Genomic DNA, 144179 nt, shown 5'->3' with positions numbered 1-144179 from the left:
GGGAGGGTTTTCTAGCATCCTGACTATCAGACACCCAGCCTCTGCCTAAGCCCTTCCAGTGGTAGGGAATTTATTTCTTCCCGAAGTATTCATTCACTCTTTGTTCCGGCGAGAGCTACTATGTGCCGGGCCCCGTGCTAGGATGAACAGGGCACAAAGATCTCTGCCCTTGTGAAGCTTACTGTCCAGACTTGTAGGCAGAAAATAAACAAGTAAGCAGGCAGTAAGAGTGACATGTATTGAATTTGGTAAGTAACTTGCAGGGGGTGAACAGAGTAACTGGGCAGAGGATCAAATTGAAATGGGGGCCACGGGGAGTTGTTCATGGAAGTCTTCACCAAGGAGGTGACTGAGATAAGACACAACAATCGGCAGACATCCCCGATTGCTTAAAAAAAGAGTTGGGTCTGGGACGCGTGGGGTGGCTCAGTTAAGTGCCCACCTCTTGGTTTTGGCTCAGGTCATGATCTCACGTTTTGTGAGATAGAGCCCCACGTTAGGCTGTGTGCTGCCGGTGTGGAACCTGCTTGGGATTCTCTCCCTCTGTCTCTTTCTCTCTGTGCCACCCCTGCACTCTCTCTCTCTCTCTCTCTCTCTCTCTCTCTCAAAATAAGTAAATAAACTTTAAAAAAAATAATTGGGTCTGTTGTGGTTTTGCTTATATGAGCAGGAAAAGGTGCTCCACCTCTGGTCCTAATTATAAAGTCCAGGGTCCCGGAGAAGTCTATTTTTTTCCCCATTTCCAACTGACAGCTTCTCTAACATCCAGCATTTGCAGACAGCTGTCATCTCTCTCCTGCCCCCCCGGAGTCCCTCCTCCCTGCTGGCTCCCTCAAGCAGCCCCCACAGGATCTGGGGGTATCAAAAGTTACCTGCGGCAGGTATTAAAAAAACAGCAAGTGGCTGGCAGCCAGGATCCGTGAATGAGGAGGTCCCAGAGACCCTGTGGGCCCTCCAGGCATCCTGGGGATAACTGGTGCCACTCCAGGGCCGTTGTTTGTCATCTCCCTGGGGCCCGCCTGCTAACTCCTGGCTCGCGTCAGGCGTTGATTCTCTGACATTGTGAGGGGCCAGGCGGGGTTAGAGCCTTCAAGGACTCCCGCTGGAAGCCTTCTCTGTCTCTCTCTTAAAACAATTTATTTTTTCAATGTTGAAACCACATCCCTCCCCCCTGGTTTGAACACCAAAACAGACCCAGCTGTCCCCGACACCGGACCGAAACCGCAGGCATTTGGCTGGAGAACCAAACAGGCGGCAGGATTTGCTACTCAGTCTTGCTCCTCCAGATCCCTGCCAAGCTCCACTCAGGAGGCAGGGAGGCCATGTCCTGCAAAGGCCGAGCCTTCCCCTTGTCAGAATGAACCAGGGCAACAAGTCTGCCCTGCCCCCCAGGGAGCACACAGGAAGCAGCAGCTGTGGATGCCCGGCTCCTGGGGCTTCTGACTGAGCTGACACCCACCCCCTGCCCCACCCCCTCCACAAATGGTCCCCCCCCCCCCCGCCCCCCGGCTGCTGGGGGGAGGGGGGAGGCTCCTGGACAATCAAAGAGACTGAGGCCCTAGACCCAGGCACAGTGTTGAAACTGCCTTGCTGGGTCTGGAGATTAAAAACAACTGCTGCTCCTTGCTTTCTCACACTTTCCACTGAGGTCACTTGGGGCAAGACCGAGTGGAGTCTTCCAGAGGGTGTGGCTGCATCAGGAAAGCAAACAGCGGTGCTGTAAGCACAGGACACACTCTGCCCAGCCCCCTCTGTGGCAGGAAGGTCAGAGCAGAACCATACCTCCAGCAAGACGGGCCTCCCGCGGCCTTCAAGCCACTTTACCTGCTTCTTGGGGTCTTTTCCACTCAGCCTGACCTGTAGATATGGTTGTCCTTTCTCCCCTGCACACCGCCTCACTCCAGTGCTTGGAGGGGCTCACTCCTCACGCAAGTTCAGGGTCAGCCCTGAGAGTGAGCCCCCTTAATTTTTGCACCCCATGCACCTCGTTCGCCTCCCCCGACTCCGGGTTTTGTACTGGCCACCCAGATTTGGCTTCCATGAAGTTCCCTGAGGAAACATTTTACTTCTTTGATCTCTCTCATCCCCTCTCCATTGGAAAGAACTATAAATGGCTGCATACTCCTGTGCAAAAAAAAAAAAAAAAAAAAAAAAAATCTAATCCAGCTTGAAGAGCAAGAGCTTTGTTTGGTTGATTTTTTAGCCAGACGGTCCTTTATTTTGTTGTTGTTGTTGTTGTTGCCTGGGCTTAAAATTCAGAAGAGTACAAATGAATAAAAAACTCACATTTCCGGCTTCTCCTGAAAACACAAAGAATCTGGTCCTCTGGCTGGAGCAGAGCCACTGCGGCCCTTTCAGGCCCTCTGGACTTGGCCTGCACCCTCTCTCGATCTCCAGCCCACCACAGCCCCACCTGTGCCAATTCACCATTTATATTACCTGCTCAGCCCCCATAGGCATTTGAGGTTGCAATTTTTGGTCTAAAGACACATTATGGGGGGCACCCAGGTGGCTGGGTCAGTTGAGCGTCCAGCTTCAGTCCGGGTCATGATCTCACAGTTCGTGAATTTGAGCCCTGCATCAGTCTCTCTGCTGTCAGCACAGAGCCCGCTTCAGGTCCTCTGTCCCCCATCTCTCTGCCCCTCCCCTGCTGGTTCTCTCTCTCTCTGAAAATAAATAAATAAATTTTAAAAAATAATAGAGTAGCTCGTCTCTGATGGTGCAATTTCTGGCACCAGCGACTGGCCAGGTTGGGAGACTGGGGTGGGGAGGGAGAAAGGGGAGATTTCCTGATGTCCTTGAAAGCAGGCCATGGAAGCAGGTCCCTATCCCACCAGCCAGGGTGCATGAAGGATTGGAACCTGCAGTTTGGGGGAAGAAACATGTTGTGTAACAGCCACAGAAGAGCTGCTGGGATCAAGGGCCTCACATTTCGATGAAAACAGCACTGACCAAGGGCCCAGAGGCCAGCCTGGCTACCCGACATTTGCCCCCGACTCCTGTGTGATGTTGAATACAACTCGGGAGCTTCACGCTCCTTGGCTTTTATTAAGGAGAGTCGGGCTGCATTATTTGGAAGGTCCCTCCCAGCTCTAGCTCTCTTGAATGTAATGTTTCCTCTTCTCCCATGGAATTATTCTGGTAAAAAAAAGAATCTGAGAACATTATTCAGCCCAGCTTAGAAGAGTGATTAGGTGAAGATCAGAAACCACATTTCACTGATAGTATGGAACTTTGCAACTGCTTCAGTGCCCTATTCATCCTTTCATGATTTCTCAGATTCTGCTGAGAAAATACACTGAGAGGAACTCAGACAATAGCCTGACTCAACAACCTCTTGCCTTAACAATCACTTGTCTGCCTGAGAATTCACTAGGTGTGAAATCTAGTTTGCTAAAGACTAGATCTCTACCTTGAAGACCCCTGGGGGGAAGAAAGCTCCCTGTCCATGCTGGGGAGGCAATCAGAATGGAATCGAATGCAACAGACATAGACAGATATCCAGGCAGTACTCTGTGCAGTGTGAACTGTGGGAAGAAATCAGGAAACACAACCAGAGGTCAAGCCCAGTCCTTGTCCTCAAGGAGAATACAGCAGGGCAGAAGGCTTAACACACTGCCCACAGAATCCAAATGTACAACAGAGTAGACAAAAGTTTATCAGCGTTATAGAGTGCTAACAGGAGTCACAAAAGGAAGGAGTTACCTAGGCCTAAGGAAGTGAAATGTAGACAGGTAGTGAAGGATGAATAGTTAAGGATGAACATCCACCAAGGATGAAAGCTTCCTCTCACCTGCCATTGCCCTAGACACTGGGATGTAGGGGCTAACAGGACAGATAGGAGTCCTGCTTTCTTGGCACTTACTTCTTAGTGGGGAACATAGACAAGTACACAAACACATAGGATAATATCATATATTGTTAGTACTATGAAGAATATTAAGTGAAATGATTACCATAGACAGCAACTATGAGATGGACAGAGACGACCTCTCTGAGGAAGCATTGCGTCATGACCTGGGGAAGAGCACCCCAAGTCATCTGCAGACATTGCACATTGCCAAATATCCCTAGGGGGCCAAAAATGCCCCCGGATGAGAAGTGAGAGACACCCTACTATAGCTCACACCATAAGGTTACTGGGGGCTAACGGCTTTTTCCCAACCCAAGAATCCTACATCCAAAATGGTTTTAGCTACCATATGAGGACCAACATGACTTGGTCCCCTACAGAGAAAAGAAAGGTGCCCTCTTGCAAATTGTTGTTTTCCCTCCATATTCTCTGGCATTCCCAGGTTCCTTCCATAGCCCCCCATTCTCTGCTTGAGTGATTAATATGGAGTAGGGAGCAGAGTGTGATGGAGGCTAGTAGTGGGTGGGACAGTCCATCCTAGGGCTATTGGCCCCCAGTCAAAGGGCAGGACAATAGCTCTAATTTGCTCTTTTTAATTCTGAGACAACCCTCCTACAATCCAGGCTGGATAGATGTGAGAGCATCAGGAATTTGTGGCAATCACCCTTGTTGAAGGTCAATTTCTCATAGCTACTTTTACCTATGTCTTTATTTTTATTGTGTTCTGTAAAGATGACTAGAGAGGAAAAGAAGATATGATTTGACTCAACAGCTACAAATCGAGCACCTACCATTGTCTCCACTACACCGGTCTTTCCCATGGACACGATGGAATAGAATCCCCAAGTGCTTTTGAGGAACTCCAAGTCCAGGGTAAAGCTGGTCTGGGTTCACATGAGACCCCAGAAAGGACAGGCTGCAGAGGAACACTGAGGCCAGACCCTCAAGGGCCTTGAACTCCAGTCTAAGGAATTTTAACTTCATCTTAGAAGGTAGAGACAATAGGGAGCCATGGAAGACTCTGAAAGCAGTGAAGTGTCGCTGTGAGATGTGTGCTGGGGGCCAGGCAGGGAACAAACATTTCTACAGGAGAAGAGTGAACAGTCCAAGAACTTGGGCCTCTTATTCAATAGTGAGGGGCTATGGGGTTAATCACCTGCAGCAGAACGGACCTCTTCACCCTGCATTTTATCCCAACCCTGTTTCTCAGCTGCTGTTTGGAGTGTCTCAGCATGAGGGGCACAGGGGTGGGAGCCAGGAGCCTCCTTGGGGAAACAAGCATGATCCAGCAGTTTCAACATTGCTCAAGACAAATGCTTCCCCCCAAAGGGTCACAGTGCCTTTCCTCTGAAGGGAGTAGGAGATAAGGCTGCCTCAGCATGGCTCAGAAAACAGATCCAGCCTTGGCAGTACTTGAGAGCATTTTGGGAAGTTCGGACCAGGTTTTGTTTTGTTTTGTTCACAGGCCCTTAGAGTAAAATGCAGAAATCGCCTCTGTGGGCTGAGAGCCCCTCTGGCTCCCCAGCTCCCATGAGCTGCCAAGGCCCTTGCCTGGCCCACCAGCCCACCCCGCATCAGCGTGATGTCTACTTCTCAAAGCTGAGCCTACCTACCGCAGAGGGACCGGCGCTCACCGGGTCAGCTGCAGGCAAAGGGGCGGGGTGACTGGAGGCTGCTCCTTTCTCTGCCCGCCAAGCACCCACTGCCTTGCACCTATGTTTTCTCAGGTAGACATCCAGCTCTTCCCATTGGTGGCTTCTTTTTCAGGAGAGTCTCTCCTCTACCATGAACTAACTCTATGACCGTGGGAAGGGTCCCTTCCTCAGTCTGAGCCTCAGTTTGCTCATTAGTAAAAGGGGGATGCCCTGCCTGTTTTCTAGAGTCACTGAGGGGATTAAATCAGTTCACGAGCCCCCCAGTATCTTGTGATGGGCACATCAGTGGAAGGTCTGACAATGATACAGAAATGACTCACACAGTCAGAGGCTGGAGCCCTGCCTGGTGGGGCAGCAAGCACCCAGGAGGTCTCTGCAAATAGGTTCAAGCAACAGGTGTCTGTACTGGGAGCAGCTCCGTACCTGCCAACTCCACTGGCAAAACTTGCTCTTGGCTCTTCCCACAGAGAGAGGTCACATTCCATGGCCCGGCAGCCCGACACAAGGAAACAGCTCTGCCCAGCCACACTGGAAAGTGAACATCCAAGGGGCTCCATTTATTTATAAAGGTTTACAAGCCTCGAAGTTCTCTTGTTTGCTGCCAAGGCGAGAAAACAGGGGAAGAAGGAGACGGGGTCCAAGGGAAGCATGGAGACTCTCCTTGTTCTGAGCTGTTAAACAGAGGCACTGTCTCCCCTGGCTGAAGCCACTAACTAGCTTTCCCTACAGGCCAGCTAGTGCCCTGCTGTGTTTGTAGATCAGACTTGAGTCTGACTGAAAAGGAGCCGGAAGCCACATTCCAGGGCTCTTGTTACATCAGCTATAGTAGTTCCTAGAACTGTCGTAACAAAGTATCACAAACTGGGTGGCTTAGAGCAACAGGAATTTACTGTTGCACAGCTCTGGATTCTAGAAGTCCACAGTCAAGGTGGCAGCACGGCCATGTTCCCTCTGAAATGTATGAGAAAGGTCCTCCCTGGTCTCTTTCAGCTTCTCATAGCCCCAGATGTTCCTCAGCTTGTGTTGTCATACCTTCAGACTCCGCCTCCGCCTTCACCTGGCTTTCTCCCTGTATCTTCACAGCATCTTCCATCTACGAGCATCTGTGTTCAAATCCCCCCTTCCTACAAGGACACAAGTCATTTTGGATTAGGGCTCCCCTAAGGAACTCATTTTTACTTGGTTGCTTCTATAAAGGCTGTAAGTGAGATCGCATCCTGAGGTGCTGGGGATTAATATCTTTTACAGGGTCACAATTTGACCCTAATGCCTGCCGTCCTCCCTCTGTGTATCTAGTATGAAAAAAAAAAAAAAGTTCAAAGATCTGGCTTTGAGTCCCAGTTCTGCACATAATCGGCTTCTTGGTTTTGATGAATGATTTTGAATGTGGTTACTCATCTTGACGACTTGGGGAAAAGATTAAGTGAGATCACAGAAATCGCTAACTTTATAGTTTGAAATGACCTCTGAGATCATCCAATGTTTCCCAAAATGCTCACAAGAGTATTGACCCTACAAAATAATTTTAGGATAACAATGGGGAATGGTGCTGTGAGTCCCTCTCAAGAGATTCTCTGTGTATTAGCAGGACAAAACCCCGGAGAAGTCCTGCAGTAAAACAAAAAAAAACAAAAAAACAAAACAACAAAAAAAAAAACAACAAAAAAAAACACACAAAAAAACAAAAACAAAAACAAACTTTTTGTCCCAGCATCTCCCAAACTCATTTCACCATGGATCCCTGTTATTTGGGTAATCCCTGGTAACACACTCTTGACAATGATCCACACTTGAGAAATGTTCGTCGTTAATATTTCTTGTTCATTAGAAAACCAGGAGTCAGGGATGGCTGGGTGGCTCAGTTCAGACTCTTGACCTCGTCTCAGGTCATGATTTCAGGGTTCATGGGATCAAGACCTGCATGGGGCTCTGCACTGTCAGCATGGATCCTGCTTGGGATTCTCTCTCCCTTTCTCTCTCTGCCCCTCCCCCACTCACATGCATGCTCACTTGCTCTCTTTCTCTCTCTCTCTCTCTCTCAAAAAAAAAAAAAAATTGAATAGACTCAGAAAAAAGAAAAGAAAAGAAAACCAGAAGTGAGACTTCAATCACCTTCAACATAAACTACCTGTTCGCAAATCTTCATCTCATGCACAGTTTTGAGAGGAACCCAAAGTGAGACAGATCTTTGTTTCCCAGAAAAAAAAGTGGCTTCACTGCTATTTACAAACTTTTCAAAATTTATTTTTAATACTATGTACTCATTAGTAAATTTTCCAACAACACAGGAAAGAATAAGGAAGGTAAGTAAAACTTACTTTAGACCTTCCCACCCCAAAATAACCAGCTAACATGAGATCTTTATTACTTCTGTCGCCTTTTGATTGCACACAGAGATGATGGGTCTCAGGAATGGGGATAGGAGCTGGTCTCAGAACCAGTGAGCTCAAAAGCATGTCCTAAAGTTAGTTCTTGCTCAAATTTTATGCAAGTCCCTTGGCCTCCTTGTGCCTCAGCTTCCCCTTGCGCCTTTAGGGGAAAATGTGTCAATGGCAGAGCCCAAAGACTGGTAATATTAATGACTGTCATTTATTGCGTGCCTGCTAGGTACACACAATATTATATTACATGTTACTGCATCCAAGAAATTAACCTAATCTCCATACCTACCCAAGGAGGCAGGTAAGACCACTGAGGCCATGCGAGCGACTTGATTAAGGTCTTACAGCTGCCAGCAGCAACAGGGTTAGAGTTTGAACCCTGGAGTTCTCTGCATAGCCATGGCTCTATGACTCTGTGCACCACATGTTACAGACATCACTCATGTTTTCTCATGTCTCAGTTCCTGTTAAACACCCTTGTTATGTTTGGGATAATTTCAGCCCAAATAAATTCAGATAAAATGCATCCCATTTCTCCAAGGTAGAACCTAGAAAAATCAAATAAAATTCCAGCCTTTCCTGCAACATGGATGAGGGCACGTGTCTCCGATTCTGTCAATCAGGCACAGCCCTATGAACTTCAGTTCTGCAGAGAGCAACTCAAGGAAAGAGACTTTCCAAGAGATGTATTTGGCTGGCAAGAATGCTGGCGACAGGTCTGACTTTTGGGGTGACAGAGTTTGCATGGTTGAGATGTGGCACAGTGGCAGTAGTGTCTCCTTCGAGGGTGTGATGAGACAACAGCAGGTACAGCGGTCCTCATCATGAGTGTTACATTCATCGTTCCTGGAAACTGAGCCTCGAGCCTGGCCGTCCAATCTGCCTAACAACTCAAAGACCGCCTAATATCCTTTTGATGACTAACTTCTCTGCCCAATTAGCCAGAGTGGACTCTGTTGCTTGCTATCAGAAACCCTGACTGATAGGTGCCGCATCAGTGTGAGACCTACCTCTCAAGACACAGAACCCTAATGGCTTTATGTGTCTACAAAGTAATGAACAGAGCTAGTCACTTTCTGACAGATTTGATTAAAGTACACAAAACAAATTCATTTTGATCCCAAAGGCAACTTTTGGGCAAAGTTGTACAAGCTGGTTTAAGTGATACCAATCCTATTCCCCATCAATGGTAAACTCTCCAGCTCACATTGTATTTTGTTCCTGGAGTCTAGGTGTCAGAAGCCACGGGATACTCAATTTGTCCTGAATGAGTCTTCTGAAAGAAGTGTAATTGAAATATTTGTCCTTTAATCCAACAGTCCTCAAACTTTGTTCTCATAAAGTTAGAGATTAGAGCAGTGGCTCTTTACACTCTGAAAAATAGTGAGGACCCAGGGGCACCTGGGTGGGTCAGTTAGTTAAATGTCTGACTTCAGCTCAGGTCATGATCTCACGGTTTGTGAGTTCAACCCCCAGGCTGGGTGTTACACTGACATCATGGGGCCTGCTTGAGATTCTCTCTCTCCTTCTCTCTCTCTGCCCCTGCTCATGCTCTCTCTCTCAAAAATAAATAAATGAACACTAAAACACACACACACACACACACACACACACACACACATAATATTACCACAAAGTATTTAGCAAATACTGATTTAAAAAAAAAAACAACACAAACCTGAGGACCCAAATAGCTTTTGTCTATGTAGGTTGTGTCTATCCATACTTAATATATTCTAAATTAAATCTAAAAAATATTGAATTTTTATTTATAAATTCATTTTCAAAAATAATAAAAACATTACATGTTAACATAAGTAACACATTTTTGGAAAATACTGTATTTTCTAAACAACAACAAAAAAGTTAGTAGGAAGAGTGACATTGTTTGACATTTCTGCAAATCTCTTTAATTGTCTGGCTTAATAGATGACAGCTGGATTCGCCTAATTCCTTCCACTCTTAGCCTGTTGCATGTCACGTGCCATGCAGACTCTAGAAAATCACACCATACACTTATGAGAGAATGAGAATGGGAGAGAAAACATCATGTTAACATTATTATGAAAATAGTTTTGACCTCACAAACCTCTTGAAAGGATCTCAGGAATCACTAGGCGATCCCAGACTGCAATTTGAGGACCACTACTCTAATCTCTCTAAACCTTTTCATACCTTACATCCCTAGGTTTCAAATCCAGGATGCAACTGATTCACATGACAAGTCATTTTTACATCCTGTCAACCTAACAATGTGGTCCCATTCTTCAGAATTATTTTATTCACTAGTCCACAATCTTTCTCTTTTTATTTTTTAAGTTGATTTATTTATCTTGAGAGAGAGAGAGTGAGAGAGAGAGAGAGCATGAGCAGGGGAGGGGCAGAGAGAGAGAGAGAGGGACAGAAGCCCAAGCTGATTCCATGCTGTCAGTGCAGAGCCCAGTGCAGAGCTCGAACCCACAAACAGTGAGGTCATGATCTGAGCTGAAATCCAGACACTTAACCTACTGAGCCACCCAGGTGCCCCCACAATGTTTCTATTTTGAGGTATAGCTGATTATTAAAGCTCTGCTCAAGAAGTCAGGAAGCCTTCTTCTGCTGCTAACTGACTTGGATAGGTCAGTTGTCCCCTCTCTGGGCCTTAGTTCTACACTTGCTGAATAGATACTTGTTTGCTTCATAAGACCACTTAAAGATAAAATTGGGTAGTAAACATGAAAATGCTTTGAACACGTCTATGTAATACTATACAATTTTTATAGTATTTTAATACTATTTTAATACAATTTTAAATGAATGTATTATTTGGGATGCTTTGGACTGTCAGTAATATGACTCAAATAAGCTTGAATTATTGACTCATTGAACTGAAAGTCTAGAAGTGGCATGAGTCTCAGGCATGGTTTGATCCAGAGGTTCTTGAAGGAGTCTGAGCTCTGACTCATGTTTTCTGCCATTCTCTCAACTCTGTCTTATAGTTTCAGTGTCAGCTAGAACCCCTCCTATGAGTAATAATGGTCACTGGACTTCTAGTCCCACCATCTTATGTTACACCACCTGAGGTGAAAGAAAATGTCAATTCCAAACACTTCCATGAAAGAGAGAGAAACTTTCTATCTCAGAAGCCCTCAGCAAATGTCTCCTCTTGGGTCCAAACGGGGAGAAGTGCTCATCTCTGAACCAATCGCCAAAGTCTGGTTAATAAAATAAGCTGATTGGCACAATCTAATCAATGTCCATCCTGGAGCTTGGGGTAGGATGACTCACCTAAACCACTTGGCTTAGAAATTCTACATTCTGTTAAGAAATAGGAAGGTAGGAATAGCTGTTTGGAAGGCAATCAGTGAATGTGCAATACAACGTCACAGATCTGCATTTGTTGACCAAGGAAGATGATCACAACATACTATACAGTAGAAAATTAAAGACTGTGTCTACTATCACCCCATCTTACAAACCAGATATGTGTGTGCATGTGTGTACATACTATATATGGGGCGGTGTATATATGCTTAGCGGTAATGACTGAGGGGTGGAATTATGGGGACCTATGCACTTCTGCTTGTTTATTCGTTTTTTGCGCTCTAGCTTTTATATAATAGAAGGTAAAATGGCAGTACAGGAAAATGTCTAAGATCCTATAAAGATGTGAAACACAACCACTGGCCATCCCATTCTCCACTCCTATGAGTCTTCCATTCTGGAACCTCAGGTTGACCTCAGCTACCGCGAGGGGTGTCACCTAATGGAGCCCTGGACAAAGGGCTGAACCAGCCTCAAGAAACTTCTCCCATCTGTGTACACTTTGCTTCAACACCCCTAAAGAATCACAAAACCAGAATCTCTTGACAGAAAGCAGAACAGAACAGAAAGCAGTCTATTTTCATTCATATGCAATTCTAATTTTCACTGGATCTCTCCCCTCTCCTCCCCCTCTCCCCAAGCCCTCCATGAGCTCCCATGACCTCATCATGATATTTAGAATAATAGTCTTTTCCCACAGGTCATCAGCTTCTAAAATAAATATATTTCCATCAACGGAAGCGCACAGTCACCGAAATTATTATACCTCGGTTCAGAGTCACAAGCTCATTAGAGACTGATTATTGTGCTTTTCCAAAAAGAATGGCAGCGGAAGAAGCCGGATGATTCTTTCTTATGTAACTAGGGAAAGAGATGCATAGGCAGATTAATGCCTAAAGCAGCCTTTGGAAGAAGTGGCAAGAGAGCCAATAGGTAAGAAGATAAGGGAACAACAAGAAAAACCCCATTAACGTCTTGGTAAGACAAGACGTTAGTGGCCTCTGAATAGCCCTGGAAGAACCAACAGCAGTGAGGCAGTGTGGTCACAAGGAAGAAAATTCAACCCTCCACTGTCTCCTTATTCCTCTTCCTGGCAGCCATTATGAATCCATCCCAGAATCCCTTCCCAGTGAGCCCAGATATGCCAGAGAACCAGCACCACGCTCCAAGCAGCCACTCCCCATTTGTCAATGAGCACATGAAGCTATCTGTCATCCCTGGGTTAACGATTTCTAAAATGCCCATAGAGTTCTGACACTCTGATTTCCTTTAGCTGACCCAGGCCTACTTCATTGGTTAGATGCTCACGGCTGGCATTTAACAATCAGTCATAACTTTATTAACATCATCACAAAACAATTAATAGTTGCTGTGTGCTTATCTTTGAGAGGACATTGAAACAGTGGTGACATGTCTGACTTTAGATATCAGAAGAACTGTCATGTGCAAGAGACAGGCCATGTATTCTGTGTGACCCCAAGAGATGGGACTTGGGCCACTTGGTGCAGGTTACAGGAAGATTAATGGTGGTGTTTGCAAGGCCATGGGCTGACCTATAAGAGAACATTTCTCTATCTCTGGAAATATTGCAGGCAAGGTGGGCTCAGCCATGGCGCGGGGGGGGGGGGGGGGGGGGGGGAGGGGGGCTGTAGAACACAGATCACAAGGCCAAACCTCTACAAGGGGCAGACAGGTAATATAATTATGTGAGGACCCTATAATAAATGTATGTACCTATATATTAGGTATATTATATACCTATAATAAATGTAGGGCGTGGTAAGGTTGATAATGACCAGAGAACACATGTCTGGTCTGATGGGGGAAGCCACCAGGCTGCACCAAAGGTTGTCCTGTGTTTACCTCCCAACCCTCCAAGTGTCCTATATTTCTTCATGTGAGCCTCCCTCTTGTTGTTTCCCTAGTAGGCAATTGGCAGTGTCTATCACAGATGCTTGATAATGAGAAGATGGTATAAGTGGTGGGACAAGATGCCATGGGAACACAGAGCAAAGAGAGGTGCGATGGGGTTGATGGGGACCTTCTGGAGGACACGGCATTAGCTCTGGACTCTGAAGGAGTTTGGAGTGCAACATGCAGAGGTAAAAAGGAAGGGCCCTCCAGGCAGGAAAATAGCATGAACAAAGGCACTGGGGTAAGAAAATATTGGAGCAGAGGGAACAAGAAGAAGGAAAGCTGCAGGCATGGGTCCCAGGCTGATCACAAAAGTGCTCAGATGCTTTGCCAGGGAACTTGGGCTTTAGGATGCAGTTTAGGGGCCTTTACACTGCTCCCCACTCTTCAGCTTTCCCGTAGCAACCCTCCTGGTCTCTTGCCTCCCTCCTATTCATGCCTGACCTGGAAGTGGACGGGAAACAGGCACAACTCATCTTATCAGGGGGTTTGGAAGGGGAAATGGGTGTGGTGGCTCAGTGCCTATGGACAGAGCACCTGTGCTGTGGCCTGCTCCCACCCCAGTTTCAGAGGCAAAGGTCCTCTCCACAAAGAGGCACATGGTGATCCTACTACACCTACAACCAGATAATTCAGCCTAATCTGGGAATGGAAGTGCTAGAAAACCTATTGGTCAGTACAGCTCAAAGTTACATTCTCCAAACAGCCTCATCGAGAATAAAGGCAAGTTTTTGATCCTCACTTGCCTGATTCCTCAAATGGTCTAGAACTCAGGCTTGCAATGAAGTTGGAGACAAAATATGACTAACCCTCTCAAGCCCCAACAGCAAACCCCTCCCCAGATCTACTGAATCTCAGAGGTTGAAACCCAAGTATCTGTCTTTTGAAAAAGTTTCCAAAATGTTTCTGATACATAGTCCTGGTTAAAAATTCCTGACCTAAGTACTGGGCAGCCATTGAAGGTTTGTGAGCAGGAGACATATGGCAGAGATCGAGAGTTGCCTACCCAGGTATCGTATCTCTTATCATCCTTGTTAACAAAACCTCAAATTTTACTTAGAGTAGAAATGTGCCTCCCAAAAGAATTACATTTCCCAGGCTTCCTTGTGGATAGATACAGCCATGTGACTAAGTACTAGCCAGTGAAACGGAGGCAGAAATATTGTGATGATAGCTTCTGGGAAACTTTCTTGAAAGGTGGCTGGCATGGGCCCTCTTTTCAATCATATGTTTCACCTCTTTTTCTAAACTTCTGCCTCAAATTAGGGATGTGATGGCTAGAACTCTAGCTGTCATCTTAGACCTTGGGTACAATGGCCATACCCATAGCCTATCATCTAAATGCTTGAAGAAACCTGAGTCTGGGTTGCCATGGAACCATCATACCAGAGAAAGAAATAAAGTCCTATCTTGTTCAAGCCTCTGTTGTTTTTAGTTTTCTGTCACCTTCTGCTGAACTTAATCCTAACTGGTACTGAAGGAATATGAACCTGAACGTATTTTAATCACATCACTCCCTGTACTGAGTATATTTAAATTAATCAATCAATAAATTAAGGGCCTATGATGTGCCAGGCCCTGGGAACAAAATGAGGGACAAAGCAGACTACGCCTTGCTCTCTTATTGATTACTATCTATTGGAGGATGTAGGCGATAATTAAGTAAATAAATAATAATTACAAACTGTAAGAAGAGCAATAAAGGAAACAAATATGGTGCTGAGATAAGAAACGGGGGAGGGGGCAGTGCTCCAAAGACCTGTAGGAGATGTGGTAGTCAAAGAAGCCTCTCTGAGGAGGAGATATTTAAACAGAGGACTGAAGAATGAAAGGGAACCAGCCCTGTGAACTGAGGGAGGAGACTTGCAGATAAAGGAAATGGTGTATGCAAAGGCCCTGGGGCATATGCAAAGACCCTGGCCTGAAAGAGAAATTGAAAGCAGACCAGGGTAGCCTGGCCACCAGTGGAGCAAAGACAATGATTCTCACAGCAATTGATACTGACCCATTGACAAGAGGGACAAATCTACTTGAACTTGTCCCCTGCAAGCCCTCGTTTTAACATTTTACACCTTATGTGAAATAACTTTCTGAGTATAATGGATACCTCTGTGAAGCCAAATGGCATGAGTTCATGGCCAAAAGGGAGGGGCAAACCAGCTTTCATATATTGCCGAGCTGAGGCTGGTAGTGGAAAAACAGATGGCTTTCCTGTTGGGAAATAAACTTTCAAGGAGACAAGAATATGTCCTTTGAGTTTCTTCATGAGCCCACAACGCTCCGCTTTCTTAGCCAAACACTCCACACCCCAGGAACCTCCAGATCCCAAATATTAGCAGCTTTCAGGCATTTCCACTGGAAGCACAGTACTCAATGACAGCTTTTCAGAAGGGATGGGAAATTAAAAAAAAAAAAGAAGGTGCAGTGCTCGTTAGAAGGAAGAATGGTCAAAGAATCAAAATTTCCTGGCAGTTTCTCCACGTCAAGTTGTTCATATGACCTCAAGCCAAGAATTAAGTGAAGGTTACTTTTAAAAGCAAGCTGAAGCTCCCAAGGCATTGGTCCTCAACCCGGTGAAGCTGGGAGCACCGGGGCCTTTGCTTCCAATGTAAACAGTGGGCCTGTCTCCAAAGATTTGAATGAAGTCAGTCATGGATAGGACCCAGAGATCTGCCTCTTCAACAGGCACCAGGCGTTTCTCCATCACTGAGAAACACCACCCGCCTTGGGTTGGAGGAATGGGCAGTTAGGAAGAGGGAGCAGGACGAGAAGAAAGTCAGAGGTTCAGAGACTCCTCGGAAGTCTGCACAATTCTGAGCTGCATTCACATTGGGCTGGGATCACACCTTGCTCAAAACCTCAGGCTCCTCACTTCCCCCTCAGCCCTCCCTCTGATCGCTGCTAATACCCTCAACCATCTGCATAGCCTCCTGGCAAAACCCCAGCCCTGAATTAACCCAACTTCCTGCCACCCCAAGCAGCTACCTCACTGTGACTAAAAAAGAAGACACAGACAAGGCTGACTAGTCTTACTCTAACTTTCAGGCCACAAACCTCCAACCCCCACTGATCACCCAACTAAGGCCAACGCAAGGGACCGCATTGCTTCTCTCCTATTCAGGGACCTTGCTGACACCTTTTTCCCTGTGTGTTCCTATGTGACCAGCCTTTCCTTCTTCACTGGACCATTCCCTAGGCCTGCAGCCTCATTGCAATATCTCCCATTGCCCCGGCACCCGCATCTGCCTCCGCCTCCAGCAACTGCCATCTTTCCTGTCTCCCCTAGGGCAAACCTCTCGAAAAAGTTGTCTCTGCTGGCCACCTTCAATCCCTGCCCATGCATCGTCCTTGTCATCCTCTTCAGCCAGGCTTCCAGCTCTCCATTCTGCAGAAACATCTCCTCCAGAAGTGTCTGGACACCTCCATGTCACCAACCCAATGGGTGGCCGGTCCCTAGCCCTCACTCGCAAGTGTTCCTTGAACCACCAGAAGCATGTGGCACAACTGACCACCTCTCCTTTTATTTTCACTAGGCATCAGGGCCCCCATTCTCCCCTGGGGTTTCTATCAACTCTGCACCTCCTTCTCTATTTCTTTTACTGCTGCGTCCTTCTGACCTCTATGTTGGAAGACCCCCAGGGGCTCTGCTTTGTGCCCTCTTCTCTCCAACTTCTCTCCTTGCTCTCTGGATGATCTCCCCCAGTCCTGTGGCTTTAAATACCATCCATATGCTCGCTCCCAAACTTGTGTCTCCTGCTCCAGCATTTCCTTCGAATTTCAGACTTGGATTATCTAACGTCTCACTCAACACCGCCTCTTAATGCCTTTTAGGCATTTCAAATGTAAAATGTCCAAAACAGAATTCTTGATTTTCTTCCCTGACTCTCATTTAAAAAAAAAAAAAAAAAAAAAAAAAAAAGCTCCTCCCTGCCGTGCTTTCTTGTAGCCCAAATGGCACCCCACTCACCCAGGTTCTCAAGTTGAAAACATGTCACCCTCGACACATCTCCTCCCCTCACAATCCACACGCAGTCCACCGGCAAGTCCTGTCGGCTCCAAGAGCAAGACATGGCCCAGACCGGACCACTTTCAGTGCCCCCACCCGACCCCACAGGCTACGCCATCACCCCTCCCTCAGACAACAGCAGGAGCCTCAACTCCTCTCTCTGCCTCCACCCCTGCCCAGGCCCCCAGGGCCTGTTCACACAACAGCCAGAAGGGTCTCCTCCAGCATTGAGTCAGATCGTTTCATTTCCTTGACCAAAGCCTTCCAACCTTTTCTGGTCACACTTCGAATAAAGTCCAGGAGCGCCTGGGTGGCTCAGTCGATTCACCATCCGACTTCAGCTCAGGTCATGATCTCATGTTCTCAGGTTCGAGTCCCACGTCAGGCTCTGTGCTGGCAGCTCAAAGCCTGGAACCTACTTCAGATTCTGTCTCCCTCGCTCTCCGCCCCTCCCCCGCTCACACTCTGTCTGCCCGTCTCTCTCTCTCTCTCTCAAAAATAAGCATTAAAAAAATTTAAAAAAAAATCCAAACCTTTAGTGGGAACACCTAGTCCACACGCAAGGCCCGACCTGCCTCATCAACCTCCTTGTTTCCACAATCCTTGCTTCCTCGGCTCCAGCCTCAGCCCTTCTTTCGGTTCTTCAGGCAGCCCCGCTCATTCCGCTTCAGAGGCTTTGCCCTCACCGGTCCCTCTGGCGGAAAGTCTTTCCTCTCAGCTGTTCCACAGCTCACCCCTGCACTTCGTGTTTCAGCACAGATGTTACTGCCACAGAGGGCCTTCTCCCCACCCCACTCTCTTCTCCTTCACCTTGTTTTAATTTTCTTCATAACACCTGCAACGACCTGTGGTGAGGTGAAGAGTGGCCCCCAAAAGTAACACCCTAAACCCTGGAGCCTGTGAATATGTCATGTTATGGGGCAAAAGGGACTTTGCAGGTGGGATGGAGAATCTTGAAATGCTGGGATTACCCTAGATTATCCAAGTGGGCCCAATGTAAACACAAGGATCCTTGTAAGAGGGAGGCAGGAGAGTTGGAGTCAGAGAAGAAGCTCTGACGGCAGAAGCAGAGGTCTGAGTGAAAGTGGAAGGAATAAGCCAAGGAATTGGAGCAGCCTCTAGAAGCTGGAAAAGGTGAGGACACAGGCTCTCCCTTAGAGCCTGTTAGGGAAACACACTTCTGCCAATACCTTGATTTTAACCCAGTAACGCCCATACCAGATTTCTGACCTCCAGAACTATAAAAGAATAACTTTGGGTTTTTTTAAGCCACTAAATGCATGGTAATCTGTTACAGCAGCAACAGGAAACTGACACACTAAGCGAAGTTATACCGAACGTTGTTCGTTTACGTACATGTCTCTCCCCACAAAGTGTGCACTCCATGAGGACAGGGACTTAGTTTGTTCTTTGCAGTATTCCCAGCACCTGAAAGTCTCAGCCAGAATCCATAATATTTACTGAGTGAATGTGCAATCACTCTGAATTGGTCTTCCTGTTTTCAGTGATGAGGGAGAAAGAAGGAAGCTTGGAATTAGAAGCCACTAAGGGCACTCCAAGGTCTCCAACTGTACTGAAAGCACACTATCAAGTCATATAGTCTTGGAGTTCATGCAGGTGTCCTTTTGATCTCTGGGATTAGATGAATCCATAATCTTTCTGCCCCCTGCTCTTGTTGTATCTGAGCTCATTCAATTCCTTTGGTGCAATTTCAACCTCTCACATTACAGGCGCTACTTATCCCACCATCAGTACCCACGTATGATGGCATGTGGCAGTTCTGGTTAAGTTAGTAACTATGAACTAAGAATTTGAAGTGGCTTTTGTAACACCCAAGAATATTAACATCAAATGCTACTTTTCTTTTCAACTGCTGCTTCTACCTCTAGAATAAGAGGAGCTGCATCCAGAAGCATTTAACAGAAATGGGTTCCAGCTCTGTGCTCAGGAGTTTTCTACCACTTGCATTGTATTTCTTGCTCAGGAGGCTCACTGATGGCATTTAGCTCCTCCACTGATATGTCTGAGAGATAAATGGGTAAATAACATTGTAATTCACCACACGGAGAATCATAGACTACAACCGCACTGCACATATCATATCATAGCTATCAAGGACTCTTTGTGAGCTATAGGTAACCCTACTCAAAGTGTCTACCCGCGGAATGGGATGTATTGGCTCGCATAAGTGATAGGTCCTGCAGGACTGCTAACCTCAGGCATGGTGTCATGGCCCTCAGAACCTGGTCCCTCTCCAGCTCTTGGCTCTACTGCCCTCCATCATTTCTCCATTCTCAAGTTCATCATGGTGTCAAGAGGGTTATCCTTTTCTGGCACGGATTTTTCCTGCTTCAAACCCAAATGGAAAAGAGAGCCATGCTTCTTGCTCAACAAATCTCTTCGGCCAGACGTAAGTCACGTGCCCACCCTAGCCCATCACTGTAGCCAGAGGGGCAAGAGGTCAGACCTGAATCCCACAGCCTCATCCAGGAAGCCAAGGATGAAGTCAACATCATTTTACCCAAAACACATAAATTGGGAGTAGACTTTTTGTCAGGAGTTCTTAGAGTAAACTCAGGTATAATAACCAAAAGAAGGGAGACTGGAAGCTTGCTAACAGAACAAAACCTCCTGTAAACATCTCGGACCCATTTTCCATTGGGTTATTCAGTTCTTGCTAGGTTCCCTCAAGGACGGGGAGCTCACTACCTTGTGAGAGTGACCTACTCCACTTTTTGTGCTAAACTTTTAGAAAAATCATCCCTGTATCAGGTCACATGTACCTTCCACAGGCTATCTGACCTCATTCCTGCAACACTACAGAAGGAGCAAATCCCGGCACATTACAGCCCTTTAGATACTCAAAGACAATTTTTGTAATCCTCTCAAGCTCCCATTCTACAGGCAAAACATCCCAGTTCCGTCAACTGTTCTAATGGCATTTCACCCTCCTCCTTGTGGGCTCTGACTTGTCAACACCCCTCTCGAATTAGAGCAAAACCATCACATCCATCTATTCTGACACTACAGAGTGGAATCATAGCTCACGTAGGAAGTGAGCAAACCCTGAATGCCACCTAAATTACCCTTGAAAAGAGGTGTCACTTTGGAGAACAGCATTATCACCTCTCAGGAAACCAACACCTACAGTTTTCCGCCAATGCTAGAACAGATCATGCTCTTTGATCACAAATCAATTGCTTGCACTTTAATACGTGGTATTTGTACTTTGTACCTATATAGAACAGAGTCAGACTTAGTACAGGCAAGTATTCATACTTTGAGAGACACAAAGGAGATGAAACTAGCAAAGTGAATATAACAAATCCTAGCTCTTACTCAACTGAGGCACACACACTCATTGAATGGCAGGGCAGGCAAAGCTTCCACATAATTTAAGTTTCTCTCTCTCATACTCTCAGTCTATATCTTTCCTGCCTTCTCTCTTTTTCCTTCCCTCCCCCCCTCTATAATTGTGCTGCCCCATCAGAGTCCATAGACTTGAAATTAGATTTCACTAGATTTCCATTAATAAAATCTCAAATTATTAGCCACACCATATTTTTAGCAGTCATTTTATGTTAGCTCATATTAGACTTACTCTCAACCAACTTCCAGGATATACAATCTTTTAGCAGAAGGACAATTATCAGGTCACACCTTCCTAATGTGTTTATGTAATTGGTTCTTGAAATCTCAACACTGTACCTTAACATTTACTCCTGTTCAATTTCATCTTGTGGATTTTACCCATGATTCTTACCTACGATGATTTGGGGATCCCAATTCCATCACACCGTGCATTCGTTACCCTTCCCAGGTTAATATCAGGGACAGATATGACGAACTCTCGTTCAACCCAGATGTGGCTAGAAGCATTAGACCGAATGGGGGAAGCCTGAGTGCAAAGCCCTGAGGCAAAGCAGGAACTTCTTCATTCGTACGTGCCAGGTACAGTGGCTCACCCAGCAAAAAAAATGAACCATCCTTGTCACATATCCCATCTCATCCAAAAGAGACGCTACCAAAGTTCTGCTGAAGCCCAGCTCACTGTGATTGTCAGTCCCCAGAGCCACCGGTCTCATCACACCTCTAAAACCAGCTGAGACAAATCTGGCAAGAACCAGGCTGAATCACAGCAACCTCTCTTTAATCCAAATGCTCATCACTGTCTTTGCAAAAACACATTCTAGAATTTTGCTGTCAATTGCAAACAAGTGGAGCCTATCATCTCTTTTTCATTAAGTTCCATTAAAAAAAATCAGTGGTCCAAAGTTCCATTCGGGAGGAAACCAGGACTATGAGAGCTTGGATATGTTCTAGGAGAAAATGAGAAAGGCCAAAGCCGGAGCTGAAGGAAGTATGGTATCATCTAGTCTGTGCCAGACTGTACTGTTGTTCCCAAGGATCCCCAGCAAAAGGATTAGACATCTTCATCCTCGCCATGTGACTGGCAGTGCCCTCCCATGGGAGGAGTACACTTCCCTGTCCCGATAGCGTAAGGCTTGGTCGTAAGGCTTGCTTTGGACGACGGGATGTGAGCAGACACCACGTAGGCCCTGTTCCAGCAGAAGTTTTCAGAGCCACTATGTAACTCAGAGTGTGCCTCCTCCAGGGCTACCCTTCCACCCCGGCCCCCTGCGACACGCAGCCTCACCTCAATCAGGCCCGTCACAAGGGGCAGGGGTGCCTCCAAGACTCTCCCTTTTAAAACGGACTAGGCCTTGAGTCCTGCCTTCCTCGGGTCCCCTTGGTTCATTTCTGCCAGTATAATTACTTCGTCAGGGCTCATGGGATGCTGGAAGGAAAGAGCTTGATGTAGATCCGGCACCAGCCCTGGGTAAGTGGATTTCGTATTTACTAGCAAGGAGCTTCCTGGAACGGGCCAGGAGACGGGGCTATTTTGATCCAGGCAGGCGGCAAATCACAGCAGACAGCTGCCCACCCCTCCTACTGTCAGGCTGCCCTGTGAGATGTTCTCACTCTCCACAGCCCTGCTGCTGCTCCTACAGAATGTCACCCTAACTCTGCGAGGTTCCAACAGAGCCGGGTTCCGTGACTCGCTTGCATAATGTCCGCTGCGTCCCCTCCTGTTTGCACTTTCCTTCTGCCTGGAGTTAAAGAACCCAGAAGTAGAAGGAATTCATTTCTAGCGTTCATCTGGCCCAGTACCCTTCTCATATAGCAAGACTGAGGCACAGAGTAGCTAAAAGACATGCCCAAAGTGAGCAGTTAGGGGCAGTAGCCCAAGCTTGTGGGCCCCAAGTTCAGGATGCTTTCCGTTTTATAATGAAGTGTCAACAACAGCTCAGAGCTGGAAACCAGCTATGTCGGCACAAATTTCTATGGTGTCAGTAACACACGCGGAATTTATAAACATACATATGCATGTTCTTTTTAAAATTACAAAGAGAATCATACTTGTGTTTCTGCAACTTGTTTTTGTTTTGTTTTTCACTTACAAATGTTTTAAACGCCTTTCTTCCACCATAATTACAGCTAGATCTACCTCCTTGTAAATTCCTGGTCTCTCTGCTTCAGTTCTTGCCTTCTCATCATCCCGGCTAAACACAGCAGTCCGAATCATCTTTTTAGAATGTAAATCAGATTCTATTACCTCCAGACTTAAACACCTTCAGTGGCCTCCCATTACTCTTAAAACAAAGGCCAAACTGCCCAATCCGATCCCTGAGGCCTTATGTGTCTCCCTCCTAGGCCTCACCTGGCAGCCACACAGACATTGTATAGTTCCTTAAAGGCACTGGGCTCCTGCCCCCACCTTGGGGTCTTCTAGAAAGTTCTTCCCTTTCATTGAAACACCCCCATTCATGCACATACATGTATACACATGCATACATATGCATGCGTGCTCACATTTGCACATGTATTCACACACACACACACACACACACACACGCGCGCGCGCGCGCACGCGCACCTCATCTAGTCTTAAAACTCAGCTCAAACATCACTTCCTCTTTTTCCTGCCCACCCCTCCACTTCCAGCCTGCTCTGGACTGTACCAGACACATTACTACTCACCTTTTCCTTTCAGTCTTTACCCAGGTGTATAATATATATATATATATATATATATATATATATATATATATGAATATTTGTGGAATTATCTGATGAATATATAATGTATATAATACTATATATATTCTCCCCCGTGAAGTGGTAAGGTCCACGGGCGGAGTCAAGGCCAGCTTTGTACATCATTGTATCCTCCACACTTACCTCAGTACCTAACAAATAGTAGGTATTTATGGACTGAATGAATAAATGGAAATGTCAAAGTAGAGGCTTGTGCAAGTTCTGTAACGGAAATATTGTCGCCAGAAAAGATGTGTCTGCACCTTGGAATCAAGAAGGCAAGTACAAATTGCAGGCCTCCGATGCAAGTTTGAAAGAAATAGCACCTTCTTTATGTTTTTAAAATCAGTTAATTTCGTCCTCCGAGCCCTCAATCTGCCAGACTGGAGACGAGGGATTCCAGAGTGCAGCACCCCTAGCCCCTCGACTCCTAATGTGAATACAAACAGTTGGATGCCGTGATGCCCTGGAAACAGAGAAAGGATCCATAGTGTTCAGTCTGTCATGGGAACCACTGAGGTCTTCAAGGTGCACCCCTGAGGTGACTCCCTGATACAAGGCAGCCCGGCTTGCTCTCCTCATCCTGTGTTCCACAGAACCCCACCGCCACCCAGCTCTCCAGTCCCAGGCTCCTGCCTTTCTGGGCGCGTCAGGTCATCTTCCGCACGAGGTCTCCCCATCTCCTTAGGGAGCTGCCACAGAAAGGCGTACCGGTCCATCCCCAGGAGACTCACTCATCGCCTCCCTTTTCTCCTCCCCAAAGGATGCCTCATGGTATCTCTTCACAAGATGCAGATGAGCTGTGGGCTGCAGGCTGCTTCTGTTGACAGGAAGCCCTGAAGCAAGAAGCCCCAAAGGGCCAAACTACCTGCTTAAAACGAAGAGGAAGAAGAGAATTGAGGAAGTTCAAAAACAAATTAATGTTCCAATAAATCATCTTGCCTCACAAATCACTTTGATGACTTACACGCCCCCACTTCCTGCCTCAGCCTGAGCCAACTGTCATTTGCAAGAAGGTTCTGATCACTGGGGCTGGGACCTTGGGTGGAAGAGGAGGGGTGGAGCAGGGCAAGGGAGGCAGTAAGGATCTGAGGAAAGGGAGAGATTTGAAGAGGGACTGGGATGGTACTAAAAAGGCTGAGAGGCAGGAGGTGGGGCATCTGGTGGCACATTTCCCAAAGCCCACATTAGGAGACTGCCCCCCAGAGACCGTCACAACCCCACCTCTCCCCCTTGTACTGCTTTAAGGCACTCTTCTGAGACCTTTGTCATAGAAATGCTTTCACCTCCAGGCAAATTCAACTCCAGGGAAGACAAGAACAGGACTCTTCCACAAGATGAGAGGTAGGTGGCAGGTAGAACTAGCCCTCCCAGTATAGGACTGTGAGGTGGAACAGACCACAGGCCAGCTCCTTGACAAGCAATCAACCAGAAGGATCTTCTCACCCCATGGAATAGCACAGAAAGCCCCTGCCAACCTGAAATGCACCAAATGGGGAGATTCTTCCCAATAAGCTATGGCCTCTGGGCAGTTAGAAGACAAGCCAAGGGGTGGACTGTGAGACCATGCCCTGAAGATGAAAGGGTTAGTCAGACTCCCTGGAGCCGGGGTGATCACATCCAAAAAGCTTTCACCTAAGCTCCGCTGCTCTCTGGCAGCTCCCAGCCTTCCTAGGAAGGTCTGCCCAGCTCCCAGTCTGGCACCAGCTCTTGGGCAAACCACAGGAGGCTGGGATGACTTATGTCCTTAGCTGATCTGTGGCAACCACTCAGTTGGCTCATGCCTCCAAGGCAGAAAATTCCTCCCCTAGTTCATTGGCACTGGTGTCTGCCAAGGGGCTGGGAAGGGGCATGCTCTGGCCTTCTGCAGGGCCCTGCCTGGCATCTGAGCCCAGACTCAGGCTGTGGTCAATGGAGCCACTGATTTCACGGGACCGCAAGCTCAGTCCAAGACATCATCTGAGGTAGAGTATCTCCTTACTACTGGCCTTTCGGGGCCAGAAATCTCCCATCAGGATCCTGATGGTGATAAGTGAGGTGATTCTAAGAGGCTCACCTCACCTTGTCCTAGACAGAGATAAGAACCCAGAAGACTAAACACCAATGCCTATGTCGGCCCTCAGTAAATGCTCAGAGTGTATGAATAACTGAGGAGAATACATGGTTTCATATCAGTAAATGGTAATAATCTGGGTGCCTAGGTGCCTCAGTCGGTTAAGCCTCTGACTCTTGATTTCAGCTCAGATCATGATCTCACATTTTATGAGTTCAATTCCCAAGTCAGGCTCTGTGCTGATGGTGCAGAGCTTTCTTAGGATTCTCTCTCTCCCTCTCTCTCTCTCTGCCTCTCTCTCATTATCTCTCTCAAAATAAATAAATAAATAAACTTTAAGAAAGGAATGGTAATGATCTACACTGTTCCAGAACTATTTTCTGTGCTGTGAGGGCTACAAAAGTAGTTGTGGATACTGCTTAGGTGAAGAAACCAAGCTCGTGCAATAAGTGATGTTCATTCAGTAAACATTTACCAAGCACCTACTCTGATAGGTCAAGACAACATCTGTGACCAAGAAGACATGGCTGCCTCCACGAAGCTTACACTGTCATGAAAATAACAAAAAAAAAAAAAAAAAAAATAGAGTAATTTATAATAAAGTGTAATGCATTTTCCCAAGTGCTGTGAAATGCAAAAAGAAGGGAGCTTCATTGGAACGTACTATTCAAGAAAAGGCTACCAGGGGAGGCAGAAGGAAGGGGAGGGAAGACAGCAGCCATGTCACAAAGGCTTGGAGCACAGGCCATAGGTGGACAGACTAGCTCAGAAGCAGGTGCAAACACGGGCACGAACAGCGCCTCACATTCAAATCTCAGCTCCATTACCTGCTATTGTTCGATTCTGGATACTTTCGCATTTGGAGCCTGAGTTTCATCCTCTGCGATAAGATGGTGATAATAATAATACCCTCTCACAGGGTGGCTGGGAGAATTCGATGAGATAAGTAATGCAAAGAAAGATCTTAGTGGAGTAAGTCTCAATATGCTCTAATATTGTTATTATTGCAAGAGCTCAGCTGAGGCTGATTCCAAGTCATCCTGACGGAACAGTCAGGGGACTTGCTGACAGGCTGTGTCTGGATAATCGAGGAGAAAGAACCGGCAACAGTTCTGTCATCACTGATGAACAGGGTGTTAAATGCAGCAAGCCCCGAATTACAACAGAACACCTGGGCTTGACTCCCGGCTCTGACATTTCGTAGCAGGATAACTCTGGAAAGCCACGTAAGGCTCTGAGCCTCAGTTTTCACATCTGTACAAGGGAGATATTATTGACTGCTCTGTGTGCCTCACAGGGTGGCAGTACTGCAGAGCAAGCAAAAAGTGGGTGTGATGGGGCGCCTGGGTGGCGCAGTCGGTTAAGCGTCCGACTTCAGCCAGGTCACGATCTCGCGGTCCGTGAGTTCGAGCCCCGCGTCAGGCTCTGGGCTGATGGCTCAGAGCCTGGAGCCTGTTTCCGATTCTGTGTCTCCCTCTCTCTTTGCCCCTCCCCCGTTCATGCTCTGTCTCTCTCTGTCCCAAAAATAAATAAACGCTGAAAAAAAAAAAAAGTGGGTGTGAAAGTCCTTTAGTCAGATTATAAAGTGCTCCTGATGTGAGACTTATTATTATCCTGAAGGATCTAGCTTGGGGAACCAGAAGTGTATAATTTGGACTTAATCGCCAACACAGAAAAGAAGGTTTTAGATTTTTTTTCATCTTTTATCTGCTTCTAAAGTTTCTAAAACTGTGCTCCTCAAACATTTTTTTTAAGGGAAAGAGGTCAATTTAATTTTTTTTTACTGTTTATTTATTTTTGAGAGAGAGAGAGAGAGAGAGGCAGAGAGAGAGGGAGACACAGAATCCGAAGCAGGCTCCAGGCTCTGAGCTGTCAGCACAAAGCCCGACGTGGGGCCAGACCCCATGAACTGCAAGATCATGACCTGAGCCAAAGTCGAACGCTCAACCGACTGAGCCACCCAGGCGCCCCTAAATTTTTTTACTGTTTATTTATTTTTGAGAGAGAGAGAGAGGCAGAGAGAGAGGGAGACACAGAATCCGAAGCAGGCTCCAGGCTCCGAGCTGTCAGCACAGGGCCCGACACGGGGCTCAGACTCCTGAATGGTGGGATCATGACCTGAGCTGAAGTCATATGCTTAACCGACTGAGCCACCCAGGGGTCCCCGTGTCTTTCAAACTTGACTGTGTCTACAACTCACCTGGGGAGCTTAGTAAGTGCAGAGTCTGATTCAGTCTAGGGAAAGGCCTGAGTTCCTGTATCTCAAATAGTGGTTTGCTGCCACTGGCCCGAGGACCACACTTTGAGTCACAGGGTTCTCTGGAAGACCACGCAGGCAAAGTGGTCTCTTCCCTCTGTGTGAGCTGACCACATAATCTAAGGAAGAGGTGGGACCCTGTGAGTGTCTGGAATCCACAGCTGTCAGCCCACCAGCCATCCATCCTCTACTGACAGCCACTCCATGGGGTTTGCTGAGAGTCAAGCACCGTTCTAAATGCTTGACAAATATTTACTCATTTAATCCCCACGATATCTCTACGTGATAGGTACTCTTTTGGCCTCTGTTTTACAGGTAAGGAAACTAAGGCCCAGAGAGGTTAAATGCTTTTCCCAAGGTCACACAGCCCATGATCTTCATGCCTCCAACTCCAGAGTTGAGCCCGCGAGCACAGGGTAATAAAACACAGCATAGTCTGTGACCAGCTGCCCCTCCAAATCACAGAGCAGAAGTACAGCTGCTGATGTATCATCCACTCCTGAAGGCTGGTTACAGCTGAGTCATTCAATAGTAGTGGCCTAAAGAAAGAGTCCCGGATCTGCCCCGGTTCCTGCCTTGCCCGACGTTCCTCTCCCTTCCATTCTCTGAGCTGCCCAGGATCTGTCCAATAAACGCCTTCCCTTTGCATATCAGGGGCTTAACAGCTTTGGCACTGAGGCCAGACTGCCTGGCTTCAAACCCTGGCTTCACCACCTACTAGTTACCTCACTGCTCCAAGGCTCCCTTTTCTCATCTCTAACATGGGGCTGATAATAATGGCAACCCCAGAGAGTGACTGAGAGTATTAAAGGTGACCATGCATGTTGAGCACTTAGTGCAATGCCTCATCCACAGCATGGGTTCCATACCTATTCCTGGTATGATTATTAAGGCACGAGTAAGAACCAGCCTGCAGTCCCCATACTGTGAAATCAGCCTGTCACACCACAGCTACCTGACCCCTTTCCTCAGATGCTGTGAGAGCCACCCAGGTGTGAGGCCTCAGCCAGTGGGAATGAGCTGGACTTCTGGCAGGAAGTTCCAGGCCTTCCACCTGCCAGCCACATTCGACATCTCTTAGAAAATGCAAAATGTGTCACATTTATGGAGGCCCTTTATCGCACATCAGGGAAGCGCTTTGCACAAATGTTTGAATCAACTTTTCATGACTCTGGCCCCGGGCCTGCTATGAGTCAGCCTTGCAGTCCCCACTCAGTTCCACGGAGATGGTCCCGAGACAGAGACAACGGTCTCCCTCACTGCCTGCCTCCCATACCCTCCTCCCTTTCCCACCTGCTGTCACCTGCATTCGCCCTGAATCACCCAGGAACCTAGGATGAAAGAGAGAGGTGCTGAGTGACAGGAATGACAATTGCCAGGGAGCCACTCTGGCCCTCAAATCCTCCAGGATTTGTTAACTGCTATTAAAAAGATACTCCAAGTCATTACTGCAACATTATGGGGACTTAGCTGATTACAGCTAATCTCGGACTCCCTTTGTGTTTCTAATGGAGGAGAGCTGCTTCATGTGAAAAATCCCATTTTGTGCCTTTCTTCTAAAATTTACTTTAAGAAAAATAGGGGCAAAATGTGATATTCAGCCATTGAAAATGAGCAAGATAAGGGTTGAGGTACAGAGCAAGCGAATCACAAAATAGAACTTTTTCAGTCGGGTAGACATGAGAAATGACAGGCACCCAGGATAAGTTAAGGAGCAAAAGATATTGAATTCCTTGGTGAGCAAAGGTCCCCTTTTGATTCTCTTTTATGCCTTCTGATTCCATCAGTCAGAAACTCCCCTTTAGAGCTTTAACACCCTCTGACAAGGGTACTCTCCCTTTTTCTACAAAGGGGGGGCCAGTGCACACTGACAGGCAACATAGCACAACCTACTCGAGCTAAAATCCCAGGTAAGGCACACACTGACTCCAAGACCATAAGCGAGTTCACCAACCTCTCTGTGGCTTAGTTTCTTCATCTGTCAAATGGGGGTAATGACAGTCCCCGCGTCATAGAGTTACCATGGGGATTGAATGAGTAACTTCATGGGAAGCAGGCTTGGCCCAGAGCCCTTGGCTGATGTGAGCTCCCATCACTTGGCAGCTTATGGTATCTGACTGAAATGTAATAGCTTTGTTCTCATTGTACTTATTTTTAAGGCTCTCTTTTGGTTGGGAGACACATTTTGGTTTGCCATTTTTAATAGCAATAGAAAACGTATTTGTAAAAGAGATGTACTTAACAGGCAGCCAAAAATAGTATACCAACAGGAAAACAGACATATAAGGCTACAAGACAGTTGTGGAAAGTGATACTTGAGAGACTGAATTTGGGGAAGTCCGATCCAGTCTAATCCATTGATATTACAGGTGAAGATTCGAAGCCAAGAGGAAAAGTGACATGCCTGAGGTCACACAACAAACTGGCAGCAGAATCCAGGACCCTAACTCCCAGCCAAGTGTTTTACTCAACACACTATATTCAGGTCACTAGGCTGATAGTATCTTATGAAAGAACAAATTAAAAAGGCACCTTGGGAGCCCTGGAACTGGGGCCATTATTATGGATAGCCTCAGCTATGACGAACCACTTTGCTTAAATAAATAAACAAACAAACAAACAGAACTAGTATGATTTTCAGAGCTTTCAAAGAATTCAGGCAGGATGCAAAAACAACTCAGAACCCAGAATACCGTTTTCATTGGATCATGTGTAATAAGATATGCCTTTGGGTTCCTATTTTTCTTTTTCTTGTAAAAACATACTCCGTCTAAGGTAGAAAATACTGTAATGATTTTTCTTCTATAAAAGCAGAAAGGGCAGGCCAGGGAGCATTTGTCTCATTGGTGAACAAAGGCTGAATTTACATGGTCTAGTGTAACCGCAGCATAACAAGGTTACATCACAAGGGGAAAGTCAGTCCAGTGGCAATTGGAGAGCAAAAAACAAATTGCTTCCCAGCCCTGGTCTGAGTGGTTACCGGCTCTAAAACTGAACCATGAACTCCCAACCCTCCTTATCCTTTCTTTTTAGTAGGCAGGCCTGGGATTCTTTTTATTTCCAACTTCCTTTGACACTGATTACATGCCAATGCTCTAGAGACCAGGGGATCGGCTTCATTCTATCAGTAGGACTGAATAACCCCCTCCACCCACACCCACTGTGACTGAACTTCTCTGCCTCTGAAAACTTCTCTGCCTTCCTTCACTTTAGGAAGATCAAACTTACATCTTATGAATAGAATCTGGAGCAAAGATGAGGAGTTTGAGGTAACCAGAAAAAGGAATCTCCCTAGGAGTACATTCTCCAATGAATATGAGTGTCCTCCAGGCGTACTGTCTAACCATGACTCTCCCAGGATCACAACCCAAACATCTTCAAGGGCCAGGGAGGTCATAGAAGTGACAGAAGCAGGGGATAAGGGAGACCTGAAAAGGCTGTGTGTGCTTCTCTACAAGGACACAGCAACTCAACTCCCATCACCTGTTGCTCTCTGATGTGGGCCCAGTGTTGCCAGATCTTTTCAATACTGAAGAGAAGCCAGGAATCTAGATTTTTATGAAATGTTTTCTGATTTTTAAGTGTCGATGACTAATTTGCTTTTTTCTAAAGTTCAGTGTAGGCTCAACACAAGCATCTGAGCAGCAGATCCAGCCTGCAGGCACCCCTGCTCTGTGTCCTTTCCTTAGGCAGCCTCATTCCTTCCAGAGCCTTAAGCACAAAGCACGAGCAGTGCCTCCAGAGGCCACACTCCAGCCCGATCCTCACCAGTGCTCTAGATCTGCATTTCTTAGCTCAGGCCCTACTCCTGTGTTTTTGTTGGCTTGTTTGTTTTGGACCAACATTTAAGGCATGGATGAAGAAGGCAATTAAGGAAAGAGAAAAAGAGAACCCAGTCAGTGGCATCCAACATGGCAGACGTCAGGATGGTCTTTTGTTCTTCCTTATAACCCCAACCCTGAACACAGTGCGTGGTACACAGTAGGTGCTTAATAAATGTTAATGACTGGATGACAAAATGAAGGAATGAACTGGAGGAAAATGGAGTCACTGTGTTGTCCTTAAGGAATAATGACCAGGGTCCAAAGCAGAAATTACCAACCCCTATAATGTGATCAGGGATGAAAAGAATGGAGCTTATGAAGTCAGAGGTCAAACTAGGGGAGAAAAGAAAGACAGAAAATTTTAAATCCCATAGCCTGAGTCAAAACTGAGATATATCATTTGGCACAGAAAGCCTGGATTTGAGTCATTGCTCTGCTAATTAGTAGCCATGCAATTTGGAGAAGTCACGGAACCCCACTGGGTCTTGATTTCTACATCTAGACATGGGGGCCAAGATTTATCTAGCTCCTGCAGGTGACTTGGGGATCAAATGAAATAATGGATTTTAAAATGTTTCTGTAAACTGAAAAATACCCCAGACATGGGAGAGGGGGGCAGAGGAGTCAAGTCACGTAGAAGATGATGAGTCAGAAGGACAGTGCAGAGCCAACATGTTTCTTGGGCTGTCTGCATCATTTAACGTGTCAAGACGGCTGTTGGCTTAGCTCTTGGCTTGAGTCATCCTGATTAACAGGTGCCTGGCCAGCCAGGAGTTTGACTGCAAGCTGATTGGATGACTGAGTGGGGAGGAGCTCTGAACTTGGCTAAGGACTGGGAAAAGCTAAGACGGCAGCCAAAAGAGAAAGCAACCTTCCCTGTCCAGCCCAAGGATGACTGGGTCATCTATGAAACTCATCCTACAGTCTGTCTCCCAGGGTACACATGGAACAATTCTTTCAGGGTCTCAGTGTTGATGAAGAGGGCACTCCAACAAACAAGCTCATTCAAAGTGTGAATTATTTATGTTCATAACATGCACGTTTACACAGATCCACTAACAAAAATTACATCTGGCAACCACTTCTAAACAATTACAGTAACTGTGGTTTTAAGAAGCGAGCAAGATAATAAAATAGAGCAGCCATCCTCAAGCCTGCTGAGAATCTCTCCTTGACCCCAATGACTGGAAGCTAGATAAATGGTTAAGACTGTGAACTCTGGAGATGAACAGACCTGGTTCAGATCCTAGCCCTATCACATTGGGCCACTTACTTTTCTCTGACTCTCAGTTTCCCCTGGAGTAAAATGGGAATGATAATAGTAGCTACTTTTGAGAGACTTTGTTAGGTTTAAAGGAGGTGATCTTTTCAAGGGACTGAGCACAGTGGTTCTCTCAGAAAGAGCAGTCTAGGGGCGCCTGGGTGGCGCAGTCGGTTAAGCGTCCGACTTCAGCCAGGTCACGATCTCGCGGTCCGTGAGTTCGAGCCCCGCGTCAGGCTCTGGGCTGATGGCTCAGAGCCTGGAGCCTGTTTCTGATTCTGTGTCTCCCTCTCTCTCTGCCCCTCCCCCGTTCATGCTCTGTCTCTCTCTGTCCCAAAATAAATAAATAAACGTTGAAAAAAAAAAAAAAATTAAAAAAAAAAAAAAAAGAAAGAGCAGTCTAACAATGGTAAACAGCATGTTTACTTGGATAGCCACTTTGCAATTCTATTTTATATCTAGTTCCTTTCTCACTGGGATCTGGGGGATTTGAGACTGTTAAAGGTAGAAGCACCCTTTAATTAAGACTTGAGGACAGAGGGTTTTTTCCTTGGAGCAGAGGGTATCCTGCAAGTACATAAGAAGCTCTTTGGGGGAGACAAAAAGGATCCCCAATTACTAAAGCTCTAGGCCACCCAAGAGCTCTTCAACTAGAATAGCTCCGTTTTGATCTAATTTTGTACATTGGAGCTCCGTGTAGGATTTTGCTGGATGAAAAGCTTTTCCTAGTAAAAGTAATTCAACCTCTTCATTATACAAAGAGAAAAGCTGAGACCCAGAGAAAAGTGACTTGCCCAAGGATACTTGTGACTATGTAATAGACACAGGACTGGCTTTTATGTCTCCGTTTGTTCAGCATAAATAACAATTAGTCTGGATTATTAGTTCTTAGATAATTAATACCCCCAATGCAACTATTCTGTCCTTAATGAGATCAAGAGTTACACTCAGTCAAATATGCTCCTTTTCCTTTGAGACATGGGCTAAAAAGACATTATTTCACACCCTGAGAGAAGGGGAATCTCACTTAAGCATATATACCTTGTGCCTGCAATCTGCAACCCACACAAAGACCTTTACCCTCTGTTGCTTTGCTTTGTCTTTTATTTCCAAACAAGCAAAAGAGTAAACGAAGCCAAATTAAAAAGAGACAGCAGAGAAATCAGGAGGAAGTGAGAAAGCAGAAAGCATAGAATCCCAAATTAGAAGAGTTCTGGACATATACGGTGTCTAGCCCCCAGGAACACCGCTAAATTATCATCATTCCGTCCTCATGTGCATTCTCAGAGCCAACAGCTGACTGAGTGTCCGAGCCAGGCCCTGTGCCAAGCACTTTGCACATGTTTTCTCATTTGAATCTCTCAAGAACCCTATGAGGTATCATTATTCCCATTATAGAGGTGAGGAAAGAAGTACAGAAAGAATTAAGTAAACAGCACAAGATCACAAGACGGGGGCAGAGTCCAAATTAGAATCCACATCAGTGCAACTCCAAAGTTCTTGCTCTTAACTGTGATATAAAGTGGATTCTCCCTACGGCTACATGAAACTTACACAAAGTCAGCTGGATATGTTCAAACAAGCAAGGAAGCAAAACAACCAGAGAGAGAGAAGTCATCCAATAGTATAGGTGTTTGGGCTGTCCTTTTAACCACTGACCATGGACCCCAAGGTGAGTGTCAGATAGAAGCTGTGCTCTGACGGTCAGCCCACTGCCACCTTTTATAGCATCATCACCACTGCACACAGAGCGACTCTAGATACACTTTTTCATTTCATCCAAAAGTAAGCCAGCCGTGACATCTGAGGCACCAAGAAGCAGAAATGGTCCAGCCAAATTCCTGGAGGAAAATGATTGTGTTTTGACTCTTTCAGATTCCAACAAGGGCAAGTCCTTCTGAGAGAAGTTCAAGGGGAATTTCTACCACGCCCAATTTTTCTCCTTGTGTGCTCATTTTAGGACCCAGTTCCCTTAGAAGTTATTCCTCCTGTCATTAGACCAACAGAAAGCCTGATGGAAGGCAGGAGCTTCTGGTCCCCACTATGCTACTAACCTGGAGGGAGATGCCTCCTCACTGTCTGTCAAAGTTTAGAGTAAGCTGATCACTGAGGAGCCAAATGATGAAGAAAGCTGGACCTGGTGTTTGGAGTTGGCCTCTGAAGACTGCAGGAACTGAGTTAAACCAAGTTGAGCTGTACAAGGGGACTGTCCAGACCCTCAGGAGATTCCAGGTCTCACACCATGGACACCCATCAACCCCACCCCCCAGGAACTCCATACTGTTTGGCAGCTGGGCTGGGCCTCTTCTTAGCTCAATGGCGGAAGGGGATAGCTTCTTGGCCTGGAGGCACTGTTGTAGCTGGGCTGGGGCTCAGACTTTGGCCTGAGGAAACGAAGACAGGCTGCAGAGCCCCTCTCCATCCACTTTAGCCCCTCCACTGCTCCAGCAACTGGCCGCCTGCTAGTTCATAATCTCTCTGACAGAAGAGGTGGGAGAGCCAAGAGAAGGAAAGAGATCTTTTCTAGCCAACTAGGATCTGAGCTGTTGAATCCAGAAGTTTATTTTATTAAAAATAAAAAGGGAAAGGAAAAAAATTTGACCAAGGATGGTTATAGGGCGTCTGTGCTGACTGGTGAAAGATGAGGACTTCCTCTCTAAGACAGTGGTTTTGTCTTCATCATGCCAAACAACCAGCACTTTGGCTTTGTTTTCGTTAAACGAATTGACCCGTTTTATTTAAACAAATAGATCAATTGTTTGAGTGCCAGGCAACAGAGACTTCATATTCTCCTGCAACTTAGCAAAGTTTCTCACATAACAGTTTTGCACTCCTGACTGGGCTGATGAAACATACAACTTAATCAGCCAGCACCATGAGCCAAGGTGACTGCTGAAGGAGAAAGTCCAACACAACAGCCTATGTGTAATGAAGGTCCAAGCCCGTGCAGCTCAGGGGAAAACAATGCCCTTTGGCACTGGCTTCTTTAAGTGGCTACATCCTCTCCCAGGGGAGTTTCACTTGCAAATACCAAGAGGAACCAGAAGACAATTCTAGACCATTCTGCTGCTGACACTGTACTTTTTTTTTTTTTTTTTTTTTTTTTTTTGGTTTAAGTTTCTATTTACTTTGAGAGAGAGATAGAGAACAAGCAGGGGAGGTGTAGAGAGAGAGGGAGGCAGAATCCCAAGCAGACTCCCTACTGTCAGCATGGAGCCTGATGAGGGGTTTGAACTCATGAACCGTGAGATCATGACCTGAACCGAAGTCAAGAGTCGGACACTTAACTGACTGAGCCACCCAGGCACCCTGGCACTGCACTTTGGAACACAACACCCAATACTCCCTGACTTCTGTGGTCTGCCTGCTGGAGAGGATCCCCTACCCCTAATCAGATGTGCTCTGCAGACCAGCCTTCTTAAGGAACCAAGCCCCTCTCTGTCTCCAAAGTCTAAGGCAGGTATGCATTTGCTACTGGTATACTTATTCTTTAGTTTTAGGAAGTAATGTGTGTATGTTTGCACGTGTATGTGTGTGTACATGCATACATATATGGTTAATATTAATAATAATGTTATATCTAGCTTGTACATGTGAATTGTAATACAAACTAACCTTCATCACCTATTGCCTTGTTTTGATTCTCAAACTAGTTCATGGGTAAGTTTCTTCTTCTCTTACCAGGCTAGGAATATCTCTTGTCTCTCTAAATCTAGAAAACTCCAGTGGATCTTAAAGAAGAGGTCTTAAAGTTTTCTTTTCCCATCCAATGCTTAGCTCCCTGTCACAGAGCCCAGTATGGGACCAGTTCCTAGTTGGTACTCAGTAAATATCTGGCAACTTAATCAGGAAGTTGGTTAAAGGCTGATGGGGGCTTACCCTGATCAAAGGCAGCTTCAGATCCTTGGCTCTGCTTCCTTGACTAAACTAGAGCCACAGGGACCATCATTATCAGCTCACACACACACACACACACACACACACACACACACGTAATTAATTGAAAGCTTCACAAACACAGGTTGGAGTATCTTCCCTTTCCCAGGGCAGACCCTGAGTCAAGGACTCAAGGGCAGTGGTCCATTTGGGAAGTGTTCCCAGGAAGCACCCACAGGGGACTGGGAGAGTAAGATGAAAGGGAAGGCAGCCAAAAGAAGATGTGTTAATGAGCAACCGAATCATATTCCCAACGGGGACCTCTGGGAAAAGATGGAGAGCATGCCTCAGAGTTGCCCCCACCCAAGGGGTATTTTCCACCAACTCCCATCTGTGAATTGAAGACTACTCCTGCAGTATCAATCCCCACACTGCCCTACTCACCGGCTGAGTGTGAGGCTGCAGCCCAAGAAAGCCCTGAGGCAGAGTCACAGGTACGTGCAATAAGAAGAGAAGCTGGGGAACAAGGGAAGGATGAGCCTGGGCAGGTAGGAATGAGGCATTGGTGACAGCTGGTACAATTGGACCCCCCCCCCCCCAGTGCCTGTAGGAGTGCCTGGCACACAACTGGTCTCAAAAACAATATTGCACAAACGAATGCATTTATTCTATTGGTTTTATGAAACTTTTTTTTTTTTCAAAGAAAACATTTTCTTCAAAGGAAACCTTATGAGCAAAGTTCAGGATGTAAAAGATTAAAGAGTTGCTTGATTTAAGGACCAAATCCCCATCACTCCCCCACCATATATACACACTTGTGAGGAACATCGAGGGTGCCTCCTAGCACAAGGTGGAAAGCCCCAGTTTAACTTATCGTCCTCATTTTATAGATGGGACTACTGAGGTGCCATGTACTCTGATGACACCATGAGTTAGTGCCAGAAGCCAAAGGCAGACCAGAAGAGCTGGTCAAAGGGGGTGGGGGCCACCCTGAGCATTGGCTGGGTGTCAGCAGGACCCTTCTCTGGAAACACCTGGGAAGGCCTTGCTGAGGCCTGGGATACTCTTCCCACAAGACTGGGGATAGGGAAAGGGGAATGATCTGTTGCAAAGTCATGATACCTGGACTGTCTCCAAGAACACGGTGATTAAGTCAATTGTCATTCACATCCCCTCACTCCAGACCAAATGTTAGCAACCAAGGGGGATGTCAGCACTTTGCATTATTGCCATTGTCAAATCTGCTTTCCACTGCTACCAGAAAAACTGTCACCTCAGACAGGCAGACCCTGTTCTCCCATGCAAAATTTGGTCCCCTCCTCCCTGAGAAGGCGTGCCAAGTAAACACATCTTGAGGGGGTAGCCAGGAGCAAAAATCCTGAAGAACTTAACAGGACAAGTTTGTGCTAAAAAGCCAAATTTGAGGCCACTAAACTGGAATGAACTCACAGGTTGGACAGAGAGAAAGAAATTGAGATGTGGAAGGAAAGAGTTCAGCATTGGCTTCCAAGAGGTTTTGGATCTCCTGTGGCAAAGTTTGGATCCATGCATGGCGCCCACCGCTCTGAGTCTAGGTCTCTCGTTGCCAACACTAAAAACTCCCAGCTCAACCACTTGCCTTCCAGTCTTGATATCAGCCTGAAAACCAGGTGGACAGCCAAAGCCACCTACCAGATTTATGAGTGCAAGTGGGAAATCCCTCTTCCTTAGTCTCTCCAGGACCCAGGCCTTCCTTCTGTTGGCAGGAATGCTTCAGTATGAACCCCGTCTCAGTCTATTCTCCAAAAAGGAAAATTCAAGGGATCATTCCAACCAGGGAAACTTGCCTAAACTCCTCACTTTCACACAGGAAAATCTGAGGCCCAAAGAAGGAGAAGTGACATGCCTAACATCTCAGAGTTACTTAATAGAACATCTGCAACTAAAATACCAGTTTTTTCTAACTCCTAGTCCAGGGCTCTTTTTTCTATACTAATTTGGAAGGCAATCTACATTTTCCTTTAGCCCTGCTTTTCCTTTTCTTTTCTCTTCGATTGATTGATTGATTGATTGACTGATATATAGCTCTGGGCCTGGCCCATAAACTCTCATCAAATCTTTGTTGTATAAAGGATTGTATGAATATATGAATGAATCTCCCCTCTGAAGGAAAGCTTAGGACTTGAACTTGATTTAAACACCCATTTTTAGACCTTCTAAATAGTGCAAACAAGCATGTTGGGCAAACCACATTCCTGAGAGAAGTTGAGGTTGCTGGATGGAAGTACGCTACGGTTCAGAGTTCCACATTAGAGGAAGTGATGGAGAGTCAGCACCATTTGGCAGCCATTATGAACACCACTGCAGCCACACCTCCAGGAAGGGTTCTCAGATCCCCACCCCGCCCCGGCTGGTGGCCCCAGGCTGGGAGAGGTCCATCAAAAGCTTGCCTCGTGGCAAGCCTGAAATTATTTCCAGTGCTAAAACTCTGCAATTCAGTACACCAATTGACTAAAAATTAGGAGATCTCTGCTACCGTCTATGATCATGTCTACACCCTGAAAACACTTAGCCCGATAAGGTGATTTAGGTTATTTTGATCCAAAACAGCCACAGTGATTCCACCTAAGAGAAGTCTCCAGACATCAGTCTGTCTCCATTGCAGCCTGAGCTTGCCTTTCTTTGGCTCTAGCTACTTATCATTAGCACTAGAGCATTGCAAAGCAAGCAGTAGGCTTTATCTTTGTTTATTTAAATTTTGCTATTCACTAGCCATTCTTTTCTTTTCAATAAAGTAGACTCACTGTAAACACACTTTTTTTTTCAAACAACACAGACGTTAACCAGGAAGAAAATTAAAAAAAAATCATCACCAATGTTTTTATGAGCATCTTTCCTTTCGTGTCTGACTCCATCATCCAATATTTTCACCTCATCCTGGTGTTTCCAGTCTCCCAGAACTACCTTCCTCTGAGCCTTTTATATTACCTCATTTAATACTTACAACATCCCTTCAACTTGGCAATTATTATCCCCATGTTACAGATTGGAAACTGAGGCTCAGAGAGGTTGTGACCTGCCCAAGGGCACACAGCTAATAAGCAAAGAGTTGGGTTCAAATCCAAGTTTACCTTATTCCAAAATTCAAGACTAAAAACATAAAGTGACCATTTTTTATACCTTTACTATGTACCAGACACTGTGCTAAGTGCCTTATGTATACAGTATCTCAGACCTTTATAGCAAATTGATAAAGTAGACTTTATTCTGTTGTTGGGAAATCTAAGGCAAAGAGGGGTTAAATGACTTGCCCAGAATCACACAGCTGGTAAAAGGTGGAGCCAAAAAACAAATTTAGGATTTCCGCCTCCTAAGTCCGTGCTCTCAACCAGGAAACTGCACGGTACTCTCCATGCCAGCGATCGAGACAGATTTACACAGGTATGGAGTCAGACTCTACACACTGTTTTCTGTAACTTGTTTTTCTCTTAGGTAAGGGTAGTGGGATTTCAATCTTTGCCTTTAAACTTGAAACGGCATGGCCCAGTCCTGAAGTTGGCCTCACCTACCCACTCCCACCCCTGTGGCTCTCATACCCGACCACAGCCCTCACCCTGGCAGTTCACCCCAACTACATTGCCCTCAGTCACTCCCCAGCCCCCACCACTGGTCTCATCTTCAGACTGTCCTCTTACACTTAACGACTTAAACCGGGAACTGCATAGGGGCCCACTCATCCAGACCTCTGGATTCAAACAAGCCCTCCTCCTGTGATGTGCCTACTTTGACTACTGCAGTGAAGCACCTTGTCCCCATCCCACCTGCTATCCAGTTCTCAAACCCGGAACACCAGCCCTTGCTGTGCGAGCACTGGCCACCTTCCCTAGACTGGCTCTGGCTCAGCAACTGACATTCCATCAGATAACCTCCAAATTCCCTGCAGTGAAAAATAACATCCAATGTTAACACGTCCACTTCAATAAGGGGATGAGAGTTTCTCAGTAAATTCACACGAACTACTCTACCCTGAGGTAGAATTCTGTCCCTCTCTCTGCTTGAGGCACTCTCGCTGTGTGGCTTTGGACCTATCACTTCAGCTCTCTGTCAGAAGTTTCTTTATCTGTCAAACAACAGGTAGAAACAGATGGTCCCCATCCCCTGAAAACTCCGAAATGCTACTATCCTACGATTTTTTAAATGACAGGTCTGGTAGATATTACTCCCATCAGTGTTTTTGTCCAGTTATTAACCAAACTAATGAGACCATTTGTACAATCCAACTGAAAAGTTCAGTTTGGGGGAGAAGGGAAGAATCAGGGTGATTGGACATTCCAAGACATCACTGGGGCCAAACGATGTTGATGGTCATGTGCGGGCAATGGTGAAACGAAATCAGGCAGATCCTCACATAAATGGGGTGCGCTTTGGCATAAAGAAGCACTTTTGGTGAGTAGGAAACTGTTATCTATCTGAAGCCAAGATAAAAATCTACTTTCTGAAAATATTTTGTTTTGTTTTGTTTTGTTTTGTTTTTTAAGTTTGGCTCAATCACTTGTTTTTCTCTGTTCCTTATGTAATCTTGTGGGATGAGGCGTCAGAAAGTCATAAATCATTCATGGGGCTCTGGGGGAAAAAATCACTCGTGCAAAGCAGATGCAACTTAAAATGAGAGAAGTTTTTGCATGAAACCCCCCAAAAAACGTAACTCATACGGTTCGTAGCCCCTGCTGCTCACTAATCCCATAATCGGTCTTTGGCTTGGTCACTTGTTTCTGGCCTCTTATTGTTCTTCATTTTAAACAGAAACTAACTTAAAGATATAGCTTGTCACAACTGTACGGCATTTTTCCAGGAGTCTTAGAAAAGACGTTGTAGTTGTGGCCTTTGCAGGGCTGATTGAAGCTGGCAGATTTTACTCCCTGCTTAAAGAAGTCAAGCGAGCCCTTTGTCCAAAAATCTCTTTTTCAATATGCCAGTCAATGTTTTCCATAATTCTTATGGGTTAATTAAGTTCCCTTGGTAAAATATAACTCTTTCCCAAAACCCACAAAGTAGTCCCTACCAGCTAATTCCCAAATACTAATGCCTTAAACCTTAGCTTTATAATTTCTAATGTGGCAGCTAGATGTGATGAGGTTTCTAATAAGCAAGCAAATTTGGGTGTTTTTTTTTTAGACTTCTTTCATACTCATTAACTCATTCAAGGTTCTCAGAAGTACCAAGGACATGTATGCGTTCATTCATTAATTCAGTCCTACAACAAACTTTATTGACTGCCAAGCGTATGCTAAGGTACTAAAGATACAGACAAGATAACATCCCTTGTCCTCAGGCCAGTCATGGTATATGTGGTGACAGACATGTAAAAATCTTCAGAGGGAGACAAACCGAAATGAATATGACCCTAAAAAGTGAAATCCTTTGCCCTAAGTCAAAGAACTGGAAAGTTCCAGAGCAAAAATTTCCTCCTAGGTCTCCTAAGGCTAAATTCAGATTACTCTCAAAGAAATCCTATAGCTTCTTGTAAACAGACACATTTTGTTGGGACAAAGTGAAGGAAAGAAAGCTCTCAAACTGAGGTCCTGCCTCTTAGAAGAATAATCTGAGTTAATTACCTTAGGAACAAGCAAAACTGGGAAAAAACTCTCAGCAGAACAAGTGAGGGAAGCATTCCCATTGGTCAAGGTCACAATTTCTCCCAGTCAGCCCTGAGATTATGTCCAACCTAGCACAGTGTCTGGCATTGGGTTAGTCCTCAAAAAATATTTATTTGTTCTCTTTTCAATTAATTCAAACTAGTCATATGCTAGCGTGGCTATGTTACCAAATGACAGACAGTTGCTCCCCCTCCCCTACCAAACTCTTGAGATCTCAGTAACATTGCCCTGAACCCCCCGTTCCACAGTGTGAGAAAGGCTTAAGCCTTCCTCAAGATCTTTGCTTTTTCCTGGTATTAAGAATCTTACCATCTGATTCACTGTTACCGTCCTACCAGCATGTCTAAAGGCACAGTCTTTTCCCCATTTTCAAAGAGAAATCTATTTGTGTCAACCATTTGCTATGCTTTTCAAGAATCCACTGAAGATCAGACAGTTCTGGAGATAGTGATACCGTGCACAACCCAGCACAGCTGGTTCACCATCTCACTGGTTCTACCACTGCCTCTCTCTCCCTTTCTCCTATTTCCCTCTTCCTTTCCAGAGCAACAAGTTCTTACTCTTTGCTTAGGTATACTGTCTACCCAGAGTATCAGCTTCTACTGTAAGTGGGCCTATCAAGGGTTCCCCCCCACCACCAAGGTGAGAATCTCTTCAGAAAGAATTCTTTAAGACAACAAAAATGTTCTACCTCTCATTTTACCCAAAACTGAAATCAAAGATGTAGACCATTGCCCACTGTTTTTGATATTTCCTGGGGCCACATGATGCAAGGTGGCAGAGTTCCTATCATAGTCTAGCTCCTCAGTGCTCTCCTGGGTCAGTCTGAGGACTGAGCATACCCACCTGCCTTTGGTTCTCTGGCACCACATGATTCTCGTACTCTGAGTGTGACATAATATTTTCTGGATCTGTGGCAATAAGCAAAAGAAAAAAATTATTAAACACCTACTGTGTACAAAACACTTTGCTACAGACTGAAGAGAATAAAGAATCATGGCCTCTGCCCTCAAAGAATTCATAAGCTGAGCTCTGGCACAAACTTACCATGTATTCTTAGGAAGTTGACAACTTCTAAGGTTCCATTTCCTCATCTATGAAATGGTGATGTTATAATGCCTAATTGCAAAGGGTAAATAAACAATACACACATACATGTACATATACATGTACACATGTACACATATACACATGCACATATACATACACATAAGACAAAACGTGTAAAGTGCTTAGTTTGACACATGACTAGCAATAATAATAAATGGAAGGCAAAAACATAAATCAATACTGATTGCTAAATGAAGCAAGAAAACATACATAATATAAGGTTGACTTTAATGAGTTTTATAGAAAAGATACCAAGTGCTAGGGTGGTATGTGGGAGGGAAAGTCTCATTCTAGCTGAAAGGATTGAGAACGACTATTCAGAGTGGATAGAAGTCAAGCTGAGAGTGCAGAATTAGCAGGATTTGGACAAAAGGTCTTGGGGAGTTTCTACAAGGAGTTGATAATCAGTGTTAAAGAGCTGTATATTTCTCGTAGTATTTTAGTCTTGAAGGATAATGACGTTGGCTTCTACCAGTTTAGGTGAGAAGCTTTGTAGCTGTCTTCAGAAATGATTTGGTTGATAGAACTCTTCAAAGCTTTATGGCTAAGCCTCTACCTGACCCCTGGGAAGTCTATGGGTGGCATAGAACTATAAGACTGAAAGATTATGTAAACCAGTACTCATCAGATATCTCAACTGTTATGGTACAATATCCTTGTCCAAAAGTCATCTAATTATCAGTTTGCATACTTCCAACAACAGGAAGTTCATGCCAATACAATTTTGGCCACAATTAACATATTGAAAAGAACCATATGTAGGGAAACACAGCAGATATATGGAGATCATGATAAGGACATAGTCTCCAGAAAGTACAAAGTTTAAAAGAAATCTGCATTTTATTACTAATTTGACCATGAGCAAGCCACTCAATTTTTCTGGGCCTCAGAGTACCTCTCACACTGCTTATAGCTCTAATGTCCTAAAACATTTGATCAAAAAAGTAATGCAAGTAAAATATCATACTGTAGAGAAAATCAGCTGATGTCAAACATGCAGAACTATTTTGAGACTTTTCAACTATAAAATAAAGAGATTTTTATTACCACTGTGAAATTACTCAGTTTCAGTTCAACCAGCAGCACATCCATCCCTATGGATATGGAGATGAGTAGCCCCACCTTACCTACCCCACCCTGCACTAACCATGCCTGAGAAATCTTGTATCCAGATATGGACACCACGGTTTAATAGGGTTACCAACATGCTCTGGCTTAGCAAGAAGCTGGGACTATTACTAGAATGGAAGCTGTCATCTAATTGGAAACTCTTCTCAGAGGTATGTGGAAAGGACTAAAATTCTATTAAACTGCTGAGGGTAGAACATATACCCACAAGTAGAAATACCATGGAAATGGATTTCAGTGTCATGTAAGGAAGAGCATCCCAATGGTTAGAGTTGTCCAGTTAGAAAAGTTAGTGAGCCTCCATTGCCAGAAATGTTGCAGAAGGATCTGAAGAACCAACTCTCAGAATAGCTATTGCAGACATTATTGCATGGGCTAGGAGGTGAGCCCAGAAAATGTATATATGGCCTCACAGTTCTGAGTACCAAGGCCCCTCCATACACAGTAATATTTACCATGATTCATTTATTTATCTGACAAATGTTTAGTGACTGGTCTTGACTTTGGGACCAGCATGGCTGGGTTGAAATTTCAACTCTGCCAATTTCTCATTCTGTTTCCTCACCTATAATATGGGAATAATAAAAGTTCCTGCTCACAGAGTTGTTCTGAAGATGAAAGTAAATGATTTATGTAAAGTACTTTTGAACAGTGTTTGACACATGACACACATTTAATTAATATTAGACATTAGTAGCAGTGGTAATATGTCAGGCACTGAGCTAGACATTAGGTCACCAGGTTAAGAAACACACGAATCCTACCTTTCTGGAGTTTAAAGGCAGCCAGGAGGTGGGAGAGTATAAAAGATATTAAACTAAAAGTCACCAGAAAAATATAAATATAGCTTCAAACTATGATATTTGCTCTAAAGGGAAAAAAGAGGATGCCATGACAACATATGACAGAGGAGAGACTTATTTAGATTGGAAGCTGCAGGAAAGAGGGAAAGAGTTCTTTGAGGAATCGATATTTAAGCTAAGTTGCAATACATATGTATCCCAGCAATACATATGTATCCCAGCACTAGTGGTTTAAAGGGGGGCCCTGATGCCTGACTTCATTTTAGTCAACAGAGAAATGAAGCCAGCTATCTGCAAGGGTAGACAGGAGTCACCTGTCAATTCGAGTCTCAATTTTTGCATCAGCCTCAGATTAAGCAGTGTAAGTGTAGACCGGATTTCTTTGCTTTAGCTAGTTCCCATTTGATTTTTCTCTGAAATCTATAAACTCATCAGTGTATCCATCCATCCATCCATCTATCTTTACATACATCCATCCACCCATCCATCTATTTATCTTTGGGGATTCAGTGATATGTTGTCCCCAGCCTCAAGGAACTTGTGTAAGGGGGGCTTGTATATGCACAAGTCCCTATAAGCAAAGACATGTTACCAAGGTGGAGGGAAATATTATGGAAGTTGAAGAAGCTAGAAATTCAACACAGATGAAAGGATGAAGGGAAAAATTTTGGGAAAGATGCCATGTTGAAGCATGTTAAGGAAGTCTAAGCAAAGTGGACTTGAAGGAATCAAATCTTAGCATTTGTGTTTGAAAATCATGCATAAGCAAAAAAAAAAAAAAATCATGGCTAAATGATGGTCATCAGGGACCATGTTGGAGAATGGCATACTGTCTCTCAAAAAATCCAATATAGTCAGTGTTTTCTCTAGTCCTGAAATCAGTTTCTGTTGCTTCAACTGATCATCAAGTGAATTTGTGAGTTTGCTTTGAGGTACCATATTGTATTTTTAAAAAAGGAATGCTTAAATGTTGGACTCACACGTAGTGTGAGGTCCATGGGTGAGAAGAGTAGGAGCAGTCACTGCCATGCCTCCTTCATCCTCCATTTACCTACATCCACCACTTACCATGTGGAAAGGGGGCAGAGCTGGCAGTACCTTGACTATTAGCTCACTCTTTTTCTGCCTCTGTCAATCTGACAATTTGCCTATCTCTTGTTATTTTTGCCAAATAGTTAAATTCACATTCATGAAATAGAAATAGGATGCATGTCCAATGTAACATGACCTGAAGTCAGCAAAGAGCTGAGCTCTCAAGAAATAGCTCAGTGAAACGATACAGCCAAAAGTTGGGTCTTTATTAGTTTCCTAGGGATGTTGTTACAAACCACCATAAACTGAGTGACTTAAAACAATAGAAATGTACTTTCTCACAGTTCTGGAAGCTGGAAGTCCAAATCAAGGTGTCAATGGACCTCATTCCCCCTGGAGATTGTAGGGGAATTTTGTTTTTGTCTTTTCCAGCTTCTGGTGGTTCCCACATCCTTGACTTGTGGTGAGACAGCTCCAATCTCCACCTCTGCCTTTGAGTGGCCATCTTCCCAGTATCTTTATGTCTCAAACCTCCCTCTCCCTTTTCTTAAAAGGACACCAGTCATTGGATTTATATCTCACTTGAAATCCAAGGTGATCTCATCTTGAGATCCTTAACTAACATCCTCAAAGAACTCATTTCCAAGTAAGTCACTTGCCTAGGTACCTGGGGTTAAAACTTTGACATATCTTTTGGTTGCCACCATTCATCCCACTATAGGGTTTAAGAAAGAGTAATAAAAGTGGGTTGAAGCTCTATTTTGACAGACTTTGTATGTTAATTTCAAACATCTTTGAGGGTCTAGTTTTTTGCAGAACTATGATGTTGACAATCTTTATTTCCACAACCATCTAAATACCTTACAGTGTAGGTCCCCTCCTCTGCCTCACTACCACTATCTGACACCCCAAAGTCCTCCTCCTCTTACTTTAGTTATTCATCAGATCCCTGCAGTACAAGCCTTGGCATACTTCCATCATCTTCTTTTCCATGTCCTAATAAAAATTCCAATCCTATATTCCATCCTCTACATGAGTGATGGTTAATCAACTAAAATAATCTTTATTAAGGCACTGGCTCATCTACATTGTTAAAACCTATACACATAGGCTTTAAAATGTGATCGTGTTAATACTAGCTCTCTGTGGAGATACACCTGCTGCTAGATACATCTGAAGCTGATAGAGAAGGAAGAAATGCCCTTCTCCTTATCCTGAGATCTCCCACCATTGGCTAAACCCAACTAGAAGCCAGCCAACACAGGAACCTGGGAACAGCAACTTGCAGATATCTGCTCCTTTGACACAGAACAGAAGAGGAAGGAGAAGACATGGATCTGAGGACAAGCAGGTCCAGGACCAGCCTTATAATTATCATCCCCACTTTACAGAGTAGGGCATGGAGTTCAGCAAAGGTTATTAATTTCCCACAGTCACACAGCTAGAAAGTATTAGTGTGGATTTTGAATCCAATCTATCCAAATCCAAAGCACGAGGGCTTGCTATGCTCATTCTCACTACCATCATGGATATTTCAGTTGCTTTGTCCAACTGCCTTGGTCAGAAGATAGCTTGGGTTTCTGAGGGGCTGTTTCTCGGCTATCACATCAGCAAGAGGACCTTCTCTGGGTTTGAGATTTGGATTTTGTGAAGGATATAGATCTCCATTCAAGGAAGAACTCACCACGCCCCCTGCTGCAAGTGCTATAAGCTCAGCTGCAGAGAGCCACTCTGCTCAAGACAATACCCTTCCCTGGCAGCCCATATCCAGTGACTGATAAAGGCTCAATCCTTTTGGCCCACTTGCAGGACAATGGGAACAAGTATGACAGGTCAACCTTTCCCACTTCTCAGGCCTCTCCTTCCTACAGGTGTTGATCCCTAACACCAAACCCTGTCTCCACACCTGCTTCTAGAGAACCCAATCTGTGACAGGCTTTGCTGTTATTAACATGCTCATTGTGGCCCACAACCCCTCAATCTACACATACTAGTTGATGATGCAGCAACATCCATCATAGTGGAAACAGTGGGTGGTGATGTCACCTCTTTTCCTCCTCTTAGACATTATATGCCCTCACTAAGATGTTTCCGGTTAAACTGACAAGCAAGTGGAGATACTATCAGATGGTGAGGTATTTGGTCATCTTCTTGGTAATCATCCTTTGCTGGTTCCTCCAGGATGAAACACCAGGAAAGTATTTGATCCAAAGGTCTGAGGAAACACAACCATCAAGTCTTTAACCTCACTTCCTATTCCTTATGCAGAGGGCAGGAAATGTCTTCTGAGCCAGTTACTTGATGGCATTCCTTAGCACTTCTGGGATATTGGGGTCTACCTAGAAGTAGCCAAGGTTGGGCTCTGCCTTTCTGCAGAATTTCCTTCTGAAGAACCCAGAATGTTTGGAGAAGTGCTCTTCTCTGATTTCTGACTGCCAGCCCCCCCCCCCCCCCTCAGTTATGGTAAAGGCCTGGAGCTTGAAGGAGCTCCCAGAACCAATCAAGTCCACCTCTCTGCTCTTGAAAAAAAGACGCCTGTCTCCAATACATCCACATTTTTTCCCTTTAAAATGAAAGAAATTCCCTGTTTTGTTGGTTATCAAATCAAACAGAAATGAGCTACAGGGGCTCTGTAGGATTGGGGCTGACCTCCCCCACATACTGTTTTCTTCCTTGCCAACTAATTCTTGCCCTTAACCTTCTTAAGTGTCAGCACAGCACCTATTATTCATGGCTTCATTGACATTTCTTCTCAGTCCCCAAAGCTGGTGGTGACTCATCCTCCCTTGTCATCAGGAGGGCATCACTGGGCTGTACACAGTACGGTGCATGAAGTTCATGTTAGCTCTTCTCTGATGCCTTTCAACAAAGGCTCTCTAAAACTTTTTAATTTGATGACCTAAAGGCAAACATGAAGATTTCCAATTTTACAGCCTGTGGACTTAAATTAAACAACCTACTTGGGTCACACAGGGGCCGGGACTCACGTTGCTCTTGTGGAGCAGAGTCACCAGGTCCGTGGAAAGTCAGTTTAGCAAATATCTAAAATGTCCATATCCATCCAGGCCTTCCCTAGGGAGGGGGTGTTTGACTTACCCACCCACTGAAATGCTCTGAGTATGGAAGGGGAATCGTCCTTCAATGCAAGCCTCTTTCTGCAGACAGTGTCCCGGGTTTTCCACGGGATATTCTTATTTTGCTGAAAAGGATGGTGTACTTATTGGACTAAGTAGCACTGAGGCTTGCTCCCAGACAGAATGTGTTTCTCCACAGCACTCACCGAGTCTTTTAGGATGGCAGTCTTCTAGAAGGCTGCATCCAACTTCCTAGCCTCCTGTCTGTTTGGTGGAACAGATTCTCCTCATCCCCATTTTTAGAACTTGAATAACAGTGATGCTCAAATAAGAAAAGGGGGCCTTTGGCAACGGGACTTGGTTGAAAAAGTGACAGCAACCCTTTCTGTAAAAATCACACCCAGGACCTATGTGAAGAAAAGGTTTAACACATAGGGTAAAGGTTGTTGTCTTATAGATGTTCCACCTTAACAGCAGGCCACAGTTGTCACCTTTGCCCTCCCTTTCCCCATCCTTTATTTCCCATCCCTGTATCACCCAAGCGCACAGCCATAGCCCCACTCAGCACAACATCTGAAAGAAGTCATTGACAATCCACACTTGAGCTCAAGGCCAGGAAGAGATGGTACTCTGGGGTTCACACCATGGCACAAATGTATGACTTATGGACTATACCAAGTACTCAGATGCATTGGTTTGGTCCATTCAGTATCTTCCTTTAAAATTTAAATGCACAGGGGGTCCCTGGATGGCTCAGTCAGCTAAGTGTCCAACTCTTGATTTCAGCTCAGGTCATGACCTCACTGTTTGTGAGATTGACTCCCACATTGAGTTCTGTTCTGACATCGTGGAGCCTGCTTGGGATTCTTTCTCTTCCCCTCCTCTGCTCCTGCACTCTCTTTCTCTCTCACCCTACCGTTCTCAAAATAAATAAATAAACTTTAAAATTTAAGTGCACATATAAAACGAAGAGATTTCACATAAAAATGCAGTTTTCTAATTTCTCTTGAACAATAAGAACATCTTGCTACACGATGCTAGCATTCTTGTAAAACCGCCCCTTTACAAGAAGCACTCGCTCACCAATTTGCTTCTCTCATACCAGGCCAGGTTCACCTTTCTATATTCCTGCCTTGGTCCCTGCAGGCATTCAAGTTTGAGTCCCTTGGGTTAAGTCAGAGAAGAGAAAGGAAAGAAAAAGTCAAATGAAGAGAAGTTTCCCTGATGTCTTAGTTCAAATGCTTTCTGATACGGGTAACAATATCCGACTAAATTTGCTTAAACAATAAGGACTTGTAATACTTTAACAGAAAGTCTACAAGTTGGCAGTTAGATCCAGGGTTAGATCCATAGCTCAACAATTTCAAGTCTCTGTGCTCTTGGCTCTTGACTTTTTCCTCATGATGGCAAGATAGCTGCCACAGCTTCAAGCACCACGTCTTACCCAATATCATACAAAAGAAAGAAAAGAAAGACCACTGTTTGTCCTCATATATCTCGCTCTTATCAAAGAGCCAAATCTTTTTAGATGATTCCAAGAGAATTTGCCTCAGGTCCCATTGATTGGAGCTAAACCACATGACCACACCAACACCAATAATTGGAAAATGGGAATAGAATGGTCACGTTTGAGTGAGACCAAACATGGCTCGTGCCTGGACCTAATGGAGGGGTCCACCTTAGCACAATGTTGCCCACACAGATATGCTAAAAAGGAAGATTGGGAGAATAGTAGATATTTGTAATACCTACTACCTATGAAAGGTGTGGCCATCCAGGGCACCCCAAAATTCTTCTATACAGGTCCCATATCAACTGGGATGCTAGGAAAGAACTGAAATGTGTCTAAGCACCATTGGCCACTCTGGTGTGTAAGTGTCTTTAGACGTTGTAAGAGAAGACTGGAATGTAATGTAAAGGACTATTTGTCCCTTCTTCTGGACTCTGTGTATGCCCAGCTGACAGTAAGCTCATTACCTTATGAACTCCACCACCCCTATTTTCCACCATCTTTGCCTGGCCTATGGAGGACAGCTTCCCATACTCAGTCCCAGGATTTGCTCTCCAGGTTTTCTTCCCCCTAAGGGGTACATAAAAAGGAGAACTCCTTGGGAGCCGGTCTGGGAATCAATCCTGCAGCTAGAAGGGCAGTTCATCCAGTTAAAACTCTTTCCCAGAGGGACTGATGATGTGGCTTCTGGGATGGAAACCTCAGGTCATAAATCAAGGCTTATGGTCCCTCGTCACCTCCTTGGATCACTCAGTCCCAGGCAACCTCAGAGCCACAGACCCTGAGAAACAGTAGCAAATAAAGCTTTAGCTCCTGGTTCTATGTGCCCTCCCCACTTATAACCCACTCTGCTAAGCTTGAAAGGCTGGGCAATGCTGATGGCCCAGAAGGCCCTGGGACAATAGGAAGACCCTGTTGAAGTCCCTTCCTCTCCATTGCACCAGATCAAAATGTCATGCAGGAGCTGGGTCTGAGGGAGTCCTTCACACCCTCTGGCTGTGAGGCATCCAACCTATGTCCAATAACACATCAATTAGTAAATTTCAAAAACCAAGAAAGAAAATAATTTTCATACTCTATTTTGACATCAAACTCTCTAGTCTTCTTCTAAACATGTTCAAATTTTTTATCTTATGGGATTGTCCTGATGGCCAACCCTGAGCAGCCACTAGGACAGGGGTCATGAGAACAAATATCAATTATCATAATCACCATTTTATTGACTACCTACTGTGCAACAGGCACCATCCTAAGCACTTTATACCCATCGTCTCATTTAATGCTCTCAATAAGCCTATGAGGCAGGTACCGTTTCTGACCTCATTTGATAAGAGAGGAACTCAAAGCTCAAAAGTAAGGTGCAACTCCCCCAAGCCAATAAGCCACAGGGTCTGGTTCAAATGCCTGGGCTTTTAATAATGTCTACATTATTCAGTCAGTCTAGGAAATGACGTTTTAATGGTGGCTGCAGTAACTACTCTTTATCTCAAGAATAAGGGTGGGTGATGGGTATGAGGAGGGCACCTTTTGGGATGAGCACTGGGTGTTGTATGGAAACCAATTTGACAATAAATTTCATATAATAAAAAAAATAAATAAAGAAGATGTTTAAGAAATACAGTGTATAAGCCATAAAAAAAAAAAAGAATAAAGATGGACATTATACCATTAAGATGATTGTCCTCCACTTCCTGACTGTTCCTTCTCTCCCCATACTCACTTCCTGCTCTCCCTTGCCCTCTGACCTCCCCTGGGAATAGTTCAAAATTCAACTGCTGGATTTGGTGCTCTCTATCTTAGACAGGCAGGTTCTGGTTTCTTCAGCTTGATTCCTTCAGGCCCTAAGAATCAGAGGTAGAAACCAATGGGACCAAATGTCAGGCCAGTCTCAGGCAACACTGACATGTTAGAAAGGTCAAGACCAGCAGTAGAGTCCAAAGAAGAATAGTCCATGTTCAGGGCCAGGGGCCAGGGGAGGGTCAAAGGCCAAGAGAAAGAGCACAGGGTCTGCACTGGGCAGCTGGTCTCTGGTCCAGGGGATCTCCTGCCCCAGGTAGGAACAAGGGTCCAGGCACACATGTGAGCCAAATGAGAGCCTGGGGAGCTGAGGAGAACTCACACTCAAGCAAGAGGGCTTTGAAGTAAGGGGCCAATAGAACAAACCATCCCAGGCAGTCTTGGCAAGGGGCAGTCAACTGAAGTGTTATCGGCTGATAATAACGTGAAATCCATTCCTCCCAGGTAGCATATACCACAGTGAAGTAACATGCTTGCACTATCTCTAATACTTAGCACAGCCACCAAAACAGTAGGTATCCGTGAGTCCCCATTTTACAGATGAGCAGACTGAGGCTTAGAGAGATTAGGTGACTTGCCCAAGGTCTTTTAGAAGAGGCAGCATTGGAGCCCTGGGCTTCTGGGCTCCCTAGAAAATGTTGTTTCCTTTCTAGCATGCATCTTACCCAAGAACTATAACTGGGGCCCTCAAATACTGGGAAATTAAAGAGGCCATGCCTGCATCCAGTTGTCAACTAAGATCTAGGTACTGCCTGTATGTCAGGCAGTGTACCCAGTGCTAGGGATGCAACAGTAGATGAGACACAGAGTCTGCGTTCAAAAAACTCACTGCCCCACCCCTATCCCCAACCAGACTTTGCCACTGTCCCTTTTACGCAGCAAAGAGCCAGCTGCCTCTCTCCACCCCCTCTCTCCGGAAGGTAGGTTGAGTCTAGCATTGCATTTCCCCCATACCTCTTGCTCTGCTCATTACAGAAACCACACTGTTGACAGAGGCAGAACCACTGGGCCAGCAGATTACACTGTATCATTATGAATCTAAACTGCATCCTCCGTGATCAGTGGCCTCTCCAGGCCCAGAGAGGTTTCTGTTTGTTTGGAACTGGGAGGATTTGCTGGGATTAGCATAGAGATTGCCTGTGCACTGGGGAAGGGGGCCCAGCAGCAGTGGATGGACCAGCTAGAATACAGTCTGTTCAACTCCTCCCAGCAAACAGCAGCCCTGGAGTGACACAGCGCTTCTCTGCTCGGCAGCAACAGGCGCCTGCCTCTAAGACAGTTCAATGGTGGGAATGACATCTTTTGGTTATCTTATCACTCTCCATCGCTGAAGCTCCTTAGGAATGACTTCAGCCCTTTCTCCAGCAGTTGGGGCTATAAATAAAGATTCCCCAGGGATGCTGAATTCTGCCCTTCATCCCAACTGCCTCTGTGACTCATCCCACAGGCGGATGGATTCCTCTTCTATCTTCTTGATTACAGGGAGGGGGAAGCGAAAGTCTGTGCCTCTGTGTTTGTGTGTGTGTGTGTGTGTGTGTGTGTGTGTGTAGATGTGCACGGTCATGCTTGTGTGCATGCTTTGTGCATTTGCTTAGGTGCAGTCTGTGTGCACATGTGCCTCTGCATGAAATTCTTTGTGGACAAGTGTCTACCTGTGATTCACTATTTAATTTTAAAGGGTAGACAAGAAATGCATTCTTGTATAGGTTTCAGCTTCGGGACTGTTAGCTAAGACTCCATATTAAATCACCTCTACTAGTATTTATAAAGGCCCTTCTTTGTTCACAGCCCTATGCTAAGCAAGAAATAAGACATAAGAAATAATTTGCATATCGTCTTCATGGACTATATAGCTGCTTAAAGCAAATAAAATCCCTGAAGAGGAAGCAGCAAGTGAGAAAACAGCATTTCATGGGGGGGAAAAAAGCCTCACCTGTAACAGAGAAGAATCAAGAGAATACTCATTTACTGAGTCCTTTCTCTGTGCCAGACATTTCCTAAGTGCCATATAATTTATTCTTCACAACAACAAAGAGAGTTTCCTATCCTAATTTTCACAGATGAGAAAACAGCCCTAGAGAAGTTAAATAATTTGCTTGAAATCATGCAAACCTAAAGGTCCAAGGTAAAATTACAATCTAGAGCTTTGGGGCAGAATCTTAGAAGTTATACAATCTAAACCATCATCTAATGTTTGCATCTACCTACAAAATCCCCCAAAACTGGTCATTTGGCCCCTTTGTAGGAGGAACTCAACTCTTAAGACAATCTGTTGCATCTTTAAACAGTGCCAAACTGCTGCAAAATTCTCCCCAATGTTCAGTTCCAACCTACCCCTCCTCATTCCCCTCTCCCCACTGGAACTCTCTTATGCCCTCTGGGGCTAACAAAGCAAGTCTAATTCCTCTTCCTATCACTTCTCTTCAAGTAAAGGATGACAGTCATCATGCTGTTTCCTCATTGAGCTGGACCTTTCAGCCATTCCACACTTGAAATAATTTTCAATCCCTAAATATTTGTTCATCACTGTGTCCATGCTGGTATCCACAGTGCTGACACATTTAGGTTAAGTAAACATCAGTTGAGTGAATAAAGAGACGAACAAGCTCTTTCAGCATAGGTGGTGCCATGACTTGTTTCATTAAGTCTTTTGTCTTAATTGAGCATTGCCTGATTGCCAAGAACAGAGCCTATTCTGGCTAGTTCAAGTGAAAATTCAGGTTTGATGGAAGGATCCAAGGGACTCTAAAGAAAAGCTAAGTGTAGGAAGGTTAGAGGGCCTTGTGGACTGAGAACAATATCAGAAAGCTCTCTCACTCTCACTCTCTTTTTCTCTCTCTTTCTCTCTCTCTCCCTCTCCTCCCTTGTGTTTTCTGCTGTCGACCTTCTCTTCGTGTGTCTGCTATGTTCTTCTCATGGCATACTGGTTTCTTCTATTGCTCATGGCCCAACATCGTCACTGTCCCAGAGCCATATTCCCATACGGCTCTATGTCGATCAACATCTAAATGACAAGGACTCTGGGTTCCAGTAGAGAGGAACTTACTGGTCACACCTGGGTCAAGGGGCCACTTCTAAACCAATCAGAGGTGGTTGACAGGCATCAGCGAGGGATCACCTAGTGCAAACATGGATCCTTCAGCACCTCTTTAGCAAATTTTCCAAGGATCTGTTAGAAAGGAGGGAAGGTTCTTTGCATAAGGAACATGGGTGAATAGAAACGCTGACCTCTCTTGTACCCCTTTAAGTACCAGTACTATAAATTGATCTGAAACGTTCTCAGAAGATGAGGTTCTCTAAGGATTCTGTCAAAGAAGCATTTTATCCTTAAGAAGTCCAAACATGGGCTCTAGGGACTAGGAGCTTTCATAACTTCTTGTGCTTCTGTATGTCTGTTTTGGGGCCATGGAGCCCTGTAAAGCCTTCCAGGTGGCCATAAGTGACCTGGAGAGAGCTCAAGATTCCTTCCTGCAGGAAAATGTTCTACTAGAGTTGTTAGTGGCTCCGTAGCACATTGTCAGTGATCTGGGCCATCTTAGAAAATACAGATCTAATCAGCAAGTGCTAAACAGATAAACAACCCATTTTTTTCCCTGTATACACAGAGAAGATATGTGTGTGTGTGTGTGTGTGTGTGTGTGTGTGTGTGTGTGTAATGATGAGGGCTATGGTTAGCAGAAGACTGGAAGAAAGGGGAATGTGACTGTTTTGTTAGAAAAAAATTAAAATTGACTGAACGGTAGATTGGAAAGTTCCTTAGAGATCACTTAGCAATCTGGTCATCAAACTATGTTCCTCAGACCTCTATAGTTCCCCAGAAGTACTTCAAAAACAAACAACAAAAAAGAGGTAACAGGAAAGATTGAGTGGTCAGATTTCCACCACCACTACCACCATCTGGCCTACTTCTGGCAACCAGAGCAATTCTGCTGTTCTTAGTATGATAAGTTGGGTTTCTGTATGTTATTTCACTCTTTCATAGGTGAAGAAAATGACTACAGAGAGGTGGAATGACTGGCTCATTGTCACATGGCCAGGTAGAACTTGAGTTGGGCTAGTTCCTAGCTGTGCTGACTCCCAGAGCCCTCTTTCTGTTGGCATGGCTCATATTGAGACAAGAAGGAGAGCAGTGATTTTTGACAAGGATAAGTATCATGACAGCTAACCATCTGTGTCTTCCACCTGCAGCTAAGTGCCAACCATTCATTCCTGACACATTTCCATTGCCCAACAGCCCAAACATACAGCTGTGCTTGGCAGTGTTCCGGTAGCAGAACAGTGATGGACTCATAGCTTCAGGGCTCAAGCCCCCTAAATGGCCAAACTCACTCCTCTGGTGTCTGTCTATTTTGCAATTAGCTAATTCATAAAGGGACCCTGTAACAGTTAGGGTAATTTAATTGCAATCAACAGAACCCAACTCTAACTAGCTTGTAAGAGAGACTGAATGAGACCATTGAAGAGTTCTCCAAGCAACAAAGTCAAGGCACCATGGCTGGAATGAATGAAGGTCAATCAATCTTCCCAACATGTGAAGTCCTGGAAAAGGGAGACACAAAGATAAGGTCAGTTCACATGACCACCTCCTTAGTGACCACTGAAGTTCTCTTGTGCAGCTGCTGGTTCCAGGCTCTCTGGGCCATTATACTTATTGCTCTCCTTGAGCCAAGTCTTAGATAGCATTGATCCAGAAGTCACAGACTCTCTAGCTCACAAATGGCTGTGGTCTTTCTCCCCTTTCCCAGATCTGATTCTCATCGTGCTTCCACCACCCCAAAATCATAAGAGCAAACTCTTATCAGACTCTGAAGCCAAGTCTCCTTATGTTCTCAGCATCCTGTAGCGTAGGGTTACGATTCTTTTATTTGACTCACATGTATAATTTCTTACCATGTCTTCTCTTCTAGGAACCTGGGGGAGGTTTCCTGGGAACAAGATAGAGGGAAAGATGTCAAATGTATAGCATCCAAAATTATCCCCTTTCTTTGACAGGCCATTCAAAAACTGGACTCAAACTTAGAATCCTTGTTCTCCACCTCATTTCAAGAATTTTAGCCTACAGACAACAGTCAGCTCCAACATACTGTTTCACTGGCTCTCCAAGAAGGCCAATGGGGACTTTACACAAACAGAGTCTCTGCATCAGAGTCCCTGCCACAGACACAAATTAGACCCACCCCATGGACTTTGCGGCAAAAACACTTAAACACATAACCTCCAAAGTCGTTTCTAGCTCTAAGGGTTCATGATTCCCTGGTGAAGCAAAGGGAATTTATTTCTAAGAAGAGGGTGATGAACATCCTACTCAATGAACCATAATTCACTCTGCCAGATCCTGGAGACATTCTGGCTGATCATTGAGAGTGCTCCCATGGTACCGAATTTCTGCCATTTTCCTGGGAGTTTATGACATCAGAGACCAAGGTCTGATCTGACCCTTGGAGGAAAAATGTAATCTAAACTATGAGGCAATAGACCCATGGCTACCTTCAGAACTAAGCACATCATTTTCTGGTTGACTTAGGCCAATTGACTAGCAGATGAGGGGTTGATGATGGTTGATTGAACTGACCACTCATGACACAGAAATGGTCTATGCCATCCATTCAACAAGTGGCCTTCTTTGTGACCAAAAATCAAGAATAAATTAAATTAAAAAGAAAGAAATTCAATTATGCATGTGGAACTAAACTGTGCTTTGGGGTGAAGGAGCTAAAAAAATTGGTTTTGCCATATAACTGAGGAATATTTTCCCAACCGCCAAATGATAAGTCATTATGTTTTGGGTTGTTTCTCCAAAATGGGAGTAATTTTTCACCAAGCCATCCACATGGGTCCTTCTTTAAAAAAGAAAGAAAAAAATGTGTTAGCCATACAATTTGTGACCACTAGAAATATTCAAATCTGCCACCCTTCAATCCAGAATAGTATTTGAGGTGGGCTTGCCATGTTAAGGAGAGGAAGGATTCCCAGGCATGTTCCTAAAGTAGAAAAAGACAGATGCTTTGGCACATAAGCAACTGAATCGTCAGCTCAGTTACACAACTTACTGTTATGAGTGACAGATGCTGGGATCTTGAAATCAATTTCCTTTGGCTCATTCTTAGTAGCTCTGTATACCTGGAGTGTTTGGCTTGAGGTGTTTCTGGCTGGAGAATGAAAGTTGGAAGCAGAAATACTACATTTCAGTTGCCCTGTCATCAGAAGAGGCAGAGACCAAAACTTAGCACAGCACACACTGACAATGCGGAGTAAGATCGGAGTCATGACTTTCAGAACACAAAAGAGACTGGGATAGCTAGCCAGTAATCCAAAGCAGAAACTGATGAGAAAGACAGTAATAATAAAAATAACAGTGAACTGTATTGATTGCAGAAATTTCAGTCAGATGCCTAGCCAGCATCTATATTTCCCTTCTTCTTTCCTAAAACAACCTCAATTTTGTTCAGCCCTCCAACTTCCCTCCTTGCAGCTTCTATACTCCTGACTACACTCCTTAACTCCCAGGTGATGCCATCGGTTAATTGTTTCTTACAATAATTAGTCAGGACAGGCATGTGACCCAATTCTGGCCAATGAAACATAAACAGAAGTTCACTGATGGGATTGGGAAAAAAAAAATTTGTTTCAAATAGAGTCACAGTCCACTGACACATCTAGATAGTGCCCGTTCTATTGCCAGCTTGATCGTGGAGCCAAAATTTAGGATCATAAAACAGAAATATGAAAGGAACCACGTTCTTGAAAACGTCACTGAAGAACTAATTTAACCAACTTTGAAGACATTCTCTCCCCGAACTTCTGGTTACATGAGCTGTCACACTTCCTTTTAAAGCCACTCTGAGCTGGAAGTTCAATTACAGCCCAAAACATCTCAAGTTAGAGAATGCTTACCATGTGCCAGTCACTGTGCTTAATACCCTGCAAGAATTATTTCCCTTAATCCTTGTGGCAACTCGGTGAGATAAATATTATCATCCTCTCATTCTATAGTTAAGAAAATGAAGTCTTGCAGAGATTAAATAATGTGTTCAAATCAGTTGGTAAGTGATGGAGACTAGATTCAGAATTTAAGCTCTTCAACCCCAAGGCCTACACTTTTAATCTCCATGCTATACAATTCAGAAAAGGGAAAAACTTGTTCCAAAGTACCAAATGTCAGTATCATTCAGGGATTGAAAGTGACATCCGGTGCTTCTTCAATGCTCATATGGACGGTGATGATTTCAGAGATCAGAAGCTAGTGTGGTCTCTCCTACCACCATTTAACCAAGACATCCCTTCTCATGGGACCTGCAGTCTGGTTTAAATGACTGACCCTTCTCTCTAATCATTGGCCACATTCTCTGGCTCTTTATGCTCATCTCCTTTCCACATTTTTCTTCATTTCTGCCTTTTTAGTCACTAATTGACTTTTTGCAGCCATTGAAGAGAGACATGTGATTCTCCTGGAAAATCCCCCATGGCTGGGGCAAGATCATTGCAGTGAGAAGTTCTCATCAGCAAGGAAATTAGGCTGTCTGCTGGGGGTGTGGAGGATGAGTTGGCATGTTTCCTATGTTAATTGGTTTCAGTCTTGATTCAGTGGGTCCCCCAAGCCAGGTGATAGCTCAACAGTACCCAGCAGTTGCAGGCATGGGAGGATGGCAAACACTTGAAGCTGCTTCAAGCTAAAGGAAGTCACCAGGAGCTTTACCATAGGGGCCACACAGGCCTTGTTGTGTCTTTGAGTAAGGGGACAGACTAATGATGGCAATGTCATCATGCTAATAAGACAAACAGGAGTGAGGAGCCCACCCTTGCGTTGTGTTCAGGAAGTGAGAAGGTAGTAGGATGTCATTTATGAGGATGATCTTGTTATTAAGCAGATGTGGGTTTGACTCCAAGTTTAGTTACTTGTTAGCTGACAAATGCAAAAAAAGTAATAAAACTTTCCAAAACCTCCGTTTTCTCATCTATTAATAACAAGGGTATGATGGTAGTAAGAATTAGAAGTGCTGCACATTATTCCTGACACACAGTAAATGTTCAATGCTTTGAAGATAATGATTTTGGCTATAAAGATAATGATGGTAATGATGAAAAATTGAATAGAGAACATGTGTTGATTCTCATGGTCAAAGCTTCCTTCCTAAGGACAATTCCAGATAGACCCCAGACTTATTCAGAGACACTTTCTGCTTCTATTCTGCCCCATGCCCCTACATTTCTTCCTTCCATAAGGAAAGCACAAGTCAGTGTACTTGAGCTTTACCTAAACAACCAACTGTCTCTAGTGTGGCTGGCTACAAAGATGATTTCTTAACGTGTCAAGCTGTGTTAATGGTTGAAACCCACCTCATCTCAGTAGAGCCAATTAGTCAGGCTACATACAGCATCGGAAAAGGTGAACCAACATAGATATGGTTAGTTTCAAGAGGGAATGTTGGTTACAAGGTAACTGAGCCTCAGTATTCAAAGCTATGGCAATTGTCTTATCAGGTTCGTGGTGAAAAGATTTGGACCATCCTTATTAAAATATCTCCTCAGGATTCTATTTCCATTTGCCATTGAGTCTTGTATGGTTTTCCCTTGGCCAAAATATATATGTCTTATCTGATCTGATTTTAGGAAAGATTTGTGCTCAGGTTCTCTACATCTATTGGTAGAAGTAAAGCCATGTGCAGACTATCATATAAGCAATGCAGGAGCATCATATTTAATTGGCTTCAGTTCACCTACTTGTTGTGCCTGGATGTGTAAAGCTAAAATATATAGAAAAGGTGATCTAATGCACAATTATAATTTTGCTCCATGGAACCCTAGAGGTGTGGTGAGACACTACCAAAGGTTTGAGGATACAGGAGCACTGGAAATGCCCACCCCTAACTTCAATCAGAGCATTTATTTCTGTTTTCCATATTTGGCTACCACATAATTTTACTTAAAACTTACACACACACACAAAGTTTAGAAATCACCCTCCTGATTGAATCCAATCATATTTTAGGAGAGGAAACTGCCGCCCAGAGAAGTCAACTGACTTCCCCCAAGGTTGCACAGCTAGCTACTAATGGAATCCAGACCAGAATTCCAGACTTAAAGATCAGCACTCTTGCCTAAGGAAAGCTATTGAAGCATTGTCCTGCAAACATGCACTTCCAATCTTCATGATTGTCACTGTAAACATCAACAAACCTACTGTCACACACCTGCCTAAGAGTGCATGGTGCTGTATTTGGCCCCTTGAAGCTTAGGGGGCAGAGGGTGGGGATAATATCATGGAAGGCTTCCTGGAGAGCTAAAGTCTGAACAAAGTTTTGAACAGTGCATATGAGTTTACCAGATGGAAAAGGCAAGAAATGGAAGCATTCCAAACATTGAAGCTCTTTGATATTGAGAATATTATAAATGTCAGGCATATTGTTCTTACCAAATTACCATATGTATCAGTCAGAGTCCAGTCAGGAAACAGGAAGCACATTAGTATTTCAAACACAAGGGATTTAATCCAAGGAACTAGTTACAAAGTGTTGGAAGTGCTAAAAGAACAAAAAAAGGAAAGGGAGGTTAGCCAGAGACTAGGAGTCACAGAAAGCAGCTACTTCTCAGAGGGACAGACATGATAATGTGTTATCATCCAAGTCCAAGAATGCACTTAGGACTATACCACTGGAGGTGCCAGAAAGGGTGATAAAGCACCAAGGAGGGTCTACTGAGTCTGTACTGAACCAACTAGGAGGACTCTCCCAGACCAGTGCTGAACTATTGTGGCTGAACTGTCAGAGGTGCAGTCACCCCAGAAGATCCCACAGGAAATGGCGAGAGATAGAGAACGTGCCTTCCCACCTCCTTCCACCTTCCAGCTTCCTACCAGTGCTTTGCATTGGCCAAACCAACCAAGGGAGACTGGGATCCATGGTTTGCAGGGGTCCAGGCCCTGTGATGCACAGTAGAATACTGAAGTGCAAGAATGGTGCTGATAATAAGCAATCAGATAACCAGTACATCACATTTTCTAAATGTAAGGATCTTGCCAGCAACTTCCCCATAGTTCTCAAATTCAAAGTGTGTTCTCCTTCTCCCCCACAAACACAAACTGACACACTGCTGTATCCTCAATAACGACAAGGCTTAGAACCCAGTGGTGGGCATTTATAATTGTTTGTCTGCCCAGTACCTGAAGCCTCTTTCTCCATGGGGGGAATTCTCCATTGTACAAAGATGAAACTCTAGATCCTTGATTTCCCAGCTTCCCCTGCAGCTAAAAGGTGGCACATGACACAGGATCCTCCAATCAGGTACATCTGCTCTTGGATTTGGAATTGAGTGCCAGTAACCCAAAGTAGAGACAGGGAGGTTTCATCCTGATGAAGAAGTGGCTATATCGAGTTTCCAAGGTCTATAATAGTAGCCAGTGGTTGCATCTGGGGTACAGTAACATCCAAGTTCTAGTGGCTATGGAACTGTGCCTTTACTGAATTCATTCTGTCATGTGATCTGGCCTTTATTTCCTACCCTTGCTAGGCATTCTGAGAACTAACCAAATTTCTTCAATAATTTCATTTTCTGCTTCAGCCACCTAGAATAATTGTCTATTGCTTGCAACCAAGAATCCTGGCTAGCATAAACTCCTTCATTGTTTTCTGACCAGAGAATTTATATCTTGAGTCCAACACTTATCATTGTCCAAGGGCTTTAGGGAATTTTATCTCCTACAATATCCAAGAGAAATAGGCAATGGCAGGTAAGTAGGCTCTGGCATAAAACCCTCCAGAAGTCCTGAGGAGCTGGGCTATGCTTCCAGCCTCCAGCATCCAGAGGTGTAAGAACATACTATCTTCAGCCATGATGATCTTGTGGAAGAGTTCCTTGTCTCTGGGACAAAACTCAATGGCAGAGTCAGGTCATCTTCCTGCCTCTCCCACAAAAACATTCCATCCAGGAAGTGTTTATCTCTAGTGCATCTCCTGCCCTCTCCCAGGCCAACTACAGTCAGAAATGATTGACCTCTCCCCCTTTGCAGTTTTGAAACCTCCAACCTCCTTGCAATATGAGCCAAGGATTTCTGAAGGGTAGTATACTTGCCCTGCCCCTCCTATTCTAAATCATCGTCTATTTAATTAGTCATCTACTACTGCATAATAAATCACCTCAAAACTTCATGGCTTAAAACAACAATAATTATTTATTGCCTCTCATGGTTTCTGGGATCAGGAATCAAGTCAAGACACAGTAGGAATGGTTTATTTCTGCTTCACAGTGTTTGGGGGCCTCAGCTAGAAAACTCAAAGACTGGAGGCCGCACTCACCTGAGGGCTCATTCACTCAAATGTTGGGTGATAGAAGCTGGCTGTAGGCTGGGGTCTAGCTGGGGCCATTGACTTAAATAGTCCCACTCATGGCTGCTCCATGGCTCAGGCTTTCTTCAACATGGTGGCTGGGTTCCAAGAGCCAGGTCGTATTGCCTTCTACAGTCTAAACTTGGAAGTCACATGGTATCACTTCCACCACATCCTGTTGGGCAAGGAAGTTACAAAGATCCATCCTCTTTCGTGAAGAGGAAACAGAGACCCCATCTCTTCATGCAGGAGTATCCATGTCACATTGTAAGACAAGCTTGTGGAATGGGAGATATACTGATGTGGCCATCTTGGGAAAATAGTTTCTGCCCCAGTCACTTTCAGTAATCCCCAAGTTAAGAAGGTCTCTTTCAACTAATCCCCTTTGGATCATGCAACAACCCACTCTGCACCTGTCCTTCTAAGTATACCCACCCTAAGTGAGTACAGAATGCCCTATGCCTACCCACCTTCTAAGAGGGGGACTGCATTCAGTGAGTCCCAGAGGGTCTTCTGAATCCTTCTTCTGAAGAAAAAGAAAGGCAAATGTCATTTTAATGTGTTACACACGTGAACCTGAAGCTCTTAATTTCTAGAACCCCTTAGAGCTCTACACTGCATTAGAGTTCACATTGTGCTTTTGCTTTCATAGATTCATTTAATCATAAACTCCAAGACGACTTTTCTGATGAAAAAAGTGAGTAGGAGCACCTGGGTGGCTCAGTCAGTTAAGCGCCAGACTCTTGATTTCAACTCAGGTCATGACCCCAGGGTCATGGGATCAAGCCCTGTGTAGCTCCACGATGGGCTCCATGCTGGGCATGGATCCTGCTTAAGATTCTTTCTCTCTCTCCCTCCCCCACCTCTCTCTCTCTCTCTCTCTCTCTCTCCTACTCATTCTCTCTAAACTAAAAATATATATAAAAATACATTTTTAAAAAGTCTTTAAAAGAAAACAAACTTGAGTTAGCGATACTAAAACCCAAATTGGGATCCAAAGGGAGCTAAAAATAGTAGCTATCCTTTGAAGATGCTTAGTTTGTTCCAGTCACTGAACTATGACCTTTAGAGATATTATTTAATTTGATCAATTAACCAAATTGATTAATCCAACACATGTTTTTGAGTATGTACCACGGTCTCCTGGAGCTTATCTTCTTTGAGGTGTATGCTACTAGAGCCAGGACTAAAGCCAGCTCCGTGGGATTCCCAAGCCTGACACATTGACCACAAAGCCATAGAACCCCATGCTGGTAACATAGACCCCATGCTTGGGTCTTCCATGACCCAAGGGGCTTGTGCCAGGTGTTCGCAGGTTCTGCTCAGGCCACAGGGCTCTGCAGGTAGAGCTAAGAGTTTAGTCCATCTTGGTGATCTGCAGAGACAACTCAGAGGAAGGAAATGGAGAAGCTCTAACAGGCTCAGGCTCAGTAGAAAAGACACCGGTCAGGCTTGGGTTTCAATCCCAGCTCCACCACTTACTAACTGTGTGACCTTGGATGAATTAGTCCCTCAATTAAAGACAAATTAAGGAGAAAGATCGTTTTACATCAATTCAGGTCAAGTTTTGTTACAAAAGATGCAAGTTTATGTCAAAAATAAACTGATGAGTGCCAATGTATTTTTTTTAACAGTCCACTTTCAGGGCATTTGGAATTTCAGAATTATACAGGAGGATAGTAAACAAGATGATTTTAAATAGTGATATGGGCAATGAAGACAATCCAAGAGGGAAATGCAGTCCAGAGTGAGGTAGGGACACAGCAGCTCAGGTAAGATGCACACTCATCTAAAGTCCCCTGCAGGTGCCACCACACACATCATCTCCCGTCACCCTCTCGCTTCCTGAGAGGTAGTGTTGTCACTTCCATTTTGCAGACAAGGAATGGGAGAACTGGTAACATTAATAACCTTATTCTAGAGATGCCTGGCTGGCTCAACCGGTAGAGCATTTGACTCTTAATCTCAGGGTTGTGAGTTCGAGCCCCCATGTTGGATGTGGAGCCTATTAAAAGAAAAGAAAAAGAAAGAGCCTCATTCTAGGCCAGCATTTCCAAAACCTCCACAAACAAGTATGATGCATGGTTTTACCACATACACTCATACCACTCTGCTTGTTCTTAAGCTCTTCTTTTAATTATACCAGATTTTTAAACTATATAAATTTATTTTTAAAAGAAGCATTATCAAACCACCAGAAAAGGGAAAAATAGTATCTTTGTAGTACATGTAAAACACATAGCTCTTAACAGTGCTCGGTATTTGCCGCAGCACCATGTAAGCATTGTCTATGTGGATTATGATTTGAGAAATGCTGACCTAGGCCAACACATGGGCCCAGCCTAAGCCCAATTCTCTTTCTCCCGCCTGGCACTGCCCTTCTAGGCCAGAATGGCAGCTAAGACCAATGAGACCCATTTCACTGACTCATCACATCTCAGAACCAATGGGACCTTCGCCTTCCTAGGAATGTGTCCAGAATGGACTCTGAGGGTTGAAGACGTGCCACCAGGCACGTGCTAAGTGCTTTACCAATAGTGTCTTGCTGAAGCTTCACAACCCTGGGGTAGATGCCACTATTACCTCTGTTTCACAGAAGAGGACACCAAGACAAGGGGAGGTCAAGGTCCCATAGCTACCAGAGGCCAAGCTGGAATTCGAACTCAGGTCTCGGGCCTCCAGAGCTTGCCCTCGGTAGTTACAGTCCCAACCTTCCCTAATGTCATCCCAATCCTCCCTCAGGCATTCCAGAGTGCTCTCCTGCACATCTGCACTAAAATCCTGACACAGTTCACAGTTTGTGAGTGCTACACATGTGTCTTCCTCACCCACCAAGCTATGAGCTTCTAAAAGACACAGCCCATTTTTTAATGCTCCCAGAAGACTATAAGATCGATAAAAGCAGGGATCACTTCTGTCTTGTGCAACTCTGTGTTCCTTTCACATGGTGCAGTGTCTGATACCCACAGGTGCTCAGTAACTAGTCATTGAATGAGTGAATGGACGATTGCACACAAGGATGGCTGGATGTCCACCCATGAATCTGGTGTCTCGGCACCCAACACAGTGCTTGGCGCATGGAAGGATCTCAGTAAAGATTTGTGGAATCAGTAAAAGACACTCCTGTTACTTGAAGATTAAGCACTACTAAGATTTTATAATTCTGTTTTCTAGAATTGAATGCATTTTAAATGGGCATTCTCCTGCCGAAGTAAATAAATAAGCAAACAAGCACCACTAGACAAAGGAAGAAGAGAGAACACTTCCCAATTCAGTTACTCAAGATCAGTGGAGACAAATGTAAAACATTAAAAGCCTTGGATCTGAAACCAAACCTGAGCCAGAAGGGAGTCATCTTTTCAGCGACATGTTTCCACAAGAATGCTCGCCGTAATTCCCAGATCGTGCATCAGTTCCCCAGAGACTGATGGCTCCGACCAATTTTAAGTGATTAAATGTGTTCCTGGAATTCTCAAGTGTTCCTTCTGACTCAGATGGAAGGTGTGTGCTTGGGGAAGAAAGGACACATCTGACGATTTATTATTTAGTAAATGTGGGTGTGGAAGGGCATGGAGACAAGGCAGGGGCACCACGAGTCCCTTATTTTGCAGGGTTTGAAAACATAATATGATATGAAACCAAGTGCATATTGAAGAGCACATTAAGTCCTCTGTCAAATCCATTCTTGTTTTACGATGTGATCATCTCAGGGTAACAGACTCATCAGCCTCGCTCCCCTGGGATCTTAAATGTAACCAACCCCTCGACAAAATTCTCAAGGGCAAAGAGCACTGCCTGGCACAGGTCAAGAAAAGCTTCTTATTTCTCCAAGTCACCACTACAGAAGGATACAGGACTGTTGGGTGTATTCAGTGAGATCATGGACAAAACACCTAACTCAGAGTCCGGCACATCAGAATCCAAGAATTCCCTTCTGCGATCATAAAAGACCTCCACGGAAGAATTCTGTCCAGGTCCCAAATAATTATTTACATAGTATGAGGCAATTTAGAAATTGCCTGCATTTCTTTCCTTTCATTTTTTTACTCCTCAGCAACCCTTTAAGGCCAATGGGCAATGGCTGTATTGTTTCCATGCAGCTGAAAAGGAAATCAAGGCTCAGCCAATCAAGCCACTGACCCAAAGTCACACAGCAAGGAGGTAGGAGAGCTGGAACAGAAAGGCAGCTTTTGGGACTCTCAGGGCTATTCCCCCGGACTCCTCTGCCTCTCCTACTGGCATATTTGGCTTTATTTTGAACCAGCCACATGCATGGAGCAAGTGGGTTGTTATTGAAGCAGATTTTTTAAAAAAATTTCTGCCCAAAACATGTTTCCTCCAATGGCCTTCCAAGGATCTGAAATCCTTATCAACCTCTCTTCAAGGTCAAGTACCAACACACAACCCTCCACAGACTTGTCCCATTAGGGTCTTCAAGAGAACCCAGGACTGACTCTGTTGGTGGACATTTGAGTCAAGATTTTGCTTCCAGACTCCCAGGGCCTTCATCTTTAATATGAAGAGTCTAGATCACATGATCTTCAAAGTCCCCTCCCGCAGGGACATTCTCTGTCACTCTGATCTAAGCAGGCATCTTAGGAGTTTGGCCACCTCTTCCTTGTCCACTCATAAAAGGCCCAATATCAGAATAAGGACAAGGGGCACTGGCACCTGAAAAGAAATGTTCCTGCCAGAGTCTGGCATGCCTGAGAACTAGGGGCTGGAACAGCTCCTGACTCCAATGCCATTAAGCTAATAACGCTCCCCGCCCCTTCCTGCTCCCTCCCCGTCTCCTTGCTCAGCCTGGCAAGGCTGGCAAAGCACAGGCAGAGAAGTCCTGGGCAAGACTGGTCTGTGGTATCTCTGTTGGCTCTGCCTATGACCACACTCAACAAAACCAGTTGTCCTGGTACCTGTGACCCTGCCAAATGTGTTTGGCTGCTTCTGGATTGCCAGGGAGAACCGCTAACTACGGCCCCTTCTGGCCTCTGCCACAGCCACCACCCTACAAGTTCACTGCTTTCCTCAGAAAACAGACAGGGGACAGAGAAAGAGAGAGACAGAGACAGAGACAGAGAAGGTTTGGGAAGGGAGAGAGAGAAGACATAGTGACACAGGAGGTAACCATAAGGCCTAAGGACAGAGAGAATTATCCCCTGGATTTAAAAAAAATTTTTTTTAATGTTTATTTATATGATAGAGGGAGAGAGCACAGGCACAAGCAGGGGAGGGGCAGAGAGACTTGGAGACAGAATCTGAAGCAACCTCCAGGCTCTGCACTGTCAGCACAGAGCCCAATGTGGGGCTCAAACCCACGAGCAGAGCAGTGAGATCATGACCTGAGCCAAAGTCGGAAGCTGAACCGACTGAGCCACCCAGTTGCGCCTATTACCTGGATTTTAAAAGCCACAGAAGGGGCGCCTGAGTGGCTCAGTAGGTTAAGCATCCGACTCTTGGTTTCAGCTCAGGTCATAATTTCACACTTCCTGGGACAGAGCCCCTGCTTGGGATTCTCTGTCTCCCTCTCTCCACCCTCCCCGATTCATGCTGCCTCTGTCTCTCTCAAAATAAATAAACTTAAAAAATAAATAAATAAATAAATAAATGCCACTGGATCATGGAACTTGATTCCCAGAAGGGGTGTATGTGTGTCCCCAAGTGTGTGTGTGTGTGTGTGTGTGTGTGTGTGTGTGTGTGTAACAACTGAAACTCTGAGAAACATCTAATTCTTAAAAATATTTAGTGGTTTATATCTCTGACTTACTTTCATAACCTAGGGGTTAGATCAAGAATATAAACATTAGGGGCTGTTAGCACCTCAGACATATGTTTAGAGATTCCAACAGGGTGATTTTTAAATATTTATTTATTTATTTGTATTTATTTATTTTGAGAGAAAGCAAGCATGAGTGGGGAAGGGGCAGAGAGAGAAAAAGAGAGAGAATCCCAGCATAGAGCCCTATATGGGGCTCAAAGCCATGAATCCAACCATGAGAGCCGAAACCAAAAATCAGCTGCTTAACTGACTGAGCCACCCAGATGCCCCAATATTTTGTTATTATTTTAAATTACTACTTATTGACTATTTGCAAGACAGCCATCACTATCTAAGAGTTTTACTTACATTATCTCATTTAATCCTTAAAACATTCTTTGGAATTATCATGGCAATATTGACTGCTTGTTTTGGGGGGGAGGAGTTTCCTCACTATTTGATGCTAGTATCAATGAATAGAAACTAAGGTAGAGTCTTGGGAGGGGGATCATTATGAAGACAAATTTGAGCTACTCATTTTAGTTCAGAAAGGAAAATAGATATTAGCCCAAGTGCCAGCTACAATTGAAAACTGGTAATAACCTAGAGGCTGGGGTTGAAAAAGATTCTGAGATTAAGTCTGAACTTAGTGGGAAAGAGTGACATGATTGACAGACAATGCCTGTCATGGGATCTGGAGAGAGAAGTGTCACCACATGTGATAAGTATTTGCCATCCCTGCTAAAGAACAAATTCCAGATCTATTCTCCTGTGTAAGACCCCTGTGTATGCACAGCTCTAGACAGCATCGTTTATATAGATTTTTATGTAACTGGAACCCCTGGAATTGTGCAGTCCATAACCTGCACAACTGTACCTGGCAGCTCTGCCCCTATTATCTCTCATGGAGATGGAAGCTGAGGTAGGAGATGATGACCTGGCCTGTAAAGATGGATCCTTAAAGGGCACGTTCTTTAGTGCAAAGAGCTCCAAATGGGAATTAAAGAGCCCGTGACTCTGCTCTTAACTTGTTGTGTGTCCTGGGGCAGCTCTTCTCCTTTTCTGGATTTCAGTTTTATAGCTAATGAAATGAGCTGTTTAGACCACAGAGTCCCTGAAATCCCTGCCAAATATGTATGTTGTGAATTTTGCTGATTTTGCCACCCAACATTTTCCCCTCTTGTGACATCATAGCCCAATTTTGTTTGGGGGAGCTGACCTCCCTACTCTCAACTTTTAAGCTTTATTCCAGTTGTGAGCACATTACTAAACTAAACCAAGCAGTGCATCTCATCCATTCCTTAACCACCACCCACAGTGACTGGTTCAGAGTTGGGCCTATAATGAAAACAGGGTCAGTGAGACTCAAGTCCAGAGAATTTTTTAAACTGGCACAGACGTGGGCTTTATCTTTTCTACTGGATGGAAACCTGGAAGGATGTAGCCCCAAGAAGTGTTGTGAGAGCATGAAGGGAAACCCTGTTTAAAAATAGACCCCTTAAGAAAGAAGCAATCTTTTTAAAATGGAGAAATTGTATTCTGGTTGTACTGTTGTAGCCCTGTATCAAATTTCACCTGAGCCAGACATTCTCTGACATGAACCAATGAATTCTTTGTGTCTAAGTAATCTGGCATGGACTTGCCACTAAAAGAATCCTAACTAAAAATGTCTGAATTCATGAATCTATAGCGTGAGTTTTGCACCCTCTAACTCTGGCCAAAACTGGTTTTGGTATCACTAACGAGCCCAACAGAAATGGGAAGTCTGCATGATGCTGGGAGATGCTCAATATGCCTTCCAAACTCCATCTAAGTGCTTCTCCCACACACACCACACACACACAATGGGACTGGAGGAATGAAACAAGTTATTACCATGCTTTCCAAGAATTTCCCTTCCAAATGAGTGCTCCCATCAAAGCAGTTAACCAGAGAGGGAGGCTGTGGATTTATTTCTTAATGTCAAAAATGCTTCTAGTACTCTTTTCTGAAGTCATCCAGATCCAGTTTGCAAAACCCCCTAATGAGAACACTATAGATCAAAATTATAACAAACCTTCATTGACCACCTATTAGGCGTAAGGGGTTATGACAAGCCCTGGGAGATGAGAAACAATAGCAAAAACATTTACAAGTCAACAGGAGAAAATAAGGCAGATGCCCAATCCATCCAAACATTGCATTCCTGCTGGCTCATAAGAATAGTTTTCAAGTGGTAAGTGGTTTTCTAGGCAAACCCTTCTGGCTTTTCTCTCCATCCATCCCATTTTGGATCCTTATGTGCTCTTGTGAATACCTGTGAGGCACCTCTTTTCTAAGAACTGGCACTTCCCTCATCCGTATGGTCACCATGGAAGTCACCCCAGAAGATGTGATCACCCCAGAAGAATGTGATACCCCTCCTCTTCCCCTGGCAAAGGTTGATGGCCCTGGGCTCGTCACCTACCCAATCTGAGCCAATCACAGAACCCATTGCTTAGCAACAGCCAGTTGGCCCAGAGGTGAGCCTCTGGTGACCCATGAAGACTTGTCTGAACTCTTCTTTGGGAGTTTGGAGACAAGATGAAAGGAGCCAGGCTTTTTGTGGCTGTCTGTATTCTAAGATGTAAAAATTAGGATTTTTTGTGTGGTTGTGTTTCTCATGATGTGATGTGAAAAGAGGTTTCATCCTGTAAAAAGAAACAAAGATGAGATATGGTATATGAGAATTTATCCAAAGGATCTTAAACCCCTGGTTCCATTTGCTACTGAAGCCCAGGTACCTGCCAGGTTTTGAATTGCTTATTATACTCAATTAACTTATAATAAATTTCTGTTTTTGCGTAAGCTAGTTGCAGCCAGTTTTCTATCAGCTAGAACAAAGGGTCCCTACAAACATGTGGGCCTGATAGGTCTGGTGTCTGGTTCCAGTTTAAGTCCAGCCAGCCAGCCAGATTTGGTCCCCTCCCTAATTCCTACATTGGGACTTTCACGCTTGTAAGCATTGAGTCCCCCTCCAACTTGATGCCTTCCAGGCTCTCAGGTAGGGGCTTCCCCACCATCATCCCAGCCCATAAAACTCCACTCTGAGTCCCCTGCAAAGGGAGGGGAATAAGACAAGAAATTCCCAAGAAACCACCACACCCAGCTAGGGGTATGGACTGTGCTAGAGTTGTATCCAAGGCGTGGTAGGAGCACGGAGGAGGAAAGAACAAGCAAATCTGGCTACAAGGACTGGGATGGGGGGAGGGGTGGGGGAGGGTCTACAGGGATTTAGCAAACCCTCAAAGGCTGGGTGGGATTTTAATAGGTGGAAAAGATTGGGATTATTATTGTGAAAGCAGTTTAGAAAGAAACAAAAGAAACCAAAGAAACAAAATGGGCCAAAATTTTGTGGGAAAATGGATAAATACAACTTTAGCGGAGCTCTAAATAAAAAAGCCTCCCATCTTGATTCCAGATTTGGATCCAATTGACTTTCCCCTTTCAAAATTATTTATTTTTTAGGAGAGGAGGACAGCTGATTATATGTCTATTTTAAAAAGGAAAAAAAAACCTTCAAAAACTATGGAAAATTATTCAAACACCTATAATTTCTCCACTTGCTTGATATAATCCCAACTAATATATTTGTATGTATATTTGTTATCTCTTTTGAAATCATCTAAACATTTGTATATTATAAAAGTAGACTTTAACTATTCGTATAGCTTGGCATCTTGGTTTTTTTCACTTTCAATGTTTTTGGAAAGATTATAATTTTTTAATGTTTATTTGTTTTATTTCAGAGAGAGAGAGAGCACAACACAGGTCGGGGATGAGCAAAGAGAAGGAAAGAGAAACACAGGACTCAATCTCACAAATTAACCAAGAGGTCATGACCTGAGCCAAGATCAAGGGTCAGTTGCAGGGCGCCTGGGTGTCTGTCAGTTAACTGTCAGACTCTAGATTAGGGCTCAGGTCATGACCTCCCGGTTTGTGAGTTCAAACCCTGTACCTGGCCCCATGCTGGCAGTGTGGAGTCAGCTTGGGATTTTCTCTCTCCTCTCTATCCCACTGCTCACTCTCTCTCAAAACAAATAAATAAATTTTAGGGGCACCTGGGTGGCTCAGTGGGTTAAGCGTCCGACTTTGGCTCAGGTCGTGATTTTGCAGTCCATGGGTTTGAGCCCCAAGTCGGACTCTGTGCTGACAACTCGGATCCTGGAGCCCACTTCGGATTCTGTATCTCCCTCTCTCTCTGCCCTTCCCTCGCTAGCTCGCTCTCTCTTTCTCTCTCTCTCTCAAAAATAAATAAACATTAAAAATAATAATAATAATAAACTTTAAAAAAAGAATCAGTTGCTTAACTGCCAGAGCCACCCAGGTGGTACCCCTGGAAAGTCTACCATTAAATATATACTATATCATGATTTTACATCATTGTCCTTTCAGTGGTTGCATGGCTGTCCCCGTGTAGATGTACTCTAATGCTTTATTCAATTCCCAGTTAGCAGGCATTTAGAATGCTTCTAAGTAGGTATGAGCGTGTGTATATATGTGAATTTGTGTTTATATCAAAACTGTGATCGACAGATCTTTGTGAATTTGTTTGCTTATTTTCTTTTTTTTAATTTTTTTTAATGTTTATTTTTGAGAGAGAGAGAGAGAGAGAGAGAGCAAGAGCTGGGGAGGAGCAGAGAGAGAGACACACACAGAATTAGAAGCAGGCTCCAGGCTCTGAGCTGTCAGCACGACTCGGGGCTCGAACTCACAAATTTCAAGGTCATGACCTGAGCCAAAGTTGGACGCTTAATCAACTGAGCCACCCACGTGGCCCTTGTTTGTTTATTTTCTTAAGGTAGATCCCAAGAAGTGGAATTGCTATGTTAAAGAATACACATTTTCAAGTGTTTTGACATCTATTGTCAAACACCCTTTAGAAATGTGCCAATTTACATGCCTACCAACACTGTATGAGATGATCGATTTTCCCTCCCCCTTTTCAGAATTTTCATACTTAGCTTTATTCCTAGCTGCCCAATAGGTAAAAACTAGATATTGTTGTTATGTAATTTATACTTATTACTACACAGATTTGAATATGATCATTGATTATCCCTATATTTTACTTAAGATTTATCCATTCATGTTCCTTTCACATTTTTATTTGGATGTTATTCATCTTTTCCTTATTGATCTATAAAGATTTTTTGAATATCTAGAATATTCATTATCTATTATTCATATAAGTTGAAAATGTTTTTAATATATCCTTTGTGTTTTAACTTGATAATGTAGGAAGATTTGTTGTAAGTTCCACATCTTTATTTCTATTTGTACTCATTTCTTTTATGATTTTTGATGTTGATTGTTAAAAATAATTTCCCTAACCCTAAAGAGCTAAAAATATGCACCTATACTTTCTTCTAATATTTTTTTTATTTTTTTAATGTTTATTTGTTTTTGAGAGAGAGAGACAGAACACGAGTGGGAGAGGAGCAGAGACAGAGGGAGACACAGAATCCAAAGCAGGCTCCAGGTTCTGAGCTGTCAGCACAGAGCCCGATGCGGGGCTTGAACTCACAAACCGCAAGATCATGACCTGAACAGAAGTGGGATGCCCAACCGACTGAGCCACCCAGGCGCCCCTCTTCTAATATTTTTATGATTTAGATATTTACACTTAAATCTCTAATTACCTGGAGTGTATATTTTATGGGAGGTAGAAGTAAGGTTCCGACTTTATTTTTTTTTCCAAATATCCAAAATCGACACTTGTGAAAAATGGAAATGTCACTTTTACTACATATTCATTCTTATGCAGAGTTGGATTTGGTTTTAGATGATCCGTTTTAGTCCGATGATCCGCCAGTCTAACCCTCTGCCAGTCACATTGCCAAGCACTTTAATCTGGTAGGGAAATTCCCTCCACATAACCTCTTTTTCCCAATTTTCTTGGCTATTCTTAAGCATTTACTCTCCCAAAAGCACTTTGGAATAATTTGTTAAATTCCCTCCAAATCTCATTGATATCTTTTTTATGTAATTGCCTTAAATTAATAGGTTTAACTGTGGGACATTGACATCATTACAATACTTCCAGAAGCATAATACAGCTTTCCATTTATTCAAGTCTCCTTCCACGCTGCTCACGGAATTTTTGTCATTTTCTCCATAGAGGTCCTATACATTTCGTGTTAAAGTTATTCCTGGGGGGGCGCCTGGGTGGCGCAGTCGGTTAAGCGTCCGACTTCAGCCAGGTCACGATCTCGCGGTCCGTGAGTTCGAGCCCCGCGTCAGGCTCTGGGCTGATGGCTCGGAGCCTGGAGCCTGTTTCCGATTCTGTGTCTCCCTCTCTCTCTGCCCCTCCCCCGTTCATGCTCTGTCTCTCTCTGTCCCAAAAATAAATAAAAACGTTGGAAAAAAAAAAAATTTTTTTTTAAAAAAAGTTATTCCTGGGTATTACATATTCAGTTGCTATTGTGAGTGAAATCTCTTTTCTATTATATTTTATAGCATGTTCATGCTGGCAGAGAGCAAGTCATTGATATGTGTGTATAATATATATACATGTGTATTTATATATTTATGTATTTATGCTATTGGATCTGTCTGGTGAAGCAGGAGCCAAAGAAGGGATGAACCTTTACCATTAATAGCCCCCAAGAAAGACAGAGGGAAAGATGTCCTAACTTCTGTCTCTCTCCCTGAAGCCATGCCCCCCACTGACCAAACCCAGCTGGAAGCCAGATGACAAGGGAGCCTGGGAACTGCAGCCTGGAAGAAGGGATGTCAGCCCCCTGCCATATGAAACAGCACAGGGGAAGTCATGGAAGCATCTGGGACAGACCAGAGCTAGGTACCTTCTTAGGACTACTGAATCTAAAAATCACATCTGCTCTCAGATAATGATTGTTTCACTCCACCGTGATGGAAGCAAGAATGTGCATTGGTTGGAGAATGATATTGAAAGAGGAGGAAAAGATAGTTTTAATTGAATTATTGAAACAAGCTTATCGCCTGCCAAGGTTACCACTCTGAAGCACAAAACCTACATTTGGCCGTACTGGCATGATTTTTAACTAGGTACATGAATGTAGGAATATTTACTATGTAAAATACATGTGTTATTCCAACAGGCTCCCAAGGAGTGGAGATCAAAGATGGTTCACTCTACAATAACCCAGTGAAATCTTATTCTTCTCCCTTGTGCCTTAGAGCTGCGTGCTCACCTTTGTCAGAGGGAAAAGTGAGATGTCTCAGCATCCCCCCTTCCTCCAGCACCAGCCAAGTAGGCCAAATAGAGTCCCAATAGGAACGATACTTCAAAAATAAATAAAGGCTTGCTAAATACCAGCATGAACTAATGAGCCTGCTGTAAAATGTCATTTCAGCTCTGTAACATTCAACTGTCTTAAAATCATCCAGATGTTACCTTGAAAAAAAAAATTCCAAAACCTTTCGAGAAGCTTCTTGAGGGATTTCATGTTTTTCTCAGCTTTCCTTAGCACCTAGTAGATGCTAAAAGATTGAAGTGAAGTTGAACCTACTTAAATACAAATGGTTGGCATGCTAACTCTTGAGACCCCTCCCCCCCACACACACTTTAACATCCTATCCTGGTGACAGCTCCCTGGTCCAGAGTTTATTCTCCTTGCTTGGCCAATAGCATCATTGATGGCAGAGTCTGTGCTTTCTCCATGTTTGCATTCCCCACACGATCTAACATAGCCTGGCACCAAACTCAACCAACGTTCATGAAATAAATAAAGAGCAGGTAGAATAGGGCCTCGGTGTCCCCGTCTATAAAATGGGAGCCTTGAACATCTGCCTTCTCAACAGTCTGCATGACGGAGCAATTCCTCTCAGTGTCTCTGGCTGTGGGAGGTGAGCAGTGGGGGTTTTCCCTCCTTCCGTGCCACCCACATGTGTCTGTTCCCCTCCCGATGACTCATCGAGGAGCCAGACACCATCGCTTTCGGACAGAACATGTCAGGTACTTGCTTAGGAACGGCAGGCCATAAATCTGTGCTGCGTCCCCTGTGGTTACCTAGGGAACACTGGGGCACAGCCAGGAAGGGGGATGCTACAGACAGAGAGGGCTCTGGCCAGTGTCCCAGCCCTCTCGGCGACAGCCCAGCAGCCACTTCCCAGTCTCCAGTCTGGAATCAGTGTCCTGTCCCCTGCAGAGGGCAGAGGTGGCCCCCAGCCAAGAGGCCCGGAAAAGCACCGAGATACCCCTACCAAACATTTGAAGCAGAAGGGATCGGTTAGCAAAATGACTGCGACAGCAGTTAGGACAGCTGGAATCTGGTCTTGCATCTCAGTCCTTCACCATTACACAATCATAGCACATCCCTCTTCCTCTCCCTGTGTGTGTGAAGATTAAATGAAACAATATATTAAACTGTTTGGCATAAGTCCCGACCACAGCAAACAGTTAATAGAGGCAGCTCTAAGTTTAATCATTATTATTGGTATCAGTTGTACTAGAGGTGGTATATTATACTCACTGTGGTCTCCCAAGTATTATCCCATTTTACAGATGTGGAACCTGGGTTCAGAGAGATCAAGCGACTTGTTCAAAAGTCCCAGTAAGACTTGGATCCACCGGTGACAGACAGCTAGCTACTCTAATGTACGGGAATTATTCTGGTGACTCCTATGGGAATGTGTGAGGACAGATGACATCACCCAGTCCCATTCCTCTCCACACCCAGACAGGTGCCCTCCCCGTGGTCACAGGAAGTCTGGACCACCTCCACACCCTGCACCAAACTTCAATCCTCTCATCTTCAAATCCTGTGCCAAGAGGGTCCTCGAGCTCTCATTGGCTCTGACAGGGTCAGGGTCTTCACCTCTAGAGCCGTAGGGGAGTGTAAGTCTGGGTCTGGGAGGTGGGGAGCTCAGGACAGCTCTGGGTACAGGGGAGAAGTTGAACAGAGGCTAGGGGCCCACACAAGATGCACTCAGCTGTGCATGCATGCATGGATGTGTGGGGCGGGGGGCATGTGTGTGCACACTGGCACATGCATGTGTGTGTGTGAGTGTGAAGTCTAGAAAACATTTGCCAATACACCTGCAGTGAGGTTCTCTCTGGACAGTGGAATAAAGGGTGATTTCCCTTTGGTCTTCAGTACCTTCCCATAGTTTTACCATAAGAACAATTCACTTTGATAATTTTTTTAAAAACTATTTCCTTCTGTTTAGTGATTAAATAATACAAATAATATATAGTTATATTAAGTAGATTTATTTTTAAAGAGTATTGGGCTAGACATTAGAGGACTCAGTCCTGGTTCTAGCTCTGAGCGACCACAGTCACATCATTTGTCTGGCCTTGGTTTCCTCATCTGTGAAATGAGGGCAGTGCCATAAAACCTTTCCAGGCCCTTCCAGCTCTGTTTCTGAATGTCTCCCTTCTTCTGTGTACATCCAGCAGGCATATCAGCTGTGTTCTAGCTGGGATCAGCTTGAATACAAAGAGGATAATTGTTTCTAAATAGATGTCCATTCTGAATGCAAATGGGTACGCTTATGGGGTTGAGAAAATTTTCTTCAGGGGCACCTAGGTGGCTCAGTCAGTTAAGCGTCTGACTTCAGCTGAGGTCATGATCTCACAGTTCGTGGATTTGAGTCCTGTGTCCGGCTCTGTGCTGATAGCTCAGAGCCTGGATCCTGCTTCAGATTCTGTGTCCACTACCTTTCTCTTTGCCCCTCCCCCCCACATGTTTTCTCTCTCTCTCTCTCTCTCTCTCTCTCTCTCTCAAAAATAAACATTAAAAAAAAATTTTTTTAAGAAAAACTTTCTTCACAAGTTCAATCTGCTCCCCAGAGCCCAAAAGAGGGTACCCATACTCAGTGGAGACCAGCTAGCCTACTGAGCCACGGAAAATCTCTTCCTCTCTTAGAAGGAAGAAGAACTAACATTACTGAGTGGTCTTACTATGCGTCAGACCCAACACAAAGTGCATTACACAGTCTAATTTAAACTCCTAGCACTCGTGGTTACAACACTTGGGCAGCAAGCAACTAGGTACTGAAGTGTTAATTACCACACTGTCATTAAATGCTAGTTTGAGACTCACCTCCCCATAAAGACCCTTAAGGGTAAGAAATGCTCTTTATCCATCCAGGACCTCACTTCACACCTACTGGATCAAAATATCTGGGGCTGGGACCCAGGAATCTGCATTTGAAGGCTCACTCTAGATGACTCAAGCCCAGTAAAGCTTGAGCATCACTGGCTGTCTAGGCAAACCTTTGCCTGCTCTGTGGCTCCATATTTCTTCCTTTCAAAATTTCTAGGCTTCCAACATAGCAGCAGCAGGAAGGGGTAAATTGGGCAGTCCCCCAGACTAAGCAAAAGAACATTTCTAAAGTTTTCAGTTGTCAATAAAAGTATGAACTTTTATACCTGGAGCTTGTCCAGCTGTTTTAAGGACAAGTTCTCCAGCTTCATTTGAGAGAAAACAGCTCTAGAACGATACTTTTTTTTTTTTTTTCTCCTTTCCACTGCTCCACTCAAACGCTGAGATTTAATTGAAAATATGTATTCACTGGAGTTTGTTTCCGGCCCTCTTCCCATCTTCTCTTCTTCCCTTTCTCATGGATCTGGTCCTTTCTGCAGTATCGAGGGCAGGTGGAGGTTCATATGGGTCCCCCTTCCTTCCCTGCCTTTCTAGGGCACAAATGGTCAGCCTCTGATGTGTTGGTTTATAGCCTATGAACCTCTTCGGTCTGATACACAAGGAAAATTCCTGTTGACACTAATTGTATCAGTGGCCAAGAATTATAGGCCAAGAGCCTGCTGTCCTGCCTGCTGGCAAGCTGATTCCCTTTCCTTCTGCACAGCAAGCTCATGGGGCCAATGGCCTGCCACTCCCCACTCCCCGAGCCCACCAGTACCCTCTCTGGCTTAGTCCCCAACATCTCCAGGAGTTCTCTGCATGAAGAAATATTTCCAGCAAGCACTGTTCTGGGTGTGGTACAGTTACTTCCAGAAGCTGCATCTCAAAGGCCAGATACAATATTTCCACCTACCTGACAGGCTTCTTGTGTTAAGGTGAGATGGGGCATGTAAAGCCCGTAACACAAGCCTACCATACAGTAATTTCTCAACAAGTGATAGCTACTGTTATTTACATTATTGTGACTTTTCCAGCCACTGTTTGTTCAATGCGATGTGTATCAGAAAAGAAACAAAAAGGAATCAGTTACAGCAATTGGCAAATGATGGTTTGAAAGTATCACTGAGAGATCAGCTAGGAAAATCTGTACCTAAATACTTCCGGTACTGAGAGATCTGGTGGGTTTTTTTTTTTTTTAAGATGACACAAAATATCAACAATAACTAATATTGATTGGGAGTTTTCTAGACGCCAAAGTCTCATTTAATCCTTATAATAACTTGATAGGGTAAAGACTATTAAAATCCCCATTTTACAGATAAACGGATGGAAGCTTAAATAAATGAAGTAACTTTGCCCAAGGTCACAAAGCTAAGAAGTGGCAAAAACTAGAATTTGATCTGATGTTTAATAAGCTACTCCTTGAGGGGCATCTGGGTGGCTCAGTTGGTCGAGTGTCTGACTCTTGATTTTGGCTCATGTCTTGTTCCCAGGATCGTAGGATCAAGTCCCACATCGGGCTCTGTACTGAGCTCCGTGGAGCATGCTTAAGATTCTCTCTCTCACTGCCCCCCCCCCACTCTGCCCCTCTCTCCTACTCTCTCTCTCTCTCAAATTAAAAAAAAAAAGATTATTATTTTTAAAAAATTTTTAATGTTTGATTATTTTTGAGACAGAGACAGAGCACAACCAGGGGAGGGGCAGAGAGAGAGGGAGACACAGAATCTGAAGCAGGCTCCAGGCTCTGAGCTGTCAGCACAGAGCCTGACGTGGGGCTTTAACTCACAAACCGCAAGATCATGACCTGAGCCAAAGTCAGATGTCACTGAGCCACTCAGGCACCCCCACAAAAAAACAATTATTATAAAAAATATAAAATAAAATAAGCTACTTCCTGAGGTTTAACTGGCATCTATCATGCTCTTTAACATCTATATATTCTCTCTCTCTCTCTCTCTCTCTCTCTCACACACACACACCAACAGTTGGTTGCCATCATGGGGTCAATAACATAACCTTCTCAGTCCTTAAAGACAATGATTAAATCAGGTTTCCCACCCTTTCACTTGGAAGAATTAAGACTCAAGCTCGAACTCACTTGAGATTCCCAAGGAGTTAGGAGAGATGTAGTCCTTAAATCCAACCCCAGAAGAGGGTCCATGCTTGCATTGTGTGGTAACACATGGCCCAGAAGTCTTCTGCCTCTCTAGATCTATGTCCCTGGCCCATGGAAGTTTGCCCAGAAACTCCTGTAGTTTTGCTTAGCAGTGAGGTCAGCCTGCAGCTAAATTTGGGTTATCTGGGAGGTGAAAAATACCAACTCTGAGTCAAACTGCCTCTGATGTAATCCCATCTCTGAGCAATCTGAAGCAAGTTTATTGTGTTTCTTATCCTCAGTTTTCTCATCTGTAAATTGGAGCCAACAATGTCTTCCCCAAAAGTGTTGTATGGAGAATTAAATGAGATGATGCTTGTGAATTAGCTTGGCACATGCTTGGTACAGAACTGTACTCATGGTTAATTAAAATAGGGCCATAGGAAGAAGGCAATGTTTACCTTAAAATGGATAGCACTCCAAAGGGCTAGAAGATATTTGGAAGCCCCTCCAGAAACTTGCAATCCATACCATGTGGTTCCCATCTAGAAGTTTCTACAAAATCTTCCCCATACCCTACTCACAAGCACTTACTAGAGCAGTCCCACAAAAGGAAAAAACAAAAACAAAAAGAAGGTCCCTCCTCTTTCTCCCTTCATCTTTTCAGGACTCCTGAGGCAACCTTCCAAATTTGTCAGTTTGGCGTCCAGTAAATAGCTAAGAAACGCTGGGCATTTCCTGTCCCGGCATTCTTCAGTACATGGCAGAGATAGGCAAAGAAAACTGCCTCTTTCTCACACTCCTGTCTCCTTTGCCATGCCCATGGAACCCATAGTGATGCCACACCTCTATCCTAAATATTCCCACCTCACCCCTGGGCCCCACACTGCCACCTCTGTCAGAAAATGGAAGTGGAAGGCAGAAATCGCCCTCTGACATCACATTCTTGCCTTGCTCCCCAGGGGCCGGGTCTGTCCTTTCCAAAGCTGAGCTCTAATACCAGATACAATTTTTAGATGCCCCCAAGGAAAAATGTTCTCACCACTTCCTTTAGACCTTTCTGAACTTGGTGGTCACCGCAAGTGAAAATCCCCCAAAAAAGGTTGGATGCTTTGGTTCAAACAGCACAAAAGAGGAGAAGAATGGAGACCTATGTCATGTATTTATTTGTTTCCTTATTTAACTCACATTCATGTTCAATGTCAAACACAATTCTCTGTGAGTCGTTAGATACACATTCCCATTATTCATCTTAGACCATGAGCTCTGGGAAGACAGGATAAGGTCAGCGTCTACTCATTTTACTCAGTTCAAGTTTTGCTCCTTGATGAAAAGTAAAACCCTGGGTTAGTTCTGTTGCCCAAGAGTGAAAGAAGTTACAGTGAGATTGAGTGGGAGAGAGGCTCAGCAAACAAAAGTAAGAAGTAACAGTGTGGAGATCAGTTGGAAAAGGGCCCTGTCAGGAACTCGGCGCTGAGAACGCTCCTATAAGGGATTCAGGAAAAGTGTGGAGTAAAGCAACACGTCCACAGCTCTCAGGAGATCCTCAACAAGGTCTGGGGCCCGAGACGTTAAAGAACCAGTGGTAAGGGGTAGCCCTTTTCTTTATGAAATTTGGCAGGGGAGGTGACGGGGATAAGATTAATACATATAAAATCACAGAGGACATCAATAATAATAGCAGATGTTTTTGGTTTTGTTTTTTATGAGCAGGTCCCATCCTAAACTTTACAGACCATAGTTCCTTTAAGTCTCAAACCATCTAATATGTGCATTATCTCAAGAAATAGGAAGCAATATCCCCAGGTCTCAGATGAAACAAATGGAGGCTGCAAGAGGTTACATGCTTGCCCAAGATCACACTCTTTTCAACTAAAGCCGATATTCAAGCTCAGAGCCTGTGTCAGGCTGCAGAAACAGTCACAAAAAAAAAAAAAAAAAAAAAAAAAAACCGTCATGGGAATGGAGTAAAATCTCTGGGCTACTAAACCTGGCTCTGTCTTAGTAAATCCCTTCCTCTTTCTAGGACTTCATGCTCCCACGTGTAAAATAACAGTGTTGAAGTAGATCAAGGGTCAGCAAACATTTTCTATAAAGGGTCAGAGAGCAAATATTTTGCCTGTTGCAGCTACTCAATTCTGTCATTGTAACATGAAAGTACCCACAGACAAAACATAAGGGAATGAATGTGGCTGTGTTCCAATAAAACTTTATTTACAAAAACAGGCACAGGCTGGATTTGTTCCACCGGCTGTAGTTTGCTGACCCCGAACTAGATGATCTTTAGGGTCCTTTTGAATCTGACATTTCAGAAGTTGGTGATCCTAACTTCTGTTGTAGAAGAGCCCAGAGGGGCCAGTGACTTGAAAAGTCAGCGGTAAGGAGCCTATTGCCATAAATTTTGTTTTGTGATATTTTGCGTTAACCTTTGATGGTTTTAACAAATGTGGTTAGAAAGTAAATCCTGGCAGTGGCAATACAGAGGCAGCTTGGGAGAGCGTTAGCGCCAGTAAAACCTCCATCAACTCCCTGCCCTCGGTCTTTGTTGTGGACAATGGCATCAGTCTTGTGGAACAGCACAGCACAAACAGAGCCGCCACCCACCTTCAAATCAGATTGCAACCTAAAGCCTCTTTCTGGAGAAATTCTGGGACGACCACAGATTCCTGGGCAAAAGGATGGGCAAAGCCCAAAGCCATGAAGGGACAGGCAGAGTCGTTTGAGAAAACAGCACACATGCTCCCTCACCTTCAAGTCTGCAGCACCTGTTTACCTCGTCCCACCAGAGGAGTTGCTGGGGCATAAGAAAGAAGGGTTCCCTGGTTCCAGAGTCAGCAGGTGGTCACATTCCACCTTCTGGCACCCCCTGTGCCCTCACGCCCCAGCCCCCAACTCAGGGTTCCTGGGCTCTCCTGGAGCACGTGATGTAAATACAGCCCCTGGATATGACTTGGCAACTAACCTTCACCAGCCTGCTGCAAAGGGCTGCTACTGAGCTCTCTCTACCTTCCCAGGAAATGCTGTGCCACGAGAATTTCTGGGCTAGGGGAACCCACACCAAAGACTGACAAACTGTAATTACCAGAGAGGACAGGTGTGCCCGGGAGGGCCAGGGCAGGAGCTGAAATCTCTCCCTCCTGGGAGCCTCTGACCCGTTGCCTTTGGAGGCAGAGGAAGTGCTTCTGCTACAGCCAGTGTCCCCTGCCCAGAACAAATGGTGCTTCTCATTTCTCCCATCTGGGCCACAGCAGGGGCAAAACTTCTCCTCCAAGTCCTGGAGACCCAAGTCTACCTCACTCCTCCAATTCTTTTTCATTTTTAGCCAGTGCTAAAAACGGGTGCATTGTATTAACCTGCTAGCCCTGCGGCCTGGGGCGGCTATTCTGAGACTCAATTTCCTCGTCTATTAAATGTCAATAGTAATAGCGTCCACCTCATAATATTATTATCAGGATTAAATCAGATGATGTATAGAAGGCATTTGGGGCACCATGGCTAGAACCTAGAAAGCCCTTAATAATCTTGGCTCTTACTAGGTGCTAGGCACTTTACACCCATTATCACATTTAATCCTCACCTCAGCCCTGTCTGAATTAGGGACTATCATGACCTTCATTTCACAGATGAGGAAACTAGGGCTCAGAGTGATTAAGTGACTTGCCCGAGGACACACAGCTAATAAATTATGGGAACTGGGACATACCCCGGGTCTATCTGATACTAGAGTTCACTTTATTATCTTGCCCAAGGTCATATTAATAGCTGTTACATGAGGGAAGCAGGGTTAGAATCCAAGTCGGCTCTCAAATCCTCAGCAGACCAAGTGCTGGCCTTGGAGACCAGGAAGCCTGAACTAAGGAGTCCCTCCGCAGAGCCCTCTGCCCTGGAGAGCTCTGCCTTGCCATCCCTTCCCTGACCTCTGCTTTGCTCAGGACCCTGATCACATTCTGTTTTCTGTTGTAATGTCCTTCAGGGCTAACACTGAGCCTTCTGCCACTTTTTCTTTTTCTTTTCTTTTTTTTTTTTTAATCTCAGTCTGGTGCAGAGAGAAGGATGCAATCTTTGGAGCCAGACAACAATGCTTCGAATACCAATGCTGCTTATTCAGTGAATGAACCCCTCTGAACTTCAGTTTCCTGGCTTGAAAAATGGGGACAATTCTTGCCTTGCATTGCTGTGAAGATTTGAATAAATGCACGTGGAGTGCCTTGCACAGTGCCTGGCACACAGCAGGTACTCTCTGAGGGGTGCTTTACCAAATCATCCTCTCTCACAGCACCTAGCTCAGTGCTAGGTTATCGCTTGCTTGATTTAATTCATCTTTGATTTGCGCACAGCACCTAGCCTGGTGCCCTACACAGAGCAGATGTTCCCATATGTGGATGGTTGAGTTGAAAACTACAGAGAGAGGGGTGCCTGGGTGGCTCAGTTGGTTAAACATTCGACTTTGGCTCAGGACATGATCTCACATCTCATGGGTTCGAGCCCCACATCTGGCTCTGTGCTGACAGCTCGGAGCCTGGAGCTTGCTTCAGATTCTGTCTCCCTCTCTCTGTGCTCCTCCCCTGCTTGCACTTTGTCTCTCTCTCAAAAAATAAACAAACATTTAAAATTTAAAAAAAAGAAGAAAAGAAAAGAAAACTGTAGAGAATTAGAGAGGGAGTACCATGTAAAACTGCCCGGTCACAGGTAAGAGGTCTCCTCCCATAGAGCCTCTAAGCTGATCTCAGAACCTTGCATAGCCTTGGTCTCCCCACAGGTCAAACTCAATGGCAGCTTCTCCTAGAGGGCTCACAAAAATGGGAGCTTGCGACATCAGAGGTTTGTAATGTAATCAGATGGATAATGAAAAGGTTCTTCTTCCCCAAGCCTCGAGTGAGTCAGAGCTCTATGCTTGGCTTTGCCCCAGAGAGTACCGAGAAAATGAAATATAGCCTGTATCCTCATGACACCTAAACAAATGGTCAATTCCGTGGGTCAGATATCAGCCAGAGGGGTTAAGAGGTATCTCCTGTGAAGGGAGGGGAGGAGCAGCAAGGAAAGGACCATTAGCAAAGGTTACTTAGTGGGGTCCTGGTACATGGCTGCTTTTAAGACTAATACCTACCTACCTGTTTGCCTTTGGGTGGGATGTTTGTTTTGACTTCGTGAAAGACACCGGTAAATGACATCATGTCTGAAATATGCACAGATTTTGAACCTTTTGATCTGGCTCAATAATCTCTTCCACATTCTGATACCTGAACCAAGTCATGAGTGGATATCATGTGTAGCTTCCCTTTGGGGCAGAGGAAGGAACACTGTTCTGTGGGCTGGGGAACTGGAGTTTGATAACCAGCTCGGCACATGACTATCTACCGGAGTTTACCGATTCCCTCTGCCTCCTAGACCACCACAATGGGAAGATGGGCAAGGGCAAGTTCTGATAGCTCTTGAAGAGCTAAATCACCTTAAACCTGTGTTTCTCAGATTTTTAGAATCTTCAGATACCCACTTCAGCAAATTTAATTGAAATAGCGGGAAAAAATCTGTTTTCAGGGTTGCCCCTACCACACATTTCTTAATTTCAGGGAAGCTCTTGAAACCGTGTATTTTGTGCATGTGAGAATCTCTGCATTTTGGTGGGAGGAGACGATTAAAGCCTTAGATTAAAACCTTGGATAGGTGTGCATTAACGCCCTGATCCCCAAATACATACATATATGTATTTATATATTTTTATTACATGTTTATAAAATAAAAAAAGAGGTTAAGATGCTACCTCTAGGTTGAGGACTTAAATGTAAATCACCCTGAGCATTCTTCTGGCTCCCCACCCCTGAATATCAGGTTTTAGTAATTATCAAAGGTAGACAGTGGGAAGCCCTAGGTTCAAGCTTCTGGACGAGAGTAAACGATGGCATCAAACTTTACTTCTCAATCTATAGCTGTCACTACTTTGCTCTGCCACATGTCTACTAGCCACATGACCTCAGGAATGCACCAAATCTCTTGGAACCACAGTTTTCTTATCTCTCAATGGACAATGGTTACGCCAGTCTCAAAGGATTGTTGTGAAGAATAAACAAAAACAAGTAAATGCTTGGCTCTCAGTAGGAGCTCAATAAATGTGAGTTCCCTTATAGTACTAGTCACTCAGGTCTCAAAATTTTCTACTTGGGAGATAGCTCTCTCTACAACAATCAATCCACTCCCTGCCTCAAATGTAAATTGGTAGAGTCACTTTGAAAAACAATATGGAGGTTCCCCCCCAAATGAAAAATAGAACTACCACATGATCCAGCAATTTCACTTCTGGATATATATCCACAGCAAATGAAAATAAGATCTTGGGGCACCTGGGTGGCTCAGGCAGTTAAGCATCCGACTTCAGGTCATGACCTCACAGTTCGTGAGTTTGAGCCCCACATTGGTGTCTGTGCCAACAGCCCAGAGCCTGCTTCAGATCCTCTGTCTCCCTCTCTCTCTGCCCCTCCTCAGCTCACACTCTCTCTTTCACTCAAAAATAAATAAACATGGAAGAAGAAGAAGAAGAAGAAGAAGAGGAAGAAGAAGAAGGAGAAGGAGAAGGAGAAGGAGAAGGAGAAGAGGAGGAGGAGGAAAATAGGACCTCAAAGAGCTACCTGCACCTCCATGTTCATGCAGCATTATTCACATTAGCCAAGGATGGAAACCATCTAAGTGTCCATCAACTGGTGGATGAATAAAAAATATAGAGTACACATGCACAATGGAATATTATTCAGTCAAGAGAAAGAAGGAAATCCTGCCATTGCTACAACATGGATGAAACTTGAGGCATTATGCTAAGTGAAGTAAGATAGACAGAGAGAGACAAATACTATGATATCACTTATATGTGGAATCTAAAAGCCAAACTGATAGAAACAGAGTTGAGTGGTGATTGTCAGGGGTTGGGGATAGCAGAATGGGAAGATGTTGATCAAAGGGTATGAACTTCCAGTTATAAAATGAGTAAGTTCTGGGGATCTAAGGTACACCATGGTAATTATAGTTAATAATGCTATATTATATATTTGAAAGTTACTATGAAAGTAGATCTTAAATGTCCTCATTGCAAGAAAGAAATGGTATTTATGGGACATGATGAAGATCTTTGCTAATGCTATGATGATAATCATTTTGCAATATCTAAGTACATCAATTCAACACATTGGATACCTTAAACTCACACAATGTTATGTCAATTATTTCTCAATAAATCTAGGGAAATAAATCCACCCCCTACAGTGCTTTCAGGGGAAAAGGGTGGCACAGCTGCTAAGCGCTCAACTCACAACAGACCTGTAGAGTTGAGTTCAATTCCTAGCTCTTCTCCATGATGGCTATGTGGACTTGGGCAGAGCTGAACTTCACTGTACCTTGTCCCTTCCACAAAATGGAAATGATGATGAGAACAGCCCTTCTTTCTTATGATTATCAGAAAATGCAAAATGTACTTAGCATACTGTCTGGGACATAACAAGTGTCGAAAAAATGTTAACCAACGTAAGGCTCTCCCTCAGCACATTTCTTCTCTCCTAAGCACCATATGCCCACCTTTGGAAGTGTATCCCTATAACTGTCCAACACGGATATCAGACAGAAAAGGAAAAAATCAATAAATAACCTGGATTTCCCAAGTCCCTTCCTCAGATGTCTGGAGGTCTCTTAATGCTGCCACCACAACCATCACCCTCACCCCCAAATAGCCCATTGGCTTGTTCCTCATTTCTTTCAGGTCTTGACTCCAACATCACTTCAGTGACATCCAGGGAACCCATTTATAATTCCAAATACCTGCCCCCACAACACACACACACACACACACACACACACACACACACACACACCATTCCATTTCCCCTCCTTGCTTTATCTTCTGTTACACTTGTCAACATAGGACACACCTCGCAATTTGCTTACTTATTTGTTTATTGTCTGTCTCCTCCCAGTAGAATGAAGCTCCTGGAGGGCAGGGGTCTTTGTCCACTTGCTTCAATTGCTATGTCCCCAGCGCAGGCAGTGGGTACCCGGTTAACAATTTGTTGAATGAACAAGTGAGTGAGTGAGTGAACAAACGAATGACCGAAGAGAAGCCTCTGGGCTTACCAGGGAGGTAAAGGCTGGGGGTTGGTCTCAGATCCCACTCAAGTCCCTCTCACCTGCTGCCTAACCTGGCAATTCTTCTTTCAGGCTCCACACAAGTTGCCTATCCCCCTAAATCTGGGTGCTGATTCCAGACGCCCCCTCCCCCAGGAGCGGTAAGCACCCCACGCCACTTTTGAGACCCAAGGGTGAACAGGAGGGGCAAGAATCCCAGCGGGCCACCTCAGGGTGGGGAACGGGGCTCCCCAAGCTCAGGTCACCCTTCCTCCCCCCCCATCCCTTGGCTCGCGTAGGTCGGTGGGGGAGGGTGGCGGGGAGCGCGGCCGGCCCAGGGCTGCCCAGGGTGGCGGCGTCGGGGCTGCGGGCGCCTTCGCCGGACCCGCATTGCCCCCTAGTGCCGCTCGGAGTCAGGGCGCCGGGCTCCCCCGCCTGATGTCACCGCCGTGCAGTCAGCCCAGAGGCGGCTGGTTGCGAGCAGACCCTCCTCGGCGCTGGCTGCGCTGGGCGCCGCTGCCCGCACACCCGCCGCCGGCCGGGCCGAGCCGAGCCGGGCGCCCCCCTGCCCGCCGCCCCTCCCGCGCCGCTCCCCGCCTGGCCGGCCCGGCGCGCCTGACGTGGACCATTAAACTTGGAGCTGCCGCCTCGGCCCCTCTCTCCTCCGCCTCCCTCTGACAGCCGGGCGAGCGGCGGCTAGGTGCAGGCAGGAGACGCGCCGCCGGGGCTGGGCTGCCCGGGGGGGAGATGAGTCCTCGCCGGGAGGGCGCCTCTGGGAAGAAGACCGCGGGCGAAGCAAAGTTGCAGGGCAGCTGAGGAGCTCGGCCACAGCCCTTCCAGCCCCGCTCACCCCAGGCTATGGAGGGCCGACTCTAAAATGAATCCCGATCTGGACACCGGCCACAACACATCAGCACCTGCCCACTGGGGAGAGTTGAAAAATGCCAACTTCACTGGCCCCAACCAGACCTCGAGCAACTCCACACTGCCCCAGCTGGACATCACCAGGGCCATCTCCGTGGGCCTGGTGCTGGGCGCCTTCATCCTCTTTGCCATCGTGGGCAACATCGTGGTCATCCTGTCGGTGGCCTGCAACCGTCACCTGCGGACACCCACCAACTACTTCATCGTCAACCTGGCCATTGCCGACCTGCTGCTGAGTTTCACCGTGCTGCCCTTCTCGGCCGCCCTGGAAGTGCTCGGCTACTGGGTGCTGGGACGGGTCTTCTGTGACATCTGGGCCGCCGTGGACGTCCTGTGCTGCACGGCCTCCATTCTGAGCCTGTGCGCCATCTCTATAGATCGCTACATTGGGGTGCGCTACTCTCTGCAGTACCCCACGCTGGTCACCCGGAGGAAGGCCATCTTGGCGCTCCTCAGCGTCTGGGTCTTGTCCACAGTCATCTCCATCGGGCCTCTCCTTGGGTGGAAGGAGCCCGCGCCCAATGATGACAAAGAATGTGGGGTCACTGAAGAACCTTTCTACGCCCTCTTCTCCTCCCTGGGCTCCTTCTACATCCCTCTGGCGGTCATTCTGGTCATGTACTGCCGCGTGTACATCGTTGCCAAGAGGACCACCAAGAACCTGGAGGCTGGAGTCATGAAGGAGATGTCCAACTCCAAGGAGCTGACCCTGAGGATCCACTCCAAGAACTTTCATGAGGACACCCTCAGCAGTACCAAGGCCAAGGGCCACAACCCCAGGAGTTCCATAGCTGTCAAACTTTTTAAGTTCTCCAGGGAAAAGAAAGCAGCCAAGACCTTGGGCATTGTGGTCGGTATGTTCATCTTGTGCTGGCTACCCTTCTTCATCGCTCTGCCGCTTGGTAAGTTGGGGACTGGCGGACGGGGAACAGGGCGTTTTCAGATCTGGGGTTTACTGACGAGCTTACTGTAAAGTTTTTCGTGGGGTTTGTTTTTTATGCAGCCTGTGTGTGTTTGGAGCCTGGGGAATACTGTTTGTTCTGCAAAGGCTTTGCAGATTGGGTAGCTGGCTAAGAACCAACTCAGGTGTTAGTGGAACACACTAAGTAAGGCGCTAGTCTCTTGAAATAGAACCACAGGAGGAAAATCTGGTATGTGGAATGACTCATTCAACAGCATCGGTTTAATAATTAAAAAGGACACTGGACTTGAACATCACACCAGCGTTATCTCAGTAGTAATGATGTGCGGGCTAAGGCAGCGTCACTAATGCAGCATACAAAATAGTTTGTAGTTACCGCAGACGCGGCATTTGGGAAGCAGGCAGGCGGCTCGTACGCAGAAAGGCAGTTTTCATTCAGCATTTCCAGGGCTCTTGCAGAGACCCACGCTCCCCATGAGCTTTGCAGAGGTTGCGTTCTCCCCTCCTCCCTTTACCGCTTGCTATCACCTCAATGCACTCCCTTCATTATGAGTTAATAAGGGCCTTTTAACAGCTGCACTGCCCCATCCAGGCTTTGAGTTACTAAAGCTTGAGATTTGAAAGAGAAGGAAGACACCCGGAGGGTCACATGTTTTCAGTTTTTACCCAGAAATGTTCTAACTCTGGTGATTCATGGAATACCCAGATTTAAATTACAGTGGTCCCTCACCTTCAGCTACCAGACACCAAATCCTGCTAGGATGAAACTGAGTTCTTCCTCTCCTATAAAAATATGTCCATCTTCTTTTGTTTAATGGTCTAAGTTGTTCAAAAAGCTTCCTGATTTTTTCCCAAGAAGACAAGGTCTGGTTAGGAGGTAAATCTACAGGAAGGTACTGTGACATGCTGTCCACATGGCTTGGGAAACACTTGTCCCTTCTCTAAGGCACTGACCTGCTTTGGGTTCCTCTCCTGTCCCTGGGAGACACTCCGGAAAATGAATGGAGGGAGGTGATCATTGCAAAGTCATGTGCCATGATATCAGAAGAGGTAACGGCTGCTACGTGCCACAACCATATATACGCCTGCAATCACACCCAGGGCTCAGTTAGAACTGAACATAATCCCTCAAACAACTAAAATTCTGAAGGCACACTGCTTTTAAGAGAAAGGGGCAAATGGAAAGAAAGTAAATTGAGATTAGGAGTTTCCATTTTTCAAAGATGAAGAAAAAAACCTGTTTAACCTACTCTCCATGTTGTCATTTCCAAGGCAGGCTTGCAAGTTAATGCCTTTCAGAAATAATTTTAGTGCATTACGTGGAAAACATTTGAAGCTGTACTCCACCCCACCCCCCTCCCAGGAGTGGTCACATCTCACTGCAGAGAAGCTTTTTTTTTTTTTCCCCAAGGTCTTGGGGTCCTTTTGCAGGCTTGTTGGGTTAAAGTGAGTAATAGTTCACACTGCTTTGGATCATGGTTGTACACGGAAGTGATTTGGTCATGTATTAGCTATGTGACCTTGGGCAAATGAACACTCACCTGTAAGCCTCAGTTTCTCCATCTGCAAAATAGAGCTAATTACTATTTGCTCCATGGGGTTTGCACTAATGCATGGAAAGGACTTAACACAGTGTCTGGTGCACAGCAAAATCTCAGTGAAAGTCAGCTTAGTACTACAAACAGATCCCAGTTGTCCCTCAGCTACAGCTGTGTTTTCTCTTTCTCTACTCATTTGACCATCCCACACCTGTGACTAAAGGCTCAGAAGAGAACTGAGTCCTTCTTTCTTCTTTCTGCCTCTGCCCCCCAACCTATAGAGACTAGGACCAGAGCATCCTCAGGAAGGAGAAGGCCCCAGCAGGATGCAGGGAATGGATCAAAGGTGCAAGCTTTCACTTTAGGGGGCAAGAGAAACAGGTCCAAATAGGTGAAGAGGCTGCCCACATGCTGAAATGGAAAGAGCACTGCCCTGGGGTTCAAGAGCAATAGATTTCTAATGTGAGCTTTGCCATCAATCAGCTCTGTTATCCTAGGCTTGTTTTACATCTCTGGGCTTCAGATCTCACTTTCAGGGAACAAGAGGGTTGGACTAAATCAAGGGCTCTCAAACTTTAATAAAGATCACAATCATCTGTGGAACTTGATAAGCATTCAGCTTCTTAGATATAACCCACAGAGAATTTGATTCAGTACATCAGATAGGTCTCGGGAATCCTCATGTTTAACCAGCCCACCAGGTGATTCTGAAGAGGCGGTCCACAGACCAGGCTTTGAGAATCGCTGGCCAGGGGATCAATCAGTTCCCTTCAGGCTCCAGCATCCTAGACACCAAGGTTTAAACGCGACAAAGCTTAGCCCTTCCCCAGACACGTGGTGGTGCAGGATGATGTGACTTCTCTGTGGGTCCTGCTCTTCAAACTCATCCTCGGTTTCATGTCATTCACACTATCCCCACCTGTCCTCCCTTTCTGTTTATGACCTTCTGAGGCCTTAACCCTGGATTCCATGGCTTGCCCTCAGAGCTTGTTTCTCCTCTCCTTGCCATGAGACCTTTCTGCACATCCCTGCCACTATCTCCCGGAGATCTCCTGGTGTGTGGTCCCTAAGCTACTTCACCCACCTCCTCTCCCCTGGCTGCCCAACCCTTGGCAGGTAAGAAATATGGACTCCAGGCCTTGGTTGGGATGGACTCTGAAAAGTACTCAAGAGCTTCAAACAGAAAAGGTGCTTTATCAGCATGTTTTTAATAATTTAAGAAGAGCATCCCAGCAACATGAAGATGTGGGTTTCTACTTCCCCTGAGTTCAAATAACACCCAAACAAAATAAGCATGATGTAGAACAATAACTCTTTTGGAATCTGAAGAAGGTTCCAAATTCGAAATTTTCCATGAAATTCTTTTCACTCACAAGGAGAGAAAGCAGATCTAGGGGAAGACAATCATTGGCAAACAGAGAAGTGCAGGTAGGAGTAACTTGCAATTAGCAACAGACTTCCAGGTGCCTGGATGGCATGAGATTTCCATAGCTGTGTTTGTCTTCTCTGTGGGAGAGAAGGGTTGGGATCCCTCCTGGGAAGGAGGGAAAATAGTCATGCCCTCTGCAGGGTCCTGGTCAGGGGCCCCATTTGTTTTCCTTCCTCGCTTATTTTTATTTTTGGGAGCAGGACTGGGCTGCCCGCAGGGCTGGGTCTCTCGTCTCCTGTGGAGTTCTCCCCACCTGTAACACCCTCCCTACCTCTTCCCCACCCTTCCCCTGTGGCCTCAGGCCAACTTGGGCCAGGGACCAGCTTTTCCTTACTAGGGAGCCGAGATGGACGCCACCAGACAAGGACCTCTTTATTCAGGCCCTGGAATCGGGCCTTGGAGGGACAGGAAATAATTGGAATATAATATAGTAGCATTTCTACGCAGTAGGCCATGTGCAAGATGTCCAAGGAATCTTTGGCTCCCAGGCATTATAATGAAGGCTAGCTCCCACCTACCTAGGGAAGACCTGGCCAGGGTCTTGAGAAGTGGCTGGGCTACTGAGGGATGTGCATTGCATTGTGGGGATACATTGGGGGGCGGGGGGGGGGGGAGGGGAGCAGGAAGTACTGGGCAGCCAACTGGTAGCTGGGCTTAGTGCGTTGTTTAGAAAACACTGGAACCTTGCCTCGCTCCAAATCTTTCTTCCGTCTTTTAAAATGCTGAAAGGCACCAGGAAGCCATTATTGAACTAACTGCTTTCCCCTCCAAATAAATGAAGGTCAATTTCAAAGAAACAGTTGTGTTCTCATAGTACTGGGACCAAATAGGAATCTCTCTCTGCACTGATTTGTTTCTGTACTCCTCTCATTCAAATTGGGGCTGATGAATTCCTGCCTCCCACAAGAGCACTGGAGAGGGTGAGGGTCTCAGAGATGACTCAGGACGGGGCCACCGCCACAAATATACACACTAACCCTCCAGCTCTGAGGTTTCAAAACACAGGGATTTGAGTTGCTCACAAAGAAAGCAATTGGTTTAAGTGAGGGAGAAATTTTTACACGCAGGGAATCCTTTCTGGAAAAGGAAAATTCATTCAACCATTTATGAAATCATCAATAAAGACTTCCTAATGCATCTACTCTGTGCTACATGGCCCCTGCCTGCAGGATGTTTACCACCTTGTGAGATCTTATTTTTATGAAGCATGTACTATATACCAGACATTCTGCTAGGCCCTCTACAGACATTATCTCATTAATCCGCGCAGCTACCCTGACAGGGGAGAGTAATTGCTCCCTCTCTACAGATGAATAGGCGGGAGGAGCTCAGAGCTGGAGCTGAGCTCAGAGAGGTTAGCCTTCTTGCCCCAGGTCATATAGCAAGTAAACAATAGAGCCAAGGGGTGAATCCCAGTCTGTCAGGACAGGCACATACCTGTTCCACTGCACCTAGGAGATATCTGGCCTTCTTGCTTCCCAGTCCAAATCTGCTCTCATGACAAATGTGCTCCAAAACTCCAGAGCTGCCATGTCAAAAGCTGGGTATTATACTTCTGTTACAAAACCCTGCCTTTCTTCCACTCCCCACTCACCTCTGCAAAAAAAGACACCGAGAAAATGTTAGGGAAGGGCATCCACACTCTAGCTCAGGGCTAGATTTGCTCCGTACCTACCGCACCGTGTAGGATGTTGGTCTCCCAACGCTGGACCGTTCATCGCTCCAGCCAGAGGAAAATGTGGGACCTTGCCCTTTATCTGAGAATCTAGCTCTATGTCTTTAGTCATTCATTCGTTTGCTGAATAAGTATATATTTATTGGATGTCTACTGTATATTGTGCTGGAGGTACAGTGGTGAGCAAAACAGCTATGTTCCATGTTCTCATAGAATTTAGTTCTACAGGGGAACGCAGACCATTTGAAAAACACATGCACACAAATAACACGGCACAAATTGCAACAAGTGACTTAAAGTAAAGGGATGAGATGCTATTAGAAGTAAATAATAGGAGTCAGCATATCACAGGGGTCCCTGAGGGACATTTAGGCAGAACCTGAAAAGTGTGGAGGAGCTAACTCAGTACAGGCAGCAGATAGAAGAAGAGGGTCCGGGCAGAAGGAAGAGCATGTCCAAGAGTCCTAAGGCAGGAAGTGGTGGGGAAGTAGCAAGCTTAGAGAGTAGGGGGACCAGGTACAAGTCAGGGCTGGAGGTGTGGGCAGAGGGCAGGCCACGCAGGGATTTCAGGCCACATCAAGGACTTTAGATTTTATCTTAAGGCCACTACTGAAGGGTTTGAAGCAGACAAGAGATACCATCTGAGTTATGTCTTGAAAAGATGACTCAGGCCTCCGTATGGAGCACAAATGAGAGGTGGGGCAGGTAGGAGGCCACAATCCCAGTGAGAGCTGATGGTAATTTAGACCAGGCTGGGGGCAGTGAAGGTGGAGAGAAATGGACAGATTCAAGGACTTGGGGATGGGTTGTTATATGATTTAGGAGGTTAGTGAGAACAAGAAGTATGTCTAGAATAACTCTGATGTTTCTGGGTGATGGAGGTTATCATTTGTTGAGATGCCAGCAAAACACCGTCAAGGGGATTCCTCCTAGGATCTTCCTCAGACGCCATTCATCAAGGTTCATAGGACAGCATGCTGGGTGTGATCTGCCAGACACTCTTATGTATTGAGTAGACAAAATGTCCCAACCCAAAAGCAGGGAGCTGTGACCAACAGCTAACCAACTATTCATCAGAAACATCTGACGGGAGCTCTTTCCAAAAGCCTAGATTCTTCAGCTCCACCACAGATCTATCGTATCAGAATTTCTCATGATGGGGCAGAGAATTTCAATTTTTAACAAGTTCCCAGGTGATTTGTATGCAGCCAACATAGCACCAGTTCCCCCCAACCCATGCCTGGGAACCCCTGGAATGAACACCCTGTGAAGAGCCAGGAAAATTTGGTTATGCTTCCCCCAGTGCAGTCAGAAGCATCTCCAATCCTGCCCAGTCCCTCGGGCTAGTCCACATGGAGAAAGGCAGAAGGCTGATGAGAAGGAAAGTGAATTCTTTAAACTAGAGCCTCCCTGGAGAAGAGGAAGAGAATGAGCACTGTAGAAGCAGCTCTTCAACGTATTGGGTACACTGCCCAACACTGAATGCTCTGTGTTGTTCATAATTCTCACAAACCCCTCTGCAGAGCAAGCATCATCATCCCTGTGTTTATAGGTTAGGGAACAAGAGTTCAGAGGGGTTTGGTAATTTGCCCAAGGTCACACAGCTAGTAAATGGTAGAGTCTATCAGACTCCACATTTGGCACTCAATAAGCATTTATTATATTATCCCTGTTGTTACTACAGTGCTTCCTGAACATTTGTCTGGGGTCTGGTGCCGAAGGGTATAAAATTTTTACTGGCTCATGACAAGATGACAAAAAAATTAGAAAAATTCTGTGTTTTTCCAAATGTATTCAAAATAAATGACTGTCCTTTTATTCTAAAGACTATGTCCTTTCTATTTTGGGACACTGAAATAGCATTTCTTTGATGGAATGATGGTAGTAAGTAGTGATGATGTTGATGATGATGATGATGATGATGATGTGTGTGTGTGTGTCTGTGTGTGTATGTTTAATGACCTACTTGGCAAAATAACAAGTTGGTAGCCCTATGTCTGTCCCCACCAAAATTTTTTTTGAAATTTTACTGTGAGGGTCCTAAAGTCTTGGAATCACAGAAGATACCGCAGTGGTTAGACACAAGACGTATTTGTGGGAGAAATCAAGCAGTAAAGGAGGGAAGGAGGGCAGAAGGGAAGGAGGGGATAGATAATGAGTTAGCCTCACCTTTGCAGTGACATTCAAAGGACTGGCAGAAGGGCAGGCAGGGGGGAAGAATTATGTGTGAAGGGTCATGCTTATCAGGTAACTACAGGATGGGGGGCCATTTGTGGAGGCACCGAATCCTGCTGGGGCAAAACAGGCCACAGAAATGCCAGCAGGTGCCCATGTAGCTGCATTGCCATCACAGCTGGGCCTATTCAGGTCTGTAATGCAGGAAATGCCTCTACCTGAGTGTGTGTGTGGCTCATAAAAATAACTGATGGCAGCTGGGCCCACTGGGAAATGGCTTTCTCTGATATCTCCAGGATGTTTCCACAGTCACTGTGCTCCAGACCATGTCTGATAATAATACTACTAATACATCCCATTTATTGGATCTTGCCATGTGCCACGCTCCCTGAGCTACACGGAGCTAGGGGTACTTCTGTGCGCTCTCTAATGGACTCCTCTCCAAAGGCTTACAAAGTGAGCACTGCTTTGTCCCCATTTTACAGATAAGGAAACTGAAGGCCAGAGAAGTTGAGTGATTTGCCTCAGGCCATGCAGCTGATGAGGGATGAAACCTGGATTCACAAGGAGGCAATCAGATAATGCTAAGGAGTTATCACGGGGGGTACCCTAAGTGTGGAGCTCTGCGCTTTGATTTATGGAACCTCACAAAGGAGTTGGGGAAACCAAAGTCTATTCAGAGAAGGAGGAAAGGAAGCAAGTAGCTGCCTATCATTCAGCAACTGAGAGGCATCGTGTCCTAGAGAGAAAAGTAAAGAAATCTAAAAATAATTGGGTCTTTCCCCTAGCAAGATGTCAAAATTTCTCTTTTATTGTGGGTACTTCAGACATTGTGCAGTCTCACAGCTTATGACTGGTAATTTCACATACTTTTTCTTTTTTTTTTTTTTTTTTTTTTTTTTTTTTGAGAGAGAGAGCACGAGCTGGGAAGAGGGACAGAGAAAGAATCTTTTTTTTCAATCTTAATTTATTTTTGAGAGAGAGAGACAGAGCACGAGCAGGGGAGGGGCAGAGAGAGAGGGAGACACAGAATCCGAAGCAGGCTCCAGGTTCTGATCTGTCAGCACAGAGCCCGACACAGGGGTCAAACTCATGAAATGCGAGTTCATGACCTGAGCCAAAGTCAGACGCTTAACCGACTGAGCCACCCAGTTGCCCCAGAAAGAGAGAATCTTAAGCAAGCTCCAGACTCAGTGCAGAGCCTGACACAGGACCCAATCCCACAACCCTGAGATCATGACTTGAGCCAAAATCAAGAGTCGGATGCTCAACTGACTGAGCCACCAGACAGCCCAGTAATTTCACATACTTTTTTAAGATTTTTATCAAATTGGGGAAAACAAAATTTGGAAGATTTTCTTTCATAGTTTAGTTTCTGGCTTGGATATATTTCAGAACGTGATTCGCCTCTGCCACCCACATACATGAAGTCCCACACTGTAGGACTTCTCATATCATGGCTCAGACTCTGGCCCTACCTCTTGATGTCACATATCCAGGTGAGTCAGCATCGTGAACAAGAGAGTATTTCTAGGAGCTGTTTTTCCACCTTGCAGTAAGTGGCTAGTGATGACCAAGCTATCCAGAAAAAAAAGTCTGCAAGCCACATATATTTATTCACTATATACATTCAACCCAAATGAATGGGTTGCTTAGTAGCTCCCCAAAATGCTCATGGCCCCTATACTCCATGGCCTCCCCGTGCAAGGGGAAATATGATAGAGGGATGTGAAAGCAGAAACAGACAGCAGTCCTAATCAATTGCAGTTAATAGATCTTACTTTTGAAAACTTTACAAAATCGTACAATATAAGGAAAATTCCTGGGGTGTCTCCCAGGGCCTTGAAGAATCCCATAAAGAGAGGACCCCTGAGGCTAAGCAAGTGCTGTTCATCCACCCCAAGCACCACAGGCATGGCTCTCCCTAGCAACCTGGTGACTGATCGACTTCTCTCTCCTCTACAAACTGTACACAAGAGTAAGCAGTGACCACATCTTTCCTCTCTGCCTAACACAGGTGCTCACAAAGCTAAGTGAATGAGTAGATAGCAGCACTATGAGTTTAGCAGGAGAATTAGGAGAGTCCTATAACTCAGATAGAATTAGTTGCCATTTCCCAGGCTCAGTCAGCTAAGCATCCGACTTCGGCTCAGGTCATGATCTCGCGGTCTGTGAGTTCAAGCCCCACATCGGGCTCTGCGCTGACAGCTCAGAGCCTGGAGCCTGCTTTGGATGCTATGACTCCCTCTCTCTGCCCTTCCCCTGCTCTCTCTCTCTCTCTCTCTCTCTCAAAAATAAATAAAACATAAAAATTTTTTTTTATAAAAAGAATTAGTTGTCATTTCCCAAAAACACCTTGCATCTTCCTCCTCCTGTGCATTTGCTCAGACTGTTTCCCTCTACTAGAAATGCTCTTCCCATACCCTCTGAATATCCAAATCCTGCCCACCCAAACCTTAGTTCTGTGGACACCTCTCTCACAGAATCTTTCTTGGTCCCCATGCCTTTCCTGGCAGTGATCTCTCCCTCCCTCCCTCCCTCCCTCCCTCCCTCCCTCCCTCCCTCGTTTATGATGCCTGCCACATCTGTCCATGGGGATCAGCACTGATGTGCACATCTTTGGCAGTGCTATCAGGCTACAAACCCCTGGAGGACAGGGTCCAGGTCTGACGCATCTCATCCTCCATACCTAAAGACAGGTACCTAGTAGACTCTGTAAAATAGTGATTGCAGGGGCGCCTGGGTGGCTCAGTCGGTTGGGCGTCCGGCTTTGGCTCAGGTCATGATCTAATGGTCTGTGGGTTTGAGCCCCACGTCGGGCTCTGTGCAGACAGTTGGAGCCTGGAGCCTGCTTCAGATTCTGTGTCTCCCTCTCTCTCTCTGCCCTACCCCTACTCATGCTCTGTCTCTTTCTGTCTCAAAAATCAAAATAAACATTAAAATTTAAAAAATAAAATAAAATAAAATAAAATAAAATAAAATAAAATAGCGATTGCCGCCACGATTCACACAGTGCTTTCTAGACTTGATCCACCATTTTCCCGTCAGACAGGTATTAGGGTTTTGCCCATTTTATAAATAAGGAAATGGGCCTAAAGGGGTTAAGAGACTTATCTCATTCCTAGAAACTATTACAGGCACATTGAAAGGAGATTGTAGTGACTGCTCTTGTAAAACCAAAATACCAATATGGGCCTGGTGCTAGGGTCAATGGGGAAAGATTGGATATGTGAAGGCTAGAGTGGACACAGACAGGAGCTTGAAAATTGGACAGTATCTTCATCCTTTATTAAAAGGTTATTACTCCACCCACCTCAGGGGGAGACCTGTCTATTGCCAATCGGCCCCCAATTCCCCTCACCTTACTAGCCCTTGTCATGTTCCTCTCACTTCTTGGAGAGATATGGTCAGCATCAGTCCCCGCAGAGGCAGGGGAGGAGGAGACGATTCTGGTGACTTTATAGCAGGGCCAGAGTAAGACCTTAGAGAGGCCTGAGGTGATGTGAAATGAATGCTGCTCTCACCTCCATCTGTAATTCTAAATTAAAACACATACAGGGGCACCTGGGTGGTTCCATTGGTTAAGCATCCAACTTCAACTCAGGTCGTGATCTCACTGCTGGTGAGTTCGAGCCCCATGTTGGACTCTGTGCTGACAGCTCGCAGCTCGGAACTTGGAACCTGCTTCGGATTCTGTCTCTGTCTCTCTGCCCCTCCCCTGCTTGTGCTCTGTCTCTCTCAAATATAAATAAAAAATAAACATTAAAAAAAAACACACATACATGCGTATGTACACACACACATACACACATGCACACAGGGCCCTACAAATAAATGTGAGGCCCACGACATTCTGATGCGCGCCATGAAGACTACTTTGATTTCTGGAATAGCAAATTACTTCCCAAAAAAGTGGAGATGTCACAAGTCTGCCAATGCTCTAAAGACTCACTGGGTCTGCTTGACGTGTAATGCATCATTGCTCTATAATGGAACGACCAGACGTCCCCATCCCCATTATGTCTGTTACCAAACCAGGATGATGGTTGTTATTATTATCATAACCCCCTCTTATTCTCAAAAGTGTCTCGATTTGAATGATGAAAGTACTTCCCTCTGTAAAGTTCCAGAGGAAGAGTGCGCTTGCCTCCTGGTCACTGAGGAGCCTGAGGTGGGGACAAGAGAGACTCGGCACCCACAGCCTCAGCCATGTGGAGAAAGATGCATAATGACAGTGCAGTGAGCCACATTTAAGGAGGAAAGACGCAAATTCTCATGTGTGTTTTTTGTGGGGAAACAGGAGTTACTGTAAAGGTTGATTTGCAATTTTTGAATCTTCATCTGGCTGACATACACTAGTGACGGAGGTGGGGTCTGGAACCATGGCTGGCTGACCCTAAAAACTTAGCAAATGAAGGAATGGATCCATCTCACGCAAGACAAATGATGGGATCTGAAGGACGCACATTTCCGGAATGCAGAGACGAGAGAAGGGGTAGGCTGAAATGATAAGATTTGAGGGGCAGGGGGGAAAGTGAGCTGTGTCCGAAGGACTCCTAAGACTGGAATTTCTAAGAGGGAGGAGCATCTTCACTCTATCCATCACCCCCACTCCTGGTGTGACAGAGCGTGGGTCAGCCCAAGGTACAGTCCTCACTGGCAGGCCTGTGCCAGCAGGACGTCTGACCACACCCACCAACAGCCCATCTGAGCCCCACTTGAACACTCAAGCGCCCTTCTGGTGTGAGCACACAAATTGTGCTATAAAGGTTTCACCAATGAACAGTTTGGGCCAAAATGTTCAGAAACAGAATGTTCTAGTACACCCAAGAGGACCATTCCTCACAGAGCCCCATTTAACTTTTTCCAGGGGTATCTGCTTACAGCACCTTGCTCCCCTGAAGCTGGGATGCATTTGGGGCTGGCTTCGCATGATTTTTGAAATTCTTCTTTAAGATAGTTTCTTGCCAGGCTGACGTGCATTGCTTACAGGCTGAGCTCAGCACCCTGGCTATGCCCCAGAAGGAGGTTAAAATGGGACCAAGGGCAAGCCGGGCTTACTGTCATTCACAGGCATGGGCCCCAGGGCTCACACTACCAGCACAGCCGGGCAGACTTCCAGGGAGGCAGCTGGTGGGGGGAAGGAAGTTCCACCAACTGGAAGCACAACAACAAAAAAATTACATCTCCAATTTATATATTCAGGCCATAAATTGCCCCCTGGCATCAAGAGAAAGTGGTAGGGCCCCTTTCCCTGCTCCCAAGTACACCCTTGCAGTCTCCATTTGTGACTCCTTGTCTGAAGCCCTTCAGAAGTTACCTTAACACAATGGTTCTTGGACTTTCTTGCTCTCTACGCCCCTTTTGGCAATCTGGCAAAGCCCCTTCTCACCATAGACACATAAATAAGAGACAGGAATGCAAAGAAAACCAATTATGTTGAAATAGTTATTATAGTGCTGAAAACAAACAAATTTATGATGGAGTAAAAAATGTTCTTCTTTATTAACATATTAAATAAACGAGCTCCAGCAGCAAGTCAAATAAATAACTACTATAATTCTGAAGTAGTGACAAGTGGTTCACGATATCTGCAAGAAATGTAATATGATATCACAAATCTGATTTCTATTGGTGACAAATCCTGCTAATTCTCCTATGGTTTGCTACCCACATTCCTACTGAAGGAAGTGCTAACTTTCAGCCGAAGGTTAGTTTAAAAAAATTTAAAAAGTGACTCTTCCCATCCAAGTTCACAGACACCCCCTTAACCTCAGAATAAGAACTCTGCTACACAATATTATAAAGATGTACTTCAGGATGTTAGTCTCTCTAGACATTTTTCTGTATCAATTTAAATACACATGGACTGTGCCATCATGCTTTATAACTATTTTGCATAACTACTTGCAGCAACTTTTTATTAGCTAATTTCTTTACTAAAAAATAACACATAAACATTTAAATTAGAAAGAAGAAAAAAAAAAAGCAATGAACAAAACTCTTCTGCCCTCGCCAGACCCAGGTCTGACTTTATCCTGGACCCTCAGTCGTTTTCCCAGAAGCAAACACTATTACCCCAGGTTGTGTGTGCTTCCAGAAATATTCTATTTATTTATAAGCATACATTTGTGTCCGTGTGTGTGTGCATAAATTTGAGTGTGTGTGTGTATGGGATATGTGTTTCTACCCGGTTTACTTTTACAAATGATATCATTTTGTAAAAATTCTCAGATAAGGAAGGTTATGATCTGTACTCAACAGGGTGTCCTGGGCATGTCAGTGTTTAGAGTTACTGCTTTCCTTTCATGGCTGCATAGTAACCCATTTAAGGGCACATCCTATTTTACTTACCAGTTCCCCCAGTGATTGACATTTAGGTTATTTTTGGCCTTTTACTAAGACAAACACTGTTGCAATGAATATTTTTGCATATATGTCTGTGCCCACATATTTGGGATAAATTCATAGAAATGGAATCATTGGGGCAAGGAATGTGTGGTATTTTAGGTTTAGCCTGATTATGTTCAATTTTACACAAATAAGGAATTTTAAATATAATAAAATGTACAGTGTTATTAAAACAAATAGGTTAGGTCTATGTCTACGAATCTATTATTTAGGAGAGTTATTCATGACATTTAAATTAAAAAAACTAACTCATAGAATTAACTTGTAATCCCATTTTTTTAATTTTTTTTCTTTTTTTTTTTTAATTTTTTTTCTTTTTTTTTTTTTTTCAACGTTTATTTATTTTTGGGACAGAGAGAGACAGAGCATGAACGGGGGAGGGGCAGAGAGAGAGGGAGACACAGAATCGGAAACAGGCTCCAGGCTCTGAGCCATCAGCCCAGAGCCTGACGCGGGGCTCGAACCCACGGACCGCGAGATCGTGACCTGGCTGAAGTCGGACGCTTAACCGACTGCGCCACCCAGGCGCCCCGTGTAATCCCATTTTTAAAAGCCATTAATCTAGTCACCTCCAGGGGTAGAATGAAGGGAGGAAGAGTGGATTATTAATTCTTTTATATACCTCTGTATTATTTCACATGTTACAATGAGGAAATATTCTATTTGTGATTAAGAAAGTGTGATAGAATATAAATTGAGTTTCAAGAGTTACCATGGGGCTATTTAATTTTTTATGATTTTAAGAGAAAAGGTATCAATGGCCAAAAGGAAAAAAATGTTCTTTGTCATTTTTAATCTAATTTTAGTTTACATATACTTACTATATTTTTTCTTGATAAACATATATACATATATGCATGTGTGTGTGTGTGTGTGTGTGTGTGTGTGTGTGTCCATCCTATTATGTGATCACAGCTCTAGAACACTTAAAAATTACTTGTCCCCTTTCTCTGTTGGATACAGACATGCCTAGTTCCACAGTTCAAAAACATGTTGTCAAGTTGCTTGTTGATTTTTGGTTTTGTATTTTTTTCAAAGTGAGAATTTATCACTCTTCATAGCAAAAAATAATTTAGACACAACAGCAAGATATAAAAAAGAAAGGAAAAGTCACCCATAATCCTTCTCTCTATATCATGTTTTAATATTTTTCCTATAAAACTTTACAGAATTTTCCATATGAGTGTGTGTGTGTGTGTGTTTGTACACACAGATTTGATCACCTAGTATTTTAATCACTAAGCATCAAGTGTTGACTTCTTTCCATTTCAATAAATCTGAATCTTTTCATTTTTTTAATTTATTTGTCACATTTTTTAAAGCTGCATTTCATTTCATAATGGGCGGTACCATCATGTACTTAATCAATCCACTTATGACAACTCATTTATGTAAGTAGGTGAGACACGCACAAGGTATCACATTCAGAAGGTGTGGAGTGAAAAGTATGTCCCTCTCACCTCTCTGGCCCACAACCATCCACTACCCATCCCTGGAGGCAGCTATTGTCAATTTCCTGCATAGCAAAATATATTTGTATGTTCTTTTTAATGGAAATCATATACTAAAAACATTATTTGGCACTTTGATTTTTTTCACTAAATAATGTACCTTAGAGATCTTCCCACTTCAATGTAAATACAATAACCTCATTCTTTTTAATAACTGCATAGTATTCCATTGTACTTTTTTTTTCTTCTAGTAAGTAGTCCTCTACCGAAGGACATGTAGGTTGTTTCAAAATTTTTGATATCACAAACAACGCTATAGTAAATATTCTTGTACACACTTCATCATTTTCTATATCATCTGTAAGATAAACTCCTGGAAGTGGACTATTTGGAGTAAATTTTCAAATTTTTATAAATATTGCCGAGCCATCCTCCGTAGAGCTTGTACCAATTTGCATTTCCATAACTGGTATTTGAGAGTGCCCACATATTTGCCAATAGTGTGTTATCAAACTTTCTGATCTTTGCCACCTGGATAGGGGACACTGGGGGAATGAGGCTAAGCAACTTTTTGTGTGTGTAGAATAACCCATCTTCTCTTGATGTACATTTGTTTTGAGTTTTCCGCCATAACAAATATGCTATCCACATTTTTCCTTTAAGATCTTTTTGCACCTGCCTTAAGGATTTCCTTATAATAAAGCCCACTTTGAATGGCTAGATCAAAAGGTAAATTCAGATGAAAGGCCTCAGTCATGTATTACCCTCTAGGAAGGGTGTGGCAATTTGCACTCCCACTAAGTGTGTTTCAGCACAGCTGAAGAAACTGCTTTTTATACTGATAAGTTCTCATTGCCAGTGGAGAAGTTTCAGGCATCTGCATGACAAATCAGCTTCAGCTCAGAGGTGATAAAATGGCTTAAAAGCTTCAAGTCCTTCCAATGAATTTGGTGTCAGCTTCCCAAGTTCAGGGCTAGCAAGCTGCCCTCTTGGAATGCAACACCCCATCCATCAGTGGAGCCGGAACAGGCAGTGGCCTTGGAATGTGTGTATTTTACCCAGAATCTGAGAACAAAAAGCAGTCACCCACAGTGTGTAAACGGATTTGATCTCTCACAAGGCTGCCAGGCCCACCACTATCCACATCAGTGGTTCGAGGCTCTGGGGCTCCTGATTTAAATCCATAACAATATAAAAGAAAACATTGCCCCCCCCCCCCCCCCCCCCACCACCTGGCTCCAGGAAAACACTAGAGTTTGAGGTAATTGGAGGATGAGTTAATAAGGAGGGATTCCTCTGGGCACCCAAACTTGCCCCACTCCACCATGGGGGCATGTGCAAGTCCAGAGAATGCAGTAGACAGTCTACATTTAGACCAGAGTATGGCAAATGCGCCACATTGTAGTTGCAAAATTCAAATTGGCTCTGGAAGATGCCAGCCTCACAAATTGGAAATTGAATTGAGCGCTGCTCAAGAAGTAAGGAGATGGCCTGTGGAGCAGATTCTGCCGGGAAGGGAGGCTTTTCGCAAGGCAGTCAATGGGCCCTGGTCAGCCAGGGGTGAAATTTAGTGCTGACCTTGAACTGCTGATCTGGAAGGAGAGGCAGGGTTATTTTCAGACTGTACTAAATCTAGAGGTGTTGGAACCAGCATCTAGGACAGGGCAGGAATGGGGCGAACTTTGACCTACTGCCACAGGGCCGGAGATCAAGGAAAGGCGAAGCCAGGTGTCTGGGACCAACCAGTGATTCTCAGAAAGTGCAGAGGCCTGGCACCTTCCCTTCTCTGGGACAGCCTTGTAGCCCTTCGTGACTCCGTTTGAGTGGCAGCTTGCAGTGCTAGAAAGAACAGAGACATTGAAATCAGACAAATACAGGTCTGGAGTCCTGGCTCCACAGCTCATTTCTCCAAGCCTCAATGAATTCATCTGTAAAATGTGACTGAAATCATCTGCTCATAGGATTGTAAGTGAGGAATAAATAAGAAAGGATGAAAGGACTCAGCTAAGTGCCAAACACTGGTAAATATTTCATAAACATCAGCTACTAATGTATGGGAAGCCTCTAATACACTCTCCACTTTGGAGGAGATATTTAATAAGCTCCTGTTGTTCTTATCATGATTATGACTAATTCTACGAAGGAGCTAGTATGCCTTATGAGAAAACAAAACAGGATCGGTTCCTTCACGTTAAAAGGTTGGGTGATCCCTCTGTTAAGAGGAAAGGAATAAAAAACCAAGTAAATAGAGTGCCAAGTGTGATGGTCACGTGGTCAGAAAATATTAGAAGACATTTACATTTCTACTCATGTTTCATCGTTTTTAAAATTGTTTTGATATTTAATTATGAGACATCTCCATCATTCCGAAAAGTACAAAAAATAATCTTTTGTACTCCTCCACCCAGATTTAACAAAAGTTAACATGTTGCTGAATTTGCTACATATCTTTTTTTCTTCTTTTAAGAAATAAAATGTTACAAATACATCTAAAAGCCCCACTTCTTGTGGCGCCTGGGTGGCTCAGTTGGTTAAGCATCCGACTTCGGTTCAGTTCATGATCTCGTGGTTCTTGAGTTCGAGCCCTGAGTCAGGCTCTGTGCTGACAACTCAGAGCCTGGAACCTGCTTCAGATTCTGTGTTTTCCCTCTCTCTCTGCCCCTCCCTGCTCACTCTCTGTCTCTCTCTTTCTCAAAAATAAATAAACATTAAAAATTAAAAGCCCCACTCCTCTTCATGTTCACCTCTCTCCTTCTCAGAGATCTTCCAGGATACATGTATAGGATTAAATAGACTCTCTCCCCTACACTTTTTTAAATGTATACTCTCAGAAGCAAGAAAAGTTTTCAGACTGGGGCTCTGGATTATGTCACTCCTGATTTCAAATTCTGTTCCTGCTCCTTTACTAGCTGTGTGGTCTTTGGCAAATTGCTCGACCTCTCTGCTCCTCCTTTCCACTCTAAAATGAGACAAATAACAGGTCCTTTGCTGGGTCCTTGTGAGGATGAAATAAGATTATTCATTTAAAGCAATTGTTCTTGGGGCGCCTGGGTGGCTCAGTCGGTTAAGTGTCTGACTTCGGCTCAGGTCACGATCTCACGGTTCATGGGTTTAAGCCCCGCATCGGGCTCTGTGCTGACAGCTCGGAGCCTAGAGCCTGCTTCGGATTCTGTGTCTACCTCTCTCTGCCCCTCCCCCACTCGCACTGTGTCTCCCTCTGTCTCAAAAATTAAAATAAACATTAAAAAAAAAAAAAACTTAAAGCAATTGTTCTTTACCAAGGATGATTCCCCTCACCACCACCTCCCCCCCCCACCATGGGACATTTGGCAATGTCAGAAGACATTTTTGACTGTCACAACTGGAGTATGCTACTGGCATCTAGTGGGAGAGGCCAGGGATACAGCTAAACACCCTATAATGCGCAGGACAGAGAACTCTCTGGCCCAGGATGTCAATACTGCCAAAGTGGAGAAACCCTAATGTAAAGCATGCTGTCACTATTTTATAAGGGCTCAAAAAACATTTGTTAACAAGCACAACAAATCTTAATTTTTTATTTATAAGACATTAGGCCAGGGGAAAAAAAAAAGACATTATGCTGGACACTTTCACATACCTTGTCTCACTGGTATAGTGGGTTGCCCCTTCTTGGTGAAAAGAATGATAGAAGACAAGCGCTATTGTTCCTGCACATCTGAGAACATCTATCCTATTAAGCCAGTGATAAGCTCCTTAAAAAATGTAAATTTTCAGGCTAATAGATTAGAAGTTGTTACTTAGAGCCTAACCCCTCCTTGCTCTCTGTGAAGAACAAATTGTATCAGCACATTCAGCCACAAAATTGGTTCATTTAAACCACAAATATCCCTTCAACCTAAGCAGGCCCAGAGATTGGCATGGCAAACAATAAATAAGGCATCATAATTAAGCAAACATTTTTGGCCCCTATTTACAAGGACTGGTTCCCAACGGCTCAAAAAACCACAGAAGCAGAGTGAAAAATGGGCAAGAGCTCTGCTTCTCTGCTTCACCTCAGACTCTGGAGGACTCAGAGTATTATGCCTGTAGCCATCCCAGGGATCGGGGCAACTGTCTGTGTTGGTCAGAGAGCACCAGTTATAAGTGACCTTATCCAGTGGGTTTCCAAATGTGGCCCCCAGCCAGCAGCACCAGCATTGTCCAGGAACTTGTTAGAGATGACATTTCTTGGACCCCTCCCCAGACCTACTAAACCAGAGACTAGGGTTGCAGCCCAGGTAGGTGAGATGGGGGTCTCCCGAGCCCTGTGGATGATTCTGGTTCATACTCGGGTTTAAGAACCACAAACCTCGTAAGACTGGATGCCCCCCTTCCCTGTGGATCCATTTCCTTTTGCCTGCGGCCCTCCCACTGTATTCACACAGCTCATCCGTTCAAGGAGTGGAGGAGCTGCTACTTACTGGCACTTTCCTTGGGCTGGATGCTTGACACACAGCCTGTAACTTTCACAACAAGAATATGAGGAAGATACCAGTATCCCTTTTTCCAGATGAGAAAATCACGGCCAAGAGAGTGTAAACAGCTTGCCCAGGTTCATACCTACAGAAAAGGGCAGAACCGGACTCTGTGTGTCTGCCTGATGCCAGTCCCATGCTCTTAATGATGCCAGCACACTGCCCACTGATATCGAAGAGAGACAGAACACAAACACATCAGCCCCACCAGGGCCAAACGTTGAGCCCTGCCAAGTTTTTTTTTAGTGCCCCTCAGTCACCTGTCCTGCGGTTTACCTGGTCACAGGTGATATGTGCACCACCTTCCCACCCTCTCCACCCTCCCCCTACCCAACTTAATTTAATCCCCAGTGTCCTGATACTGCGCCCTAGTGGCCAAGACTCCCCACACTGCAACTGTCTCCTAGCCTTTGCCTGACGTCCTAAGACTTCAAATCCCCACTCTCCCTCTTACTAGCTGTGTAACTTTGACACTGATTGAACCTCTCTGTGCTCCCCTTTCTCATCTGTAAATCAGTGATAATAATGCATTAATATCAAGGTTGTTAAAAGGATTAAAGGGGATAACAAATGTGGAAATATCTAGCCTAGTGCCTGGTGCATGGTAGAAACTAATTAATTCTTGGTTTTCTCCCCCTCCTGCTCTACGGACCAACAACTATCAACACTGCTCACTCCCAGGATTGATTTTCTTGAGTCCCATTTATTGGCCAATTAGCGAATATTATGAGCTAACCTTCACTAAGATGTTAATTCATAATAATAATGGTTTTCTGTGTTTGTCTCCACAATACCATTGGCATCTCAACCAGGGGCCCTTAGTCTTCGAAATTGTGCAGTTTGGAAGTGATTAATGGTGAAAATATTAGGGAATATGGAAGCCCAGCGGGGAGCCTTTTCCCATCCTTCATATCATTCCCATACAACTCCAGTGAGCAGGGAATCCCAGAGAAAGGGGAAATTTGATATCAGAAGGGAAATATGCCTTAAAGTTTACACCTGGCTTTGAAGAAAAAAAAATCAACCACAGGCATCTGAATATCAGGATAGGTGGGAACCATGTAAAAAAGAAATGAAATCAAAGACTAATGGGTCATTTGCCAACATTTAATACAATTGCTTGGGATCTGGGTAGTTGAATGTAATAAAGCTTCATTAAAAAGTAGTTATAACAACTAATAAGACCCTAATTAAATTAGCTTTAACTGGGCAAGCTGCTTGTGAGGTCCTAATTAGGTTATTTGCTTCCATTGGCCTAGCCTGCAAACAAAAGAAGATTCTGTTATATCTTTAGTGATGCCTAGAAAGCCAGATCTCTGGCCTCATTCAGGAAATGGTAAGAGGCTCTAAAATCTGGGGGCAGCCAGTCTCTGACTATCAGTTCTCCAAAAATCATGGTGTGTGGCCACAGTGAAATCCCTTAATAGGTCCCACTGCTTTTAGGAGCCAGACAATTTTAAAGATGGAAAGGGCATTTAAACACAGAAATTCCAACAATTTCATTTTACAGAAGAGGAAACTGGGAAGTGATTTGTTCCAGGTTCCCCAGCAAGGAACAATGTCCTGTGTGCCCCCCACCCCAGTCCTCTTCCACCATGGTCTGGAATAGACACAGAACTTGGGCTGCTGGTACAGATTTTCGTTGGGGAAAGAAGAGGGAAACAAAAGTGCTGGATTCTCAGAGGCTGCTGTCACTAAAGCGGGGTGTGTGTGTTTGTGTTGAGAGGGGTTCAATCCCAGGTCAACTGCTGACATGCTTATAGTGTGGGTGGCGCTCTCTCCCAAACTGCCTTTGCGTTGCAGCCCCGATGCTCTCCCTAAAATGCACACTCAGTCATGCCAGGATGCTGCTGAGCTACCCACAAGGTAACTTCGACAGAAAAGTCTGTCCACAATTGGGCTCCAACCTACCTCATTTCTCAAGACTGAGCTTTGTGCTCAACAAACCAGAATTCCAGCTCTGTGCCTCACTAGCAAATTACCTGGTCTCTCCACTTTCTGCCTATAAAATGGGAATGCCATTTTACTTACCTCGTGAGGTGAATAGGAGAATTAAATGACACTAAAGCAGATAAACCACACGTGACTCATGCTACTCCCCCTCCAACCACACAGGAGCAGTCCCCTTTCCCTGAACACGCCTAGCTTACTTTATACCTTCGCACATGCTGTTCCTTCGGCCTGCAACACCCCTCACCCTCTTCTCTGTGTCATAAATTCTTCCAATTCAACTGTCCGGCTCAAATGTCACTTCCCTTTGCAGACTTCCACTGCTTCCAGGCAGAGGCTACTCCTTTCCTGGGCTCTCTCTGCCCTCACTCCCCCCCTCGGAACCTGGTCAAGCTGGGCTGGAATAGGTGTTTGATGTCCCAGGAGACTTTGACTCACCAAGCACGTGCCTGGCATACAGTCAGAACTCAGTAAGTGAACTCAGGAACTGTGAGGAGGAATGTTGGTTCCAGTATCACTTCTGCTTTTGTCCCCAAAGTTGAAATAAAAACAACCTCTGTATATACACACACACACACACACACACACACACACACACACACACCAAGATAGTAATGGTAGTTGCTTGTGGTCATTTTTATTTTCTTCTCATGCTTCTCTACGGTGATATATATTCCTCTTGTAGTAAGAAACAAAGCAATAAAGCCAGTTCTTTAAACTGAGTGAGCCGAAAGCATAAAGGAGGTACATGAAGTGCCAATTTCCCAAACATGTCCCTGAAAAAGTTGGGAGTTACCTGAATTTCAATGTGGTGCAGTTCTAATTTAAGGGATCATAGTCTCCGATTTTATCCTTCGTAATTCTGTGACAGGAACTAGTTTGCTGACCAGAAGGCACATCACTTTCCACATATCTTTAACGCAACTATTTTGGGAACTATGAGTTTTTCCAGCCAGAAATGGATAAGTACTCTGGTGACCAACACAGGAGCCACTGGCCACCTGGGGCAAATCAAATTTAAATTTGTTAAAATTAAATAAAACTACAAATTTGGTTCCTTGAGCACATCCGTAGCCACATGTGTCTGCTGGCTGCTACATTGGACAGCGCAGATTTGGAACATTTTCATCACTACAGAAACTTCTACCAGACAGCACTGAGTTAGTATGTTTCTCAGCTTGCTGCACACATGGCCGATGAAGTCTCAAGTTAATCAACACATCCATTTGTCCCATGTACATATTCTTTCCTGTTTAAATGTATATATTTGCGGCAAGGTAAAATGATGCAGCAACTTTGGGAAACAGTTTGGCAGGTCCTTACCAAGTGAAGCATAGAGCTGCCTTATGACCTGGCAATCCCACTCCTGGTATATATACCGAAGAGAATAGAAAACATATGCTCAGGGCACCTGGGTGGCTCAGTCCATTAAGCATCCAACTTGGACTTAGGTCATGATCTCACAGTCCGTGAGTTCGAGCCCTGCATTGGCCTCTGCTCTCAGCACAAAGTCCACTTAAGATCTTCTGTCCCCCTCTCTCTCTGCCCCTCCCCTGCTTGCGCACCTGTGTGTGAGCGCCCCCGTGCACTGTCGCTCACAAATAAACATTAAAAAAACTAAAAAAGAAAACATATGCTCACCCAGAAATCTGTACCCAAATGTTTACGGAAACATTGTTCGTAATAGCCCAAAAGTGGAAAGAAACCGAATGTCTGTCAACTGAAAAATGGATAAACAAATTTCATACATACATACATACATACAATGGAATATTATTCATCACAAAAAAAAAAAAAAGGAAAGAAGTACTGACTCATGCTACCACATGGATGAACCTTGAAAAGGATATGTGAAGGAAAGAAGCCAAACAAAAAGGTCATGTATTGTATGATTCCATTATATGAAATGTCAGGAACAGACAAATCCACAGAGAGAGAAAAGTAAATTAGTGGTTGCTGGAAGCTGAGGAGAGGAGGCATGGTAGTGACTGCTAGTGGGTACTGGGTTTGTTTTGAGAGTGATTAGAATGTTCTGGAATCAGACAGTGGTGATGGTTGTACACTAAAAACCACTAACTGTACACGTCAAAATGGTGAATTTATGGTACGTGATATGTCTCAATAAAATTGTTATTTAAAAAAAATACTCTAGGGGCGCCTCTGTGGCTCAGTCAGTTAAGCGTCCAACTTCGGCTCAGGTCATGATCTCGTGGTTCGTGAGTTCAAGCCCCGCATCAGGCTTTCCGCTATCAGTGCAGAGCCTGCTTTGGATCATCTGTCTCCTTCTCTCTCACTGCCCCTCTCCCACTTGTGCAGGCGCTGTCTCTCTCTCTCTCTCAAAAATAAATAAAGATTTTTTAAAAATCCCAGATGTTATGTCATAAAAAAAAATACTCTACTAATTGGAAAACAACCTAAATGTCCATGTATAGACAAGTGAGGAAATCAGCCCGTACATATCTGTACAGTGGACTTAGATGCAGTGGTTAGAAAGAATGAATTAAATGTGTATACTAATTAAGAACTATCTTCCAAACGAATTGCTCAGTAAAGGGGAAGTGAGTTTCAGAGTGTTGCATATAGTATCGAATGTTACCAAAAAATACAAAAATTCCAAGTATTCTATTTTCTGGGAGTGTATATGTATGAAAATATATAGACAAAAAACCTGGAAGGTTATGCACCAAAAAGAGAACAATAGCTTCCTCCGAGGGAAGAGCTTGGAATTAGGGGTGGTGGTCAAAAGGTATGTTTTTAATTTTTACAAAAAAAAAAACATTCATTTACTATGTGTGTAACTAACAATTTTAAAGCTCTATTGAAACTAAAGTATAAATTAGATCATTTCTGTGGGGGATAAAGAGAAATATAATAAAGAACAAGTTTCAAAGAAATAAGAAACTACCTAAGTATAATCAAACTCTTTGTTAATCGAGGTTTCATATTCTCCCAAGGGAAAACAAACGACTTTTAAACTTTGCCCAGCCCTAAAAAAAACTCACACGGGGCTATTTCCTCTGGTTTCCCTGCTGCAAGAGCTCCAGATCTAAAGTCCCTAACTCCCTAGCTCCAACCTGATTAAAAGTTGTTAGTTGGATGACTTCGTCTCTGTCACCTGTTATCATCTCTCACTAACCAGATCTATCTAGGTAATGCCTGGAAATCCTTTCATGCTTCCTGTAGCCTGGGTCTCTGCAGAAGTGACTGAGGATGCCGCATGTAACCTACTTAGGGGGATTTTTTTTTTTTTCCAGGGGTTAGGGAAAAGAAGAAATTTCCTTTTCTTTCATTTTCCCCATTTTTTTTCAATCTCTTCTTCCCTAGATCATAAGAAAAAATAAAATGAAATGAAAAAGAACCCAATAGAATACTTTCTCATTTTGCAGCTAAAATTCTGTGGTGGTTTTTCTTCTAATCAGTATATTATTACCTGGGTGGCTGACCTCCTACCACAACTGGCTCTCATTTTCATTCATTCTTTCTTTCTGACCCTTGCACCCCAATTTTATTTTTCTGGGTTCTCTCTTCCTTGCACACTGGTAGCTTTTATCATTCAGTGAGGTTCTTCACCCAAGATTTGCCCATGTATTTACATCAACATCTTCTAAAGACCACTTTTAATTTACCTTGGTGAACTTCTTAAAGCACACAGGGCCTGTTCCCTCTCAACATTTCAAACAGGGTTTTGGTGGTGGTGGTTTGTTTGTTTGTTGTGACAATACACTTCTAAAGACACCAGTTTCCTTGAGATGCCCCATTTTTTCCAGGGGAGGGCACTGGCAATCTGCTTTCTCTCTAGCCACCATGTCCTGGCCTGAGTGTCATGCCCCTGTGTTTTCATTTCTTGCATATCTGGCCATAGGCAGGGTCCTGCAGGCTGCTCATTCTTTTAGACACAAATTCCATCTGCCCTGTCTCTTGAAGGATGATCAAAGTAGCACAAGGGCTCTATTAATCAGTCCATAATTGTACAACACACAGAGAATCACTCACGGCCAAAGAAACATCAGAATAATGTTGGGAAAGCTGGTCTATCAACATACCATAATACAATTTTGCCAGTGCCCCAATAAAAGATGATTGTTTGCTCACGATAAATAAATCAGGGGCCTCTAGTGAGTATAAGATTCACAAAGCTTTGCAATTAGCACCCAGGGAGCACAGCCACCATTTGTACGACATGCCAAGCACTGTGCTACATGTCTCCCATACATTGTCTCCTATAACCTTTACAACAACCCCAGGAATGGGAGGAGAGTCTTATTAGTAACCTAATTTTACAGATGTGGAGATTGAAGTTCAGAGATCGAGAGGCTTATAAAGATCACACAGCCAGATTCTATCAAGTACCTACTCTGTGTCAGGCACTTTTAAGCATTGTAGATATAAATTTTTTTAATGTTTATTTATTTTTTGAGAGAGAGGGAGACAGAGCATGAGCAGGGGAGCAACAGAGAGAGGGAGACACAGAATCCAAAGCAGGCCCCAGGCTCCAAACTCTCAGCACAGAGCCCAATGTGGGACTCAAACTCATTAACCATGAGATCATGACCTGAGCCCAGTCAGACGTTAAGCAATGTAGCTGTAAAAGTGAACCAGACAAGAAGGTCCCCACCTTCATGAAGCTCCAAAGTACACACTTCAGGGGTGTACGTGGGCAAATAGAACATATATAAATGAACCATATGATATCGAGTCATTGTGAGTACCATAGAGGGAATAAAATGACGGGGTGTGCTAGAGAGGGACAGGGCAGTGACGATCACAAGAAAGCCTGAGAACATTGAGAGGGAGGGCTGCTGAAGGCCATGGATGGAAAGCTGAGTGACGACAAGGAGCCAGCCCTGCAGGGACCTGGGGGGAGGGGGGGGGCGCGTTTCAGGCAGAAGGGACAAGAGATGCAGAGGCCCTGATGTAAAAATGTGCTTAGCTTGGCTGAGCAGAAACAATGGAAGCCAGAATGCTGGGATGAAGAGAGAGAAGAGGAGAGAGGTGACAGGTGACACCTGAAAGAAAGATAGCACGGACATTTCACAAGGCCCTGTAGGTCATGATAAAGAGCTCAGAGTTCTCACTACGTGCAAAAGAAAGTCACGGAAGGGTTTTGGAAAGGGAAATAATATAATCAGGTTTATGTTTTTTAAAGATTTCTGTGGATAAACAGAAAATGCATTGTAGAGGCTCAAGAATGGCTGGGGGGAGCCCACTGGGGAGGCTGTCGCAGCGGTCAAGGAGAGAGAGGTGAAAGCCGCTTGGGACTGTGCTCTGTTCTTACATGTAAAAACCTAGACTATCTAGAAACAAGTGTCATCCAGAATTTCTAGACAATTCTCCATCGTCCGCAATACATTGACTTGAGACATCTTTAGGCCTCGTGTGCCAAGGGCGTGCCACTTACTTTTCTTTTAATTTTTGTAGCCAAGTGTGATGTGACGTGCACACGGTAAAGACCAGTCAAAAGGGCAACACCCTGCTTTCACAAAGTGACCGCATGCCTGTAAGCAGCACCCAAGACAAGAAAGAAAAGATAATTCACACCCGGAAGCTCCCTGCAAGCCCCCTTCCAGTCAGTCGCTGCCAATCCAAGTGTGTTTTGCCAGAATGACATTTTATACATCAATATTCTCAGCCTTGCTTAACCCACGACCCCTTTTTCTAAACTGAAAGTCACATGCCCTCTACAGCTGGAAATTCATATACCATGAGCCAAGATTTGCACCTTGTATTTTGTGTTGTGTGTTATGAAAACAACAGGGTTTCACACACACAAAATTATAGTGTAATATTGAATATGCTTTTTTCAAATTCGACATAAATTCCCAATCCCACATTCTGTTAATCCCCCTCTTAAGAATCACATAGTTCAGGGGCGCCTGGGTGGCGCAGTCGGTTAAGCGTCCGACTTCAGCCAGGTCACGATCTCGCGGTCCGTGAGTTCGAGCCCCGCGTCGGGCTCTGGGCTGATGGCTCAGAGCCTGGAGCCTGTTTCCGATTCTGTGTCTCCCTCTCTCTCTGCCCCTCCCCCGTTCATGCTCTGTCTCTCTCTGTCCCAAAAATAAATAAATGTTGAAAAAAAAAAAAAAAAAAGAATCACATAGTTCAAATTCTGGAGAGACTGCAAGTTGCCTTGGGGCGCCTGGGTGGCTCAGTCGGTTAAGCATCGACTACCGCTCAGGTCATGATCTCATGGTTCATGGGTTCGAGCCCCGCATCGGGCTCTGTGCTGTCAGCTCAGAGCCTGGAGCCTGCTTCGGATTCTGTGTCTCCCTCTCTCTCGGCCGTCCCCCCCACCCCCCCACAGTCTGTCTCTCTCTGTCTCAAAAATAAATAAAAAACATTAATTAAAAAACATTTTTTTAAAGGACTGCAAGTTGCCTTGTCAAAAAGAACAGTCTGGACATCCAGGAGCACAGACAGTAGACCTAGGATATAGAATGAAGACATGATTTCAGGGCTGTGTTCAGGGGATGAGACACTGACAGAGAACTAATATTTACTGATTTTACTCATTTTGTCTCTGGCACTGAGCGAGGTATTTCAATGTGTTATCTTATTTAACTTTTGCACCCCTTTGAGGACGGGATCATTGTCTCCATTGTATGAATAAGAAAATCAAGGCTTAGAAAAGTAAAACAATTGGCCCAAGTTCTCGGGGCTTGTAAGTGACAAGAGCTGGGCTTGGAACCAGTTCCTTCTGTTCCTGTATTCCACACTCATTTTACTCAACCCCGGCAGCTTCTCTCTTGCTTTTCTTCCTTTGATCTGTGCGAAATAAATTGAAAATGCTGGTCTCAACACTCGGTTGCTGCAATAAGCCTCATTTCTTCTAATGATTTCCTTTTTCCATTCCTTTTTAATACATTGACTTTCAAATTAACAGTGAAGCTATTCGTAAATGAAATGGGAACCCTGGCTATTACTTTGCTTCTTTCCAGAAAGCAAGGGCTCTTTAAGCCTGATCAAGTTTAATGCTTGCTGTAAATCCAGGAAAGAAATGAATGAGCATAATGTAAATCTCCCAGCCCAGAGTCTGCCCACGCAAAGGACATGGGAGCCACACAGCGTCACCATATCATCCATTATTGAATAAGGGAGCCAACAATTAACAAAGCAATCTAGATTAACCATGTTAACATCTCTGGGAGAGGGATTCATGTTCTCTGGCTTTCTGGAAGCTCTCCCAAGCTCAAGCTGTCCCTGAGTTCTTAGGCTTTGCGTCATGAAGGGAATTGATCTGATCAATTTACATTGCTGCTGCCTAATTAGTAAGCATGGCCACACTTGCCCATCAGTTTCACAGAGATTAAACTTGGGACCCTGACTGCAGACTAATTTTCGTAGCTGAAAGTCACTGTACCTTTCATCTTCAATCCATACCAAGTTCCCCAGAGTTAATCATAACAGGACTTGAGCCCAGAGCCAGAGGCAGGTTTTCAAAGTCCAGAGAGCTGGGCCTATGGGCTGCTGCACGACAAGGCAGGTTGCTTGGAGAAAGATGCTAGGGTTAGGAACCCCTGCTTTCCTGCTTGCACCAAGGGTCCTCCTTCACAAAGCATGCTCACCCCCGCCCTGTCGTTTGAGTTGCCCCTACCTCAAGAAGGAAAGAAGGTACAACTTTCATTTCAGACAGGAAGAAAGGAACCTTCACACATATGGTTCCTCAAGGTCACAGAGTTCCTCAACTCAGATTAGTCATCCTTTTTTTAAAGGTAACTTTTATGGGGGTGCCTGGGTGGCTCAGTCCGTTGAGCGTCTGACTTCGGCTCAGGTCATGATCTCCGTGGTCTGTGAGTTTGAGACCCGTGTCAGGCTCTGTGCTGACAGCTCAGAGCCTGGAGTCTGCTTCAGATTCTGTGTCTCCTTCTTTCTCTGCCCATCCCCCGCTTATGCTCTGTCTCTCTCTGTCTCTCAAAAATAAATAAATAGATGTAAAAAAAATTTTTTTTTAAAAAGGTAACTTTTATTGAGGTTAGTTTTGTCTTTATCACAAGAAGCTATAACGCTTTTGGAGAAAAGTTAGAAAACATAAAAAAACAAAAAGTCAATAAAAGCCACCCTTCAGGGGCTCCTGGGTGGCTCAGTGGGCTAAGCATCTGACTTTTCATTTCGGCTCAGGTCATGATCTCACGGTTCGTGGGTTCAAGCCCCACATCAGGCTCGGTGCTGGTGGCATGGAGCCTGCTTCAGATACTCTCTCCCCTTCTCTCTCTCTCTCTCTCTGCTCCCCCCACCCTCTCTCTCTCTCTCCCTCTCTCTCTCTCTCTCAAAAATAAATAAAAACATTAAACATTTTTTTAAAAAGCCACCCTTCAAACATAATCATTGAAATATTTAATGCAATGAGTACTGGGTGTTGTATGGAAACCAATTTGACAATAAATTATATTTAATATTAAAAAAAGAAATATTTAATGCATATTTATTCAGCCACTTTTCTACAGGATGGCATATCACATACTATTTTGTAACCTCCTTTGTCTTTTCACATATTATGAACATTTTTACAATGATATTCACTATCTTTAATAGTCGAGTTGTATGGGTCATGAAACTAGTCACTTACGTTGGATATTTGGGGTTGTCTCTAATTTTCAGTTATGATAAATAATGTGACAATAAAATCCTGTATCCAAATAATAATCACTGACATTTATTGTGTCTCAGGCATCGTACTAAGGGTTTTACGTGTATTATGATCTAGATGGATACATAACATTACCTCCATTTTACAGATGAGGAAACTGAGGCCTAGAGAGGTTAAGTAACTTGCCGACAGTGACATAGATAATGACCCCAGAGCCAGCCCCCTTACCTTCTAGAATTGTAATTTCAGGGTAACCAAATACATAAAATTACAAGGTCTCTGAGTCCTAGGACCCAATTGCCCTCCGGCAAGCATATCCCAGTTAACACTCCCACCATCGGGTCTGAATTCCCATCCACTTGCATCATCACCAATGCAGGGCACCATTAACCTTTACTGTTCATTAGAGAAATGAAGCCCAGACTTCCCTCTTCGAAGCATGCATGCCACCTAATTCCTGATCGATTTTCTTTAAATCAATGGTTCTTACCCTGTTTGGGGCACATGGAACCCTTTGAGTATCTGACAGAATCTATGAAGCAGCTACACAGAAAATGCCCATGTGCTCATCAAATAACCACTGATTTTACAGGGATGTGCAGACACAGTTAAGCAGTGCTCTGCTTGCTAGAGGCTTGATGCATCAGCAGCATTGAAACTAAAACTAACCACAGCACGAATAGACCCAGTCAAATGCTGGCTTGGCCAGACTGTTCTTTTTAGCAATCCCGCAGAATACAGAACCAGATCAGAAGAGGCGGAAATAAAATTCCCCGGGCACTACGATGGTGCATTTGACATGTCGGGGCGGGGGCAGGTAGGGAGGTCAAGACTCTCTCCTGAGGTCATGCTGTTCTCCGCCAAAGCAGCAAGATCTCAGAGCAGGTGGACGGGCCAGCACCGGGCTGCTTTCACCACACACTTCAGCAGCCTCCAAACAATAAAGGAGGGATCATCCTGCCAAATGTGCTTCTTCACACGCTGGTGTTTTTCATGCTCTCCCCTCACATCCTGCCCCTCTGCGGTTTGGAAAGCTTCATCCCAGATCAGTCAAACCTCCACCAACCCTACCCACCCGCTCCTGTCACAGGCAGTGGATTAGGACAAGAGGGGAGGGGACATGAACGCCCGGGCCTCACCCGTCCATCTGCTGTGAATGCCACTTTGCCAGGCAGATTTTTCTAGGAGCCCTCCTTGGCCTGAGCACGTGTTTCTGGAAGTAATGGGACCGTTTTTCACAATGATCCATTGAAGTTCAGTGACATATTCAGACTTGGAAAGGGAACATCCGGTCCCAGCCTGCAGGGAAGGAACTGGACAGAGGAATTAGCACCCTTAAGTGAATTGCCCTTTTGGGTGACCTGGTGGAAAATTTAGCTCCATCTGGATGGACAGGTGGGACTGCCAGACCACAGAAAATGCAGGCAGCTCCTCGAGCTGACACCTGAACTGCCCCAGGATTGCCACCCAGCCACAGCGGGCTTTGGGGTCTCATTTTGCACAAGACCACCACATCTTCGTCAGAAATACGTGACGGAAAAGGGGGCTGTTCTGCCCTTTATGGCCTTGGCTTCATTCCATCTTTTGGTCTCTATTTATTTATTTTTCTCCTCCTATGAAAATGTTGCCCTATTCTCTCCCTTTGGCTCCTAGCATTGACCCTTCTTTTTAAAAAAAATTTTTTTTAATGTTTATTTATTTTCGACAGAGAGAGAGACAGAGCGTGAGCAGGGGAGGGGCAGAGAGAGAGGGAGACACAGAATCTGAAGCAGGCTCCAGGCTCTGAGCTGTCAGCACAGAGCCCGACATGGGGCTCGAACTCAACAGACCGCGAGATCATGACCTGAGCCGATGTCAGATGCTCAACCGACTGAGCCACCCAGGCGCCCCTGGCATTGCTCCTTCTGCAGATGATAGAAGAGTCTATGGTTTAAACAGCCCTTTTCCCCCCACCTTCTCAGGTCCCTGGGACCTACTTTTTACAAAGCCAGGAAATGACAGAAGGATGACTTTTCAATTCTAAATAATCACAGTTCCTCCCGGATTTGGCAGAGAAGATGAGTCATCTGAAACTAGTATATTCACACCCAAACATGGGTCTTCTGCCCCCCACACACACACGCACCCATACCCCACACCCCCCTGTGGAATCTGCTCCACTTTTTCTTTCAGTCCTTGGATTTTTGGTGGCTTGCCTCACAAAGTCCAAACAGCAGACGAGGGGAAAGCAAGAACTCGTGGGTTGTAATAAAACTCTACTGTCTAATAGCTCTGTGACTCTGAGCAAGTTACTTCTCTTCCAAGCCTCAGTTTCAACACCTGTAAAAAGGGGACAATCACTGTATGTCCCACACTGAATCGTTTTGGGTATTGAATGAAATAATGCACATCAGGGGATAGATACAGAGCTTGCGACCTACAAGCTCTCAGTAGGTGGCACCTGCCATTGTCATTGTTGTGGTTAAATTCAGATCACCACCACCTTCTGTGTTTTCTTTGGAACCATTGTAAAGACTGAGTCCATTTCTAACCATCGTGAGAGTCAGCATGCATTTTCTACCTTCCTTGTGATCAGGACGCTGTGTAGGAAGTCAGGCCTCCTCTCAAAGACTGAATAACCTTAAGTTACAAGCTCTCTAAAACACACTTGCTCTGTTGCCATTAAAACCTCACTGCACCCTTCCCACAAAGGGTCCTCCCAGCTCCTGTCTCCTCAAAACACACAAGGAAGGAATCGTTTTGCAGGAAAGTTCTCTGAAAGCAGCGAAGTCAAATAACACTTCCTTCCCAAACTATCACCCACCCACATCTCTCTGTCCCTACGTGTAACCAGCACCTCCTGGTTTTCTTCCAGGCACCTTCACACCGAATGTTCCAGGGAAATAACAAGTCTCCAGTTTGTGGGAATCCGCGCTGAGGTAGCAGAGAGATCAGTTGCTCTGGTGTCAGGCCTGGAACTGAATCCTGTCTCCACCGCTCTGTAATCTTGAGCAATTTCCTCAGTCACTCTAAGCCATAGTTTTTTTATCCATAAAATGGGCATAGTAATTGTATTCACCTCATAGGCTTGTGGGGACTGAATAAAATAATCGTTGGAATTGCCTTGCTTCCCCAGTCAGTGCTAATCTCCTGGATTAAATTCTCAACTGGTTCCAGGCACTTGGGAAGTGTTCAGTAAAGACCTGCTACAAAGTGGAGCAAAGCAGGGGCAATAATCTAAAAACCTACATCAAACCTAACGGAGCATTTATTTACATGGGAAGAGATGGAAGACATCGTATTTCTGAAAATCTAGAATTTCTGTGAGGAAAGGAACTGTCTTTGGGAAAATGTCTTAATTAGAGCCGAAGGTGGAAAGTGAAACCCATCTCCCCAGTCACCGTCCCCAACTGAACCCTCCCTGCTGAGGCCAGAGCAACCGGAAGAGAGAAGAGAAATGCTCAATGCTCGCCTTAAACAAGAAAGAAAGGAAAGAAAAAGCAAAGAATTTGGAACTCTTGGAGTAACCTGGGAGGAGAGGGGCTGAGACAGGAGGGGCCAAGGAGGGGAGCGGGGAGCCCAGCATTAAGCAGGGCTTCAAATGCTTGGTGTGTTGGTATGGGTGATTTTCGTCTTGTGGGATCATTGCCTTAAGGTGGTATATGCAGAACGGGCTGTCAAAGGAAATGGAGCCCAAGAAGCAGGAGAGGAATGAATGAAGTTAGTCCCCTGTTCCACTCTAGGAACCCAGAGACTTTAGGGGAGGATTTTGGACTTTCCAAGGTTAAGGAAAGGGGACACTCAAAATAATCCCCCCTAGCTTTCAAAGGGCAGTAAGACTCCCAGCCGACATCTGCGCTACACAAATATAAACAGCACAGGCAGTAGATATTAAACCCACCCAGTCCTGTCTTCATAGCAATTCGCAGAAGACATTCTCATGTGGCCTCAGTAAACCCAGCCAGCTCTCTGTTCTCCAGGTACTTCTACCTGTAAATTTCCTAGCAGTAAGGAGCCTTTGAACCCTGAGAAAGGGCTGGAATTTCAGGGTCATTGTGTGGTGTGCCCGTGAACCTAGATCAGGAAGCAAGATAAAGTCCCATTTTGCTAAAATCTGGAGTGGCAGGCCTTCAGCAGCAAAGACTAATCATTTTATTATACTATATTAATGAGACCAATGATGTGCCTGGCTCCCACAATACACAACAGCAGGAGAGGGTTCTGACAAGAAGACAGGACAGCCCTACAGACAGTGGAGTAGCATCATCACCCACTCTGTGATTGAGAAGCTCTGAAGGCCGCAGGACCCTGCAGGGAGGAGAATGTCCCAGACCAGACCGTACAAGTGGAAAGGAGACACAGCACTATCCATGGGTCCCAGTCCAACCTGACCCTGCAAAACCAGTTTGGAAAGAGGGAAAAGTTTTGATCACCACCAGCCAAAGGACAGAACAGAGAGATGAGTCAGAGAGAGGAAGGCAGGGAAGTCAGCAGACAGCTGCCAAGGGAAGGGATGAAAGGCATCGCACAAGGCCTAATGGCCTGAGTGGCCCACTTCCCCATCTGATTCCCCAAGGCCAGTAATTGTCCCTGCTCTCTCATGGAGCCTTTCATCCCAACACACCAAGCCTCTCCGCCAAGCGGCAGGTTCACATGTGCCTCAGAAAGAAGGATCAAGTGTGCGTGGCCTGTTTGTTCTGGGCTCAAAGACACTCTGGCTGCAGGTATATATTTGTACCTTCTCCCCCAATTTTCATTCCACCTCTAAAACCAAGTGAACACAAAGCTTAGAATCTGAGAAGGAGGGGGTTAGCTAATACAACCCCCTCATTTCATACTTAAAGAAATGGGAGCCCAGAAAGGTGATGGTCTGGCCTAAAGGTCTGCCAGCTACTTGCCCTCTGTTGGCTCTTTTTTTCCTATAGGCTAAACCTTTCTCTCTCTCTCTCTCTCTCTCTCTCTCTCTCTCTCTCTCTCTCCCTCCCTCTCTCTCCTCTTTCCCTCTCAATTTCTCTTGCTTTCTCTCTTTCATTACAAAAGCAATGTTTGTTCATTGCAAAAATAATTTTAAGTACACAGTGAAAGTCTTCCCATAAACCCATCCTTCAGAAATATAACCACTAAGAACAATTTGGTATGTATTCACCCAGATTGTTTTTTCTGTGAGCATGCTAATACACTCTCACAACACACACACACACACACACACCGTTTCTTTATTAAAAATCAGATCAGATCATAGAGGTACCTGGCTGGCTCAGTTAATTAAGTGTCTGACTTTGGCTCAGGTCATGATCTCATGGTTCGTGAGTTTGAGCCCCACATCAGACTCTGTGCTGACAGTGCAGAGTCTGCTTGGGATTCTCTCTCTCTCCCTTTCTCTCTGCCTCTCCCCCACTCACTCAAGCTCTCTCCAAAATAAAATAAACTTAAAAAAAAAAAAATCAGACCGGGGTGCCTGGGTGGCTCAGTAGGTTTAGCGTCCAACTTGGGCTCAGGTTATGATCTCACACTTCGTGAGTTCAAGCCCCGCATCCGGCTCTATGCTGACAGCTCAGAGCCTGGAGCCTGCTTCAGATTCTGCGTCTCCCTCTCTCTCTGCCCTTCCCTGGCTTGCGCTCATTCGCGCTGTCTCTCTCTTTCTCTCTCAAAAATAAACATAATTTTTAAATTTTATTTAAAAAATAAGACCATAGTAGACACTGTCTCCTAAAATTTGATTTTTTTTTTCTAGTTAATTCTGTCATGGATATCATTCCTTGTAGACGTAGCTTATCATTTTAACAATGTATGATTTTTCATTGTGTGATGATACATGGCTTATTCCCCAACCCCTATTGTTAGAAATTTAGATAATTTCCAATCTGGGGGAACTTTACCACAGTTCTTTATACTTTTATTTTTCCTCCCTTTTAAGAGTTCTTCTGTAGGATAAATTCCTGGACGTTGGAGTACTTAGTTCAAAAGCTATGCTCATTTTAGTTTTATTAGATAATGCCAATTTTCCACCCCAAGTCTACACTCTCACCCAGAATATACAAAAATGTCTGCTTTCCCACACCTTTGCCAAATTGAGCATAAGCAATATCTTAAATTTATTCCAAACTAATAGACCTGAAATATTTTGCTGCTGTTTAATTTACATTATTTATTTTGTGAAGTTTTACTATGTTTTCGTTAATTCACTGGCTGTCTGCTGTACTTATTCTTGTTATTTGCTTATCTGTAACGATTTGCTTTGTTTTCTATTGAGTTGTTTTTTTCATGATTGATTTGAAAGAGAGGGTTAGAAATATTATTCCTTTTACTGCTATTTGAAATACAAATATTTCTCTCCGTTCTTCCCTTAGCTTTGTTCTCAAAGTTTGCAACCTTATAGAAATGTCTAGGCAGACTCATCAATGCTTTTCTTTGCAGACCCTGGATTTCTGTCATCCTTAAAAAGTTCTTTCTTATTTCAAAATAATAAAAATATTTACTTGCATCTTCTAATATTTTAATATTTTTTATACTTAAAATCTTGGATCTAGCTGGGTTTATTTTGATGTAAGGATCTAGCTTTATTTGTCTCTAACTAGCTAGCCTGGTATCCCAATACTGCCTATATAAGCATCTCTTCTTTCCCATAAACATTGAAATGTCATATAAAATTCTCATGGACACTTGGCTCCTTTTCCAAACTATATCATTGCATTATCTATCTGCCTTTTCTTGCACTTCCTGCCCTAGGATTTCTTAAATTACTGTGGTTTTATGATGGGTTTTAATATCTGTAGGAGTGGGTTTACCCATCATCCCAATACCATCATTCTTTATTTATTTCAAGTGACCTGGCTATTTTTGCGTGGTTATTCTTACACATTCCATATGCTTCTATATATTTGGATCATTTAATACCCCCCCAAAACAAACAAGCAAACAAAAAACCATCCTGTCTGCATTTTAATGAAGTTGTCTTCAATTTACAGATTAATTTGGGGAGAACTGAAGTTATCATCAAAAGAGATTTCCTGTACTAAAGCAAGCTATGTCTCCCCATTTATACATGTCTCCTTTTTATGCCCCTTTATAAAGCTTTATGGCTTCCTTCATATAGATCCCCTAACACTCAGTTTCTAAAAGTGCTCTTCAGGGAAATTGCTCTTTCCAGCGAGGTCAAAGCATGGATCACATTCAGTCTGGCATAAAGATGGCTTCTTAAGTGCTGTGGAAACCACACCACCCCATCTGCTCTCAACTCCGGGCCTAAACCAGGAGGTAGCTTCCCTTCTGGAAGATGTAATGTGCCAATCAATTAATCAGTGGGTAAGCCCTGTACTAGAAGTATAGGACACAGACCCCATCTTCAAGGAGCTTTGGCTCTGCCTAAGGAGACAAGAGGCACATCCCTTAAGAATGGCATTCTGTACTAACCTATGTGTTGCAGACTCTGTTCTAATGGGAAGTAAACAGGAGGCCTGGAGCAGTCAGGGAAGATTCCAGGAAGGAGATGGGAACTCAACTGGGTATTGGCATGTGGTTACCATTTAAATAAAGAAAAGGAAGGAAGCAAGGTATAAGCAAGGGAATCACCCTATAATCACTTACTCAGCACTTGCTATGAATCTGAAACTGGCCTAAGCATATGAAGAGGAGATTATGTGCCCAACAAATGTCTTTACACATTCACTATAAGCAAGCTCAGCGTTAGGTGCTAGAGAAACCAAGATGAGAAGGATTGACCCTCACCTCAAGAATCTTGTAAATAAGGGAGACAGACTCTCAGCTAAGTCCAACAACTGTTATGATAGAAATCTGTGGAGTGAAAAGCAAACACCCTTAATGTAGTGATTGTGCACCTCCTGGGTACTCATGGATGGGATTCAGAGGGCCTGTGAGCCCCTCAAATTATACGGTGCTAAGTTACCTGCGTAACCAGCATCGGCAGGTGACAAACCACTTGGGTAGAGTGACACAAAACTCTTGGTTTCTAGATCCTGGAGTCTTAATGGCTAAATAAAATATACATAAAGACCCCATTACAATAACAAGTAAACAATTCTAGACTTCCCCCACCCCAGAAGTGTAAGTGTTCTAAGAGTCCAGAGGCAATACTGTCTTGTGGAAACAGCCCAGCTTTGGGACCAGGCAGATTTGGGTTTGAATCCCAGCTCTACCATTTAATGGCTGTGGTGACACTGGGTGTGTTCTGTACCCTCAGAGACTTGATTTCCACATCTGTAATTGAGAATTGAAAATTAGAGAACCCACCTCTCCCTCCCACCTATTGTGAGGGTGAAATGAGGTAAGGTGTACAGGTCTCCTGGATCTTAGCAGGTCTTCATGGACTGCTCATTCCCTCCGCTTGCTTTCACACTTCTAAGGAAGCCATGCAGTGGGAGGCTGTGGTTGTGTGGCGGAGGATTCTGAGGGAGGTTTGGAAAGGATGGAGAGGAGAGGGGGACAGTGAAAGGCATCTCAGACCAGTGTACAGTGTGAGTAAGGGGAAAGAAGCCAGAAAAGTGAAGTCATGTTGTGAAGATTCAGTCCATTGCAGCCCACTTGAGAAGGTCTTAAATTCCAGCCTAAGCAGTTTGAACTTTAGTCGCTGGAAGGTTTGGGGCAAGACTGTCAACCCCATGGTGAGGTGGCTCTCAGCCCAGCCTCTGCTCATCCATAAATCCCAAGATACCTAGGAGAACAATTTTAAAAATAAAATTGTAACAGGAGCTAAGGCAACGCTTTCCACCTCGGGATCTTGTTAAAAGCGGATTCTGACTCACTGGCTCACCGAGGTTCTGCATTTCTAACATGAACCCAGGTGATATGGATGCTGTTTATCCATAAACCTCATTTTGAGTAGCCAGGGCTAACACATTTCAGTTTTCCTGTAACACATGTTGGCTGAGTGCCTGTCATGTGTCAGGCACAGTTCTAGGCCTTGGGGGAAAAGAAAAAATCAGACATGAACTCTCTTTTCTAGAAGCTCACAGTCTAATCAGAGGAGACGAGTAATTCAAGGTAGGAAGTGATAAATGCCATATTTTAGGTTCAGAGAAAGTGCTTTGACAAATCGGCAAAGAGAGAGATTGTTCCCAGTTGAGGGAGACATTGCCTGGTGCTTAAGGAACTGAATAGAAGCTTCTTTATTATTATTATTATTATTAAACAATTTGAGTAAGAACCCAGACTTCAAAGTTGGATTTTAATCCTTACCAGACACATGATTTTGTTAATCTCTTAAACCTCAGTTGCTTCATCTGTAAAATAAATGAGATACAGTAACAGCAGGGCTGCTGGAGGATTGCACCAAGTGTTTGTAAACATAGTACCTAATAACTGGTTCTTAGGTTACTGTAAATGGGGGCTCTGGTGACTATCATTGTTCTCATCATTTGCTTTAAAACTTAACATGTCTAGTGGCCCCGAAGATATCGTATTTGTTGGACAATTTCATGAACTCATTCCAGGGTTAAGTGTCCAGTGAAAATGGAAAAACCTCAAAGGGAATTTCCACATCCAAGGAAACCTCCTTTATAAAATTGGTGCTGTGGGGCGCCTGGGTGGCTCAGTCGGTTGAGCGTCCGACTTCGGCTCAGGTCACGATCTCACGGTCCGTGAGTTCGAGCCCCGCGTCGGGCTCTGGGCTGATGGCTCAGAGCCTGGAGCCTGCTTCCGATTCTGTGTCTCCCTCTCTCTCTGCCCCTCCCCCGTTCATGCTCTGTCTCTCTCTGTCTCAAAAATAAATAAACGTTAAAAAAAAAATTTTTTTTTAAAAATAAAAAAAAATAAAATTGGTGCTGAAAGAATTAGCAACTATTTCAAATGTTTCAAGTTTTTATTGAGCCAAACTGTTTCAGCTGGGGAGACGCAGCTTGGCCATAGGTGTAGCTAAAAGCTCCTAAAAAGAGCCATGTTGAAAAGGAGTTCCACTCTATTTACAAGCTGATCAAAATGGTTTTACCACCCACTGGCTCCCCTGAGGTCATCCGCTTGTCTGATGCTCACTGTGAAATAAGTCAAATCAAATCTCTAATCCTCGAGTCTCAGAATGTCAGTGCCCTGGGGGATGTTACAAGCCACCTGGCCCCTGGTAGACCTGATGCATGCTACATTATGTCCCCATGCCCTGGGGCAGTCTCCGAGGCTGCCGGTTGGTCATTCCTCCAACCACCGTTTAATGATGCCTACGGATGTAGGAATACATACAAAATTAAAAGGGCCCCTTTACTGCTCTGCAGTAAGGGAATAAGGGCAGGGCATCCACAGGTATACCAGGAACTAACAGAGGAGGCTGCTGGACTCAACAACAAAAGATGTCATTTCATACTTCTTTCTTCCTATGACCTGTGGGGGGGCCTTGGGCAAGTGCCTCCTCCACCTGGACCTCCAGTTCTTCATCTGCAAAGGAGGGATAATCCCACTTTGCTCATAGGCTATTACAGGAATTAAATGAAATAGAGCAAGCAAAGTTGGCTGACACATAATAAGGACCCAATAAACACAGTGTCTTTTGGTTTACTTCTTATTTTTAAAATAATATTCACTGGCTTTTTCCCAATTACAAAAGTAATTCATGTTTATGGAGAAAATTTTTGGAAAACACCAAAAAACACACAGAGGGAAAATTCACCAGTGAGTCTACCAACAAAGGGTAAACACTGTTGAGGTCTCCTTCCCTGTATAGCCTTCAGTCCTTTATCCACATCCACATGCATCTTTTGTTTCCCCATTTGCTGTACTGGTGGTGACTGACAGCTTCTGTGAGAGGCAGCCTGGGTTCAAATTCTAATTCTATCACCCACTAGCTCTGAGACATCCAGCAGTTTACCTTCCGTTCTCCTGAGCGTAGTAATCACGGCCTCCAGGCGGGGCGCATGCAGGTTGGCCACCGTCACCTGGGAGTGCTGCAGACTACCCTGTGGAATGGCGCCCCCTAGCGCTGCGCCCGGCACAGTCATGCCGAGCTGCCTTCGGAACAGAGCCGGTTGAAGGCAAGGGAAGGTCAAAGCATTTACCCAGGGATTGGCGCAGAGTTAAGAGCTTGTCAAATGGTAGATACTCTTCTACAAACGCACCCCGTGGTTTTGAAGACTGGAGGTTCCCAGAGGGTTGAGACCTTGTGTTCACTGTTCAGTTTTGTTGAATGGCACTTTAAGGACCACATCCAGCCAAGAAATGCTTCTCCCTGAGCTGATCCCACTCAGCCTTAGCTTTTGATCCTTACACTTCAGAACCCCTCTACGTGGCCCTTGTAGCGTGGCTGGGCCCACTGCACCGTCTGCTAGCCGCTCTGCCCCTCCCCCTCGGGTTCCAGCTCCTACCCTCCCCACCTGGGTGGAAGTGTTCAGAAGTGTTGTCCCATTGGATCTGCTTAAAAGGCCTCAGTGGGAGGCCACCAAGAGGCTTTAGAGTAGAGCCGCAGGGTTTCCCAGGGCAGCTCTTAGACTGCTGCTCAAATTAACTATGGATTTGAGTTGGTGTGCAAGACAGCTTGGCAGGACAGCTAGAGATGGCCCAGGAAACTCTGAATCACATACTCATTCAGTCCATCATGGAGCAAATTTTAGTTAGCACCTACCATGTGCCCGGCGCTGGGTTCTCCCATGAGAAAGTTGTTCCTTCAATCCTTTAGATTCCTCAAAGGGGAATTCCTCTCAGTTTAGCAAGTAGTTAATACCCCACAACCCCCGCCAATCTCCCTTTTTGAAAAAGAGAGCATGCCTCAGGCCCACCACTGTCTGGAGCGATCCAGAGGTACTAATATCATTTTCTTTTCATCTTCTGTTCCCCTACCATGACATTTTCTTTGTAACAGATTTGAAAATAATGATAAAAAGCTTCCTAAGAAAGTTTAAGTTGAGGCACCAAAAGTGAGTTGATCTAGAGAAAAGCATTAAGCAGCCGGTGGTCCAGGCAATCGAGTAACTGATACTTGGGAGCCCTAGACTTGGGATGGTGAGCCTTAACCTTTTCATGGCTGCTGACGCCTTCAAGCCCATGACGACGGCTATGGGTCCTCCCCCAGAACAATGTGTACAATTTCCGGATGTTCGAGAACCATGTGGCGCCCACCCTTGGGCCTGCATTGGAAAGAGCAGTAGGGTGGGCGGTCCCACATCAGCACGGTAGATCCTGTCCTCTCTGTCACCCTCCCCATCTTTGCATGCTGGTACTGGCAGTAACCACAGCATCGGCATTGGCAATGGCAGTTGTGTTTGAAGCAGTCGGAACAGCTGTACTTACTGGGTACTCTCAACACGCCAGGCACTTGCCAAGCCTAAGTTCATCTCCTCCTCACAGAAAAGAACTATCACCATCCCCGTTTTCCAGGAAACTGGGCCTCGCCGAGCTCAAGGAGCTCAGCTGGGAAGCCAGAGTCAGCACCTGAACCCAGATCTACCTATGTCTGCACCGGTCCTTAACGCCTGACCTCCCCGGCCTCCACAAATGTTTGTTGAATCAAATGAATGACACTTGAGCAGGTCCTGGCAGTCGTTCTGCTCGTCACCAGCTGAGTGACCTTGAACAAGTCACTCACCCTCTCTGAGCCTCCGCGAAGGAAGGTTTCCTGGCCCTGTCAGGCCGTGATCATGATGGTAAGATGCAGGGCAAGGCGCACCACACCATTTCATGAGCAAGAGAAGGGGAGCCAGGCTCGGAGGCACGTCCCACAAGCTGGTGGCCATGTCGTAGAGACTGGCACCACCCTGACCTGAAGCAGAAAGAGCAGGCTTCCAGGAACCCACATCTCCTGTTGATATTCCCTTTCCCTCTCCTTATGGCTTTTTTGGCCCCCAAGGTCTGTTTGGATATCCCGGTCCTGATCCTTTTTTAAGCCAACGAGGCTCAGCGCCTTCCCTATTACAACTTCTTGGCTGTAACAGGGCCCGCCTGGGTAGCAAACAAGACCCCTCAGCCCTGTAGCTTCTGTGCAGCTGGGGGGAGGGGAGGAGGGAGCAGCAGAAATATGCTTGGAATCCGAGAGACCGCCGTCCAGTCCTTGACCCACACTGCCCCTCGGTGGTAAGTCCAGAGAAGAGGGCACATCCCAGCAAGGCTGAGCAGGGCTTCCAACCCCAGCTTCAAGAAGACTCTGAATTTTAAGGCTGGAGAGAACCCAAATGAAACCACTCCCCGAAAGGAGGGAAACTGAGGTTCAGAAAAGGAAAGCAGCCTACTCAGAATGAAATATCTAGTTACCAAACACTGGTCCCACACATAGACTTTCTGTAATTAGATTTCCAGTCCAATCAGTGATTGACAGGAATAAGAATTATTTGGTTAATTAGCATTCATGCAAAGTTGACTGGGTGGCAGGTTCCTGGTACCCTGAGTGCTAAAAAGGACTTGACATGTTTTATCTTCTTAGTTCTCCAAATAACCCAGAGGCATGGCACTATTATTAGCCCCATTTTACTGATGAGAAAACTGAGGCTTAGGGACAGTGTGAAACTTGCCCAAGGTCACATGGCTGCTGGGGAGACAGCCTGGATTCTATTCTAAGGAGTCCAATTCTAATAAGGAAAGGGACTCTGTCAGAAGCCACTGAAGGTTTGCTCAGGGTGGGCATGAGATCTACGGTCTTCACGGGGCCAAAATAAAACAGAATGCAAAGGAAACAAGAGGGCAAAGTCATTATTCAGCTTTCAGACAAGCAAAGATTAAAACCTGACCAAACCCAGAGTTGCAGAGACGTAAAGAAACTATCAACAATCATATACAGCCAACAGGAAGGTAAATTGGTACAATTAGTTCAGAAGGCAATCTGGCTAGCTTTCAGCACTTAAATGTGGCACTGAGTCAGTGATTCCTCGTGTAGGAGTTTATCCCACAGAAACACTCAAACATGGAAAAAGCAAAATGCATGAGGCTTTTCATTACTACAGTCTGTAACAGACAAAACTTGGAAATCACTACTTGACTATCATTAGAAAAGAGTTAAGCCTGGAGAAAGTTAAACTACTATATATCCAGATGGTAGGATATAATGTCCCGACATGGGGAAATGTCTTAAATATTTTCTAAGCGAAGAAAGAAATTGGGGGAAAGGTATGTGTATAACTCCCATTTAAAAAAAAAAAACAATTGAAAAGGATAAAAATAAAAAATAAAACTGTGAGCTCTGGTCCCCTCTACCTGAATGGAGAAGAATTTTCACTTTATAATATGTAGATTTTTTTTTTTTTTTTTTTTGGTAATGTAATTTTTAAAAAATCAGCATGGATCACTTTTTCATTTTACGTGAGGTTTTTCTAATAGACTATTTTTAGAGCAGTTTTAGGTTCACACCCAAATTGACAACAAGGTATTGAGATTTCCCATACACCTCCTGCCCCCCCACATGCACAGGCTCTGCAATTATCAACATCCCCTACAAGAAGGGTACATGCGTTACAATGGATGAGCTTACATTGGCACAACATTTTCACCGAAAGTCCATAGTTTACATTAGGGTTCACTCTTGGTGTTATACATTCTATGGATTTGGACAAATGTATAATGACATGTATCCACCATCATAATGTCATACAGAATAGTTTCACTGCCTTAAAAAACCTCTGTGCTCCCTCTTTTTTTTTTCTTTGTAATAAAAATACACAAATCTGGAGAGGAAAAGAAAAGAAATGAAGAGGTGGTTCTTGCCCAGAAGGAATTTTTTTTAAGATTATTTATTTATTTTGAGAGGGCGGGGGAGGGAGGGGCAGAGATAGAAGGAGAGAGAGAATCCAAGCAGGCTTGGTGCTATCAGCCTGGAGCCCAGTGCGGAGCTCGATCTTACAAACCCTGAGATCATGACCTGAGCTGAAATCAAGAGTCAGATGCTTAACCTATTGAGCCACTCAGGTGCCCCTTGGCAGAAGGAATTTAAAGTCTGGGTGTGGGCGAGGACTCAGTCAGCCCTGGAATGGCTTAACAACATTAACAGGCAAACCATAACAGAATAAGATGTGATTGTATACCTTCTGTGGGGTACAGAATAAAGAAGTCAATCTGAGTTGGGTGAGGTTCATCAGGGAAGAGTTCTTGGAGGAGGCTCATGCCTGTGCCAGGATATAAAGTATTTTTGGAAAATGACCACTATGTATTATTTTCAAGGTGCCAGACCCTATGTCTAGTATTTTACAGGGATATTTTCATGTATTCAGAATATGGAACAGATACTGTCCCCAATTTATGGATAAGAATATTGAGTCTAAGAGGGCCAATTAACTTTTCTAATGTCAAACAGCCAGTACACACAAAAAAAGGGGTTCAAAACCAGGTCTGTGTGATCCCAAGCCCTGTGCTCAAGCCACAGAATCACACTGCCTAAATCAGCAGAAGGGTGATGAAAGGCAGCCAAAGAATGGAAGGCAAAGAATGATCTTCTCAGAGGAACAAGTGGTTCAGGGAGTCCAAACTCACAATGTGGCTATAAATAAATACAGTGAAAAAAGTCAGCAGCATCCCCTTACTTTTGGCTGAACACTTCTCAGAGCCATAGTCCTTGAAGAGTACTTTGTAAGAAAATAAAGGCAGAGATCCAGCCCATCATTGTCCTTGATACAAGGCTTCCAATACGATGGAGGTGAAGAAGCACCAGACACAAATGCCACTTGGGTGTAGGGGGACAGAGTGACATTTATGCCTCTATCATAATGCCATGTGTGTTGTGTTGCAATGACCTGTTAACACATCTCTCTCCCCACATGCCTGTGGGCTGGCATGGGGCAGAGACCACACCCCAATTCATCTCTGTATCCCCCTCACCTTGGCCTCATGCCAACATCAGCAGGAGCTCAGTATTTGTGGAATGAGTGAATGAACAAACAAATGAACAGGTGTATACACATGTAAATAGCAGGCACTATCATATGTTGATGTCCTGATGTATAAAATAGGACCAACAATAGTACCTTCATCAAGGGATTATTGTGATAATTAAATGGGCTAAGGGTATAAAGAGTTTAGCGCAAGGCCTATACAGAGCACACACACAATGCAAACAGTGGGTCTGAGGAATATTAGCCATTAGCCTTACTGTTGTTCCGTGTATCCTTTAAAAGAGGCAGTCCCTGGGGCACCTGGGTGGCGCAGTCGGTTAAGCGTCGGACTTCAGCCAGGTCACGATCTCGCGGTCCGTGAGTTCGAGCCCCGCGTCGGGCTCTGGGCTGATGGCTCAGAGCCTGGAGCCTGTTTCCGATTCTGTGTCTCCCTCTCTCTCTGCCCCTCCCCCGTTCATACTCTGTCTCTCTCTGTCCCAAAAATAAATAAACGTTGAAAAAAAAATTTAAAAAAAATAAAAATAAAAAAAAAAAAATAAAAGAGCCAGTCCCTAAGGATGTGTCCCCATGAAGCCATTTATTGCCTATTTTACTATCATCTTCAATGGGGCTTGCAAGCAAAGCTATGAGTATGTTTTCAGCATGCGTGCTCTCCAGCTCTTCATCCTCTTTACCTTTGCCACGACTGTCTATGCGTCCGCAGCCTCTATCCCAGGCCCTAAGTGTCCTCATTAAGACCGCGTGCCTACACGAAAAGATGCTCAACATCACTCCTCATCAGGGAAATACAAATCAAAACCACACTCAGATATCACCTCATGCCAGTCAGAGTGGCTAAAATGAACAAATCAGGAGATTATAGATGCTGGCGAGGATGTGGAGAAACAGGAACCCTCTTGCACTGTTGGTGGGAATGCAAACTGCTGCAGCCGCTCTGGAAAACAGTGTGGAGGTTCCTCAAAAGATTAAAAATACATCTACCCTATGACCCAGCAATAGCACTGCTAGGAATTTACCCAAGGGATACAGGAATGCTGATGCATAGGGGCACTTGTAGCCCAATGTTTATAGCAACACTTTCAACAATAGCCAAATTATGGAAAGAGCCTAAATGTCCATCAACTGATGAATGGATAAAGAAATTGTGGTTTATATACACAATGGAATACTACGTGGCAATGAGAAAGAATGAAATATGGCCTTTTGTAGCAACATGGATGGAACTGGAGAGTGTTATGCTAAGTGAAATAAGTCATACAGGGAAAAAACAGATACCATATGTTTTCACTCCTATGTGGATCCTGAGAAACTTAACAGAAGACCATGGCAGGGAGGGGAAGAAAAAAAAAAAAAAAAGGTTAGAGAGGGAGGGAGCCAAAACATAAGAGACTCTTAAAAACTGAGAACAAACTGAGGGTTGATGGGGGGAGGGAGGGAGGGGAGGGTGGGTGATGGGTATTGAGGAGGGTACCTGTTGGAATGAGCACTGGGTGTTGTATGGAAACCAATTTGACAATAAATTTCATATTAAAAAAAAAAAAAAGACCACATGCCTACACGTACACATGCTCATCAGCATTTATCCTCTAGGGTAATGTGCAAGGCTTCCAAGCTTTTCTAGGTTTCCCTCTCTCCAAAATCTATTCTCCAGTTTCCCACGTTGTCAAGACCAGTGCCTATCCCCTTCAGACTCAGTGACAGAAACAAGGCCTTCCCCGGGGACAGAGACAACTCATTCCATGATGGATACTAGCTGTTCACACACCATGTATTTGGATTTCAGCTGGGGTCTTCCATATAGTGTCTTAGTCCAAAGGAGTATGTGGGATGGTGGGGTGAAAATCTAATGGTGCTGGCCTTGTCACGTATCAGATCACGAGATGGCGCCCTCTTCTGCCTCATCTGAAGCGAACGCAGAATGTAGCCCACTCCCACATTTCCCCCTGAGTTGGGAAAAGAATCAGTGTAGTGGGGTGCCTGGCTGGCTCAGTCAGTAGAGCACGCGGCTCTTGATCTCAGGGTCATGAGTTTGAGCCCACGTTGGGTATGGAGATTACATCAATAAATAAACTTTTAAAAAAAAGAAGAAGAATCCGTGTACCTTGTACATATAATTAGCACTTACATCAAGGACAGCTGGGTAGATTAGTCGGTTGAGCATCCGGACTCTTGATTTCGGGGCTCAGATAACGATCTCATGGATTGAGGGCCAAGTCAGCCTCTGTGCTGACAGTGCAGAGACTGGGATCACCTCTCTCTCTCTCTCCCTCCCCCCCCCCGCTTTGTCTCTCTCTCTCTAAAAATAAATAAATAAACTTTTTAGGGGCACCTGGGTAGCTCAGCCAGTTAAGCATCTGACTCTTGATTTCTGCTCAGGTCATAATCTCATGGTTTCGGGAGTTCAAGCCCCGCATCGGGCTCTGCACTGACAGTGGGGAGCCTCCTTGGGATTCTCTCTCCCTCTCTGCCCCTCGTGCTATCTCTGTCTCTCTCAAAATAAACAAATAAACTTTAAAAAATAGAGCACTTACACCCGGATACAGATAACCCTCTTTCTAAATGTAAACCTTTGCCTGGCTTAGCCCTGCACCAGGAGCCCAGCCATCTCCCCACCCTTGCCCACCACCACTACCATCCTTGGCTTGCTAAGCAGAAAACTAGGAGGCTCCCTATAACAATAGGCAAACCTCAAAGAATCAAAAAGGAGAAGTGCTACAAGGGGGAAGCTCAAGTGTAGCCCAAAATCAAAGGATTTCTATCCTGTGGTTTCTATGCCACTGCCCCTTGGCACTTTCGGCCACTCTCTGGGACTCAGTGTTTCCATCTGCAAAAGAGAAGCTTGGATTTGTGATTGCTAAGACACCCCCCACCCCCATTCAGATATTCTAGGAGTGTGTGCTCTTCATTCGCCAAATGGAATCAAAGTTGATCCAGAAGACCAGACCCTTGGGAAGCTCACAGTTTAAACAGAGGAGATAAGACAGGAATATGAAAGTCACTGTACCACCAACTTAGTGGCAGGGTTAGGGAACATAGTTTGAAATAACAAAATGTCCTGTAAAGTATAATTGCATATATCAAAACATTTAAAGATACATATACAACAGAGAAAAAAATCTGAAGGTATGTGCACCAAATGTAATTTCTCTGCACTGCAGGGTTATGTGTGCTTTTAAAATATTTTTTCTTTTTTTCTTTTTTCTTTTTGTATTTTCTCATTTTTCCACCAAGGGTATTATTAATCACCTTTAAAAAACATATTTTGTACTCAAACAGACTTAGTTTGAATCCCAACTATACTACAAACATGCTGTGTAACCTGGGGCAAGTCATTTACCCTCTCCAAGTCTTAGCTGCCTTGCATTTAAAATGGAAATTGTTTTTAATTTAATATGCCATAAAATGTTTTTGGACCTCAAATTCAAGGGATGAGTTAATCATGTTTCTCCATCATAGCACCTCATTGTAAGGCCTCTCTCTTATTTCATTGATTTATTTCCTTTTATTCCCATTTCCCTCTGCCTACCCCCTTAGGCAACCATTTTGTGTTTGACATTTTTTGAAAGTGTTTTTGCAAAATGCGTGTGGTGGTTTGGTGTGTTACTTAAATAGTATTATGCTGTAAATCTCAATTCTGTTTCCTACTTTGTTCCTAAAGAGCGATGTTTTTAAGCCTTTGCACATTGCTATATGGACATGCCATTTTTAGGGCCTTATTTACCTGCTGCATAATCTCTGTGCTGGGCTTCTACCCCAGGCTACCTTTCTATAATTCTCAGTGAGGAACACCTATGTTCTCTCCAGCTGTCTATCACCATAAGCAACACTGCTCTCAGCATTCTTATAGGTGTCCCCTTGTGGACCTGTGTGAAAAGTCTTTGAGATCTATACCCTGCAGGAGAACCGCCAGGTTAAGAGGTATGTGTATATACTTGATGAGACCAAGTGGTGCCAGAATCTTCTCCAGTACAGCTTCACAGCCTGTGCTCCCCACCAGCCAGGCAGAAGGCTCCCCATGTCCCCACACCCCTGCCCACACTTGGCACTCTCTGGTTCCCTGATTTTTGCCACCCTAACAGATACCTTATATCTCTTTGTGGTTTTCATTACTATTCATCCTACTCCCTAACATTTTGAGTACCCTGGCATACGTTAGCCCTCAGGTTTCCCCGCTTTGTAAATTGCCTGTTCACTTGCTTAGCCCACATTTCTACTGGGAATGCTCTTTTTCCTGTTGGTTTGCAGGAGTTCCTTATATATTCTAAATACCGAGATCGCTTGACTGTCTTAGACATTATAAATACCTTCTCCCACCCTTGCCTTGCAGTTTATCTTTCTGAAGTGTTAAGTCATTTTCCTTTCAGCCCTAGATCAAAAAGATCGTTCCTTTACTTTGTCTTTTGAAGTTTTACCTTTCACATTTAGGTCTTTAACACCTCTCGTATTTGCCATGGAAATCAATCGGCGTCAGCTTCAATGCCTCTTGTAGGGCAAAACAATATAGTTAAAGCGCCTAGCACAACGCCCCAAGAGCTGTGCAGTTGCGTGTGGTGATTATTATCACTGGAATACAAAGTGGTAAGCGCTGCCCTGGGATATCTAGAGAATGGGAGGTTGGGTGCTGGTCAGCTAAACCAGGAAAGATTTTAGGGAGTTTCGGTGCTGGTTAGCTCAACCAGCCCCCCCAAAAGAATGTCGGATTCGCTCACTTGGGAGAAAGGAGAGGCGAGCGTTCCAGGCAGCGAAAGGTGGCCTGGGCAAAGCCCTGGCGGCGGGAGCGCTTCCCGGGCGTGGCCTTTAGGCGGAGCCCTCGGAGGAGAGGACCTGACTACTCACAAACTGCTGTCTGTCTTTCTGCCCGTGCCCACCCCACCCCTTCCCCTGCAGGCTCCCTGTTCTCCACCCTGAAGCCCCCCGACGCCGTGTTCAAGGTGGTGTTCTGGCTGGGCTACTTCAACAGCTGCCTCAATCCCATCATCTACCCGTGCTCCAGCAAGGAGTTCAAGCGCGCCTTCGTGCGCATCCTCGGGTGCCAGTGCCGCGGCCGCCGCCGCCGCCGCCGCCGCCGTCGCCTGGGCGGCTGCGCCTACACCTACCGGCCGTGGACGCGCGGCGGCTCGCTGGAGCGCTCGCAGTCGCGCAAGGACTCGCTGGACGACAGCGGCAGCTGCCTGAGCGGCAGCCAGCGGACCCTGCCCTCGGCCTCGCCGAGCCCCGGCTACCTGGGCCGCGGCGCGCCGCCGCCCGTCGAGCTGTGCGCCTTCCCCGAGTGGAAGGCGCCCGGCGCGCTCCTGAGCCTGCCGGCGCCCGAGCCCCCCGGCCGCCGCGGCCGCCACGATTCGGGCCCGCTCTTCACCTTCAAGCTCCTGTCGGAGCCCGAGAGCCCCGGGACCGACGGCGGCGCCAGCAACGGCGGCTGCGAGGCGGCGACCGACGTGGCTAACGGGCAGCCGGGCTTCAAAACCAACATGCCCCTGGCGCCCGGGCAGTTCTAGAGCCCCCGGGGGGGTTGGTGGGGAGGAAACCATCGTGGGGGGAGGGCGGGCGGAGGGGGGGAGGGGCGTCGGCGCCCGGAGGCGCGGGCCCCGGGGAGAACCGGGGGGAGGGGGGCGGGGAGAGGGGCAGCTGCTTTTCTGGCAGGGGCATGGGTGCCAGGTACAGCGCGGAGAGCTGGGCCGAGCATGCTGAGAGCCTGGGGGACCCGACGCCGGCCGGGATTTCCGTCTCTCTCTCTGTATATATCCAAACGAGTCCCTCTGTACATGTATTTAACCGTGGGTACACGTGCGTGTGTCTGTGCGGTGTCCGTGTGGTCTGCATGTGTGCGTGCGTGGAGCCGCCCGTCTGCGGGGGCAGAGCGAGTGTGCGCCCGGGAGGCAGCGGGGGCGTCGTTTGTCTCCGTGACTTCGTACCTCTCAAGCCCCTCCTTGTACTTCACAGAATGATGGCACTTGGGCGGGGTTGCAAACAAATCGGACATTAAAGATCATTTCTCCTGTGCGCCTTTGAGTAGTTTGTGATCCGGGCGGTAGGCAGGATCTGGAGTCTCCTCTTCCTTCCCCTTCAGGTTTGTCCCCGTCAGTCCCACCGGTCCTGTGGACAATAGTTGTTCTGGAGCCCCTCGGCCCCGCTGCAGCCTTTGTCATTACTGCCCTCCAGGGCTAAACAGATCTGACCCTGTGGCTGAAAGTGAGCCCGTGGATTTGTCCCATAAATCCTGCTTGCCTGTTTTTGACCCTTAGCGGTATCTAATCCTCCTGCTGTGGGCAACACTGGGCAAGCTCTAGACTGGTCCCAGGGACCCCAATCCTAGCCGGGACTCTGTGGCGAGGACAGTTGGTGGGCCTGTCACTTGAGAGGGAATGGGACCCCAGGCAGAGAAAAGGGCTGGTTCCTTTCACCTCCTCCCCACATCCCTCTTAGGCCAAACACTCCACTGTTTACCTGTGTCCATGGAACCGGTAAAGAAACCCAGACCGAAGAATTTTCTGGATAAGATATGGGTCTATGTGACCAAGCAACACACGTGAGCACAAGAACCCTCATAAGCTCTGCTGGGGAGCCTGCCTGAGAAAGAAGCACTGAGGAAAGTCACACAGAGAGGTGGGAGCCTGGGAGCCGGTAACCTCCGTTCTAGCCATTCTACTGATTTACTGCATGACCTGGAGAAAGTCACATTCCCTTTCCGGATCTTGGTTTCCCATCTCTGTAATGATGGGATTGACTTTTAACATCTTTCCTGCCTCTGAAAGCCTCCAGTTTGCTAACAACAACAACAATAAATAAAGGATGGGGAACAAAACAGAGAGCATTTTTCTTCCCTGAAATTCAAAAAAAAAAGCATGACAGGAACGCACCTGCCTCAGTCCTTTCTTTTCCCGCTTTGCTTTCTCTATGCTGAACTTCATATTTTTTCAGATGGCAGGAGCCTTCTCCACCAATGTTAGCACATCAGTCATTTC

General features: G+C 44.9%; 1 protein-coding gene across 1 annotated transcript; it reads left to right on the top strand.

The window, feature by feature from the left end:
- The first annotated feature begins 90341 nt into the window (after positions 1–90341).
- Positions 90342–143217, top strand: ADRA1B (adrenoceptor alpha 1B). Its single transcript, XM_045503168.1, has 2 exons — positions 90342–91763; positions 142105–143217. Exons 1-2 carry the CDS (start codon positions 90815–90817, stop codon positions 142710–142712), a joined length of 1557 nt encoding a protein of 518 aa, XP_045359124.1. The 5' UTR covers positions 90342–90814; the 3' UTR covers positions 142713–143217.
- Positions 143218–144179: the final 962 nt, after the last annotated feature.

Source organism: Leopardus geoffroyi, chromosome A1, assembly GCF_018350155.1.
Source record: "Leopardus geoffroyi isolate Oge1 chromosome A1, O.geoffroyi_Oge1_pat1.0, whole genome shotgun sequence".
Classification (NCBI taxonomy): domain Eukaryota; kingdom Metazoa; phylum Chordata; class Mammalia; order Carnivora; family Felidae; genus Leopardus; species Leopardus geoffroyi.
Note: the sequence above shows the minus strand (reverse complement) of the source record. Positions and strands in the feature narration are given on the sequence as shown.

Excerpts from the sequence above, each read along its gene's own strand:
- ADRA1B (XM_045503168.1), top strand. The coding sequence starts at position 90,815 with ATGAATCCCGATCTGGACACCGGCCACAACACATCAGCACCTGCCCAC. Across the intron at positions 91,764-142,104 it reads CTTCATCGCTCTGCCGCTTG|GCTCCCTGTTCTCCACCCTG; the intron begins GTAAGTTGGGGA and ends CTTCCCCTGCAG.